Genomic DNA, 144,179 nt, shown 5'->3' on the forward strand with positions numbered 1-144,179 from the left:
GCTTAGCCATTCATTTGTCATAACAATTGAGAAAGACTTTGAAGTGAGGAAGAAAACAGGAAAGGACACACACACACACACACAAAATGCAAATGATTCCTGTTCATACAGATGCAAATTGATTATGTCCCTATTGGATATCATTGATTATGGTCCTATGGAAGAATGGTCCTATGACTATTTATAATGAATGAATAAAATAAAATCTTTGACACGTGTTCATTTTTATATTTGTAAGACAGTCTACTTTTACATTTTTTTCTTTTTTGGTAAATAATCCCTTAACACATTTCATCACCAACAATGAGGGAACTCTTACCTCTGTAATATAACGTGTCACCTTCTGACATTGACCAAAGCCTCAAACAAGACCTTTAAATCACAGGACCCTGATAGGTCTAGAAAGTATAACTAATAAGATAGGTATTATAAGATATCAGCTTTATTTTGCAAAGTCTAGAGCCCAATCTCTTGGTTACCTATGTGGGATCATCATATCAGCAGTCTCCTTTTATAAATTCTAAGCTTGTGTGGTATTTTAGGTTGAGTCATATGAAATTTCTATTTTATAAGTTAAAATGGTCAAGTATCAGCAATTCAAATCATTTAACCTAATAAACACATAAATCTTGAATCCACGTATGTATGTATATACACACATAGACACTCACACACATTTTTATAGAGTAAAATCCCAATAATGGGATTTTCATGGCTAATTTAGGAGGAAGCAGAGAACTGTGTTTGCTATGTGTTTGTTTCTCTATTCTTCAAACTCTCACTTCTGAAAGTTTTTGTGAGATATCAAGACAAGAAGCAGCAAACTATCATGGGAAACTTATTAGTCTGGGAATTAGAATTTTAGTCTAACTTTTGCTCTAAAATGTACTCATCCCACGAGTAACATAAACTTAGAAAATTCTTCTGTGATGTTGAAGGATCTTGCAGGGTCTCTGGAGTACCATTTGTTTTTCCTGAGGCTCCAGAATAAATACCTAATTAAGTTGAACTGGAGCTTGACATTCTGTTTTTACCTTTGGTTGGTTAAGGATGAAGAAAAAAAATGTTGTTTTTGATTGACCTCTTTTTCTGAAAGGAGAGAATCACAACTACAAAATCTGGTTGACATTCTATTTAGCAGAACTAAATCTGTTGGTGAGTTTGGTTCTCCTACTTTTTACAGAACACATCCCCCACACCCTCCACACAAACCTACACTCTCCCACAACTGCTTGCCACCCAAGGTGATGACTCATGAGCACCAGAGGAGGGCGATACTGGCACCGACTCATATTGATAATATCACAGTGCCCTTGGTTCCAGTCATGGCAAAGACTTGTACTGAGTCATCTTCATGTTCTTAGCTTCCCCTCTGCAGTGCATATGACCTTCAAATATGCCAACCTGTGAAGATCCTTCTGCATAGCAGGAAGGGGAGAAATAAAATAGTCACCTTTTGGTAAGGTCTCTGCTTGGTACACTTTATTGCTGTCTACAGAGGAACTTGAATTTTACCCAACCATTAAGAATAATTTGAAAATGCACTTAATGAAGTGACTACAGTGGGGTATAAAGGATTACCAGAAATGTACATGTATGGAGAAAAAGGAAAGAGTGTACGCTTTTTTCTATATAATAATAGCTTTAGTCAGTGTGTTCAGATACCATAAAATTCACACTTTAAAGCATTAAATCTAGTGGTTTTTAATTAATTCAAGATATTGTATAACCATCATTGTGATCTAATTTGGAACATATGTATCATCCCTAAAATGAAAAAAAAAGAAGCCCTTCTCCATTAGCAGGCACCTCTTACTCCCCCTTACTCCCCCTTACTCCCCTTCCCACTCCCCCTGGCAAGTAATCTACTTTATGTGTCTATGGTTTTGTTTATTCCAGACATTTTGTATACCTGTACTTAGATAATACGTGGCTTTTCTGGGTGTGACTTCTTTCACTTATCATGTTTTCAAGGTTCATTCATGTTGTTAAACATGTATCAGTCAGGATTTTACCCCTTTTACAACTGAATAATATTCAATATTCCATTGTATGGGTGGATCATTTTTTTTCAAATCTATTCATCAGTTAATAGACATTTGAGTTGTTTCCACTCTTTGGCTATTATGAAAAGTTCCCTACCATTAGCTTTTATGTACAAGTTTTTGTGTAGATACATTTTCATTTCTCTTGAGTATTTACGTAGGTGTGGTATTTCTAGGTATATAAAAATTCTACATTCTATATTGTGAGAAACTGCCCATCTATTCTCCAAAGTGGCTGTATCATTTTATATTCCTATCAGTAAATTAAGTGGGTTCCAATTTCTCCACTTTCTTGTCAACATTTATTATTATTTCCTTGATTACAGCTTTCCAAATGGGTATGAAATAGCATCTCATTATGGTTTGACTTTCACTCCCAAATATCTAATGATCTAGAATATCTTCTAATGTTCATTTAGCTATTTACATATCTTTTATTGAGAAATATATATTCAGATCCTTTGCCATTTAAAAAAATAGTCTATTTTTCTCTTTATTTCTTTTTTTTTAAAGACTTATTTATTTATACATACAAGAGCTGGAGTACAGGCCAGAGATGTAGGGGGTGAGAGGATTTACCAGAGACAGAGTGGGGAACAGAACAGGCAGACTGATGAAATACACTGCTGAGTCCTACATTTTCTCTTACAAGTGTTATAGTTTTAGTTTGTACATTAAAGTTTATGAGCCAGGAAGTGGCCTCCCAATTAGCCATTTTAGATGAGGGAATTTTACATCCCAAGGATCCCACCTAGACTGTGTCAAGTTGGGAAAGGGCTGCCCCCACAGCCAGAGGTGAGCTAAAAAGCCCCCACAAACCAGGCCCCATGTGGCCACCAGTTAGAGCATAGAGGGGGATCCAGTCACCACCGGGACAGACTGTGAGCACAGGAAAGTGCCTTCCCAACTTGTCATCTTAGACCAGGGACCCTTTGCGTCCATCTGGATCACATCTAGACTGAGTGGAGCAGGGAAAGGGCTGCCCTCATAGCCAGAGCTGAAAAGCCCCCACAAGCCAGGCCCCATTTGGCCACCAGTAGGAGCCCAGGGGGGATCCAGAGATTTGGAGCCCAGCAGGCAATCCTGCCACTGCAGGGCAGTCTGTGTGACCACAAGACCTACCTTGGAATTAAACAAATACAGAAGGAGGAGACTGTCTGTGAAGCGATCACTAACATACTCATAGTACCACTGCCCTATTGGAATTCTGGCATAACAGTTTTTAACTCAATTGGACCACCAGTTTCCGACATTCCAGAAAGAGCACACCAAAAAGATGATGGCCGGTACCAGCGACACAGTGTCCCAACACACAAGACATATCAGAAAACAAGCAGCAGGGAGAAGGAAAATATACAAGCAACCAAGCAAATTCTCAAGGAAAAGACATACCACAAAAAGAAAATCACCCACCAGAATGTAACAACAGTGACTTGGAAGAACTTCTGAGCCTTCCAGAGAGAAAATTTAAAATTGCCATGATTAAAAAACTGACAGAAGTCATAAGGAAAAACAATGATAAGGGGAAAATAATCAACGATCAGAAGAATGAAATTGAGTCCTAAAGTGAAAGAAATGCAGGAGATCAAAGGATTAATGGAGGAGCTAAAGAACTCTGGGAAAAGCAGTGAAAGCAGAATAGATGAAATGGAAGAACAAATAAGTAGTCTTGAAGACACAGAAATAAAAAGAACCAAAACAGAAAAGGAAAGAGAACTATGAATGAAAAAGAATGAAGAAAGATTTCAGAAACTATCTGACTCCATGAGGAAAGGAAATATAAGAGTTACAGGAATCCCAGAAGGAGAGGAGAGAGACACATGAACAGAGAAATATTGAAGGAAATAATTGAAAAGAACTTCCCAAACATGAAGAAGGAGCTGAAAATAGACATACAAGAAGCAAGAAGAACACCAAACTTCCATGATGAAAGGAAAAATAGAGCAAGACACGTAATAGTAAAGCTCCCAAGAATCCAAGACAAGGAGAAAATAATGAAGCGGACAAGAGGAAAGAAACAGATAACATACAAAAAAAAAAAACCAATCAGGCTGACATCAGACTTCTCTGAAGAAACACTATGCACAAAGAGAGAGTGGAGGGACATAGCCAACAGATCCCAAGATGACAAATGCCAACCAAGAATCCTCTATCCCACAAAGCTTTCCTTCCTCTATGAGGAAAGAATAAGGACCTTCCCAGACAAACAGAAACTTCAGAATTTCATTATGACTAAATCCCCACTCCAAAAAATACTACAAGAAGTCCTAAAGCCAGAACCAAGAGAGGGATGAATAAGAATGAAACAAGACCAAAAAATAAATAAATAAATAAATAATAAATAAATAAAACCAGAGAAAAGACAAACAAAAATGGCAAATACAGATGCTAACATATCAATATTAACTGTAAATGTAAACGGACTAAACTCTTTAATAAAAAGAGACAGAGTAGCAGGCTGGATTAAGAAACAAAATCCAACCTTTTGCTGTCTCCAGGAAACACATTTAACTACAAAAGATAAAAATAGACTCAAAATTAAAAGATGGAAAAAATCCTGCAAGCAAATGGACCAAAAAAGAAGGCAGGAACACCTATACTTATATCAGATAAAACAGATTTCAAACTCAAAAAGGTAAAAAGATACCCAGATGGTCACTACATTACAATCAAGGGGACAATACTTTAAGAAGAAATAACACTCATTAACATATACTCACCAAATGAAGGAGCACCAAACTATATGAGACAACTATTATCATCTCTGAAAACAGACATCAGAGAAAACACATATGTTATAGGAGACTTCAATACACCACTATATGATAGATCAATGAGACAAAAAATAAGTAAGGGCACTAAAGCTCTAAATAAGGATCTAGAGCTCATGGGCTTAACAGACATCTATAGAACACTAAACCCAAAAAAATCTGAGTACACATTTTTCTCAAGAGCACACAGATCATACTCCAGGATCGATCACATACTGGGACACAAGACAAACATCAACAGATACAGCAAGATTGAAATCATACCAATCATCTTCTCTGACCATGAAGGCACCAAACTAAAAATAAACCATAAAAAGAAGGCAAGGAGCTCTTATGCCTCAAGGAGACTGAAACCCACACTACTGGAAGACCACTGGACTAATGAGGAGATCAAAGAAGAAATTAAAAAATACTTTCAGTTGAACGACAAGGAGGACACCAATTTCCTAAATGTATGGGACACAGCAAATGCAGTAATAAGAGGAAAATATATAACAATACAGGTTCACATCAAGAAGGAAGAAAGAACTCAAAAAAATAACCTAATCTCACAGCTCAAAGACGTAGAACAAGAACAAAAAAAAAAAAAAACCCTAAAACCAGTAGAAGAAAAGAAATAATGAAAATCAAAGCAGAATTAAATGAAATTGAAACTAAGAAAACAATCCAAAAGATCAATGAAACCTAAAGTTGGTTCTTTGAAAAAATAAATAAAATAGCCTGACCCCTAGTCAGGCTCACAAAGGAAAAGCAGGAGAAAGCACAAATAAATAGGATCAAAAATGAAAGAGGAGAAATCACAACAGACACAGCAGAAATCAAAGAATAATCAGAAACTACTATGAACAGTTATATGCAAACAAGCTCAACAATCTAGAAGAGATGGACAAATTCCCACAACTCTACAATCACCCAAAGCTAGATAAAGGAGACACAGAACACCTAAACAGACCAATTACAAGCAGTGAAATTGAAATGGTAATCAAAAACCTCCCCCAAAACAAAAGCCCAGGATCAGATGCATTTAAAAATGAATTCTACTAAACATTCAGAAGCAAATTAGTGCCTACCCTTCACAAACTCTTAAAAAATTAAGAAGAAAGGGATAATACCAAACTCATTCTATGAAGCCAACATTACACTAATACCAAAACCAAACAAGGGCAACACAAAAAAAGAAAACTGCAGGCTAATCTCTCTAATGAACACTGATGCAAAAATACTCAATAAAATTTTAGCTGTCAGAATCCAACAATGTGTCCATAAGATAATTCACCACAATCAAGTAGGATTTATTCCAGGGAAACAAGAATGGTTCAACATCCGAAAAATCAGTGTAATCCAACACATCAACAAAAACAAATATAAAATCCGTATAATATCAATAGGTGCTGAGAAAGCTTTTACAAAGTACAAAACCCACTTATGATAAAGGCCCTTGAAATTCTCGGGATACAAGGAACATACCTCAACATCATAAAGGCCATATATGACAAGCCCATAGTCAATATCATTCTCAATGGTGAAAAGCTGAAAGCATTTCCATTAAGATCTGGAACAAGACAAGGATGTCCACTCTAACCACTACTTTTCAATATAATACTGGAAATCCTAGCCAGAGCAATAAGACAAGAGAAAGATATACAAGGAATCCAAATAGGCAAAGAAGAAGTCAAATTATCACCATTCACAGATGATATGATAATATACATAGAGAACCCCAAAACTCCACAGAAAAACTAATTTAACTAATCATTCAATTTAGTAAAGTGGCAGGATACAAAATCAACACACAAAAGTCAGTAGCCTTCCTATACACAAACAATAAATCTGAAGAAGAAGAAATCAAGAAAACCATCCCTTTTATTATGGAAACAAAAAAAAATCAAATACTTGGGAATAAACCTAAAAAAAAGAGATAAAAGATCTATACAAAGAAAACTATAAAACACCGTTAAAAGAATTAGAAGAAGACACAAAGGAATGGAAAGACATCCCCTGCTTATGGATTAGAAGAATTAACATTATCAAAATGGCCATCCTACCAAAAGCAATTCACAGATTCAATGTTATTCCAATAAAAATTTCAATGACATTCTTCAAAGAAATAGAACAAATATTGATGAAATTCATATGGAGCCACCAAAAAGCCTGAATAGCCAAAGCTTTTCTGAAAAAAAAAGAAGGGTATTCCCAGATTCCAAACTATACTACAAAGCCATGATAATCAAAACCGCATGGTATTGGAACAAGAACAGACACACGGACCAATGGAACAATAGAAAACCCAGAAATAAACCCACAGATTTAAAGTCAACTAATCTTTGACAAAGGAGCAAAGAATATACAATGGAGCAAAGAAAATTTGTTGATTAAATGGTGCTGGGAAAACTGGGTCACTCCATGCAAAAGAATGAAGCTTGACTACGACCTCACACACCATGCACAAAAACCGCCTCAAAATGGATTAAAGAACTAGACATAAGATCTGAAACCATAAAATATATAGAAGGAAATATAGGCAAAACACTACATGACATGCACCTCAAACACATCTTTACAGACACATCACCCAAAGCAGTGCTCATGAAAGCAAAGATAAACAGCTGGGACTACATCAAATTAAAGAGCTTCTGCACAACAAAAGAGACATTAACCAAAACAAAGATAAGCCCTACTGACTGGGAGAAAATTTTTCACACAACACTAATGTTAAAGGACTGATAACAAAAATCTACAAAGAGCTGATGAGACTCAACAAAAACAAAGAAAATAATCTAGTCCAAAAATTGGACAGAAGAGCCAAAAAGAAACTTCTCCAAATAGTAAATGCAAATGGCCAACAGGCATATGAAAAAATGTTCAACATTACTTGTAATCAGGGAAATGCAAATCAAAACTACAATGAGATACCATCTTACACCAGTGAGAATGGCACATATTTAAAAAAAAAAAAAAACTACCAACAACAAATGTTGGAGAGGATGTGGAGAAAAAGGAACTCTCCTGCACTGCTGGTGGGAGTGCAAACTGGCCCAACCACTATGGAGAGCTGTGTGGCGATTCCTCAACCTACTAAACATAGAGCTTCCATAGGATCTAGCAATTCCACTCCTAGGTACTTACCCAAAGGACACAGAAACATTAATTCCAAAGGGCACCTGAACCCCTATATTTATAGCAGCACTATTTACAATAGCTAAGCTATGGAAACAACCCAAATGCCTCAAAATAGATGACTGGATCAAGAAGATGTGGTACATACACACAATGGAATATTACTCATCAATCAAAAAAGATAAACTCATGCCATTTGCAGCAACATGGATGGAGCTGGAAGGGATCATGCTCAGAGAAATAAACCAGAAAGAAAAAGAAAAATACCAGATGGTCTCACTCATAGCAGGAATTTAGAAAAGCTAAATAAGGAACCAGGAAAAAGACTATTTATAATAAAGAAAAAATCAAAATCAACAAGCAACTATAAACCAGAGACACACTTTGGGGGGGGAGGTTGGGGGGTGCAGAAAGGAGAGGAGGGATTAAGGTCAAAATAAGGGGGGTGGGAATTATATGGGGATTATAACCAAAATGAAAATGCATACATTGTGCAAAAATGAAAAATTATGTAAGAATTATATAAAATAAAATACATTAAAAAATAAAGTTTATAAGCCATATAGAGTTAATCTTTATGTATATAAGGAATGAGTTTAACTTCTTTTTTCTGTGTGTAAATATCCTATTTTCTCAGCTCCTTTTGTGGAAAAAGATTAAATTGTGTTGACATCCTTGTCAAAAATCAATTGATCAGGGCCTCCCCGGTGGCGCAGTGGTTGAGCGCTGGGTTGCGAAGCTGCCCACAGCCTCTGCAGCACCGGTTCGATCCCTGGCTGCTCCCCGGCCACCGGAGGAGGGTCCCACATGGCGCGCAGACCTTTCCTGCCGCCCACTGCTCCCCTCAGCAGTGTACTTGGGTCCTTCTGCCTGCTCTGCTCCCCTCTCTGGCTCTGGTGAATTCTCTCACCCTCCCATGCTTCTGACTGTACCCAGTGCTTGTGTAAATAAATTAATAAATCTTAAAAAAAATCAATTGATCAGAAATGTAAGGATTTATTTTTAGACTCTCAAATCTTTGTTATTGATTTGTATGTCTATCTTTATTCCAGTACCACACTGTCTTGCTCACTGTAGTTTTATAGTAAGCTTTGAATTCAGGAAGTATAAGACACTTAACTGTCCTTATTTTATAGGATTGTTCTGGTTATTCTGGGTCCCTCTTATCTTCATATGAGTTATCTACAAAACAAAGAAACAAAAAAATAAGTAACAAAAAACAGCTAGGATTTTGATGAAGAACCATTGAATCTATCAATCACTTGGATATTATTTCCATCTTAACAATGAATATTAAGGGCTTTCCTGGTGGCTTAGGGGTTAAGTCTCAGCGCAATAACCACTATGGCCTGAGTTTGATCCCCAGCCAGGGAGCTTACCCACATGGTACAGCAGACCTCTCCTATTTCTGCCACTGCTCCCCTTAGCAGTGTATCTCAATAAAACTGCCTACTCTGCTCCCCACTCTGTCTCTGGTGAATCTTCTCAACCCCCTGCATCTCTGGCTTACACCCCAGTTCTTCTACTAAATAAATAAATACTTAAAAAAAATTAAGAATTCCAATCAGTAAACATAGCATATCTTTCCATTAATTTAGGTCTTCAATTTTTTTCAGTGATATTTTGTCATTTTTAGGGTACAAATCTTGTATTTCTCCTGTGAAGTTTATCCCTGGGTATTTTATTATTTTTGATATCATTATAAATGCAATTTCATTTTCAGATTGTTTATTACTAATGGATCGAACCAATTAACTTTTGTATAACAATCTTGCACCCTGCAAACTCCATGAGCTCATTTATTAGTTATAATAATTTTATGGATTACTTAGGATTTGTATATGTAAGCTCAAACTAACTGCAAGTAAAGATATTCTGGGTTTTCATTTCATCAAATGGCACACTACTAACTGGCAGTAAAATATAATAAAGTAATATTTTTGTTATTCAGAACACACCTCCAACTTAATCTATTGGTTCATTTTTTCTTTCTTAGTTTCGTTTGCTTCTTGAACCTTGTTTCAGTCTTAGACACATATTTTCTTGCCCATTTATAAAAAACATTGAAGGACCTAAGTTAAGTTTTATCATGCTAATCTGATAGTGTAAGACACACACAGAAAGCCCACATATATCATGGAAAGTCTTATTCTAAAATGATAGGTCAGGTATTATCACTTCTAATAAGGTATTCTGTTAAGTCAGTCTGACATCCAGCATGTTGGATTTAACTCAGAAATGAAGCAAACTAAGAAGAATTTCATTTTATACCTGACAAAGACATTTTTGCACAGGGAAAATAATAACAAAACTCAAAACTATTTGGGAAATCATGAAATGTTTATATCAGAGTTTAAGAGAATAATAAAGACTCACTTTGACACCATAGTTACTCTTTTTCCCCCTTTCTTTCTTATTTATGGACCTTAATTACACAGAATTAGATTATTCATAATCCTTGGTTTGTGACACACTCTCACCATTAGACCACACGTGATTTTCTCTTGTGAACATACTTTATTTATTTGTAATAATGTAAAAAAGTCCTATGAACCCACCCCTCCCCCCATTACCACCAATACAAAATTCAGTACTTTGGCAATAATAGAAGTCTACTATTCTAGTCCTCTCCCAGCTTATATTTTTGCCTTTCTCTACCCAACATAAAGGTTGGTTGTTACCATCCTAACTCTCTCATTCCCTTGCTTTCCCTTTAATGGAAAGTTTTGTCTTGGTTTCTCTCAATTACTAGGTTGATTGTTTTGGTTTTAAGTCCTTCCCATGTCCCACTCAGCTACACCTTTCATATCTTTGTATTTGAGAGAATGTGCTCACTAGTGTTGGGGGAATCAAACTCCGCAATTACTCTTATGATGGCAAAGGCAGAGAAAACTCCCATCTCACTGGACAATAAAATCGAGAAGTACTTCTGTCGGTTTCTTGGTTACCTCCTGTTGGGTCTTTTCACGATACACTAAGCTCTAGGCCGCTCCTCCTCTGCATGATGAATAATGTCTGTGGCTAGCCAAGCCCAATGATGATCAACACCATGAATTTCCTTTTCTCAAATGTTTTTAGGTATGATGGCTGATTTAAGAACCCACATATGAGGAAGTTTTAAAAAAAGGAGACTGACTCTGAGGGCTTTGGGCTATATTATCCATTGAGGTCAATGGAAATTGGTTCTTCAGGAAGGGAATAACACAGGTTAGTGCAAAGAATACACTGTCTTCAAAACTTGGAGATGTGAATTGTAGTTTCAGTTCTGCTCTTAACTAGATGTGTGACCTTGGGCAAATGGTTTTTACCTCTCTGGGCCTCAGCTTCCTCTTCTGTAGAAAAAAACATTTAAACCAAATAATTTTTAAGGGCCCATTCAGATGAGGAACCTGGGGAAAGAATTAACTAACCTGCCCAGGGTCCCACAGTTCTTCCTTTACCCATTGGGGTGTAGAATCAATATAATTCCCTGAACTCTAATCACAGGCTAGGGGTAAAGGAATGATGGACACTGCACTCCTGGCTCAGAAACTCAGAGTCCTGCTGCACTGTGAACTAGTGTGTGATGTGTTTTCTAGGCTGTTTTACTAAGATGAAATCTGCTTTGAGGCAAAGATGCCATGTTAAGACTCTTCTGATTGTAAGTAACGCAAGCACATGTTTGATATGGAAGGAGATAAATGCTTTCTCTTTCAGTCTCACTTCTGAATTCATAGAAGACAATTGCTTTTGATCAATTGTCCTCTGCCTCTATGATAGGCAGGTGATAGGTCGATAGTAGGTTGGTAGTAGGCTGGTAGCAGACAGTAGTAGGTCCTTAGTAGGTCAATGATAGGTCAATAATAGGTTGGTAATAGGTCAATCATAGGTTGATAGCAGGTCAGTAGGTTGATAGTAGGTTGGTAGTAGACAGTAGATCAATCATAGGTTCACAGTGGGTCATTACTGTGAACAAGATGATAGGTCAGTAGTAGGTGATATAGTTGTAAGATAGTAGGTCAGTTGTAGGTCCTTAGTAGGTCAATAGTATGATAGAAGACAGGTCTGTAGGAGATCTATAGTAGGTTGGTAGTAGGTCTATAGTAGGTCCATGAATAGTAGGTTGATAGTAAGTAAATAAAAGGTTGATAGTAGGTCAATAGAGGGACTATGGTGAAGGTACACAGGTGAATTGGTGGTGGGAATTTTATTGGAACTACTCCTGCAAGGAGAAAGCAAATATTGTACAAAAGTGAACAGTGATGTAAAATATATATAAATAAATAAATCACCAAAAAAGGAATAAATGCTAAATAAATAAATAAAAGATGATAAGGGCCTCCCTGGAGATGGGTGGCGCAAGGGGTTAAGACGCAACTATGAAGCTATCTGCAACCTCTGCAGCACAATTTCAATTTCCTGGCTGGCCAGGGAGCAACACACATGACACAGAAGACCTCTCCTGACTTGCCCTCTGCTGCCCTTAGCAGTGTACTTAGGTCAATCTGCCTGTTTTGTTCCCCACTCTGTCTCTGGTGAATTCTCCCACCCCCCACACCTCTGTCCTGTACCCTAGCTTTTGTATGCATAAATAAATAAATCTTTAAAAAAATAATAAAAGATGATAGGTAGAGGAGAGGTAGTTAGTAGGTCAGAGGTAGATAGTAGGTAAATGATAGGTATCTACTTACTGCCTATTGTTATAATTGATATAATGAATATAATGAAAACATTACATTTATAAGGTACATATACATTTATATTGTTGGGAAAGCCCTCTACCATGTTCTGAGGTTGATAGGTTAGACAGCTACATTTTTGTTGTTGAAGGGAGAACACTTCTTACCCACCCTTGGTGTTGCCTTCCACATGGAGGGACATCTATTAGTGTAACACTCTTATTTGCTTTCTATCCATTTAACTCCTTTCCTTGCCTGAGCAATTTGAAAAGAGAAATGGGTGATGTGCAGTGCCCTTCTGCTTCTTTCCTCAGAACCAGATGCACAAGATTCCCTACATTGCCTGGGGCATCCTGATGCTGCAAGTCTTGCAGAGACAGACCACCAAAGACTGGAAGCCTCTGACATTACCTGTGACTGGGTGGGGAACCCCATTCTTGCCTGCAGACTCAAGCTATGTAAATTCATTTATTATTTTTCTTTCACCCTCCACCAAACCACCCATGCCCATACCACAATTTCTTTTTTTTTAATATTAAATTTTATTTTTATATTCCCCCATACAATTGCAAACGCCCCATTCTGACCCCAATCCTTCCCCTCCCGCCCCCCACCCCCAAAAAAGTGTCTCTGGTTCATAGTTTTTTGCTGATTTTGATTTTCACTTTCTTATATTCATTTTCCTGGTCCCTTATTTAAGTTTTCTAGATTCCTGCTATGAGTGAGACCATCCGGTATTTTTCTTTTTCTTTCGGGCTTATTTCGCTGAGCATGATCCCTTCCAGCACCATCCATGTTGCTGCAAATTGCATGTGTTTATCTTTTTTGAATGCTGAGTAATATTCTATGGTGTATATGTACCACATCTTCTTGATCCAGTCATCTATTTTTGGGCATTTGGGCTGTTTCCAAAGCTTAGCTATTGTAAATAGTGCTGCTATAAACATAGGGGTGCAGGTGCTCTTTGGAATTGATGTTTCTGTGTCCTTTGGGTAAATACCTAGGAGTGGAATTGCTGGATCATATGGAAGCTCTATGTTTAGTAGGTCCAGAAATCTCCACACAGCTCTCCATAGCATACCACAATTTCTTTATCCATTTGTCAGTTGAAGGTCACTTGGATTGGTTCCATGACTTGGCAATAATCTTGTTTCTTAATTCAAAACTCAATGGGAATGAAAAATGTCATGAAGACCCCAACATTGGCCTCCCTGACAATAGACAGGAGCTTCTTTCTTTTCTGAAAATGAACTTGGTACACCCTCGCCAAAGCCTTGCAGAATCCATATATAAGGGAATTGGCTGATTTAAGTCATCTTGTAAATGTCTCTCTTTTTTTTTTTTAAAGATTTGTTTTGTTTATTTACACATATAAGAACTGGGGTGTAGGCCAGAGGTGCAGGGGGTGAAAGGATTCACCAGAGACACAGGACACAGTGTAGAGCAGAACAAGTAGATCTATTGAAATACACTGCTGAGGAGAGCAGCGGATAAGACAGGCGAGGTCTATTGAGCCATATGTGTGTAGCTCCCTTGCCGGGTATTGAACTTATGTTGCAGTGGCTGGCCATAACTTAACCCCTGCACCACCAGGGAGGCCCTAATGTCTCTCATTTTTTTTTAGGAAAATCTTCATTGCTTTTGGATCCAATTTATCACACCCCCTTATGGTTTTGTGAATTTGGCAAAGCAAGACAGAAGTGAGATACAAATCAATATCTCAGACTTATTAAAAGTCCTGGCTTGACCCAAGATCCAAATGGTCTTGAACTTAATTTACCACCCACCAGTGGGATGGACCTCTCCCCATGAGGGCAGAGCTTGTCTCTGGGGGTCTTCTGTACTTGTCCACCTCTTACCCCAGCAGGAGAAGAGCACAGGTACATCCTGTGGCCAGGTTGCTTAAAAATAAGCAATGAGAGAGCGAGTTGGAGATAACTATGGAAAATGGAGGCTGACCCCACCTTTAACAAGCAGCAGAAGTAGTCGTTCTTTTTTTTTTTTAAAGATTTATTTATGTATTTATTTATTTATTTATTCATTCATTCATTCATTCAAGAACCAGGGTACAGGCCAGATGTGCAGAAGAGTGAGAGGATTCACAGAGACAGAGCTGGGAACAGAAATACACTGCCGAGGGGAGCAGCGGGCCATACAGGAGAGGTCTGCCACGCCATGTGGGACCCTCGCCGGCTGGCCAGGATCAAACCAGTGCTGCAGAGGCTGCGGACAGCTTCACAGTGCTGTGCTCAACCACCTGCACCACCAGGGGAGGCCCAGAAGTAGTCATTCTTGTAGAGAAGTTACAGAAGGGATAAAGAGAAGGAGGAGGAAGTTCTTTCCAATACTTCTGAACTTTTGTTCTCTCCCTGGATTGAGGAAGGAGTAGGTGGGGACAGATAGAAGTCTATTTTTCTAGATCATTGAGAGTGTTAGTGTGGGCCTAAACGGAAACTAGATTTACTTCCTGATTCTCTTTACCTATAGAGCGTGCAAATTTGAGAGCCCAGCAATAGTTTTAAATAACAATTTTAAAAGACTGTACATGCATTTAAATCCTATTTCCTTTACCCAAAGGTCTCCAAAACATTAATTCAAAAAGACACCTGCACCCCTATGTTTACTGCAGCACTATTTACAATAGCTAAGCTATGGAAATAACCCAAATGCCCAAAAATAGATGATTGGCTCAGGAAGATGTGGTATATATACACAATGGAATATTACTCAGCAATCAAAAAGATAAACTCATGCCATTTGCAGCAACATGGATGGAGCTGGAAGGGATCATGCTCAGCAAAATAAGCCAGAAAGAAAAAGAAAAATACCGGATTGGCTCACTCATAGCAAGAATTTAGAAAACCTAAATAAGGGATCAGGAAAAAGACTAATTATAATAAAGTCAAAATCAAAATCAACAGGTAACTATAAACCAGAGACACACCACGTGGTGGGGTGGGAGGGAGAGAGTGTGTAGGATCAAAACAAGGGGGGTGGGAATTTTACAGGGATGATCACCAAGATGAGAATGCATACATTGTACAAAAATGAAAAATTATGCAAAAATATATAAAATAAACTTACAAAAAAATAAATCCCACTTCCTCAACATGTACTCTGCTGCCAGCACAATGGCCTCAGCAACAGAAGCCATGAATCCAGCTCCAGCTTCTGGTCACAAGCTGTGGGCATGGGGCGTATCCCCTTCTTCCTGTTCCTCACCCCTTCCCTTTTCCTACTACCCTCTGCCGCGATCTTGATTTGAGGGATTTTTCATGTTGCCTGTCTCTCGCATCACAATTAGTAGGTAAGAAGTTGAAAGCAGAAGAGTTTCATACAAATAAATATTAGAATGCTTCCAACAGTAATTAACTGTTCCAATCAGTACATTAATAAGTTGCAGTACTTTAACCAGTACACTAATTAGCCAGTACATTAATATTGTTGCAGCCACTTTGAGGCTACTCATTGGGAAAGCTTTTCAAGAGATGATTATTGGATGAAAGCATGAGTGACAAATCACAGACACATAACTGATTTATTGATCATTCAGATTGCGCAATGGACACATCCATGCAAACAATACACCATGAACCCATAAACACAACATCTTTGCTTTGTTTTAACAAGGTAGTTAAAAAATGTGAAAGTTGTGGGTTTTTCCAACAAAAATTAAGTTTGAGAAATGTTCAAACTTAGTCATTTTCCAGATATGTGTCCAATGACATCTGCTTCTTGGCACTCCCATTTTCTGACTGCCTTTGGGGGTCTTTTATACTTGTCCACATCTTCATAAACTGCCACCTAATCATGTTGACAAACAAGGAAAAGACACGTATCAGATCACAGTCTGTATCCAGACTCACAGGCTCAGCATGTGAGCAGACTGGGACTCCTTCAAGTCCAATATTGCCTGCAACAAAGCTGAGAGCTGGTCATGTAAGTGCTGACCACAGGCCTCCAGGGAACATTTGCACACCATCCTGAGGATAGTCCCTTGTTGACCAGATGTAATGTTAGAAAGTTCTTTCTTCTGTTGTGACTGAAGTTGAGCTCCCTGTAGCTTCCACTCCTGGATTAGCAGAACCTCTGCTCTCTTGAGTACATGAACCATTCAGATATTTAAATGCAGTTTGTCAGTTGACCTCAGTTGAGCATTTCATTCCTGCTGCACAAAGTTTTAATATTAAAAGACAGTTGCCACCATGGTCCAGATTTCTAGCTACTTTATAAACTGGAGGGTTCGATAGCCACAGGTCTTTGTTCTCCCAAGCCACCCTGTGGCCAGCTGGTTTTGAGGGGCACTGCCTATCTACATCGCCCCCCACCCCACTTGCTCTGCTCATGAATAGCGTCCACACCTACTCCATCTCTCCCACAGCTGCTTTCTCAACTGCTCTCAGCCTTTGGTCAAATATCAAGCTTCCAGGCTCCTCCTGAAAGCACATGTCCCTCTGTGGTGTTTGGAGACCATACCAAGGATGAAACATGGACCTTTAGGTCTGATCAGAGTCCCTGGGCTCTGTGGCACTAGTGCTCTTCACGTAGATGTCACTCTTCTCTTAATTCAACTTCAGGTCATGTCATGCTTTGGTTGCTGCTCTCAGTAGTGACTTGCTGGAAGCTTTAGGCTGACTAAATCCTCTGCTGCTCATGTCCATCAGCACTGCTGCTCGAGTCGCCTTGAGTCACCTGTCTCTCTTTATTTAAATGCAGAATTGTTTCATGCCTCTTCTGTTTCTCTTGCTGGCTAACGGCTCTCATTGTAGTTTATCAGAGAATGTTTCTAATTCCTTCATCTGAGCACTCTGTCAGGTACAAATTTCATATTGTAGACCTATGTGCCAGTTATGAATGAAATGCTGCTTGAAACCATTCTGCTGGTTGTCACTGATTCATTAATCAAGATGTTTTTGAAAAGAGCTGGTTAGCTAACTTTTGTTTGGGATGTGTGTATGTGTGCGACAGATTGAGAGAGAGAGACAGAGAGACAGAGAGACAGGAGAAACTGCATGCAAACTTTTATTTCGCCAGTTCTGGTGGGAGGTCCAAGTAGAATAAAATATTGTAATTAGATCAGAAACAAGGAAACTATAGGTTTTATTTTACCCTTGTGTTAAAGATCCAGTATGTGAAAAATAAAGAATTCAGTGTCATTGGGCCTCCGCTAGACCACCATTCATTAGAAGGACTGGCAGAATTTGGCAAAGCTATTACACTCATGATTGCCATTTATTACAGCAAAAGGATGCAGAGTAAATCCAGTAACAGAAAAGGCAACCGAGAAGAATGCAGGGGAGAGCCCCAAGTTCCCAGGGTCCCCCTTCCAGTGGAATCTTATTGACAGCGCTTAATTCTCCCTGCAGGGATGCGGGAATTTTTCATTTCAGCTGTACTTTCAATATCAAATATGTTTTTATTTTCACTTTTATTTTTATTCCTTATTTTTCCTTTTATTTTCCCCCTGTGTTTATGGATATTTCCATTTTGTCCATATATAACTTCCCTGACTTTATCCACCTCTTCCTTTGACTCTTACAACATCTTGAAGACTGTTATTTTAACAGTATTGTTAGTCTGTCATTTGGTCTTCTTCGGGGGTGGTTTCTGTTTTCATTTTAATTAATTAACTTTATTGTTCTGCTAAATGAGTGATACTTTCCTATTTCTTGGTATGCCAAAAAATACAAAGATTTTCTTGTTGCTGTTGAAAGCTGCATATTTGATTATTATAAAATGGTAGCTCTGGAAAGCAGACTCATTTCCTTACCCAGGATTTACTGGGTTTTTTCTTTTTCTTCGAGGAGGCAAGGAAGAGAGGCAGACAGACTATTGAAATACTCAGTACTTTATGTGCCCTGTACTTTTTGACCTTTTCACATGAATTTTATTACTGGAAAGTATTTATTTATTTATCTATTTATTTATTTATTTATTATAAAATAAGGCAATACCTTTCCCTTCTGTTCAAAAATATAATTGGACAGTAGCTCTTTGACTTTTGCTAGAATATCTTTTCCATTCTCCAAATTTTCAAATATGTTGTATCGTAGCAGTTAACATTCTTTGGAGACCATTTTACAAAGAACAAAACTTTGATCTATTTATGCTGATGAGCACACTACAACAAAACTCAAATGAAACTTGAATACTGATCAATGAGTAAGCACACAGATCAGCTGAGTAATTTGGTCCTACACATTAGAAAGCAGTAATTACTCAAATTAGTTCAGCAAAATTATGCAGGACCACATGTCAAAGACCTTAGACTCCTCTCCTGTTGAACCTGTTAATGCAGTGTTACCACTTCAGATCAGAAATGGCATTTATGTTGTTTTCTTTGTTCATTTTAGTTCTGAGTCCTACTTAGCAAAATCTCTTGCTTGTTCATTTAGGACAAATCTTGTCATTGTGGTTAGGGTAAAGAGTTAGGATAAGCCTAATGGTAGAAGCCCTATATTCTATCTATAAAAGCAAACATAAAATAGCTACCATGTGCCAGACTCAGAGTTATTCACATGTTTATTTTACTCTGCCCCTGTAGGACCATCACCTGGAAGTCTTTTAAAATACATAGTCGGGGCCTCCTGGATAGCCTAGGGGTTGAGTCTCAGTGCTATCACCACTAAGGCCAGAGTTTGACCCCCAGGCAGGGAGCAAACCCACATGGTGCAGCAGACCTCTCCATTCTCTCCCACTGCTACGCTCAGCAGTGTATTTCAGTAGATCTGCCTGTTTTGTTCCCGACTCTCTCTCTGGTGAGTCCTTCCACCTTGGAGCCCTTTGGGACAATTAGGGAAACCAGTTTATTTTTTTATTATTTTTCAAAGATTTATTTATTTATGTGTACAAGAACTGGGGTACAGGCCAGAGGTGTGGAGGGTGAGAGGATTCACCAGAGACAGAGTGGGGAGCAGAACAGGCAGACTGACTGAAATACACTGCTGAGGAGATCAGCGGGGAGACAGGAGAGGTCTGCTGCGCCATGTAGGTGGCTCTCTGGCTGGGGCTTGAACTCATGCTGCATTAGCTGAGGATAGCTTCATAGGTTGTGTCTTAATCCCTTGAGCCACCAGGGAGGCCCTGGCTAGGGCTTCAAGTACTATGTTGAATGAAAGTGGCAAGTATGGATATCTTTGTCTTATTTCTGATCTTAGAGAAAAAACTTTTATGTTTTCATCATTGCGTATGGTATTGTTTGTGGACTTGTTATGCAGGGCCATATTACTTTGCAGTTCTGGTTTTTTAATTGTTATAGAAGGCTGTGTGTCAGCGATCAGACTCCAGAATTCCAAAATAGTTATATCTGACAGAATCTTCTAATAAAACTGTTGTCTAGGTAGAGAAACAGTTTCCTCCAACTCCTACTTTCCTACCAACAGCAAACATCTTTCATGATGTCTCCCAGTATTGAATTTTAGAAGGCCTCTTAATCAAGAGTATGTATATATTTAAAAAATTTATATGTCTAGTAAAAGTACCATATATTTCATATTACTTTAGGATTTATAAATTTAATTAATATTAAACAGATGTGCCGAAGTAAAAATTAATTCAATTTTCCTTTAACAAATCTTCCCAGTGAGACAAACTGTGATTTGTTACACAAGTTTACATGTCAATGTAATGCATGGCATTGATGCCCTTCAGCCAACTTCCTCTGCTACAGACCAATTATCTGGACTCCCATACATAAGTCAATTGCTTTCAGAGGGGTAAGCAAGAAATAATGAAATCTGCCACTTCTCAAGTATTAGTGACCACTATTTATACACTTCTTATTTCTCAGTGGAGTCATGATTAGGTATTCCTTTCAATAACATATTAACTTTAGTCCTCATCAAATGAGTTCCATGAAATGAGAACATCAATTTAACTGAGTGATTATATTTCAATGCCTCACTTGGAAATATTGCTTTCACTACATTGTGTTGGTCATTATCGTCACTTAATGAAACATGACACAATTTAGTCAGAATTTTAGTCAGAATTTTAATTTAGTCAGAATTTTAATTTTGAAGAGTCCTTCATGCATATTCACTTTTGAAATGTAACAGACATCTCTTGGCTTAAGGTTCTTCTCATAATTACCACTTCTCTGAGAATTGTCTCCAGTACACAGAGCCAGGTTTCATCTGTGCCATGTCTCCTTCCTCTTGACCGTTCACCAACACAGAAGTGGGGCATCTGATCTCACCTGAAACCATTTTTTTTTCTCCTGATATAAAATCTGGGCGGTCCCAGAGATGAATGGCTGTTGGAGGGAATCACATCATTGCAGTGTCTAGGGAAAAGCTTTACAAATTCCCACTGCTCATCTCCCCAGAGACATGCTGGGTATTTCTCTTCTGCTTTATTTTGCCTCTGATTCTGTGAGATAACCGATAGTTCACTGCCTTACCAAGAACACTCCTTTGTTCTTTTTTACTTAAAAAGCCCCAGATATTCCCCATTAAGTTCTCATGAGATGATTTATATTTGCTCGAAGACTTTCCAGACAATATATTTTATTTTTGTCTCATAGTCTACTTTTTTATCCTGTCTTGCAACAAGGGTGGTATATGACCCAGTTCTGGCTCAAAATACAAAAGTGATATTTGGAGAAGGTATGCTGGAATAGCTCTCCCCCTTTCTTCTGGCCTTAAATGCAGACAAAGTGCCTGGAACTGAAGCAACAACAGCAATGGTCGTGGAGTAGAAAGATGAAAGAGACCAGAACTTCGAAGTGCTGCCTGAACATAACCTCACTGCCTCCAGACTTCATTTTTTTTTCCACAGAAAATTAGTCCATATTTCTTTAATCATTATTAATCAAGTTTTCTATTTGTAGCTGCAAACATTCTTAACTAATGCTCTGTAGTGGGCAGAATCATAATCCCTAAATTGTCCTGTCCCTGTGAAGATGTTGCCCAACATAGCAAAAAGATTTTGTGGAAGTGAATAAGATTAAGAACCTTGAGACAGATTATCCTGGTCCAGTCTAAACATGTGAGTCTTTACATGTGGAAGCCTTGAAGAAGCGTGGGTCAGAGAGATGTAATGCACAAAAGATTCAAGTTGTTAATGTCTTGAAGATGGAGGAATAAATCCAGCAATCTCTGGAAGCTAGGACCTGCCCTCAGCTTATAGCTCGAGAGAAATTATGGACTTATGACCAACAACCACAGGAACTGAATTCTGCCAAGAAACCAACAAACAGGAAACAGATTCTCCCCTACTATCTCCACAAAGAAATCCCGCCTGTCAACACCTTAATTTTAGTCAGTGAAACCACGTTAGCTCTCTAACCTGTACAACTATATATTCATGTTTCTGTTGCTTTAAGTCCCCAAACTTATGGTAATTTGTTAAAGCAGCAGAAGAAAATCAGTATGTCCACCTAATATCTTCCTAGTAAATTGAGTTTTTCTCCCCTCGAATGAAGTAATTGAAGAATTTATGTTTGTAAAATTAAACCCATAGATTCTCTGAATTTAAAAGAAAAGATGTTTCCACAAAACTCTTAGAGATGTGCCCACCCGTGCCCACTGCTATCCTCTTTCAGTCCCTATTCTAAGAAGATGAGGACACTTCTCTGCTGCTATCTGTTCTTCAGAATTAGATCAGGACGTGAAGTTCCTCTTTGTTGCTTCCTCCACCAACTTAGAAGAATTCAGTCAAGCAAAGACAAATGTTTAGCAAATATACTTTTAGAAGAATTAGACTCACGGTTTCACCAGTAGAAGATGACACCCTCCACAAAGCTCTTGAATTGCTCTCTTGAAACTCAGATCCTCCTGAGGCACTCCACAATATCCAAAGACCCCAACTTCTTGGCATGGCAGAAAAGAATGCATTTGACACTGCCTTTCCTCCCTTCCATCCGCATCTTACCTCTCCCCTCTCCTCACTCTGTTCTCACACCTTGGTAAACCACCTCAGGTCCCCAAAGGTCCCTGAAGGCACCACAGTCTCTCGCATCAACCTGAGCTGTCGTCCTTCAGAACTGGCTTTATTCAGACTTCATCATCTGTCTGATGTAACCTCAACTGCCTGTATTTGAGGCAGACAGTGAATGCCAAAGCTGGCTCAGCCATTTCTCAAACCTATTTGAGCCTAATTTTTTTTAATCTAGAAAAAGGAGAGTAAGGGGTAGAATTCAGAATTCATCGCCAACCTTCCAGGCTTGCTCAGAGGAACTAGAAAGATCAAATGAAGTGGTCTGGTGGTTTAATAACATAGCAACATACATAGTTCTTAGGATGGATTTTTGGTGCTTCATTCATATTAACTCATTTTTTTATTTCAGACTCAAGTCACCTCCTCCATGCAGCCTTACTTGAGGGCTTAAGACTCGATTAGATGTCTTTTTTAAAAAAAAAATTGTATCCCTTGGAGTCATTCTTACCTTTCTTTGTCTGACAAAAAGCCCAGGAGACTGCACATACAGACCACATTACCTGGGCTCTTCTGCTAACTTCCAGGTGGATTTGGCTTTTGAGCAAGACTAGAGAGCAGAGAGAGGCCAGCTGCGGAAGGGGTCCCTCTCCATGGCCTTCCTGGTGAACCTCATTTCTGGCAGTGACTACCTCCCTCTTCATGCTATATTGCTCCTGTGGCTACTTTCATATAGAACTACAGATGGGGTCTATGACATTTGTTAATCCTTAACAAGAGAAAAACACCATCTCACAGTTCTGGAAGCTGGAAGTTTAAGACCAAGTGTGAGCAGTGTTGATTCCTTCCAAGACCTCCCTTCTTGGCTTGTGGCTGCTGCCTTCTCATGTGGTCTTCCTTAGACGGACATCTGCACCCTAATCTCCTCTTGTCATAGGAGGCCAGTCACACTGGATTAGAGCCCACCCCCTGAAGACATCCTTTTAACTGACGTACCTACCTCTGTAATGACCCTGTCCCCAAGGACAGCCACATCCTCAGGTTCTGGGGGTTAAGAACTCAACGTGAGGGCTTTGGGGAACACAGTTCTGCCCAGAAAATTTCCCATCATGTGGCCTGCTGCCAGTTGTACTGGGCTCCAACCAGTCTTGACTTCCTCATTCCCCTTCAGGCTTGGGGGTGTAGCTGTTCCCACTGTATCAGTCCCCCTATTACCTCAATGGTTACTTTGGATTCTTTCAATCCTGACACTCCTTTCATGAAATAATTCCTCATCGAAGTTACTTGAACTACGTCAAGTTTCCTGCTGACAGAGATGTGGCACCTTCTTTGTGTGACCCCTCAGCTACCCCCTCTCCTGCCTCGAACACTCAGCAGCTCTCTGAGTCCTTGCCCGCGGAACTGGGCAGCTTCAAGTTCCTTGGGGGTAAAAATCACACCTTTTTATTTTTGTATCTGTAGGGCCTCACCTGCTATCTAAAGAAAAGAAGGCACTCAACGTATGTTGAACAATTTAACCACCAGTTAAGGTTCTCCTAGCCCCATGTCCCCCAGTCCCCATCTTCTTCCCAGCCTTGCTCTTCAGATGCCGGGTGACTACCTATAGACTAGGGAAAACAGCTTCCCAGTGGGTCTGCTGTTGCTTGTCACTTCCACCTTCAGTGCAAATGACAGATTAATCTTTCTAATCAGCGCTTCAGAGAGACGTGGCATTCCAGGCCTCCATATGTGGTTTTAGAGTATCTTTGATTTTTTTTATGCTCTCGCTATGCCCATCACCACCACCCACTTTCCAGACCAGAATAGATCTCTGCTTCCAGTCTCATGTACCTCCCTTCCCCCAAAGTCACTGTTGCCCCACTCATAGTTAGAATCCCATTCAGCCTTCTAGGAGTGGATGTTCAGAATGTCACTATGTCATGGGGACTGACTCACCCCAACAAAGCAGCTGTTCAGAATGGGGGCAGGGTACTGAAAGTACTGAAGTCTCTGAGCTCGGCCAGGGGCTAAACTTGTAATTGCTTGATCGTGGAGAGGTGGGTAATCCCAGAGGGTGCTGGGAAATGGGATGAAAGGAAACTGGAATATTCTGATATTAGCTCTTTGTGTGGCTCTAAGAAAATTGCTTACTGCCTTGGTATCTCACTTCTCTGGTGGCTTAGGGTAGAATCTGATGATCTTCAAAGACCTTCAAGCTCATGTTCTTCCATATCTGCCAACTGTGGTTTGCTGAATTGGTTCATTACCAATGATCTAACGCTTGAGGCGACATTTTCCTCCAGAAATACAGCAGAAAAGTTTCCCTTCACAAGGTTGAATATTTCCCAAACATGTACATGTGTGTAAATACATAAGTGTGTGTTTATATTATTGATGTTCTCTCTATTGCATCATATACACATTATGTTATAATCACATACAATATATTATATACATATCATATACAATTTATGTGTATTATACTGTGTATATTTATATAATTGTAGTTATATAATTACATATTTTATGACATACATAACTAAATATATACACAATTTATGATATATTGTATATCTATAGTATCTATTATTGCTATGTCGATCCATAGACATATAGATGCTGTCTTTATTTATCTATAGCACCTCAAAAGTACAGAAGCTTCCCTTGAAAATGGTACCAGTAAGAATCCCATAGAGGACAGGAGGAGGAGGTAAGGGCAGGTGGGAAGCCACTAAAGGCAGTTTTGGCTCATAGCAAGAGCACCATCTGGTAGAGCTCTCAGTATTTCTAGGTATAACATATGCATCATGTTCTACATTACCACACTTTTGGAAATGATATTTTATGAGCTGAGAATTCCAAGATGCGGACCTAAGCAGACTCATCTTACATTCCTGGCTAAATACCCAGAGCTCCTGGGCTTGAAACACACAGTTGTGTGGACCCTGGTAAAGAACTTGCATGCCTGCCACGTGGAAATGGAGGGAAGACATTGGAGCAGTTCTAAATGGCCTTCCTCTAAGTGCCTAAAAAAGTTTCCCAGCCTCAGAGTATGCATTACAAGGAAATTATTTACATGTGAGTCCCACACACTTATAAATAAATGAGTTAACAAACTTATAAATAAATATGAGTTAAGCATGGAAATAGTTTTGTTTTTACCTCTGTATTCTCAGAGACAAAACCAGAACATAGTAGAACATAATAGGTTTTCAATCAATGTTGGTTGAATGAATAAAATTGCTTGGAGGGCCTCCCCGGTGGCGCAGTGGTTGAGCACTGGGTTGCGAAGCTGCCCACAGCCTCTGCAGCGCCGGTTCGATCCCCCGCTGCTCCCTGGCCACCAGAGGAGGGTCCAACATGGCGCACAGACCTCTTCTGCCGCCCGCTGCTCCCCTCAGCAGTGTACTTCAGTCCTTCTGCCTGCTCTGCTCCCTGCTCTGGCTCTGGTGAATTCCCTCACCCTCCTGTGCTTCTGACTGTACCCAGTGCTTATATAAATAAATAAATAAACAAACAAACAAACTAATTAATTAATTAATTAAATTAAAAAATAAATAAATAAAATTGCTTGGAGATGGGGAATGTTACATGGGGAGCATTAACTGGACAGAGGGACAGCAAGGGGATTTCTGAAGGTGATGAATAATTAAATTACCCAAACCCTCCAATTTATGAAAATATAATTACACTTAGAAGGCTGTCCATCTCCTTCAGTACAAATATTCTGCCAAGCATTGCAATCTCTTCAATTGAATATCAAAAGGGAAATCTGTTAGGTTCTTGTGGTTACTCTGAGATAGTTTTTAGAGAAAATATTCAAATGGAACCTGACACAACTATTGACTGGTTGGGGGAAAGATCAAGATGCATTTTCCTCCAGGGAGAAATACTGATATTGACTTTTCTTCAGTCAATATTTCCCTTCTGCAGAGTTTCAATTGCTTGGAAAAACTTTGAGGCTGGGCAGGTTTCTGCCTCATATAAAGCACCCGAAAAACAGCCTGCTTCCCCTGAAGAGGAGAAGGAACTTCTTCTTTTTCAACATTTCACACATGGAACTATTTGTAAACAGAGAGGAAGCCACTCCAGTGATAACTGAGTGCTTTTTTCTCATTCAAAACCAATGTACATTTCTTCCAAATGACTCCAGCTCTGGAGGGTAACAGCCGTGCTAGGTTGCCTAGACCCAAAGGGCTTCCTGGGAGACAAGACTCAGTTTGCAAGCCAGGAAAATACCAAGCAAAGCAGAACAAGTTGGTCATTTCACATATGAGGCCCTTTGTAACAACTCAGTAAAACATTTTGTCTCCTTTTTCTATGTGATGATGAAATATCTTAGAAATCTGAAATTCTACAAGGTTGAAAAGAACAGGAAGTGACTGATGCAACTGAAAACCTCGCATTTCTTTAGGAAATAGGTAAAGAGAGCTCATGATTGTCTATCTTTACTCTGTGAAACTGAGTGACAACTAGAGATGATAGTCAGTTTCAAAATAGACCTGCCAACCAGGTGATCAAACACTTGCCCTCTGCAGCCCTGTGATAGTCAGATATGTCATTCAGCAATCAATCAAATCCACACTTATTCTGACTCTAAAGTTTTAGAGTTACTATTACATGAAACACCATACACACACACACACACACACACACACACACCTTTATACCCCAAAAAAAGTTTCAGACCATAGTTGAATAAAATAACCACAATGCAGAGAGCTTCCTGTCCCTTTGGCTGGGTTGTTATGACTGCAAAAATAGAGTGAGATTTTAAAAGCAAAAGTTTATTTTAAATTGTCCACATTTTTCAAAGCATTGCAGTGAGGAAAGATGTCCACATGTCACCCTGTCTTATTATCTACTACTTAACTACCAGCTTTCTGCCTACCCTCTAGCCTTGCCCACCTGTCAGGCTGCCCTACAAACCTTGACAAGTGGATGGGGGACCTGCCTTGTAGAAGTCAGAAAGTTTTCTGTCGTGGAAATAGATAGAGATCTCCTGTCACCTTCAAGACACATTGTGCCTTTGATGAGGAAGACACATGAATTCTTTCATGACAAGAGAGGCTGTGTAATCATTCCCTAGTATTTCAGAAATGGCTATGATGATAAAGTCAAACCTAAATGATTTTAGATTGTGATATTGTTCCAGTCCATCCAGTTCGTCAATTGTGCATTAATAAATCAGGGAGGGCTTTGCCTCAAACTTTCTCACCCTTCTTTGGGGGTTACTGGATGTACAAGAGGTGAAATTTACCCTAGCTTCCTGTGAAACGAATGCACCTCAGGCTGCAATCGCTTGATTCTCTGCATGGTGGTTCTTGTGTTATTTGCTGTTTGCAGGCATCTGAAGTTGTCCCCTGCAGAGAAACCCACACAGGTGGGAGAGCAGCAAAACGTTCAGGTCAACCTGCACGTGCAGGGGCTGGTGGACCATGGGTCTTCGGACATCGTGGCAGGCTCTGTACAACATCTGGTTCAGGTGCTGGGGGCAGATGCTCTTCTGCAGACCAAGGGGTTTCATTGAGAAAATACAAGCACCTTGGTGAGGACACGAAAGGAAATGATCTTGGTCTGTAGCCTAAGCAACACTTTATGTCCAGTGGTTTTCTCATAATTCACAGCGTTTTAATGATGAATGACTAATCAAAATAACCATGTATATTAACAAACGTAAAATCCAACAGAGTGCTAAATAATGACACCATGCTGGTGGACGCAATGGACTTCCCCTCTCTGATAAGTGAAGTTTCTCTTGGGACATTCCATTTTCTGAGGAAAACCCCTTTCTCCCTCTAGCCCCCTAGCAGACATGGTACATGTCCTCAGAGCTACTTCAATTTCTTTGGCACACAAAAGGGTGAATAAACAAACAAATAAAAACTAACCAAAACAGAGCTACTCACAAAGAAGAAACACTAAAGACGCATTCAAATGGGATTGATTTCTCTAAGGAGGGCCAGCCTTGCGGAACTGTTTCTCAGAGGCAGGGCTCCCCTTGCCAAATTCCCTTTGGGCTTTGCCTCTGGGCTGTCCCCTTGGCCCTGCAGGCTCTTGAAGAAGCAGAAGTGGTCCCCCGAGGGGGCCGGCCACGCAGGTATGGTAAAGGTTGGTGGATGGGCGCCTCCAGCCAGGGACACTTAGGGACCACCGCACTCCCAACAGATTGCAGGCCACTTTGAATATGGTTTTATAGAGCTTTGGAGGCCATGAATATTGTACTACAGATTAGGCATCTGGAAAGGGCTCCTGGGTGTGTCTCTTTGTGCCCAAGTGAGTTAAGATAAAGTTAGTGTCACATATCCCATACCAGGCCTGTCAGACAACAGATGGGAGAGACAGTTAGGCTACTGAGTCAAAAGAGGCAGCAGTTGTTCACATTTGCATCAGCTGGGATCTTCAGCCATGAAAAGTTACCTGTGTTTTAGCTTTGTGAAAACATCACCAGTTTTAAAGGACTTGTGTCTAAGTAGACTTTGCTTGGCGGAGACAGGGAAGTGCATGGGTCAAGTGAAACCACTCCAGACAAGGGAAAGAACCACATTTGCAGCATGCATGGTGCACATTTCCAAACTAGGAATGGGCTCTTAACCAAAGCTGAAGAACAGCGCAGTATCAAGGACAGGGCTACAGAAAGTACTGTGCTAGGGCCTTCCTGGTGACATAGGGGTTAAGGCTCAATGCTATCACCTACAGCCTGAGTCTGATCCCCAGCCAGGGAGCTGACCCACATGGCACAGCAGACCTCTCCTGTCTCGCCCGCAGCTCCCCTCAGCAGTGTATCTCAGTTAGTCCTCCTGTTTTGCTCCCTGCTGTCTTTGGTGACTCCTCTCACCCCTCTTCTCTTGTATGCTAAAAAGAAAGAAAGTCCTGAGCTCTGATAACTACAGCCATTGTGCTCAGTATCAATTTCAAGACAAAGGACAATGGCACTGTGGTCATTCCAGTCACTGTCATCTTGCATAAAAACTGCATTGCTCAAGGAAAGGCAAGCCTCCTTATGTAAAAATGAATTATGTGAACCTCACAAATGCAACAACCTCACTGCTATTTTCTATCCTTAGTCAACAAGTACCTTAAAGTTGCCACATACTAGGAACTATTTTAGGTGCAAGAGAAAAATTGGTGACAATAGGTTCCTGCCCACATGAATCTTCTAATTTTGCAAAGTAGGCCTATTGACAATGCACAGGGATAGATGTCATGACCCGTAAGCTGACAAAAGTGTCACCTTCCACCCAAGTTTTAGAAACTGGGGCTTTGTTTTATTTTACTCTCTGCCTGACACAATTTCTTATCTTCCTTCATGACCATCAACAGCCTGGCCTCTCCACCTTCCCAGGAATTCCACATGCTCACAGGCTTTCTTGACTCCCACCTTCAAGCCTGTAATCAAGCGCACATTTCCCTCCTCCCAGATTCACTAATGTTTCCTCTGCCCTGCTCACGTACCTGGAGCCTCTAGGTGCTTGAAGTTTGAGATATGAGTTCCCCAAGCCTCTTAAATGGAAGGAGGAGACCAATCTTCTAAGTAGAAGACAGTCTGGGACTTGGTCTTTGAAAGGCTGAGTTCACTGAGCCAGGATAAACAGCAGGGGACCGTCCTATAGCCAGGTTGTTCTGCAAGTCCCCAACTTGTTCCCTGGGTATTCTTTTAATGGAAAGTTCTAGAGAAATAGAAAAAATGATTTGTGCTTTTGCTTTGATATTGCTAGACTCCATCTTTTTTCTTCTTTCCATAATTCATTGGGTTCTGCCTTTCTTTGACTTGCAGTCATGCCCTGACTAGATTAACACTTCGTTTTAAATTCTTGTTCTTAATTTGTTTTGTTTGATAGTGTAGCTTAATATAGGAGAAGACTAACATTAACTAGTATAGATTTGACTTGAAAGAAGAGAGAGAGAGAGAATTTCACCCCTAAGAGAGCTTATCTTCATAGTCCATCATACAGAATAGAATGACTGAAGTACATTTTGCTCTTAGGAGTGGAGACAGTTCTGATTATCAAGACTGAGAAGGAGCTACTTTCATATAGTAGGAGAGACCAGAAATGCTGTTAGACATCCTGCAATGTACATGATAGCTGGTAACAACAAAAAATTATCCAGCCCCAGATGTCAGCAGTGCTGAGGTTGAGTAACTCTGGATTGCAGTTATATTCAAAAGGCCAAGGAAGATTACATAACTTCTCACTTGGGCAGACGTTTATCTCAATTCTCTGAAATTATCAGTAACACCCAAAATGGTTTGACTGAGTGTTACAGTTGAGTTTATGTTTGTGGGATTTTACACACCCCCACCTTAAAGTTCAAAGTTATTGCTCACTAAATACTACACCACCAGCTGGTTACTCTTAACCACAAGTGTGTGGATCGGGCTGACCGTGTGATATGCAGACCATTCCTCATTCTGCGTGCTTGAAGCTGGTTTGGGAGTTATTGTCTGTGCTGAGAAACAGGAAAAGGGCAGAAAGGAAAGTAAAAGTAAAAATCTTACCTGGAGTAAAATTCTACTAGGCTTACGTTGTTTTAAAAACGTTATGAGTGAGAAAGAATGCAGATGAATAGACTGATTCTACTTTAGAGATGAAGCATGCCAGTTCTGTACAGGAGTCTCCTTCCTTTCCTTCTTTCCATATCAAGAACCATAGAGAAAAAGAAGGAAGGTAGGAAATTTGGGAATTTGGACATGGACAAGTCAACTGCTCAGCATGAACGCTGAACCTGAAAATCTCTGGATTGTGCTATGAAAATGAAGAGATAACCAGAAAACAGATTTTAAGACATAACAAACTGATATTATTGTGCTAAGATGGAAAGAGCTAAGGCTAGGTTCTCTTTTGGATAACTCTCCCCTACACACACGTACACACACACACACACACACATTTTAAAAATCTGACTTTCCTGATTTCTATTATTAATGGTTTCCTCTTTTCCCATTTAACCAAAAGGAAAAATGTGAGAATTAGAAATGAGCCCCGGGCATGTGGATCTTTAGGGTCAGGGTGTTGATTTACCTGTTAGGAGATGGCTATGGCAGGTCTGAATACAGGAGAGATCATAAAGCACATAATCTAAGCTATAGAAATAAAATTGTAAGAAATCAGTAAAAGAAAGTAAATGTTCCAAATGGATGACAGAAGGAAAACTGAGTATGGACCTTTCATTCATGGGCCAGTACCAACTTAGGGACCAGGCTATGTTCTCAAAAGTTCATCTGACTTCTGGAAGCAAGTACATGAGTAGAGCAGAGGGAAATCAAAGTAGCTTATCATTGCTGGATAGAATCTTCACAAACTCACAGCTCAGTGCTCTCATTTTAAGGAGGAAGAAATAAGTTCAGAGGAGTTGATCATCTTGACAGAAGTTGAGCTTGGAATTTCTCAGCAGTCCACTAACCATGCTAAACTGTCTCTAAGCATAAAGTCAGCAAAAATAATGATGGTTAGGAGTAGAGGCATAAGAGGGATGCTGTCCAGGTCACGGGCAAACAGGAGGGAGAAGAGTAAACGAAGTGACAGGGAAAGAACACTGTGGTAGCACCGGAAAGAGAAGGGCAATGGGTGGTCTGGGGTCCACTCTACCTTCTGAAGTGTAAAAATAGTGTAAGCTGAGGATAGGGGCACATTATATTTTGGATTCTGGCACCTGTTGTTGCCCCAAGGATATGGAGTACAAAGGTAGAAATGACTGCAGGTGGAGTCTGGGAGTTCTTTTCAAATAATCAACATCCTTAGAACCTCATCAGTATTTTCTCAGCCCTCCAAGAATTAATTTATTCAACAAATATTGACTGAACTACTATTTGGTGCCAGATACTGTCCCAGACCATGCGATTATAGTAATGAACAAGGCAGATGAGGTCCTTTTCTTCTGTAGGTTGTTGTTTAGTGAGACAGATAAAAAGTAAGCAAATAAATATGATAATATCTAACCAGGTTGGCCAAAGAATGCAATCGTGATTGGAAGATCAACTTTTGGTTGGGGGTTAGGAAAGGCCTCTTAAAGGAGCTGACATTTGACTGAGACCTCAAAGGCAAGAGCCAGTCAAGCATAGAGCTAGTGGTAGAGGTGTCTGGGTGATGAGCACTGCGTGCGTAAAGGCTCATGCACAGGATGGTGTGTGGCAGTTTTTAAGAAACACAGAAAATCAATGTGGCTGGAGCTGAGTGAGCAGGGAGGAGCAGATGAAATGAGGTCATGAGGTAAGCCTGGCCCTTGCAGACTGATGTAGGAGTTTACTCAACAAATATCCATGAAGCACCTACTATGTACAGGGCATTGCTGCGAGTATCAAAATCCTGGTTCAAGGATTCTGTGCCTAGAAGTTCAGCGTTTAGTAAGGGTGACAATACCCCCAAACAATTCTGCTATAGGTTAGAATGTGTTCCACTACAGTAAGAATCATAATGCAGACATTACTGTGCTGTTTAACAAGGTTAGGGGCTTTCCAGAAGCAATTATATCAACACAAATAGGCACCTACTAGAACCAGTATATAGCCCGAAGAAGGGGGTCACACCAGAGGTTCAAGGCACAATATGAGGTCTGCGATCTGGCCATCTGCTCCCCCAGGGTAGGGAGGTCACATCGTCCCGGAGATGAGTCACCAAGCCCACCTTTCCCCTACTGGGTGAGCCTTCTCGGCCTCGTGGGTGGGGCAGGGCCATAGAAATCCCCCCAACTGTCCTAAATCTGTCCACTAAGAAAACCCACTGGAGAGCAGCGAAGACCCCGGCTCCGCTTAGCACCTGACTGGTTCATCCAGGCAGTCGGGGCAGGGTGGCGACTGCCAGGAACAGGCCCCTCCCCTCCCCCCACCCCCAGCCACCTCAGGGGAAAGGGCCTGAGGAAGTTTTGAGGTCCCGGAGCCCAGGAGCGGGCCCGCGGGGCGCGGCCGCAGAGCTGGGGCGGCGCTGGGCGACCCCCGGCCCCGCTCGGGGACCCCGGAACGCCAGCTCCCGCGCGCATGCGCTCCAGGCCCGTCCCTGCGCGCCGGGCCGCGGTCGGGGCGACTCCCGGGCGGGCGCTGCGCCCCCAGTGACTCCCGCCCGGCCGGGGAGCGTGGCGGCTCCCGCGGGCCCACCGGGGCGGAGGGGGGCGCGGCCACCCCGAGCCCGTTGGCAGCCCCGGGGCGCCGCCGGGGAGGGGCGCGGGCTCTCGGGGCGGACGCCGCGGCGCGCGACCGTTTCCCGGCAAGGGCGCTGGGGTGCCTCTGCCTGAGGGGCCGGGAAGTCCGCCCCGGGGCCGCGGAAAGCCCGCCGGCCCCTGCCGACCCCTGAAGTAAAGCCTCGCCGGGACGTCCCGGATCTGGGGTGTTGTTGTTGTTGTTGTTTCTAGCGCGGCCCGACATTCCTCCCCGCGCCGTCCCCGCCCGCCCCGCCCGCTCCTCCCTCTCCGGTGGTAACGCGCGCGGCGGGGCGCTGCGGCCTCACTGCCGCGGGTGAGCGCGCGCACTCGGCCACCATGGGGAATGGGATGAACAAGGTAACGTGTCTTTTTCGCGTTTGTGCTGTGGTGCCGCCACCGGCCAGCCTTCCCTCCTCCGGCTGCTCGCCGCGCGCGCGGGGAAAGCCCCCGCGGCGCCGTGGCCTCGCCCCCCACTTGCCTCTCGCCGCGCGCGGCCGGGTCCTCAGCGGCGGAACCCGGGCTGCGGGAGGAGGGAGGGGCCGCGAGGCTGGGGCGCTGATCGGTATGTCTGTGTTTTTGAGGTGCCCTCTGCGCGCCCCTGCTGCTGCCTTCCGGGGATGCAGCCCCCCACCGCCTGTCAGCCTTGCCCTGCCAGCCGGCGAGCCCTGCGGCTGAGAAGCGAGCTGCGCCCTTTAAGCGTTGACACTTGTTCTGCCCCGACCTCAGCTGAGCTCAGAAGGGTTGCGGTTTCTTCTTTTTCTCCCCTCCCCTTCAGTCCCAAACTGGGCTCTTGAAGCTTCGCCACCCACATCATCAGTAAACTGGAATAGATAAGTGTCTTCTATGCTGTAATTTCCTCTTTCTCCCCAGATTTGTTTTTTTTTTTTTTTTTTTTTTTCGTGTGCACAGAGAAGTTTTTCTTGTGCACGGAGAAGTTGACAGAGGCCTAAGTCTTGAGATGTTTTTAAAGATCTGGGGAAGGGAGGGGGTGAGAGAACAGATTCAGAGCTGACTTATCCTGGTTATGTTGCTTGAGCTGCACGGACAACTTGGGAGGTGCCTGCTTGTGCTGATCATGCCTTCTAGAAAAATCTGTTACTCTTCTCTTTGTCTCTGTTGTGGCCCTCCTCTGTTCTCCAGTTTGGCTGGACTCCCCCTTCCTAGACTATGGGATCGTCTGCCTCTTTTATCTGTGGAAGGTACCAAATACCAGCTCTTGAAGTTGAAAATTGCCTGTGGTATATTCCTGTCACCTATGAGGTTAAGGGTTTTGTGATCTTGTACTACTCATTTAAAGAAAGGAGTCACAAACTTCTAAAAAACCCTCAGCAAATACAATCGCTTCTTCACAGGTCTTTGAAATGGTCCTGGTTCAGAGATTAGTTTCTGGTCTTCTGATTCGCTTTCGTAACTGTATTAGATTCACTCATTCACATCCCCACAAGCAGTGCGCTTTCATAGTTGGTGACACAACGGGGCTTTCATTCTTTTTTGACTTCTCTCACCACTTGGGTCAGGAGAGGTTTTTGGTTCTGTAAGCTGCAGAATTAGATGCGGGATAGGGAACATTAGGAGGTAAGGTAGGGACAGGGACGGAATAGTTGCATCCTGTGTGCCTGCTTAACTCTTTCCAATGCTCATGTGGTGTTTATTGAGTCCTGGAGATGCAGATTATCAAAGAACTACTGTGTGTTTGGAACATCTGGTTCAGAATTATATTCCGTGTGTGTGTGTGTGTGTGTGTGTGTGTGTGTGTGTGTATGTCTTGGGAGCAGAGGGTATTGCTTGTTGTTTTTGTTTTTGCTTTGGTACCAGTCAAATTTAGAGACTCTTTCTTTCTTGGATAAATACTTTTCATTATGTCCCGTTAGCCCAGGAATTCATCCACATCCTGAGTCTTCTGCCATTAAAATGAAAACAGAACAATAAAGGTGCTTTAACAAGTTTATGGGTTCTCTTTGCCTTCCCATTAAATGTGGTCATACTGCAGCTTTCATTTGTCTTTTTTTCAAGTTTTTCCACTTGAGTTTTTCACTTGCCACCTCTTCCAGCATTTAACTTATATTTTTTATATTATAACTCAAAGAACATTTTTAGGAATATCAATGAATTTCAGGCTTTTCAGCAAAAGCAGTGCTATACGTGTGATGATTTTGACCTTTCAACAAAAATAATGACTTTCTTGACCATGCTGGTATCATGACTATCTTGTATTGTAAACAGAGCTGCTATTGCCAGAGTAGAGATGGAAAAACATGCATACAGACAAATATACATACCTCATTAATTCTACAAATATTTATTGTGTACTTACTATTAACCAACTGCCGTCCTAGTTGAGGAAGTGGAGGTTACAATGGTACATGACAAGAACCTTTAGTATAGGCCAATATCTGTGAGCTGTATATGTAAGTGAAATCTTCCGGTAGTCCTATTAATATTAGGCAACATTAATTTTAATGTATTTAATAATATATTTTATTTAGTAGATATATTTAGAAGATTGTCATTGCAACATGTAACCACTACATAAATGGTTAACTTTTTTGTACAATATTTTCAAAGTTTGGTGTGTATTTTATATTTAAATCACATCTCACTTGGCATTAGTCACATTTTGAGCCTCAATAGCAGTTGTGGCTAATGGATGCTATATTGCACAACACAGGTGTGTGTGTGTGTGTGAGAGAGAGAGAGACAGAAAGGACACACGGTAGGAATGGGGAAAGTAGGTGTGATGAGAAGAATTTAAGACTGACATTCAGTTCAGAGAAAGGATCCTGCTGGAGTGAAAATGTTTAAGATGAAAAGAATTGCCCAAAGTTACAAGATTAGTTAGTGACCATGTAGATTGCTGGAAATTCAAAATAAAAAAACCTTACCTAGAATTTTTTCATGTATATTGTGTGAGTTGGAACTAGGTTTCATATTTATCTGTAAAAAAAAAAAAAAGAGGGAATGGTTGATATGCGCCATCAGTGGGATTATTATAAGGTACTAACCATAGAAAAGCTTTTCTGTAAATAAAAATATATGCCGAATGCCCCTGAAAACAAAAGCCTAAGTTGTGCTGTGTGTGCCCTGAGATAACTGCTTTCCAGTCATCTTTGGCAAAAGAAAATTTATGCAGATTTCTGCTCTGACTGCTTTGAATACAGCAGTTTTTATTCATATTTCATGTTCTTATGGAGGGTGTTCACATATGGTCCAGTCTGCTATGTGGCAAAATATCCTACCATCTCAGCGAGGTGATACCCAGCATGTTAGGTAATAGTGCAAGGGAAACAGACTCAGATTCTGGCCAACCCAAATGAAGAGGAAAGAGAACACAGTGCTTGTGATCTGTTAGTTTTTGAACCTCCTACCTTGCGTCTATTCCTGAAGCCTCGCTCTAGCCCTAGGATATCAGTCTTACCCTCTTTGCAGGTTGAGAAATGGGAGACTTGGAAAGGTTAAGTAGCACAACGAAGGCTCTAGTGCTAGGAAGTGGCAGAACTGGGTTTGGAACCCAGGCCCTATTGATTTTGAAGACAGTAGAAGTCTATCCTTTGAATTCTAAAGATGCCAAAAAAACTTGCCAGAGTTCCATATTAATTGCAAAATTGGAAAAGCACCATCCTGTCTGCCTTCCTTTTTCACATTGATAAAGAGGAGAGGAAGGCAGGCAACTGAAACTCTTTTCATTGTTCTTTGTGCAGTTCCCAAATAGATCCTATAAACTGCTCAAAACTATAATCATCAATGAGCCTTGGCGTGCCAGGACCTTTTTTGAGACTTGACCACATAAAGTCACTGGTTTCATCCTCCTCACAGCCGCTTGCACTACTAGGTTCTGTTAGCTTCAGCCCCATTTTGCAGATTCTCTGCAAAAGTTCAGTGACCTGTCCTCAGCGCCCTGCTGGTGAGTGGCAGAGGCGGGACTCACAGCCAGGTGGTCTGTCTCGGAGCCACAATACAGAAGTGCCTCACGAGGCTGCTGCAACTCAGTCTAGTAAATGTCTCTAGTAGGCTTAAGATTATGCGAGCCAAGCTATTGCATGCAAATGTCATGTTTCAGTGGGTCTTTGAAAACTCCTAGTTGACTCAAAGTTTTCTCAAGGGTCTGAACCCTCAAATCTTCGGGGGAATGACCTATAAAGAAAATGCTTATCTTTTTAGTCTTTACTACAATACTCCCATCAAGAACAAGCATACAGTCTCTCCAGACAAACATTGTCAGAGAAATCTGCTCCAAATGTTTCTCCATGTGCCCCTTTTCATCTCAATCAACCTGAACGAATGACTTTGTCATTCTAGAGAAGGATTTGAGGCCCCTCTGGCTCTTGTATCTTTCCCTACTCACTGTCAGAGTTGGTTCAGACCATCCAAAATCCACCTGTCCAGTCTGGTGGTCTCTTCTTTCTTTGCTGTTCTGTGTCCTCCAAAAGCATTCTGCCTGGTGGAAATGGATTCTGAGCCAGTATTTCATGATGGATTTGCCCATGGCATGAGAGGCAAACATTTCCCCTGGATGCACATCATTGGGAAAGAGAAAGAGCTATGTCTATCAGGAAGCTTGCTTGGAGTTGGTGGGGGGGGGGGGGTTGCTCTCTGCCACTCTACTGCTTCCTGACTGTGACCTTGAACAAGTCACCTAATATATTGGAGCTTCAAGTGCTTTATCTCCCCGAACTCATAGGTGCTACTTTCCTCCTCTGGCATCTTTATTTGCTCTAAAATGAGTCCAATGCACCTTCTCCAGTAACGACTTAGTCTCTTGGGAGAAGAACATGAGAATTTATTAGGAGTCATTCTTGCAAACTGTAAAGAACAAATATTCAACCCTGCTTGTGTTCTTGGCTGTGTCCTATCAGTGGTCACTGTGATGACATATGCTTGTATATGGCTGACAGCTGTTTTAGGATGGTTGCTTTCTCCTGAGGAAGTTCAGGGGGTGTAGTTGAGAATGGAGTCTCGTTCAAGGTGAAAAAGGCATGGGCCTATGCCCCCTGGTGTGTACACCACTGCCCCTCCATCACTGTGGGCTCACTCCTTCTTTGTTGTGGGGAGTCATCACTTTGTGGGAGGACTAGCAACATCCTCCATGCACTGGATGCCAATTGCACTCACTGTCCATTGTGACAGATGTCCCCAGGCATTGCCAGGTGTCCTTTGGAGGTCAGAATCATGACCCAGTAGGTCACGGCCCACTGACCTACAGTTCTCCATCTCAGGATCTCCTAAGGCCTGTGTGATCTGCTATTGGATAATTACCAAGAGACTTGGAAAGCCCTGTTTTAGTGTGGGAAGGGGCCTAAAGGCTGGGCATCGTTGTACTGCTGGATGCTGCGATCAGCTGACATGAATGCCAATGAATGCCAGCGTCATTCATTCATGTATCTATTCACCAAATGATGTTATAACACCTGCTTTGTCCCTTGTCTGTGGTAGATCCTGTAGTGGAAAATAAATGTGAAAGCCAAGAAAATCCCAACACCCAAGTTGGTCCCGGGCAGCTTCCAGAGGAGTCCTTCTATGGGTGGTGGGCACACCCATCGTGAGTGGCATAGCTAGAGGCTAAAGGCCAGACAGCTCAGCTTGGCTGTCCCTGTCATCTCTACACCCCCACCTCTGAATCATTACAGCTTTATTTCATATTGAAGGAACAAGTGCTTAAGGCATTGTTCTGAGTGCACAAAAGAGTACTGGAAGATTCTTCCCTTTATAAATGCAAACTGGTTAAGTCCATGACCAAATGGCTTTAAGAATGACTAACATTTAACCCTTCATGGAATCTACCAGCATTTTTCTCACCTCATCCCTGACTTTGAATCGCAGAAAGTCATCTCTCACCTTGGAGGAATTAAGTACACGACCTTGTACTGCTGCTTGATCAGGAATGTTATCTCTTCCATCTATTTGGGTGGTGTTCTGAGATGCCGGGGCATCCTGAAGTACTAAGAGGAATGTTCAAAAAAAAAAAAACCCTCAAAATATTTCCTGCCTTAGAAGCAGCATTCTTTTGTGTTCAAGTGCTGGTGTGTGGCTAAGAATTCAATGCCCTGTGTGTGTATGGCAGGGAGGCGGGCAGTGGTCAGTATTAGTATGGTGTGGGAATGACGGGAACTGATCACGAAGAGCCAATAGCATGGAGAGCCCTATAGTCCCAGAATATTTCTGCAGGTGTCAGTCTTTTAACAGAAAACAATCTATCTTGGCAGAATATTAGGTACTATCTTCCCATGTGCTTTGGTGTGTGCTTTATTACCTTTTATTCAATAATTATCTTTCCATATGACGGACTCCTAGGCAGGTTTTGGGGAAACAGTAAGGAACAAGGCAGGCATGCCCCCTCTTTCAAGGTCAATAAAAATGTAAGAAAATAAAATGATGTTTGGAACCGATGCATGCAATGAAGACAATGAAGTAGGGTTGTAAGGGGGAAAGGATGTCCTGAGCAAACTCCATACAGGCTTTGTGGACTCCACCCCCACTCCAGGAAGACACTGGGAACTACAAATCCCATGATTGCCAAAGGGAGGTTGTGAGCATCTGAGGGTGGAGTTAAGCAACTTTGTTCTCTGAGTATTTAACTGGCCATGTGGCCTGGGGTCTCTCTCTTGGCCACGTGGTGTGCTCGGTTTTTCACCAGCTCTCAGGTCATTGGGATTCCAGGTCAGCGGAACGGGTAGGACGCATTTACGAACTTATCTTCCTCTTTTTCTCCCTGAGTTATTCATTTCTCCATTTCCCCTTCCCTTGTAAATAAACCTTTTATCAACATTTTGTGTGTGTCTGCAGTTTAGCATTAATAAGTCCCCTTTAAGCACACGGGTGAGGACCCACAGTCAGGCAACCCATTTTATATTGGGGTTGCTCTGTAACAGCGTGACATGAGGGAAGGTCGGGGAGTTTGGTGTCCAGCAAGGACTTCCTTAGGAGCATCATCACCAGAGAGACATAATGGACAAAGAGCCAACTGGGTTGACCCAAAGAGGATTAGGAGCAATTCTGCATGTTTTCTGTTAGAGTTATAGGATATTCCCAAGCTGCATATAGAAACCTTCCCCTTGAGCTATCAGGAGTTGATTTCACCCCCGTTGTGTTCTTGCTTCTGGCCCAAGGTCAGACTCCTGTGAATTCACCTGTCACCCTCTTTGTCCCAAATGAACACTCTACTCTTCCCTGGCTCCTTGATAGGCCGTCTCTCTTCTGGAAAATCATTTCATTTCATTTTCTTTTTCTCTATACTTAGGGATCGCCAACAACAATAACCAAAAAGTCAACAAGTTCCATTTTGAAAGCTTTACATTTGAGTCATGTGGAAGTTTTAATACTTACTCATGGGATTTTTCTTCTTGAAAACAAAGATGGAATGCCTCTCCCTGCCCATGGCTGGCCCACCAGCCATCGACCTTGTTTTGTAATTCTGTATGGAAGAAAGTGCAGAAACTGGGATTGAGCAATTTGCTTTCTATTTCTAGTACTTAAATGTCTAGCTTAACCCTCCTGCTCTAGAAAAGGGAGTTAAAAGTTTGCTAAAGCTCTTTCCTTATTGTATATTTCTTTAAAATATTGGAATGCATTCAATATGTGCAAATTAAGTGATTTTTAGTAAGTCATATCCTTGATTTTTTTTTTTTTTTTTTTTTTTTTTGGTGGGACCCTCGCTGGCGGCCAGGGAACGAACCGGTGCTGCAGAGGCCGCGGGCAGGCTCGCAGCCCAGCGCTCAACTGTTGTGCCACCAGGGGAGGCCCAGTTGTACCCTTGATTTTAGTCAGTTCAAGTATCTCTATTGCCAGCACTCAGCCCTGGCATCTCTTGGGGTGCTGCTGCTTGTGATATCCATGTCACTGGGTCACTGATCGCCCTTCACCCCCATGGAAACCAGCCTAGGGCAAAAAGTGACACCTGTCAGGTGTCATTCATCATTGTTTTTCATCTCTCCTTGCTCATCCTTCACCCCATCCCCCATTCACGCTGTCCATTGTTCATTCATTTATTGAAGAAACATTGACTTGAGTTCTTCCCAATCAAGGAAGAACCAATTGAGTGTGGAGACAACATATCCACAGATATGATTCAGGTAGCCAGAGGCGTGCACTGGATGTCCGTATGCCTCGTCAGCTTGCAGGTGTGTTTTTTTTAATTGCAACATTAAGGGTGCTTTTTTAATGTAGTCAACAGTAATTGACAATAGGTTAGTGCCTCCTAAGCATGGATGCTGGGATGTAGAGGCCTGACTGAACTGTGTCTCTGCTTTGTACCTCCAGGAATGTGGGAAAGATGTGAGGCCGGGGCAGCCTGAATCCCAAAGGTGTCTGCTGACTATTGACTCTGGGTGGCTTGGTGATGGCTAGCTACCTGGAGCCCTAAGATTTTCACTGGAGTCACAGGATCAACTTTGTACCTTGGAGACAGGGGAAGGAATGACTCTGGAGGTAGGGAGAGCTCTAGGCTGATGCAGTGAACCAGGCACTGAACCGAGGCACTTTAGTTCCATGAGTTGCAAACAAATTGTGGAGCTCCTGAGAAATAGAAGTATGTGCAAAATGAGGCGCAAGTAGAGTCGAAAGGAGGGTGGCCTCTTCATCTGGGTGATCTCTAGCTGGTTCTAGGGATGTTGTTGGGGCTGCTTTAGCAGGTGGGTAGGACTCTGTGAGTCCGTGGCTTGCCTAGAGGTCTGTGCAGCTCATTTGCATGTGTGTGTTTTTTTCTGGGTTGAAGACCTAAATCAAGGGCTGTGGTTACAAACAGTGGAATCCAAATGTGGAGGCTTTGGGCAATAGGTCACATGGTGATGAGGGCACTGCCAGGAGTAAATCGAGAACTGGTCAGGGGAGCATGTCTGGGGCTGCCTAAGATGCTGCTGCTGCTGCTGCTCCAGGGGCCCTAGGTGAGCCGCCAGTCCTGCTGCCATGGGATGGGATACAAGACAGGGTGCTCTGGCTTCTCACTGGAGCAGCGGTGGAGACCTGCCACCCCCAAGTCACATGTCTGAGTCACAGCAGCAAAGGCAAATGCAAGCCAACATCTGCCTTCTACAGCTTCTGGCTTGTATTTCCCACCAAGACCCCAGAGTTAGGGAGTGAAGATTCCCCCAAACTTAGGCAAGTACTTCAGAGGCTAGGAAATCAAGAAAATAAATTATCTATTACAGGATTTATAATTTTTGGGTGGACCCATGGGATAAGGTTCCCCAAACAGCAAAGATTCCTTCTCTGTGGAGAGAGACTTTGAGAGCAAAGAGAAGTGACATTGTCAGTCAGAGGAGCGGCAAGAGGTGTTGAGAGCACAGAGGTTACCTGACATTCGATGGAAATGGGAGAGTGGGGGAAAGTCTTTGGAGGTGGGAAACTGGGTTGAGATTTTCTGCCGAATTCTAGTTGTGGCCTTAATTTTCTTGGAATGGGGTTTGCCACCGAACACTTTGATCTGGAGAGTGACCTGGTGAGGACCTGACTTTAGAAAATTAACTTGGGGCGAGCTGAGGCTCCACAAGGAGTGGTGGTGTGGGTCAAGGAGCAAGGTCTGTGGTGGGACCCACCTCCCTCAGCAGGGAGGGTGCCATGGGGGGAACTCCCGCTTTTTCATTCTGGGTGATAGGAGACACAGTCAGGCCACAGGAGGAGCTGATAATGGGGGTGGGACAGGAATGATTGGGCAGGGAATGGAAGCTGGACTGAGGCTGGCTTCCAAAGGTGGGTTTATGAATCAAAGGCAAATTTCAAGAGCAGCAGAGTCCAGAGGTGACTTATCTCTCGCCCTAGTTTGCTTTTATTTATAAACTGAGATGAACGCCGTTGGTTATGAATGCTAGAAAGGTAGTAAAAGTACACAGAAGAAAAGCACAATAGGGCCCTAAGCTTTTCTCCAAATAACGCCCCCCCCCTTAACTTTTTTAAGAAAATGAATTGAAGTGGTGCATGCCTACAATGAGAACATTTAAGCCACATAGAAAAGTGCAAACAGAAATACAAGAGTGATCCTCTCTAGCCTCCCAAGACCCAGTGTCTGCTTCTCAGAGGTGAGCATGGGATGAAAATGTTGTATTATACATACACACGATTTTGCTGTTCCTTTGTTTTTATTATATCCAAGAGTTTTATTTATTTGTTATTAAATAAAAGTACAGCAAACTACTTTCTTCTTTCTTAACTGTCTTAGTGGCGCTTAATCTAGAGTTACCCATGTCCACTGAGCTGGACGATAGCCACTGTCCCCGCCCCCGTCTATCTCCACTCCACTCCCTGCTGCTCCCTCCCAGTAGAGAGCAGTCTTCTTTCTCAGACTGACTGTTTCTCCTGCTCCCTGCCCACCTCCCTCTCTCCTGGCCCACTCCTCCAGCCTGAGTGTCACTGCCTCCTGTTAGTCTTCGGGGGTTTCAGAGTGGTGGCATCAGTTTCTTCTTCCCTAGGGAAGCAGAACATTGTCAGGACTGTCTTTCTCTCATTCACATCTGTGTCCTGAGTGCTCAGCATGGAGCCCATGAGTGCAGAGAGCTCACCTGCAGCCACTGACACTCGGGCCCACCCAACCTGACATCGTAGTGACATTCTGACTCTCGGGGTCACCCAACACTCTCACATCATAGTGCATCACAACCGTAAACTTTATAAATCCAGAGTCATCTATGCTCAATGTTATAAAAAAAAAAAAAGGTTATTCTGAAAGTTACTAAAAATGCAAGGAAGACTTTGTTCAAGACTGTTGCAATAGGGGAGAGAAACTATTGCAACTAAGAAATTGAACTTAATTCCCAGTAACTTAACTCCCAGGCAGGATAAGGGACAGGATGAAAAATTGATTGGAACTTGATTAGATATCAAATCTGGAGGAAGAGGAGCTTGATTGGATTTCAAAAGTGCAAACATTCTTGATCAACCGGCTTTGCAGGATTCTTTGCTAAAACTATCAGGCCAAGAAGGAGGAAGACTTGAAGGAGCCTGAGTGGAGTTTGTTCAAGGAGGGAATCCTCATCACCATCAGCCATATGATGACTATGCCTGTTAGTATCTAATGACACATTCTAATAGAGATAAGAGAGACCCTGGAGAATGGGAGATTCCACATGAAAACCTCCTTACAGGCAAGAACTGCCAGAGAACATCAGTTTGGTCCATCTCCAAGATGAGCTTGCATTGTTCTGATGTTTTAAAACAGGAATGAAGTATCTGCTCCACCCTTCCTCCCAGGAGACTCTCAGAGACTGATCATGTCTCAAGAAAGACCTGTCAAGTATTTTAGCTCCTTGGCAGTGGATGCTGGTGCTTTTCCTGTGAGATCCCATCTCACATGTTCCTAATCACAGAGCTAACCAGCCTGCCTCAGTGCCATGACCGCAGCACTGACATAAGTGACCTCTCTGTTCACGGGGCATTCTCTGAGCTAATTTTGCCTCCCTGGGTGTTGATTCAATCAGTGTGACCTTGTATTCTCCCTGCCCAGGCCACTTCCAGGTTTCACCTATTGTCCTGGATAATTATTAATAGCACTTTCTATTCACGCATGTGTCCCATTTGGTCACTATAACCTATGACCCTTCAACTCAGCCCTCCTCTTCAGCCCATAGGCTGACTCTGGACCTAGCACAATAGATGCCCCTGGCAGTGACTCACACACACCTTCGGTTTTTTTAGCAAAGGAGCTGGCTGTCGGGAAGATGCGTACAGAAATGCGTGTAATCACTATACCCTGCTTTCTTGGGGGCAACCTGCTCACTACCCAACATGCATTGAGGTCCGTAACATGACTCTGGTTGGAGAGAAAAATAAGGTTACTGCAGGCTGATGAGCAGGGAGACAAGAGAAAAATTCAGATTTGCCTCCTTATCTAGGTAGGGGGAGGGATTTGTATTCATTTGGGGTGAAGGGTAAAGAAATTTGTACCTGGCTGGAGCTCATTGGCCAGTTCCAATGTAGTCAATACATGGAGAAATATGAAGAGACTTTGTCTGAAAATTACTGGAGTTTTAGATTTTGGGAGGTAGCTCTCCTCCCCTGCAGCTATAGACTTGAGGCTCAACTCAAGGTCATCACACCCAGTGTGTTCTCAGGCTGGGTCATTTGCTGATAAGCTTTCAGGCGCTGGAGTTTGTGAAAACAAGTATCATAGAAAAGTTTGGATCAGTTTGTGTGTGTGTGCGCGTACGCCCAGGAGTCTGAGAACAATTTAACCCTTTAACCTTGCATTCAGCAGTGGATAAAAATAGGGAGTGTGAAACTGACAGAGCTGCTAGGGGCTCAGGGTGGCGATGCCAGTGATGCCTGCAGGAGGCTATTGTCAGGGATCTTGGGCGTGCGGTGAAGTGTCCCCAAGGCTGACTTGCCACGTGTACTTGGAAATCACCTTGGGGGTGTAGCTTCCAGAGCAGTGTCCATATTTGAATTCCAGTGTATCTTACAAACTATTGGTGGGACAAGACTTAGCTCCGTATTTTGCAAAAAGGAGGGTGTTGCTTGTGAAAAATACAGTCCCCCGTTCTCATCTTAGAACTAATGATCCATTCTGTATGGGGTCTGATGCTGGGGCTTGTACAGAAATCTGAATTTTTACCACTTTCTGGTGATTCTGATGGATTGAAAATGGGCATTTAGAGAATATGCACATTATTATAACAATTGTCTATTGAATGGAAATCGTGGGCTGCGCCCTGGGACACTGACAGACAGGATGTGTGGCGTGTTGCCCAAAGAGCTTTCCAGGCCAGTGGATGGGACAGACCTTTGTTAAGCGATGCCCCTGGGACGGCATCTGTACAGCGGAGCAGAGGGCCTTGGGAAATGAAGCCAGACTGGGACTCGGGATAGGCCACCCCAAGGTGTGACTCAGAACTGGGGTCTAGCTTCCTGGCAGAGGGACCAGACTAAGCAGAGGGCGCCCACAATGGTTTGCTGAAGCTGCCAATGAAATCAGGATGCAGTGAGGAAAAGAGGAATGGAAGGGTGAAGGGGGTGCCAGAGATGCTTGGGTTTGGGCTGGACTCTCCCAGGGAGCTCTGGGGTGTTTGAGTGAGGGAGGACACCTGAATCTGGGAGGACCCATACGGGATTCTGGCCTTTAAGTTCTGTGAGCTGACAGGTTCCAACAAGCAGTCGTTTGTGGGTGTTTCAGCTCATTTCCCGGTGGTGGAGGGCAGATGAGAGCCCTGGAGATGAGGATGCCTGATGTCCATCCCTGGAGGTGCTGGGAAGGGGTGTGGCAAGTGGCAGACCTGGATTGGTTCCCACAGTCCAGGTGAGAGCCCGGCCTGTGGGTGGAGAATTCTGTCGCTGCCAGTCTGTGATGCTCACTCGTGTCTCTCTCTCTAATCTCCCCTAGATCCTGCCTGGGCTGTACATCGGCAACTTCAAAGGTGAGGTTCTCTTTTTGTTGTTGTTATTGTGGTGAAACAGACATAACCGAAAATAGGCCCATTTAACCATTTTTAAGTTTTCAGTGGCATTATGTACACTCACATGGCTGTGCAACCATCACCACCATCCTCTCCAGAACTTTTTCATCTTCCCCAACTGAAACTCTGTGCCCTTTTCAACACTAAATCCCTGTTCCCCTCTGCTTCCAGCCTGTGGCAACCACCTTCCTGACATCTCTCTCCATGTAATTTGACTACTCTATGTTCCTTGTGTAAATGGAAACAACAGGATTTCTCTAGCTTATTTCACTGAGCATCACATCCTCAAGGTACATCCATGTTGTAGCTGTGGCAGAAGTGCCTTTACTTTTTGAGGATTGCATACTATTCCACTATATGGAGACACCATTTTTGTTGATCTATGTATCTATAGATGGATAGTTGGATTGCTTCCACTAAAGGTGTGCTCACCTTTTAAAAGACCAGCTTTAGTCTTCTGCATGAATGAGTGAAGGTGAACACTCAGTTTATGCTGAGTGTGGTCTGGAAGTGGCTACAGTATGTGCCCAGATGCCTTGCTCATGAGCTCTAACCCTTGGGTCAATGGCTGACAGTGGTTTGGGGCCAACTTGACATCTGCTTTTCACCATTACACTGCATCCTTGATGGAACACAATTATGCAGAAAAGAGAGCTAAAAGGCACATTTAGCGACCAGTAAGCTTACTTATCATCTCTTTGCTTTTTTTTTTGTTTTCTCATTAAATTAATATCAATAAATCAATACATTTTTATCAATAAACTTTCAGGAACCTTTTTTTTTTTAGCACCTGGAGAGAATAGGTGGCATTTTCAGCTCTAGCAGATGATTCTCATCATGTATGGATTTCCTCATACATTTTTCTGGGGCTTGTTCAATATTGATTGATCTGCTGTCAGCTATTGACTGTTTATTTTTAGCTCATCTGTCCCAAAAGGCTCCATAGTCACAGAGGTGAGAAGAAACCCTTGGAGCAAAGCATGTAGTGTCCATCAGGCTTTGCTTGTTTTCCAAGGAGGGATCCTGGTCCCATGTCCAGTGACATTTGAGTTTGTGTAAAAAAAAAAAAAAAAAAAGAACCACTGCTTTCCTTGTGTCGGAGACAGGATGCATTTAATAGGGAGGGCAGGGTCTAGGAAACCTGCAGAAACAAGTCTGCCCCTACTAGGTTGTACAGCCTGTAATAGGCATCCAGGCTCCTCCCCACCCTGAACAAGTCAGAACTCACTCCCATCTGTTTTCCAGTTGTTGGTTCCATTTGTGAGTTCAGCCTCCTTTTGATTATGAAGAAAACAATCCATTTTTTATGATTTCTCTGCATACGGTTTATTTCCTCTTCTCCCCCTCTAGTACTGCTAATTGGCCTCAGAACTAATCCAGCCCAGGGAGCTGACAGCTGCTAATTGCTACTAGAACATGTTAAAAATAGGACCGGAGTTCCCAAATTAGTAAGCTTTGTAGTTCTGAAAAAGCAGCTAGTGCTTTGTGGTAGATTGTCAAGGGGCTCTGGATATGTTAGGGAGCAAAATATCTTCAATGGTTTATTTACTGAGTTAGTACCGTTTTCATGGGGAAGCAGAGTCTAATTAGGGTAAATTCTTAGAAGTAAAAAATGGCTAGGGAAAAGATATACAAATTAAAAACGGTACTCACTTCCAACAGATTCAGTATTTCTGCCAGTAGTTTCTGAGAACTTTATTCCTACTCTTGGGAGGTGAATTTCTTTAAGAAGGATGTATGGACCCACCCAGTTTTCAAAAAATATTTCAAATTCGTTTTATTCTAAAATCAATGCCTATTTTCTAACTTGCTGGTCACAGAATCCCTCAGTTCTGGATTATTGCTTTGTGATTTCACCCACTGAAAAGAGGCCCCACATGCCTCTTTGTTCAAATGGTCCATATGTGTCCTTGTCTTCACTTACTCTGACATCAGTATGTGGTCAGATTTTATTCACTCATTAATTCACTAAATGTTTATTGAATAATCACCAGATGTCAGGCTCCTGTTAAATGCAGGACAGTGGTGCGGTGAGTCCACAGTAAGCTGAAGGAAGGGATGCATCCATGTAGTTCCACACACATGTCCTGAGGGCCCACGTGTGGTTGTTGAGCTGGGGTCCCGTGTGGATGCATGTCCCAGTCCTCAAGGTTCAGCTTCAGGGGAGTGGGTAGGAGCCAGGGAGCACTCTGCAGAGTGGAGAGAAGCCGTGAGGCTGGCCTCCCTAGAATCTGCTTACCCACAGCCCACAACCCTAATCCGCAAGCAAGATGCCGATCACCTTGGATGCCAGTGTGAAAGGATGATAGTTTTTGTCATCTACACATTAGCATGATGTCTTAATTAGTCATTCTCTTCCCTGTTTAAATTACAGATGATACATCCTTCCTGTAATGTAAATAACAACCCATATAAAAACGCATCAAGAAAATTAGTGGAGAAATTTTTAGACTTCTGAAAGACTATTATTTTTCACAGAGTGTGTGCTGGCACTGCCACCCAGGCCTAGGTTTTGGTGACCATGGTCTCCTCAACCCCATCCTGAATGGTCTCCTATGCCAGCTCTTTCTTTCTCTCCCCTTCCTTCCCTCTCTCCTTCCTTCCTTCTTTCCTTCTTTCCAAGGGGATCCTGTGCATCACATAACTCTCTGCAACTTACCTTTTTTTTTCTTTTTAACTCTGCACTGATCACAAACGGTTTTCCATCACCTTATGATTTTCCACCAAGAGAGAAACCCACAAACAGACTAGCTCCTGAAGCCTGGTATCTGATGAGGGGCTCTCAGCAGAGCAGCGGGGCTGGGAGCTCACTGCTTGGAGGAAGGCCGCCAGAGGGGCACAAAGAGGCCCCTCCCTGGCAGTGGGAGGGGTCAGGTAGCAGGGAGGGAGGCAGGTAAGGGAGCTCTTACTGCTTCCTCCCAACTTAGCACTTGCAAAAGCAGATGTCAGCTGACAGAGGAAGCCCTCATTGTTTGAAGATGGAGAAGAGATCTAGAAAAGTGGGAAGCGAGCTCAGGCCCTGTGTGTGTGTGCGTGTGCGTGTGCGTGTGCATGTGTGTGCTTGTGTGCACGCGCATGTCATGTACAGAAACACAGTCACAGTCTCCCATTTTTGTTCTGTGTCTGCTCATGGGACTGGTGCCCAGGGGTGGTTCCCCAGTGATTCACACCAGGCTGACCTGGCATCAACAAAAATTAATTTGCTGCCTTCTAAAGTTATACATTGTTTTATATTATAATAACCATCTGGAGACATAATTAGTGGCTCATGGGCTCAACCTTTCAGTGGGTCCATTTCCTAACTGGGCTGGGATCAAAATGGGGTACTTCCTACCTGTTCTTGCCACCAAATCTGACATTTATTGGTGCTGACTTAGGGAGGTGTTCCTGAGCCTCACTTTTCATTCCTGTAAATGGGACAAAGATCAGAGTATCTACCTCGAGGTTTGCTGGAGGGATTAAATGAGAGTAGCTGTTCTGTTGCCATCATTATTACCATTAGAACTGGATAAAGCCCCCCCTTGCCCCCGCCCCAGCTGCATGGCAGGGCCTCCATCCCTGTCACCTCTGCATGTGTCCCAGGACACTTGTTTCCCAGCTCTTGTTCTACCACCAGATGTTGGTCACACAGCCCAGTTCTCAATCCATGTTCAGTATTTCAAGAAAGCTAGCAGCAGAACAGACTGGCATGTCTTGTTCACCACTCAGCACATTCTCAACTTGGGACAGAGGAAGCCCTCATTGTTTGAAGATGGCCACAGAGATCTAGAAAAGTGGGAAGTGAGCTCAGGCCCCGTGTGTGTGTGTGTGTGTGTGTGCAATGTACAGAAACACATTTACAGCCTCCCATTTTTGTGGGAGAATAACTCAGAACATGGGAAAATAACTCAGAACATGGCTTGGGGCTCGAAGTAAGAGCAGAGCGAGTTAGGTGCCTTCATAACAGAGACCTTCCTTCTCTCTTCTCTCCCTGTGTCATCCTGCTGGCCATGCTCCTTCCAATATTTTCTGGTTAATTTTATTCAGAGGCAATTCAGCTTGACTTTTTGGAATGCCTGGTTTTCTGGGGCCAACTTGGCATTTCTCAAAATGTAGGACTTGTCACTACTGTTTATCTTCTGTATTAGCATAAGTTCTAGACCCCTTGTTCCCCTTTTTAAGAAAGCATGTGACTGTCATTTTGCCCTCGGAGTGTAGCATCTTCTAGAAACCTAGCTGTTGCTTCAGTGATGGCTGGGATCTTCCTCTGAGCCACACACCTGATGTCCAGTAGGAGAGGAGCAGGATGAAGTGGGCATTTCCAGTTCAGAACCCTACTGTGTGAGGGTTGGCTCCTTTAGAAACAGGGAGAAGGGAGCAAAAGGAAGCATGAATGGGCAAAAAAGAGTCAAGGCCCAAGGAGAGAGATTGGTAGAGAAAGGAAAAGAACATGGTTAAGCTGTTTCTACCAAGGAGGACTGACTGTTCGTTTGACTTATTAATTCAGTTTATGTTAAATTTGGCTCAAAGTATTTAATTTTTGCATTTCCTGATTCTAGAAGAAATGTGGGTTCACCAGTAAAAATAAAATAATTAAAAAATCCCGATGTTATAAAAATAGGTTAACGAGAGTGAAAACTTCCTAAAAATCTCACATCCCAAGATAACCGTGGTCAACATATGTTCCTCTAGATTTTTTCCACGTGAATTCAAGCCTGTAATAGTTGTATTAATACTGACTTGTCGCATTTGTTACTGCAAGTAGCTGTGAGTTGGTTTTTGACTTAGAAATGGCATTCACATGCCTCAGTGGGGGCGGGGCACCCTTGCACCAGGTCAAGGTCATTCACAGGTCATACATAGGGTTCCCCTGTGTACAGAGCGCATGACCTTCTGGGATTCATATTCCAAATTTTGTAGGTATGGGTGGGCCTGGGGTTCTGCATTTCTGGTGTACCCCCAATGATACTGTGCTGCTGCTTGGCAGACATGAAGGACTAAGTTCTGGCCCTGCGATGTGGTATTCAGGGAGAGCCTTCCAGCCTGGGCATGCACATGTGAACAAGCTGGGTCCCCAAGGCCAGGAGTCACAGCTGCCCCCAGAGCTCCTCAGCAGTGCTGGCACTTGTTGGCCACCGTCCAGAAGCACAGTCACTTGAAGTCATGAAGTAATGCCTCAAAGTCTTTATCCAGTGGCACTGCTGAAGTGTTCTGTACACTTAATGGTGGACAGCCTGGAAGGAGTCAATCCAAAGTGACACTTCAGTGCAGATAGCACGTGATACTACAGAAAGGAGTGCAGAGCCAGAGCATGGTTTCCTTTTCCTTGAAGTCTAAGGGTCATTTGTATCATTTGCAATATCAGGTGGTCTTCTGTCTCCCAAAATGTCTAATTTTATCCCAAACCACTTTTTAAATTTTAAAAAAAGATTTATTTATTTATGCATGCAAGAACTGGGGTACAGGCCAGAGGTGCAAAGGTAAGAGGATTCACCAGAAACAGAGTGGGGAGCAGGACAGGTGGATCAACTGAAATACACTGCTGAGGGGAGCAGCAGGTGAGATGGGAGAGGTCTGCTGCGCCATGTGGGTCACCTCCCTGGCCGGCTATTGAACTTGTGCTGCGGGGGCTGCGAATAGCTTCACAGTGCTGCTTCTTAACCCTTTGTGCCACCAGGGAGACCCCCCCAACCACTTTTTTTAATCCACATTATAAATGCATATTTGGGGGCTGTTGAAAATGTTCTCAAGTTAAATCACTGCAATGGTCAAAAGTTCTATATACTGAAGACTATTGAATCATATAGTTTAAAGGGGTACATTTTCTGGCACGTGAATTAGCTCAATAAAGCTGTTGTCAAGAGAAGAAATGATTTTTTTTAAAAAGTATATTGCTCTTTCAAATTCCAATCCTGGGCAGAACCAGAATCTGGAAGATACTATACAAAATTATTAAGAGTCCACTTTGGAGGCTCCCTCTCCTCCAGCTTGGAAAGCTCCAGCTTTGTCTTGTTTAACTCGTCTAAAACGTGCATGCAGTTAGCAATTGGAAAATATCTTGACGAGACTCTGGAGGTTAACTGCTTGTGGCAGTCCTCAGTGATTCCAGTTCCTGCCTAATTCAAAGCTCACCAATAAGGCATCTTATATAATTTGGGGATGGGTGGGGTGGAATTGAACCCCAGGTATGTGATGCAGGCAAGTGTGGTTCACATCTGAATTTGAAGCTTGAGATGATTGCAGCGATGAAGAGAGTCTTACAATACAACCATCCTTTTAATATTCCATTTAAAGACTTTTCCTGACCTGAAAATAAGTGCCAGCTTCCTGTCAGATGTTTAGAAAAGCGTTTCTTAGTTTCCAGCCCATCATGAAGATTTATTAGAAATGCAGATTCCTCAGCCCTGCCTTAGATTTTGAACTAAGTGGAAGGAATCTGTCTTTTTAACAAGCTCATTAGGTATGTCACAGACATACCAATCTTTTAGAACTATTCCTATTGAATTCACAAAAAAAAAAAAATCTATAAAAAAGAAAAATGTAAATACTTGTCATTCCACTCCGGAAAGAGTACCACTGTTTGGGACAATTCCTTAGAGCAGTTCCACTTCCTCCTGGCCCCCACAACTTTGTGTGTGTGTGTGTGTGTGTGTATCTTTACAAATTGAATAGCTGTTGCATTTATAATTTGGTAACTGGTTTTGCCCTGGGCTTAGCATTACATACTGAGCATCGTCCCAGAGAAACACAACCATTAAACATTTGACTGTCAGTCTGTTCCCCCCCTCTCCCCATATCATTTAAAAGCTCATACCAGGCCAGGCCAGGGCATCTTGGATCTGATCCCCTAATGCTTGTTGGTCCCTGCTTTGCAGATTAGCAGAAGGAATGTTCATTGAGTCCTTCTCCTACAGGTAGTGGCGTTGGAGGGAATGTGTTTGGCATCTCTTTAGATTCATAGATAGATAATTTAATAGCCAACCAATGTATGGATAGTTCTTTATGGAATTTCCAGAAAATGATCTATTTTTTACCTTTGCCCTAAACTGAATGTAGATGCTATAAACCACAATCTGCGTCTGGACCTATCCGTCACTGCTTTTGACATCAGGGGAAAGAAGGTTTTTGGCAGCTTCCTCTATTTTCTATAGACGGGGTTCTTTGTATTTGACTTTAACTAAGATTGTAACAGGGAGGTCCCAAGGGAAAGGGGAGGTTTCAAGTTCCCTGCCCTACCCAAGGAAGGATGGGGCTGAGCAGCAAGGAGAAGAGGTGGAGAGGAGACTAGGAGAAGGAAGGAAGCTGGATGGGAGCCAGAAGGAGACCTGGAGGAGGCTTGTGTTGCAGAGACATGTGAAGAAGCTGCACTTGCTTCTTGGTCTTGGACCGGTTGAAACAGACGTGGGCAAAAGATCTGTGGGGAGGTTAACAATGGCAGCTTTTATCTTGATTTTGATTTTGCTCCTTCTGTCTCACATGTGCTGGGCCCCCGTCTGCTCCTTTCCTGTGGGTCCCCTCCAGGAGGTGCCTTAGATTTGTGGCAGGCTTTCGGGCCTCAGTGGCCCTACTTTGGGCCAACCCTGTTTGGATGGGCATTTACCCATGAGAAGATGGGTAACTTTGGGTGCTTGATTTGGAAACTTTTTTTCTTCCCCTTTTCCATATTGCACACTAATTATCTTAAAGTTCCTTTGCATTGAAGGTCTTATGCACTACAGTATGTTTTGTCTTGATGTAGTGGATGGCAGAACCTATTTAGAACAAACAGGCTTGGGGTTCTGGGGTGCCCCATACCCTGCCTTGTAACAAGATTACTAATCATTAAGAGGTAAAATTTTAAAGTGTGTTAAGCATCTTTATTGTTATATACACCACATAAAAGAATAACCTAATTGTCTACAACTTAACAAATGTCAACTGCAAAATGATCTCACAGGTCACTTTTTTCACTGCCTTTAAACAGCAGCAGTCATCACTACAATGTTTATTCATGTCAGAGCCTTCCAAGTTTTTGACAATCACTTTGTAGCAAAAGTTGTACAGCCAGAAGTGAACTTAGTTATCTGCAAAATATTTAAAAGCAATCATCCTAAATTCTCTAGGTCTAGATTTTTCTGGGTACAGTTAATTATGAAGTTCAAGAAACATGTGTGCTACTGAACTGGGGTTTTGGGAGAGCAGGACCAGAGTCCCAGAACCCCAGGCAGGCTTCTCAGTTCTGGTCTTCGCAGAGGAAAGTCCAACATAGAGACCCAAAGTTACAGAAAAGCAGATATATTGGTAGGCAGGTAGGAAGAACAGGACTGCTCTCCAGGGGAGAGGGGTCCTGAGTGGGTGGCCACTGAAGTGATGAGCAGCAGGTATTTATATGGGTACAGTGGGCAAGGAGTGGGGGTTTGGCTGTTGGTGTCTCTGTGATGTGTCTCTTGCTGATTAGCTGGGCCTGTGGGATCTCCAAGGCCCACTGAGTTTCCCAGCCTACTTTTCTGATACCAGCTTTGATCCGATGCTGTTGTGCTATTATGTTGATGTTCTGGACATTCCACTTTTAACTGAATGGGGCAGCGGGGGCAGGATGGGGGGGCTCCCTCCTCCAGGTCTGTGATTGTTTCTCCATCAGGCTGATAATTGGACTTAGGGCTTGGGGCCCCCTGTTCCTCACTGACCTCCTGTGCCCATTTTCCAGCTTGCTCCCGCACTGGTGCAATTGCCTGCTAAACTTTAGGAGTAGTTCCCTTGCAGAGAATATTAAAATGCCCGTCCTCTTCCTTCTCTGACAGATGCCAGAGATGCAGAGCAACTAAGCAAGAACAAGGTGACACACATCCTGTCTGTCCATGACAGCGCCAGGCCGATGTTGGAGGTAAGACACTCAGTGTGCATGTGTGACTTCACATGTTCAGTGGGAGTGCATGTGTGTGACTTTACGTGTTCTGCAGGAATGTGCCAGCCATTAATGAAGGCCACCATGTCTTTTGACTCCAGAGCACTTGTGACTCAGCCCTGCACCTTGTCCAGACCGTGGGGGGTGGGGGGTAGAAAGGGTGCCTCTTTTTCTGAAGGGACCCCTCCTGAGGGCATCCCTGGTACTTCAGCAGTTTGGCTTTGTTGGCCAAATGCCAGAGAATAAGTTAATGCTGCATTTCCTTCTGGATTTTAAAGACATTTAAAACCCATTTTCATGCCTTTCAAAAGTATCTCCGGTTTTAGAATTCCCAAGAATTCAGGCTGCTCATTTCCTGATTTCTTTTTCCATTTAAGCTCAATTATCTACCATTTGCATTTAGACTTTAAAGACAATGGAAGATAAATTGTCACTGGAGGTTTTCCAGGGCTTCTCTGGTGGAGAGGCTCTCAGAGCAGAAGCTGTTGTGGTGTTTTAGATTTTCGGGTAAATAGGGTGTGTCCTGTCTGTACAGTAATTCCACAAACATTCTCAATTTGACCCTGATGGACGGTTTGAACTGTTGGTCGGGAGTAAAATCTTTCTGTTTATTAGCCCTAACAAAGCCCACGTTACCTGTTTTTAGAAAAATAATGCCTGTGTGGTTGTGATGTGTCTGTGTTTTTCTATTTTGGGTGGGGTGTTGGAGAGGGAGGGGCAATTTGTTCTGAAAGAAAAAAATCCCAGATCAAGCTATTTTCATTTAAATTCATATTATGCAAGAGTAGGTGATACAGGTTTTTTTTTTTTAAGTCTACCTATTTTTTCTCAGCCATTAGAACAAGCAGGTTTCAGTTAGTGTAAAAGCAGATCATGGAATGATACGTGATTCTATTAAGCGTGGTCTACCAGAGACCCTGCTGGAGAACAGACCCCCATTCAATTCTCCAGGTCTGAGTTCATACTTCCTTCTGTTGTTGGAGGGCAAGGTTTTTTCTAAGGTGCTAGGATTTGGGGTGTAACCCAATTTCATTGAAAGCAACAACAGCAGTACATCATTTAGGGGGCCTGATTATTCCCTGGTAAGAAGCTCTTTCATTTTTCCATCTAGCATGATAGTTTATATTAAAAATATAGCCAAGCTATGGCTATGATGATAAGTTAAAGTGCATGCTGGTCATGACTGACTTCCTCTTAAATCACAAGATGAGGCTTGAGGTTTCCTTTATTTTAATACATTACATAGCTGCCCTTCCCACCCTCCCCCTCCAGGCCCGCCTCGCTGCTTTGTACTCATTTAATGGAGCTCATTGTCACCAGTGCGCCTGGCCCCCAAGACTGTTCACATTGTGCTTCTGTCGAGATACAAGATCTTTGAGTGTTAGAAATAAAAGACCTCCAGATTTATCTCTTCAACCTCTTCATTTACACCCTGAAGAGAAAAGCAGGTGTCATTGCCATTTAGCATGGGGAGACCACTGTTTGTGTAAAATCCTCAGAGTTGTGGGCAAATGATGTCTTTTTTATTCTGAGACTGTAAGGATATACTCCTGCTAGGAATCTCATTCTCTAAGGACAAATTATGCCTTGGAACAAAATAAAGCAAAATTCTTTGCCTTTTTCTTCAGAGATGGATTTTATTTGCTGGCATCCTGTTATATGGCATTATTCTTTCTCCAGTTTGATGATCAGTTTTGCCCCATGACTGCGTCCTTAGAAAGGACTAGACCATCATCATGTAACAAAGTAGTTTAACATTGTACCTCTTATGTAATCTCTGTTAATGTCACACCTAGCCCATGAATACATTATTTCAAAGTTTGAATGGAGCCTCTCTGATTGCCTAGGAGAAGAAAACTGGGGTGCAGAGTTAATTGATCCTGAACGCTCACATTCGGTTCCTGGTACACAAGGGATTTGCCAGAGCCCCAGAAATCTCAGGCCTAGTCTCCCCCTCTGCTGATGCATAAAGTCTGCCTTCTGCCTTAACTTTCAAATTCAGCTCCAGAAGCCATGATCTCACCAGCGTGGGGTGAGTCAGGGAAATTCTTTGTTTGGAGTCAGTTGGAAATTAATGGACTTTGTCAGACAACAGCTCCATGTTTGGCTTGAAGGGCATAGAGAGGGATGAAAGCCAGAGGGTAGGTGTGTGGTTGGCCCAGCAACTGCTGTGAGCTGCTCCCCGCCTGGGGAGGGAGTATAATACAGGGTGCGTGATGAGGGATCAGTGAGGAGAGCAGAGGCACCTTCCTGATTTTCTGAGATCTTCAAAACGAGACTTGTTCATTGAGTGACCCCTCACTTAATTTGGGAAGCCTTAGTTTGTGCTGGAAGTGGGAGGAGTTACTGTATGACATCGGGGCCTGCTACTGTGTATTCATGTCGGACACAACACTGTGAGTGGGTGGTTGGTCCTTTCCAACAAACATTTGAATGCGTTTGAAAGTGCTGGGTGCTTAACATCAATTTTCCAGGGCTTTTAGAGTCGTTAGGCCTGCTCTTTTTACAATGGCGGCTGCATGAGCAAGGCAGTCATATTATATTGTTCAGTGTGGTTTCTTGAACTCATAGGCCTGGAATGTAATGCTTTGTGGACAATAAATGAGGGAATTTAGCACACATCAGTCCCCCTGGAAGGCGGACAGTTGTGTTGCCAAAATAAAGGCTTTCAAGTTGTGCACTGAAGACCCACTTTTATCAGTCTTTCTGAGCAGGGATCCAGTGTGTGTGTATGTGTGTGTGTGGTGTGTATATGGTGTGTATGTGTTTATTGTGTGCTCATCTGTGTGATGTATATGTGTAGAATACATGCATGTGGTGTATATTTGTGTGTGAGGTATGCAGTGTGTAGTGTATATATATGTGGTGTGTCTGTGTGTAATATGTGGGTGCATCTATGTGTGGTATGTTTGTGTGTATGGTATATGGTGTCTCTGTGTGTGGTGTGTATGTATGTGGCATGTCTGTGTGTGGCATGTGTGTGCTGCATGCTGTGTACATGTGTGTTGCGTGTATGGTATGTAAGGTATGTGTGTGTGTTATGTGTATGGTGTGTGGTGATGTGTATGCACTACATCCTGTTGACTTCTCTTCTGGGAATCCTGGTCAAGGGGACCCCATGCAGGGGCCTGCTGCCCCTTGGAGTCCAAGGTGAACCTCTGGGTCCGTGTGTTGAGACAGTTGCTTGTATAGCAGGTCAGCGTGGTGTCAACTTGTCCTCTTACCCACTGACCTCCGGTATAGTCTGTGGCCAGCACCTGGCCTAGGCAGAATGGAGGTGACCTTGTTTCTGTGCCCATTGTGTTGTCTCTGGATGTAGCGATTGTGTCTGTTGGGACATCTGACCAAGGGCAGTGCTGTGAGATCACCTGCGTGAGAGGCATGTGAACATGTGGAAGATGTTGTTAACTGCTGGGCACGTCACTTAGAGGAAGAACTTCAAGGAGCTTGTGATTTGGTCGCCTCTGGCTAGCTTAGATGTCATTCTCCACTATCTGGGTGACTGGGGGAGGGGGTGTCCCAATAAAATGTTAGTAGATTTTCTTCCTAGAAACTCAGTAGGAAGAGAAAATGGAAGGTGTGTTCTCAGGATTCTGAGGGGGCTGGGCTTCACCTCCGGTCAGTGAATAGAGCAGGTAGACGAGCCAAGACAAGGGTGACCCATGGGGTGAGGTGTCAGCCAAGGGGGAGAGGTCTGAGGCACCAAGTACTAACTCTTCAGAAGAGTGACGAGTGGATCTGCAGAGTAAAGACTCTCAGACCCATGGTAGAAACTTCAGGTCCTTTATAGTCACTCGCATACACTCCAAACTGGCCCCTGAGATGCAGAAACATGGCTTCTCTTCTGGTTTGACATAGAAATCTCAGCTGAGCCGGGACCTAGAGCTCATCTACCTGACTCCATCCTGTGTGGACAAGGAAGCTAAAGTTCAGAGTCATGAAGGATTTGCTCCCAACCCCACAGTTGGTCCAGGGATCCTGGTGGGAACCTGGAGCTTTATTCCAGGCCAGAAATTTCTCCAGTGGGCTTCTGCGCCCTGGTCCCCTCCTGGCCTGACCTAAGCTTCTGATTTTTTTTTAGCAGCATTAGTAGAGGTTTCCAGTTCAGCTTTGGATAGGGTTGTCCCCTCTGTGTTCTCAGTGGACGAGGAAGGCAGGGCCTGCTCGGGTTGTAAGGCTTTAAATGCCTGCCTCCCACTGTTGAGTTTCTGAGAGTTTCAGACAGCTCTTCCCACTGACGACAGGGAGTTAATGACCCACCTAATACATGCCAGGACCTGGGCCAGGGGCCCGGGATAACAGAAGTGAATCAATCCTGACATCTGCCCTTAGTGTATGAAAAGATCCATGGTGTGGCTACTTTATAACTCTTAATAGCAATTATGGTCTGGCAGGAGGAGAATTCTGGCTCAGGGCAGGACCTCAGGGCCAGGAATCAAGGAGGAACAGGGCTGTGGAAACTCAGGACAAGGTCCCTTCTCTGTTGTGTGACTCTGGAGGCTTGTGCAGGGACTTTGGGGGGATGCCTGGGATTTTGGAAAATCTGGCTGCTGGCATTCAACCAGGAGGGGACTGTCAGAGGGCACCGAGAGAGGCCTACTTCTAGTGCTGTGCTAACTTTGCCGCTGGCATCCAGCTCATCCAGTCCTCCAAGAGATCTGAGCCAGCGAGGCAGATGGTATTATCCCGAGTCCTTCCCAGCATCACCAGGTCTGACGCCTTGAGCACGTCACCCAGCACTAAGTGGCAGAGCCGGGAGGGACATAAATGTTAACTCCCAATAGGAACCAAGTGAGATCAGTAATTACTGCATGGAGAGGGGATTTCTTTTGTTTCTATTTTTAGAACTTGGCTGGATGCTGCTTCATTTGCTCACAAGGCTCTCCTCCATTGTAATCAATGTCTTAGGCCAGTTACTACAGATTTGAGAGATGGTGAGAACTGCAACAGAGGCAGTGCTTCTTCAATTCAGAAACCCCATATTGTTTGTAGGTGCTGAGGAAGTCATATTGAGCAATGAAAGGCTTCTCTCTTCCCCCGAGAAAAGAAACAGAGCTCTGTCTTTCTAGTGCAAAGATTTCAGAATCTGTTTCATTTTTCATTCTGGGTTTTTAACCAGCACACCTGCAGAAACCCAGCTATTTTTTCACTATTAACAAAAATGCTTTTAAAAAGGAGTCTCATTCCTTCCCTGGGCTGGTGACACAAAGAATTTTAATTTTTTAATGATGTATAATATAAGATTAAATAGATAAATACAGTTTCTACACACAGATTCACACCAGATTATAATGTTTGGCAGGCGAGCTGAGTTTAGCTGGGATTTTTGTTCTCTTTTTAAGCCGTAACTATTGTAGTTTGAACCATTTAAGTTTTGGAGTATTTTGGGGGGGAGGGGGTGGATAGGAGATTTTCATAGGCAGGCATTAATTCCTGATGCTTCTGTTTTATATTTCCTTTAATGCTAAAATCATTTTCTGGAGGTATCTGGGCTCAAATTTTAATTGTCTTAACTTGGTTTGTAATTGGCCCCTTCCCTTGGTTCTGATTCTTGCTGTTGGCCCTGTGTCTCTCCTTGGTGTCCCTATGTATTTATGAGAGAGCCCCCCAAGGCAGGCTGTCCATTCAACTTGGAAGGCGATACCGACAGACTTCTGGCCCCTGCATGTCCATTGGTGACCCACCTCCTTTCTCCCCTGGCAACTTTTGTTGGTTACCAGAATGGAAAGCGAACAAGAACCAATTTGTGAAAAGGCACTGAAAATCTAAGACAGTCTGCTCCTCTTTCTTCCATCTTTCTTTTGCCCGCCCAAATCTTGCCCACCTTCAAATTCAGCCCCAGTGCTCCTTAACCTCAGCCTCCTTCCCTTTCTTCTATAGCATTTGTAGACTGTGTTTGTTCTTAGTGGCAACGTGTATCACACATGCCCTGGGAGAGTTTGTTGAATGACTTCTTGACATCTGTTTCACGATTCAGTTCTTCATGCCTGTGTCCTGGCTCCTGAGCTCATCCCAAGACCAGGCAGGTGACACCAGGATATCTTGGGTCCCACTTCCCCCTGCATTCACCCGGGACCCCTCTTGCAGGTGGTTACTGATAACTGAGAGCTGACGGGGTGTTCAGCTCCACTCCAGAGTGAGATATCATATCTTTGGTCATTTGTGGCTCTTTGGAGGTGTGTGAAAGAAGAGATACTGAGAGTGATTTATTAATCATGAATAATCTGGGAAGCCAGAGGGGCTGCTGCTGCCTGCTGCCTCATTTATGTAGCCTGTCCCTGTAGCTCTTCTCCAGTCACTAGCTGTGGCGGTGACAATGTCGCTTTATGGAGCCACATGGCCTCCAGCTCAGAATTACCTGTGGCTGAGTTTTTACAACCAAGAACCCCCTGTGACCCTCTATGACGTTCCTTCAGAGCCCTTAAGTTTGAAGCTTGGTCCTGCAAGGGTGACAGCACATGGAAGACAAATACATAGCAGACCAACGAAAGGGTTAGCCAAGACCAAGGCCAGGTGGGGGCAGAGGTGGTAGAGACTTTGTCTCAGATTTTAGGGGGGTTCTAGTCAGATCCTATAAAGCTGAATGAACATTCAAGGTGATTGGTACTGAATAGGGGCTGGTGCTTTGTTCATAAGGGAGATTCTCTGTTGCCTGTGCTTCTCTGCAGCCTCACACCCATGCCTGCAGGGAACCACTCCCCACTCTGTCTTTCTACCTGGTGACGGCATCAATCCTCAGCTCTTAGGACCCCAGGAACCTGTCTTGTCCATGACCTTCAAGTCCAGGAGCCATCGGCCATATTTCCCCCAGCTCAGGGAAGATAATTGCTGAAAATCACACATTTGTCTTGTACACACAAAGAGGCGGGCACTGGTATTCATTGCCACTCTCTTTGCAATGGCAATAAAGTTGGATCCCATCCAACTATTCAGAAGAAAGGTCATGGTCAATTGTGATACATACATATTAAGACAGACTCTGCAGCCATTCAGAAGGAAGGTTTACAGGTGTGCCCAGGAAAAGGTTAATTATGAAGCAAAAGAAACAAGTATCCCCAAGATCATCCTATTTATGTAAACTTTAAATGATCACTTATGTATTTCTGTAGGTACACATTTAAGTGTGCAAATATACAGATAAGGGTTTGAAAAGACCCCACCATACCCCTTTCTTCTAGATTTTTATTTCATTTTTACAGTAGGAGTATCTTCAAAGTGTCCTTTTGAATGAATAGAAGGGAGGTGGGCAGGTAATGGCTGGTCCCCAAGCGTCTGTAAGTGTGATGGGTAGAATGCGTTCTGAGGTTCAGACTTGGCCAGATTGGGTTCTGCGCTTAGTATTGATGTTTGCTGTAGATTCACAGGTAGATGCCTTGGACTTTCCATCTTTGTTGTCCCTGGTCAGTGGGTCCAAACCAGGCACCTTCTTTGCTTCATTCCAGTCATTATCCTCCAATGGGAAGGATAGTCTGACCACCTTTCAACTCTATGGATTTCTTTTTCAGTCTCACTTACATACTACCTCTCCTGTATTGATTCATTTCAATGGATTCATGTCCTTTTTTAAGATTCGCAGATTCCCTGGAGATGCAGCTTGAAAACTGTTTGCACTGGACATTCCAGTGTAGATGATCTGTTATCTAATCATATTGCAAATGGAAAGAAACACATCGCTATCAAATTGCGAGGTCCAGGGCCCCTACAAACGAATCATCTGGATGGTTTTCAGGTTGACAGTTGTTTCCAGGAGCCTCAGTTGCTCTCACCTCTCTAGGAAAGTCTCTTTGATGCTGCCCAAGTATCAGTGATACCTTATACCAAAGGATTGCAGCAGCTTTCATGTGTTGAGGTAAATTTGTTTGAAGCCAACCCCAGCCTTAAATAGAAATGACTCAAATAGAAATAATTATGGTAGGTATCGAAAACTGTCTAGTAATTGCTCTGCCTTTAGCTGAGCTGTAGCTGAGTTCCTTGTGTGGGCAGTCAAGTGCAGAGAGGCAGCGCCTCTGTCTCTGATCCTTCTGTGACAGGGCCCCTTGCAGTGGAGGCCTGAAACCAGAATTCCATCATGAAAGGACCAGAAGGGGCTGGATCTTCTAGAATTCACTGGCTTACGTATGAAGAGGAAGTGGTGTTTTTTCAGTCTCTACAAGAATGAGATCTATGCTAATCTCCCTTGCACTTGTCTTTCTAGAGTTCCCTCTGTTTCTGCTGTGGACTGCCTCCTTAGGGTGCACACATACTGCCCAGCCTCTCCACATAACTCAAGACTCTTTGTAAAACACTCTTCCTAGATGTTTCCTCTGGTCAGGTCCCAGTTTCCTGAGCATTTCCTGCTTCGTCCCCTCCCCTGTCTCTCTTTTGATTTCCTTGCACAGTCAAGTAGCAAACATATCGTGTGCTGATTGCTGGCTCCTGGCGTGGACCTGTCTGGTTCATAGCCATCCCACCCTCAGTGGGGCTTGGGCAAGGTCTGCCAAGATCTGCAAGCCAAGGTCTGAGGAGAAGCAGGTGCTGCATGTTCTCCCTCTGCTCTGGCTGGAGCCACAGAGCATGGATGAACTTGAGCTAGGTGGTCCTTGGGTGTCAAAGCACACAAGGATCTTATTTATACAAGATCCTCATGCCCATGGACTGGAGGTTTTGGGAAGACTTTGTGAAGAGGGAGTGGAGGCAGGCTGGTGGGCTGGTATGGTTTGGTTCAGTGGAGGGGGAGGGAGAGAGGGGTGTGTCCCGGATAGGGACAGCCCTTCCGGCTGCTGATAAGGGGGAAATAAGCCCTGGATCCTAGGAGTTGTGGAGGTCTGCTGGTTGCAGAGTGGAGAAGGTGGTCAGCATGGTGGGTGAGGGTGGTGCTGCCTTCAGTTCTCCTTTTGGTTAAATTGGTTATTCCTTTAGATTCTGCAAATGTTTCCCAAGGGCCTGCCTTACAGCAGGAATTGGGAATAGACAAAGAGAAGATGTGGCCCAGTATTAAGAAGAGACAGGCATGGAAAGCCTCACAACAGCATAGAGTTGTGAATGCAAACCTGGGGTGACGGTCCCCATGGCCCTCTCCCTGGGAGAAAACGACTAAGGCTGCCAGGTCAGCCAGGCTGCAGCAAGCAGCTAACACTGTGGTTGAGCCTAAAGAACAGCAGAGATCGGCTCTGCAGTGATGGTGAGAAGGGCCGGTGGGAGTGGGTGGGATTGCAGGTGAGAAAGCAGCATGTGCAAAGGCCCTGGGCGTGCGCCAGAACTCCAGGGCTCAGAGGAGCAGGTCTGCAGGGTGGAAAAGCAAGTTCCCAGCAGATTGAGAAAGCCATCAAGCTGAGGAGCCTGAGCTTTATGTTATGTGAACTAGACACAACAAAGATTTATGAACAACGTCAAGTGACACATTAGGACTTCTTTTCCAGAATGTTGACTCTTGGGGATGGAATGGAGTGAAAGAGATAGGCATTCAGGAAGTTGTTGGAAAGCTCTTTGTATAGAAGTCCTGGCTAGAAATTGGGGGAGGGGGACTTGAACTGGGACACGTGGGAGTGGGATTTTTTTCTTTTTCTTTTTTTTTAAATTGAGCAACATTGGTTTACAACACTTATATGATTCAGAAGTATAGGATCACGCCCTTCAGGTGTATGTTACCACGCCCGCCACCCATTGTCCTCCACGGTAGTCTACTGGGCCCCACCCCAGTTTGCTGTCCTTCCTCTCCCTCTGGTAGCCTCAATTCTACAGCCAGATTTCTAGGGTTTGTTACTGGTTTGGTTTTATCTGACCTTTTGTTTTGTTTCTCTATATTCCACATATAAGTGAAACCATCTGGTATTTTTCTCCTTCTGACTTATTTCACTTAGTATCATCTGCTCTAGTTCCCTCCATGTTGTTGCAAAAGGCAAGAGTTCATCTTTTGTATAGCTGAGTAATATTCCATTGTGTATAAAGACTACATCTTCCTAATCCACTCCTCTGTCCTTGGGCACTTAGGTTGTTTCTGTACTTGGCTGTTGTAATAGTGCTGCAGTGAGCAGAGGAGTACAGATATCCCTTCCCATATTTTTTCTAGAACTGGGGAGAAAGAAGCAGGTTCCGGGAAGCAGGGGAGCATCTGGTGTGTAAACACATGATCCATTCTGGTACCACATGTCTGTAGTAAGGGTACATCTTGATTATCATTCCAAAGCCCACCCCTCATGGTGGTTTCTAATTAGTGCAGGAGCACCCCAGGGTGCAAAGGGGTTGGAGAGGAGGTCCTGGGTTGGGTGTCCACCAACAAGGCTGTGGCTGTGTTTGATGCTGGGCGCCAGAAGAGGGAGATGAGTGACAGGTAAGTGATCTGGGAACAAATCTAGTAAGCTTTAGCAGGGGGTGCGATTTTGTAAAGGGGTTTCTAAGGGAAGAACAGATTAGTTGGGGGAAACCATCGAGAGTGTCCCTGGAGGGAAATGTATCTCTGTTCAGATCAGGACAGCACAGTATGTGGTTGTAGACATGGGAGGCCCAGCACGTGGTGGTGATGGCGGGTCCAGGAGAATGGATTGGATGGATTGCAGGTTCCTTGGGTGAAAGGCCTGAGCCGGCTGGTTGGTTGGCTGGTTGGGTACAAAGTAGGGTTAAACAACTCTATGGTTGCTGTTATTGTTTTTAGCCATAACAGATATTACAATTAAGTGCAGTTTGGTTTGTGAAGATGGGTTTTAGCAAATTCACCATTTTCAGGTGTTCCTAAGGAGCCATTGCCCGCTAGGTCCTGCAGGTGTACCTTGCACCCCCCACACCTGCAAGGGAAGTGATCCGACCCAACTTCAAGCCCGAGGGTGAAGCCCTGGCTGAGCCAGGGCCACCCTCCTTGTCACGCTCAGCTCTGCCTGGCTACTGCCTGGCATGCCCTCCCCTCTCTGCGGCCAGACTCCTGGGAAGTTCCAGAGGCCGCTGTGTGTGTGCTGGGCCAGAGGTTGGTGTCAAACCTGGAGTCTGAGTTGAGAAGTTACTTCTCTCAGTTATCACCACAACCCGTACAGATATTAAGTTGTAGCATCATTACTGAGCAGGGGCATCGCAGGGAGGTCTTGCCCTGTGGCTAGTGGGAGGATGGGGGCATGTGCAGTGTGAGGGCTGGCTGAGCCTCAGCTGCCACAGCGGGGGTGGTGAAGCCAGTCAGCGTGTCCCAGTCTGCACACCTCCTTCTCTTGACCCAAGTGGACATGCTTGTCTAATTCTCAGGTGTTTCCCCACCTAAAGGGAGATGACCCTCCTGGGTGAGGAACACAACCAGCTGCCTGGGAAAGGAGAGGACACTGGACAAAGACTTGGGGCTGTTTCTCTATCATTGAAATGGCTGTAAAGGAACAGGCATCCCCTGAAATGTATGCTTATGGGGTAAGGCGTCTCCCACAAACAGAGCTGGTCTCGGTACCCATTCCCAAGCAGATAAGTTTAAGAACAATTCAGAGGGTTCAATTTAAATGTACCTATTTAATGAAGTGCCCCGTCAAGTAGGCCATGCCCACAGCAGCCAGGCAGAGGACAGTTGCAGATCTACTCTGAATGCTCATTTAACCTCTATGGTATGCCCTGACTCTCTGCCTTAAGGAAAAAACAATCTCAGCTGACAAAGTCAGAATAACATTTCCAAGTGTTTTTAAGGTTCCTTTACAGTGAAACTTCCAGCATTTCTAATGGGTACCTCTCCTACCGCTTCCTCTGCTTTGGCAGTGGTTGAAGTTTGAATGGTTTCAGCCCCTCATCTCGTGGTCCAGGTGACCTCATGAGGGACCTCTGGTCTCCGTGGTGGCTGGTTCTCTTCTTCTTCTCTCCCTCCACAGGGGCTCTAACCAAGGTGGCTGGGACTTCCCTCTGTGCCAGTGCAAGAGGATGCAGCTGTCAAAATAAAAATAACCCATCAGATGGTGTTTTCTGGCAGCCTTAGGCAGACAGGGTTTTGGTGAGGTGCTGCCCCTTGGAAGGAGGGGGCCTGGAACATTGGCCACCGACTCCTGAGGGCATAGCCAGGAAAATGTCCCCCCAACTTCCCCACTCCCCATTGTGTTTAAGAAATAAGATGCCCCACACCTGCTGTGTGTCAATTACCCTGAAATCTAGACATTGGTGCTATCTGACACTCCACATTCCCCTGCTTTAGAGAGATGCCCCTCATCATTCTCTGGGGGTGCAATCCCCTGCCGTGTCCACCAGCCTCCTAGCACATGGCACTTTCTTGCTCTCTGAGCTCTGTGGCCCTTCCTGGGCAGCAGCATGGTCTTCCCCATGTCCAACTCTGTATGTCATAGGCCTTCTCCATGAATTGGCCAGAGCTCTGGGTCAGAGCCCTGCTCTGGATCAATGTTTGCTCCCTTCTCCAAACAAAATACTGCTAGGGTCTGATCCCACTTAGAGGATGTGACCAGATTCATGCTGTGAATACTCTTTAAGGAAAACTTCCAAAGCTACAGTTGTGTCCTGGCACAAGGTGGCATCGCACCAAGTCCAGAGCCCACCCTGTGGTGGATTTATCCTCCTGTCATCAGTGAGGGAGACTGAGGACTCATCTGTCCTGCCATCAGCCAAAGGGGCCACTAATAATATTCCAGACACTGCTGCACTGGAAGAAGGACACCTTCACCTTCTTGCCAGAAGGTGACACCGGCTCAGACAGGCGAGGTTGTGTAGGACAAACTGAAGAGTGAGCATGGCTCTGTCTACAGGGTCTTGGGAGGTGGTACGTGTGACACTCCCAGTAGGTAGAGGTCATGACAGCATGACAGTCTCCCAGCTGCCTGGAGCATGTTTCCTGTGTTGTGTCCAGCGTCCATGTTTACAAGGTCCTGCCCTAGAGGGACATTCCCGGGCCACTCTCTTGCAGAGTAAGGCAGAGACCAATGCAACTAATGATCAAGAATATACCAAGAAGGTGCTGAGAGGATTCAGATATCATTTGCATGTAGAAGAAAAATGTGATATGTCCAATGAACCCCAAGTCATCAAAGTGACTTGGTGAAATCTCACTGTCCAGAACAGGACTTGCGGCACTTTTTCTACCAAGGGCCAGACAGTAACTGTTTGGGGCTCTGTGGGTCCTCAGGCCTCTGTGATGGTGCTTAACTCCTCCTCCTGGCCCCATAGGAGCAGTAGGTGATAGGCTAGGGGACAGCATGGCTGTGTCCCAATAACATGGCCTCCAGCCCAGCTCTGCCCAGCCAGGTGGCAGCAAGCACCATTAGGACGGACCTCAGTGCCCTGCCAGCCACTGCCAGGAGTCTGTGTGAGGTCTGAGGCTTGGGCCCTCCTGGCCCCCAATTAAATGCAATCCAGGAATTTTCTGAGCATTTTGCCTGCCAGCTTCTCGCTTATAATTTTCCATTGTTGGTGGACTGGTCACAACATTCTGCTGAGACCACGCAGAGGAGGGAGTCGGACAAAGTGGGCGCCTACCCAATCATGGCAGCGTGGGCAGGAGTTTGGTGCTGACCACAGTAGCTCCAGCAGGGGCATTCAGGCACAGGGGACCCAAGACAGATGTTTAAATTCTCAAAGTGTCCCTTCCCTTGCATTCCCTCCTTCACTTAGCAACCATTTATTGGCGATCTTTGAATGAGAGATGCTTGGGTACTGAAAGAAAGATGATGAACAGATGGGGCGCTGCAGGGATTTGAGGGTCTCCTGGGAGAGATGGAGCACTTGCAAGCAATTCTGGCCCCCCTAAGGTCCTAGCACCTGGGGTCCAGTCATGTTGTGTAGGACTTTAGAACAGGGAGCTGGGGTGGCCTGGAGTGAAGGGCGATGAGCCCTGGGGGGCTTCACAGACATGGTAAGTCTGGCCAGGAAGTACCCCTGGTGGGAGTATCGAAGGAGAAGGGTGTCCTAGGGAGAGGACACCACAGGATCCTGAGTAGGATGGGCAGGAAAGGACAGGGCATTTGGGGAGAATCCCAAGCAGTCCAGGGTGCCTGGAGTTTGCAAGCTAGGGGAAGTGAGGGAAGCAGACAAGTCATGGACAAGACTGAAGGCCTTTGAAGAGGGTCTTCCTTCCATTGCAGACAGGAAGGACCCCTTGCAAAGGTTTTAACAGCTGAAACCCAAGATCAGGTAAAAATAACACTACCTTTCCCAAGTGGCATCTGTAGCAGAAAAAGCCTCTCGAAATGTGCCACTCGTGGTCATTTTTGATCCAGCCTCTCAGCATGAACATTTGAGATATAACTACAGTGACTTGCCATGGAGTGATTGCTGAAACCGGTCCTCTTTTCCTCAGTCACCCCCATCAGCGGGCCCCCAGACAGAACCGAAATCACAGAGGAGGCTTTCGGTGGTGTGTTGGCGCTGGTGTGAGGCTCCCTCCCCGCTTCCCATAACCCACCCATGTTGGCTTAAGGAAATCCTATGTGCTCATCATGCCCACTTTAGCCCTTCATTGAAATAGCTGGAGCAAAAATAAGTTTGGGCCTCATCTGTTGATCTGCCCAGTCAAATGTCTGTCATCTTTTGACTAACCTGAAAGAAGCCAACAGGTGTTCAAGGTCTCTCATTTGCATCTTTTTTTTTTTTTTCCACAAAATCAAACCAAGGGCTAAATCTTGTTTCTCCACTCTGACCGTCCCACCCCTCCCCAGCCCACCCGGCCCTACAGAATTCTTGGAAGTTGTTCTTCGCAGTAGAATTTCCTAAATTTAGCTGGGGAGGAAGAATCAGTGGCAAATGGGGAGCTTGAGAAAATGCATCTCCATTTTCAGAGATAAACCCTAAACATAAAACCTGAAATAATAAACCTGAACTGTGAGTTATGTACATGTATACTTTAGGGGCTAGATTTATCGTTAGTGCCGATGGTGTACAATAATTTCTTGGAAATTTTTGTTCTGGAACAAACAGGAAATAAGAGCGATGGCTGAGAATCTTTTTGCCTGGAATTTCTCTGCTTTTGCCTTTTGCTGGCACAGCTCTTAGTCAACAGACATACAGGCAATTTTTTCAGCTGTAATCTCCCTATGGGTGTGCTTTGGTATTCTGCTTTTTACCATGTGCTTCCACATACCAAAACCAGTGGATATCTTCATCTGCTTTCTCACCAGTGAGACACTGTCAAGAGGGGACTTTTTTTAAAAAAAGATTTATTCATTTTTATGCAAGAACTGGGGTACAGGCCAGATGCGCAGGTGGGTGAGAGAATTCACCAGAGCCAGAGCGGGAACAGGCAGACGACAGAAATACACTGTTGAGGGGAGCAGCGGGCGTGACAGGAGAGGTCTGCTGCACCGTGTGGGATTCTCGCTGGCCGGCCGGGATCAAACCCGCGCTGCAGAGGCTGCGAACAGCTTCACAGTGCACCGCTCAACCACCTGTGCCACCAGGGGAGGCCTAAGAGGGGACTTTTATAAAGGAGTCTCAGGTTGTCCAGCCCAGCGTGAGTTTCCACAGTCAATGTCAAATCAGCACATCCATCTTTGGAGTCTGTGACCTTCCAGGGCATAACTAGGCTGATTTTTTTCCAAGTTGCCTTACACTTACGTGCATATTTAAGTGCCCAAGCCTCAAGTTCATCAAGACAGAAAGTAAAACAGTGGTTGGTGTTCTGGAAGGAGATGGGAATGGGGTGTTAGTGCTTAATGGACTCAAAGTTTCCGCTTGGGAAGATAAGAGCCCTGGCGATGATGGGTGATGTGAATATACTTACATGATGTGTATGCTTCAAGTAGTTAAATTAGCAAATCTGATGTGTATTTTACTGCAATAAAAATTGCAGAGTGGTTTCTCACGTGAGAAATATTTTTGACTGATCAGATGTGAGACTGAATTTAAGTTTTTTTTTTTTTTTAATTTTGTGTTTTGGGGACAGTTAGATAACAGGGGGCGGGGGGGGGGATATTGTGAGATGAACTCTTAAGAGGGTCCCCAGCATATTTTTCTCAACTTGAAAATGGGTATCAGAGGCTGAGTGTTACTAGAATTATGTGTATAGAAGCTACAAAGTCCTGCACATTCAAGGGGACACCCTGCACCTCATAAATATGATTGTCAAAAAAAAAAATCATCTCTTTAGGAAGACTCTCTCCTGAGTCAGCCATGTTGCTACACCAGCTGGATTGGAGAAAAGGAGAAATTAAGGTTTCTTAATAGTATCATTTTTTTTTTTTTTAAGCAGCTGCGTTCACCTCTCTATTGCACAGATTTCTGATCATGGCCCCTTGGTGAGGTCCCTCTCCTTCATCTTAGGTTTGGAATGGGTTCTATCAGGTTTGTTTTTTTTTAATATTTTATTTTATATAATTCTTACATCATTTTTCATTTTTGCACAATGTATGCATTTTCATTTTGGTTATATTCCCCATACAATTGCACCTCCCCCCCCCTTATTTTGACCCTAATCCTTCCCCCCCCCAGTGTGTCTCTGATTTATAGTTGCTTGTTGATTTTGATTTTTACTTTGTATTAATTAGTCTTTTTCCTTGTCCCTTATTTAGGTTTTCTAAATTCCTGCTATGAGTGAGACCATCCAGTATTTTTCTTTTTCTTTCTGACTTATTTCGCTGAGCATGATCCCGTCTAGCTCCACCCATGTTGCTGCAAACTGCATGTGGTCCTATCAGTTAAGGAGAGAATAGAGTCATTTTCTATGCCTGGCTTTTGTTAGCTTCCTAGGGACAGAGAATGATTCTGAAGTGCCTGATCATCATTCTGATGGGCAGAAGATGAACCAGGTTCTTCAAAAGACTCTTACTTACAATGTTTCAGAAAGAAAACAACAGTGAATTTTAGAAATTGTACTTGAAACAAGCGAGAGTTTGATCTCTTTACTACTCCTGAAATCAGAACCTTGGTCCTGCTTTTCAAGTCCTTGACTATGTATCGTTTTAAGTGTAATCTTTAGTTTCAGGCCCAAAGAAAGGTAAGAACCTTACTTTTGGTGGTTACTCTGCTTGTTGAAACAGAAAACTGAAAAATATTAGAACTTTTGAGAATATGGACCTAGAAAGCTTTTAACCTTTTGTTCACGGTGGAGCCTCTGGAATACTTTCTAAACTTTCTTCTCAAGTGATATGTCTCCTCTTTGTTTCAAAACCCAACACAAAAATTTCTCCCATAAAACTTTCCTTGGTGGACTGTAGCTCTCCTTCTTTCTTGTATTTTTTTCATTTCCCCCCATGTTACATCATTCTAATTGATGTGTCACTTGTCATTATGAATATTCTATAAATCTATGCGGCCAGTGTATATAGCAGGACTTTTTTTTTTTTAATTCTTTGCCTTTTCATCATCAATATCCTCTCACCAATATCAGTGCCATTCTCTGGGTATGCCCAGCCATTCAAAATACCAAAAGAAATTAGCTATTCTTTAACAATCTTAAAGCATAGACTGAACCCCTTTATCTTAACTAAACTTATTTTTATATTTCTTTTTTAAATTTATTTATTTATGCATACAAGAGCTGGGGTACAGGCCAGAGATATGGGGGATGAGAGGATTCAGACACAGAGTGGGGAGGAGAACAGGCAGATTGACTGAAACACACTGCTGAGGGAGCAGCGGGCAAGTCAGAAGAGGTCTGCTGCACCATGTGGGTTGCTCCCTGGCTGGCTGGGAATCGAACTTGTGTTGCAGTGGCTGCAGACAGCTTCATAGGTTACGTCTTAAAGCTTGCGCCACCAGGGAGGGCCCTGCTTTTATATTTCAATAAATTCTTGGCCAGTTCTCTAAAGTGAAAATTTGTAATGGATAAGCTCCACAAATTTTAATGTCAGTTGACTTTCTACCAGTCACACTTTTTAAACATTGTGAAAACTACTGAATTTTTCATTTAGTTAGTAATAATCTTATTTCAAAGAAGATAACTATTTTGTTTTATTTTCTTTGACTATTAGAGGTAATAGGAAGGAGTAACTACCACATAAGAAATGCTATGCTGGTGGAAACATGGCTGCCACTAATATTACTTCTCAATTTTTCAGACAGTTCAGCAATTTTTATATTTTTATATTTTTTCCTTGAAACTTGCTATATTTTCCATCATTTAACTTAACACACTGAGGCCCTTTGTCTCTCTGAACCTCAACACTAGAGAATCACCTTTTGTTAGGTCCAATCAGATGAAAAAATCTAATCTACATCATATTAAATATTTTTGCAAAACACTGATGGATTCCAGGGTCCATTAGTACTGGGATCGTTAAAGTCCACCCTGCTTTCTTGTAACATCAAGGTCCTTCATGCTCTTGGCCCTTTGCTGCTTTCTGAATTAGTAATTAACTGCCATGTGAGTACACATGTGCAGGCATCTGAAGCCTTTTTTTCAGGCAGCTGGAGTTCTGCAGTCTGTGACCTCCAAAGAGAGATACTTTTTGTGCTTTGTTAATGACTAAGCCAAGATAAATAGATGTTCTTGGGCTGCGAGCAGCTGAACCTTTTCGAGTTTTGACTCCTTTTTCTTGAAGCTGTATTTGCATAGTTTGACCCCTTTTTGCTTCTCAGCCGCATCCCCATCGACCCGACAGGCAGAGACACACATCTGACACGTGTGGGGGGCTTGCCCTTCCCACGGTGTGGCTGAAGGTCCAGCTTTTTTGTTTCCAGGGTTCCCAGAGCACTTGACAGTAGTCTTCTTCCTTCGAACTATTCTGATAGAGTCAGCATTCTGGCAGTCAGCACTTGCTTAGTGTCTGCTATGTGCCAGGCATCCCCTTCCAGGAATTTAGTGTTCCATTGTCATTCTAGCAAAATTGTCTATTTTCTCTGTCTGCCCTAACAGTAGAGGATCCCCCAACTTATGGCTACTTTGTTTCTTCTTCAAAGTTTCTTAGATGGGAAGCTGTAGCTGCCATACACCTACCCAGGCTAGTGAGGGGAGGGACCCAACATGGTCAAAATTGCCTCCTTGTCCAGTAGCTCATGGAGGGCCAGAGGGACAGATGCCCTCTGCCACCTCCCTGCTGTCTGCCTCTGCCTTATGAGGACGGCCCCTACAGCACTTAATAAGCTAAGAGCATTTGGCCTTCCTTCTGGCCAATCTCTTTCCTTTCTTCATTTTGGGTTTTTCCTCCCAACTTCTGGGTTGGGCTGATTTTAGATTCTGCCTGTACTAAGAGTCTGTCCACCAGCGCATGGGGAAACATGCTGATCCTCTTAGCCGGGACCTACTGCGGCACCCTGCACTGAAATTACTCCTGCTGACATTCACGGTGGAAGGGGAGGCAGAAACACTGAGACTCTTTCCAGTCTTCTGAAAGTATTGGTCTGAAAGAGGTCGGAGGAAGTATGTGGGAGGAGAGAATTTCACAAGCTTCCTGAATCTGATCCACGGCCAACTCTCACTTAAGAATACAGAAAAAAAAAAGTAAATGAGTCATTTCAATGGAGGATGATGAAATGACCAGAGTATGTATCTGCCTGGCAAGCCTGCATGGCCTGGATGCAGGGCAGAGTGAAGTGACATTTTTTTAAAATAGTATCATTTCCTTTTCCATTTTCTTTGCCTTTAAACCATTGAGCTAATAAAGCCTCTCCATTCAGAGATGCTTTTATACTTCAGACAGCTTCCTCAGCCTTAGCAGTGGACAAAATCACCCAGATTCCAGGAAAAATGAGGACAGATACAGAAGGTGATTGGGATGAGAAAGTATAGCTTGAATGAAGGGAAATCTGCTGCTTTGCTATTCTCTTTTAGCTGCTGATTCTTAAATTTTACCTTGGCATGTTAAGGCCTGTTTGACTCATGTGAAGTGTTTCCATATGGATAAGTTGTGGTGAACAAAAGCATCTTTTTCAAGACCCAAAGGAGTCTTTGTTAGAAAATATAATGATTGACTCCAAACTGGGAAAAAATATATATGTGATTATAAATATACATGAACAGGAATATATATGTGTGTGTATACATACACACATGCATATGTGTATAGATGTATGTGTGTGTGTGTGTGTGTGTGTATACATTCCACTGTGGATTTGTTCCAACAGGAAAGAGTTTGTTAAGAGATTGTTGAGAGTTTATGATCTCAGATGAGCTGGAGAAACAGGCTTTCAGCTGATGTGCCAAGAACACCACCCAAACCACACCGCACACTGCCGGGCTGCCACGTCCATCCTCGGCCTCCACCTGCACTCGCTGCGCAGGTGCGCTGTACTCATCTGCCTCTGCGTGTCCTGTTTCCAAATCTGCCTCACGTAGGTGTGTCAGATGATGAAACCAGGAACTGAGCCTGCACCCAGAGCACAGGAGCTTGAGAAACGTAGTTTATGTGGATTCCGTATTGAAAAAGTGGGTTCACAATGTGGGGCTATATCAAAATGTTGGAGGCGTGGAAGGGCTTGGGGCAGCCCCAAGTTTGCAAGTTCCTGATAAGTCTACAGAAGTCCCTGTGGGAGTTAACAGTCAGGTTTTAATGATCAGATGAAAAACTCTGAAGGAGTTCTAGAAGACTGGTTAGTGACTTTATGTTCTGAGGGAGGGGGGTTGTGTGTTCCGTTGTCCTTCATTTACTCTCTGAGGTTGGTGATTTTTCTGGCTTGGGATGTATTTTTCCACCCTCCCCCCATTTCTTACCCATGACATGGTGGCAAGCTTTAATGACATTAAGCTGTAAAGCAGGGGAAAGGTATAAAAAGGACTCATCAAGTCTTCACCAAGTCACTGAGATGTCTAGATTTTGAGAAGACTTTTTGAAAACTATACATTATGCCCCTCCAGAGAAAAAAAATAGGCAGGGTTTTAATAAAACTCAAATGAAGCATTAGTTTACACAAACATTTTTTATAGATTTTTTTTATCTTTTCAAACTGATGTTGATACATGTCTTTTATTTTTTTAAATAAATTTTATTTTTATATTCCCCATACAATTGCAAGCCCCTTATTTTGACCCCAATCCCTCCCCTCCCCGCCCCCTACCCCCCATAGAGTGTCTCTGGTTCATAGTTTTTTGTTGATTTTGATTTTCACTTTCTTATAGTTATTCATTTTCCTGGTCCCTTATTTAAGTTTTCTAGATTCCTGCTATGAGTGAGACCATCCGGTATTTTTCTTTTTCTTTCTGGCTTATTTCGCTGAGCATGATCCCTTCCAGCGCCATCCATGTTGCTGCAAATTGCATGTGTTTATCTTTTTTGAATGCTGAGTAATATTCCATGGTATATATGTACCACATCTTCTTGATCCAGTCATCTATTTTTGGGCATTTGGGCTGTTTCCAAAGCTTAGCTATTGTAAATAGTGCTGCTATAAACATAGGGGTGCAGGTGCTCTTTGGAGTTGATGTTTCTGTGTCCTTTGGGTAAATACCTAGGAGTGGAATTGCTGGATCATATGGAAGCTCTATGTTTAGTAGGTCCAGAAATCTCCACACAGCTCTCCATAGTGGTTGGACCAGTTTGCACTCCCACCAACAGTGCAGAAGAGTTCCTTTTTCTCCACATCCTTGCCAACTGTTAGTAAAAATCTTACCATGATGACTAAAAATTAAAATGTTAGACTACAGTTTTCTATAAAAATTCTCACTGGTACACATTTTTTACAGATTTTTATAGAGAACTTTTTTTTCTAAATTGGACTATTCTTTTAAAAAGTCTTAGTTTGGTACACAAACTTGTACTCTTTTGAAAAACCAACAACAAAAAAGCCAACCCAAAACAATTTGCAAAGTTTCCAATGTGTATAACTGCTCTCTCAATGCAGCAGTGAAAATTGCAACTCTCCTCATACTAAAATTTGATACAAAAAACTGTAACCTAACATTTTAATTTTTAGTCATCATGGTAAGATTTTTACTAACAGTACTTCCTTTTGGGGCCATTCAGGATCTTCATGAGATGAAAAAAAAAAATGTGGAATATGTAAACAAGCATCTGTGATGGTCGTTTTGAAACTTGTTGACACTTAACTGGAAAGTTCTTGACTTTTTTCACTTTTCGATGCAGCCAGTCTAACCTGACAGGCTGTTTGCAAACTGAAGCATGGGATGTGTATGCGGGGTCACAGAAAATAATCAGGAACCTTAATGAAATAGTTTTTCTGCAGTTCCTTGGCAACAAGAGAGGGATGAGAAAACTTCTCCTTTTTATTTTTTTACTTTTTGACCTGAGTAAAGAGTTCCTTGAAATATTTTTCTCTACTGAGTATCATCTTTTTATTTTATTTTATTTTTATCATTTTACAGGGAGTTAAATATCTGTGCATCCCGGCAGCGGATTCACCATCTCAAAACCTGTAAGTTCATGGTGGGTTTTTTTTTTTCTTTCTGTTATTTTGTGATACTAAAAATACAAATGGACTGTCTAGCCAAATAAGAACCATGATATCATTGGAGCCAATGGGACTCTTGATGCCAGATATAGCTGGACACACCTTTTGTGATTGGGGTCCCACCCCCTGCAGCATGGAGTGATAGAATATCTATAAGAAGAACCTCCTTTTAATAAACCAAACCTTCAAATGTTCTTCCTTCCCCTTACAGCAGACCCTTTTGGAAGCTGCTGGATTTTGTCCACGTCAACACTGGCCCATAGAAATAGATTAAGAACCACAAAAAAATAACCACAAGTGTTAATTTTAAATTGTTTAGGAGTCAAAGTAAGTAAAGAAGCAGGTGACAATCATTTGAAGAGTGTATTTTATTTAATCCAGTATATCCAAAATAGGATAATTTCAACCTATGTTCAGTGTAAACAAGAGTTAGGATATTTGACATCCTTTTTTTCATACTAAAGTCTTCAAAATCTGGTGTGCTTTTTAATACAGCAAGCCTCAGTTCGATGGACTTTGTTTCATGTGCCTGACAGCCACACGTGGCTGGGGAACACCATCTAAGACTTCTAAAGCCTGCTTGAGTTGAGTAAACAGATCTTTCTGGCTTAGGAAAGTCCAGTCTTCAGTTTCCTAGAAGCTGACTATATCTTTGATGTTATTTTAACTCTGTCCCTACAAAGAGAAATTCAGAATTGTTCTCCCTTCTAGATCACAGCAATCTGAGGGGACCCATGGGGTGGGACTTTGGCAGGGGGCAGGGCTCTGGAGACCCACACAATCAGGGCTTGAACTTTCACACCCTGCAGTGTCCAGAAGTGACTCAGAAAGATCCTGATGTGAAGTTGATTATAGTTTTACTGAAACGTGGACCTGAACCTTGCAAGCTAAGAGTTGGGGGGCAAAAGTACCCAGCTACTTCTGTTTCCAGCTCACCCAACCTCTGCTTCTCAGACTGCTCTTCCACTGCGCACCGGGGGCCAGGGGAGCCTTCTTGCCTTACACGTCACTTCATGCCATGGGGGAACAATGAGCCGTGGTGGCGTTTGTGACTTTGGAAGTCCTTAGGCTTGTCTGGATCCAACCTTTGTGATTCTTCAGCTCTGCGGCCTACAAATCCTGCATAACAAATCACAGATCACATCGCCTTAGGGTTACAACCCTGGGGTCAACCTTAGGAAAGCTGTGGAATCCTGGCATGTCAGTTGAGTCTTCACCATTGAAAAGCTAAGAAATCAAACATCATGTGATCATTTTGTGAGATCTGCCTGTTTGGTACAACAACAAAAACAACCAAAAAATGGGGCTAGAGACAATAGACTGATGTGGGGAACAGTGAGGTGGGAGAACGGGCTAGTTGGCTAGAGGTAAAGGAGGAAGGGGCGGGGGGAGTGGAAACAGGGGCAGGTACATTCTACCCTTGCCTATGGTCCCACACCAACTACCTGTATTTTACAGAAGTCAGTCTTTAAGACTCAGTACTGTGAGAAAGGATTTCGCTAGGATCAGGAGGGAAATAGTAGTAGCTAGCTCTGGAAGGAGGGGAAGAAGCAATAGAGAACTTCCTTGGTTACCAGTCGTGTCAAGAAACAGAAGTGGTTGGAAGGACATAGTGTGTATGGAAGGAAAGGAACCACTGCCTTTCTCTGAAGACCACAACAATCTTCTGCCCATGTTTTGGTAGCTATTTTTAGAATGGTAGCTTGCTCTTATCTCAAACTGAAATTCTAGCATACTGTTGAATTTGTCCATACCTGATTGGCTATGTGACTCTTTGGAAAATCAGATTGTAATAACACAATCTGGGCACCTGCTGTCAGGACAGAGGGCCCCCATGCTTGAGCTACCCCCCAGATTTCCTGGGAACCCTGACCTATGCTTGATCTAGAACCCTGACCCTGAGTTATTGCAGGTTGAGCATTGGGCAACAGATCTACATGTTAGATATTTCAAATAACAATCAGTTCCGTCGACCATGAGCAAGTTGTTTTAACCCACCTGAACCTCACTTCTTTCATCTGTAAAATGCCTGCCATCAGGACTTCAGGGAGAAAAGACCACATGTGTCGAGGTGTCCCCAATGAACTCTAGCCTTTTGTGAACATGTGTGTATTTTCTATCTAGTCCAAGCATATTAATGTAGCTTGAGACATACAGGAAATGGAGTTGAAACAAATCTGGGTGCTCCGGAGGCCCACTTTTGTCTTGGAGGATGTGTTTACATGGAAAGACCAGGCAACAGAGGGTGTAGCACTACTTCTCTGAGCTCCCGTGTCCCCGGGGTCATTCAGCTCTCCTGGCAAACCTGCTTTAACACAGTCTCCTGGACATTAGAGTCTATGCCACATGATTTGAGTCGGTTCTCCCCTGTGCTGAATATGTACCGACTCCTACTAAAACCTTGTAGAGCAGCGTGGCCTGTCTTTCTGACCCTCTCCCTGCATCTGGAGGAAGGGATGGGTGGGGGCCTCCCTGTACAGGGTTTAAGTCTCATGATATCAAGTTATCGCCAGCCACTGTGGTATGAATTTGATCCCCGTCCAGGGAGCTGACCCACATGGTGCAGCAGACCTCTCCTGTCTCGCTTGCTGCTCCCCTTGGCAGTGTATTTCAGTAGATCTGCCTGTTCTGCTCCCCACTATATTTCTGGTGACTCCTCTCACCCCCTACACCTCTGGCCTGCACCCTAGTTCTTGTTTGTATAAATAAATAAAAAATAAATCTTTAAAAAGAAAAGTGGGGGTGGGGCCCCAGTTCCGAAGGGTAGTAATTGCAGCTCCCTGTTTGGGGCTAATGGCAGGAGGAGCTATGTGCACACTGTGTGTGTTACTGTGACCTCCAGCCCAGCTCTTCTGTGAGAGCACAGCCTCTGGTCCAGTTGGAAAAAGGAAGTCGAGGCGATCATCAATCCAAAGGCAGAAAAGCTGGCACCCTGCTCTAGGAATCTTGCTCATAGCCACATGGGTGACTCTATGGGGAAACTTATTTTTTTTGATTACTTTTGAGGTCTATTCTAGACCTACTATCTATTATAAGAGCCAAGCTTAGGCATAAGTAGGGATTTGGGCACATACATGTCCATGAATCTCTAAATAGTTCTGGTTCTATGGAGTTCTAGGGACATGGTTCTCCTAAGTTTGGAGTCTGAGTGTGCTTGGTGTGTCGGGACAGCCTTGAGATAGCTTGAGGTTCTCCTTAGCTGTTCCAAATGTTGCCTTGGAAGACAGCACACCTTTGAGGAGTGAGCAGGCTTAGTGCCACAGCCAGACTCTTCACCTAAAGTTGGCAGGCAGAACATTTGGCTCTGTTTGGATGACTTCCTCCCTCCGGTGACCTGTGTCTGTTACTCACCAAACCCTAGCAGCATACCAAGATATGGAGCCTTCAAGGACTGTATTAGCCAAACTGAGGTACAGAGACATACACTCTGGGTGGACTGCTTAGCAAAGATAAGAGAAATCATGTCCATCACTTGGAAAATGTGCTCTGGCTAACTCAAATGATTAGAAATAGTCATTTCTTTCATCTAGACACTTAATTCCTGAAGCCTAAAAGTTTTTGTATTTGATGACAAAATAGAAAACAGCTTACTGTCTTAAACTTACCAACTGATTTTAAAATTTATTTCCAACTTCAGGTATGATTGAAGGTTTTATATCCTCAATCTTATCCCACAACTCCCTACACCAACAGTTATTTTCCTGGCTAATTATGCTTAGCAAATAAAGTCTTCGACCTTTTGAGACTGCTTTCAGTTGACATTCAACTGCTATGAACTGTCCAGAAAGGTCGATGTTCTGCCTTGGTCTTAATCCTCACAAACCTCCCCTGTCATCTTCCAGGAACTTAAAGTGCAGACTTGGTTTGAGATAACATTAACACAGTAAAATTTTAGCTCATTTCCCCCAACCACCTTGCCCTGCAAAGTCAGGAAATGTGAAAGTTCAAGTTCTCAGAGTCGTCACAACCCCACAGACCAAGGCTGGTGCATGATGCATGATTAGTTCCAATTAGAAGTATCCCAGAGTTTGCATCAAATGCCCATCAGCCACTGGTCCATGGGGGTGGGAGGAAAGGCTCTGGAAATATTTTTTGCTTTTACTTTCTCTTTAACAAGTCGTTTTAACCTTCCTTTGAACTCTCATATGTTAAATGCCTAGCTCATCGATTTTTATAGCATTAGGTAACATCAGTGAAAGTGTTTTTATGAACACTTAGCATTTTCCAAGATGCTATAGTACATATTATAAAGTTAATATAATGGATTTTATATATTATCATGAATAATATCTGTCTATTCAGGTAAGGAGTGTTAATTTGTCTTGAGAAAGAATGGTTGGCTGTCTCATAATTTATCTTATTGTTTCTTATTTTAATCTATATCAAATTGGTTTTGTGTATTCAAATGTCATTAATAGAACTGTTACCTTTTCTTCCTACTTCTATCACATCCAGGAGCGTTTGGTCTGAGTGATAGAGCTGGTGACATTGCCTGATTAGTATAGAGTCTTTGTGACCTATAGTGGCTTGAGAATCAAGTAGGTCTCTAAATTCTTGAGGTTTTTGTGGGGAGAAAAGGCATTAACAACACAGAGAGCTTATATTCAAAATATCAGTAAAACTTCCTAGCCTTCATTGACCTCCCTGGTCTTCTTGTGTAGATTTTCTTTAGTGTAACTGATCTCTTCTATTTTTTTTTTTCTCATTTCCATTTTTCTTTACTTTCGTTATTAAAGAGCAGTTTTGCAAGATCAGAGGAATGTGGGTCCTTGAAGGCTTGTAGTCCTGCTCCCTGACACACACATTTGCATGCACACATGAACACACATGCACACCCAAAGTGACTTCTCCCTAGCCAAGGCAAAATGAGAAACACTCGGAAAATGTACTGTGTTTTCATGACCTTGCTTATTCATCTTAGAAAAACTATCTGCTAGTCTTGAACAATGGCCTCCTGGTTTTTAAAGTTTCTTTCTTTCTGTTGAACTAATCTTTGTGAGATGAGGCAGTAGAGGATAAAGGTTTTTTTGTTTGTTTTTTAAGCTTGCTTTTAAAATGACCCAATCTGGTAGCATTTTCAAGTATTGACAAAACAGGAAATGTAAAATTGGGGGTCACTGATGTCACGCTGATTTCTGTATGTTTAATGGTACTTGCTAGTAAAACTACCCTCCTCTGCAGAGGTAAGGAATGTTCCTTCCTGCTCATGCAGGGCAAGAGCTTTCCAGTCTGTGTTCCAGCTGACGGGCCTGGACTGATTCTGCCTGAGGAGAATTGTTTTTCTGTGATCTGAGCCCACCGCAGGAGCAGGGGCCCAGGTGGATTAGTGCATCCATTGGCTTTATTTATTTATTTTTTTTTTGAAAAAACTCTTTCCTGCAGGAAAAAAATTGAAGGGGGCTTGCCTTTCCTGGTATTTTCTTTCCTTTCTTCTCACATATGCACACACAATTGTGTGCACACGTGCACAGACTTTCACACCCTGTTGAGGGTGAAGCCCAGGGTATTCCAGACCTAGTGGCTTCGGCTGTCAGTACGCCTGGTCCTGCTGGCTGTGGCCTGAGGCAGCTGCCACTATCCGTGTGGCCAGATGAGCAGAGTGCTTCACAGCAATACAGGCTGGACAGAGGCCATGGGGATCCCAGCCCCTACATCCTGCAATCTGGGGAAAAAAGCCATCATTTGGCCCCACAAAATGAGCATTGTGTGGCATGGTCTTGCCAGAGCCCCACCATCCTTTCCATGATCACCCCCTGTGGGTCAGAAAGTCCTGGCTGATCCTGACAGGAGGTGGGGAGGGGCGGAGCACGGTGATCATGATTAGGAGGATGGAGACAAAGGCTGATGCCTGGGGGCTTGCCGAGCCCCACAGAGGACAGAGCTTGTCTGGGTTCCCTTCTGGCTGTTCTCTCTGGATTATTGGCACCAGATGCTGTTAGGTAGGTTTGTGACAAGGCTGTAGCCCCAACTTGCTTCTGAATGAGCTGGGCTGGCCTGCCTCAGACACTTGTTCCACGTGACTTTGTATGGAAGTAAAGATCCAAAATGAGGAGAAACAAGATACAGGGCAGGAATAGGGAACCTGCATTCATTGAAACAGCTTGTGGTGGGGCTGGGGCTTCAGATGGTGCTTCTGCTTCTCACTGGAGGATTGAGCAACAGCAGGAGCAGCATGGGTATTTCCCACTGTGGAGGAGGCGGGTGAAGACCAGGCCCAGCTTATGTCATTAGCTTCCCTGGAAATAACCCCCCCTCCCTACAGCACACCGAAGCCGTCCCAAGCCGCCTGGCTCCCAGCTTTTCTTGGAAAATGCACTTCTAGGAACATCTTCCTGGTTTGGCCTCGTGCCCAACCATGCCCATGAGTCAAATTTGAGATGGAGGTGGTGTCTTATGCTCTGAGGCTGGGGTGGGGCTAAGTGGTCCTATCACAGATCCTGCCCTGGGGTCCACACCCCAGCACAGTGGGGGTCAGGAGCTGTCAGTGTGGATTTCTGTGCAGACAGCACTGAAAGAGCAGAGGGACAGTGGGGAGTGAAGGGGCGCCTCCCCCCTGACCCCTCATCTCCTTTACACCTTCACCCTGTCTCTGGCAAATATACCTGTTGCCATGCCAGCCACACCGCAACCCACCCCATCTGGCTTTCTTATTCTGAGATGCAGGGAGGTTGCCTCTTAGACCCAGGTACTCCCCACAGTATTTAAGGCCCGGTTCCATCATGCATGCGGTTCAGGATGTGTAGGTGTAAAATTGACAAGAAGTCGCCTCCATTCTGAGGTTTCAGTACAGGGATTTGGTTCATCTCTACAAGGTCCCGGCGGGCTCCACGCCACTCACCGTGTCCCTCAGAACCCCAAGGGTCACCCTTAACGTGCACGTCGCTGGGTGTTCTTCCCTGTCAGGGTGTGTTCGGGGCCACTTTCAGGTTTATTCACTCAGGCATGCATTTCTGGATTTGCTTTCCCTTTCCTGGCTGCCGTGTTCTTCCCAGACTGTCTTGTCTCAGACCAGAAAGAGACACACATAGAGGACAGGCAAGAGCCTGGGCTACAGGCATGGAAAGGAATCCCCAGATGCCCCAGGGTGCCGACCCGGTAGACCGAGCCCGGCACCCTGCAGCCCATGCTCGGCAGCTGAATCAGCCTTTAGTCAGGGGTGAGCCCTGGTTATGGTCACCAATGGGGGGCCTGGGCTCCGCTGTCCAACTCCATCCCACTCTCTGGCCCATCTGCTGTCTGCACTGCTGAGGGAGGAGGAGGCCACACGAGCAGGCTGCAGATGGGCAGCCTGGAGCCAGTCCTCAGCCAGATCACCTGAGAACACAGGCTAGGCTGTGCTCTTAGAATTTGAATTAGTGGCTGAGAGCACTTGGAATGCTGAGTAGCAGATTACCTGACTGTGTTTCCGGTGACAAGACGTGTACTGAATTCTCTTACCACAAAGCCTGGAGGTGAGTGCTGCTGGGCTTGGACAGCAGCTCCCTGGCGTGTCCCCTCCTACACTGCTGCCCTTCCACCCTGGGGGCTTGTCACCCATAGTCCCAGGGCAACCAGTGTAGCTGGAAGCATTTCTAGCCCCTGGGGTAGAGACAGACAGCTTGCCTTTGACCAGGAAGGGAAATCTTATCCAGCCATCCCACCACACTGTCTGAAGAGGAGATGGCATATTCCCAGGGACTGGGCACTTGGTTCCCCCAAACTCAATCAGCGCAACTAAAGATGCCTGCCTCAGTCCCAGAACTTCACATACCATGTGGCTAGTTTCGCTTGAGAGACAGGCAGTGGAGCCATCACACCTGCCCACACCGCAGCCTGGGTCAGGCTTCTGTCCACAACATCACCTGTGCCTGCACCCCCAGTGCCCTGGGCTCCGTGCCCTGGCTTCCGTGCTTCTGCTCTGCGGTTTCCTTTAGCACCAGGACGCCAGCACTGCAGTGGGAATCTGCCCTTGCCTGCTTTGTCCATGTTTGGGAGCACAGCTGTAATACCCTGACCTTTACCAAAGGGAGCATTTGCCCTGGGAAAGTCGGCAGGAGCATATCTGCATCCTGGTGGTTGGAGATCTCAGGCCAGGATGCAGAGACCTCAGGTTGGTCCCCTCAAGACCCTCATGTGGCTCCACCAGGCCTTGAAGTGGCTTACTGGATATGTGGGTGCACTCTGATAATTTTCTCTGTCCCCGGCCTGTCCTAATCCAGCCGGGCACCTGCAATTCAGTGTGGACTTTCCTCTGCCATCCATACCTGGCTGATTTCGTTAGGTCACACCCGAATTTTCCAGTCTTATTAAATTCATTTGAGCTGTCATCCTTCACAAGGCAGAGTTCCTAGTCTGTGTGGTCGGGAACCACTTCTTACTCATCTCTGAATCGCAGCAGCATAGCAAAGTCCCTGGTTGGTTAAACAGAAGGAGGTGAATTTAGTCCTGGGCAACTTTAGGTGTTTCGCTGCTTTCTAAGTCAAAGGCAGAAGACGTGGAAGCACACTTGTAGGTCCCCTCAGGGTATTTGTATTTGTATTTGATTTGTATTTTATCCACCACCTGATGCAGAACCTGCCCCAATAGTGCTGCTGTCCACGTATGGCATGAACATCTGGCAGGAGACAGGAGCCGTATTAAAAAGTTGAGAGCTGGCAGAAGCAAGGAACATGGCTTCATGATCAAAGAGGACTTTCCAGTTTGCAAAGCATATTGGCCAGTGTTCCCTGCCCCCACCCAGTAAGACATTATTCCCATCTTACATTGAGGTTAAGAGAACTCCTGCCTTTCCCTAAATCACATCTCAGTAAATGGCTGAGCAGGAGTCAGCTGCCTTCCTCTTTCCCCAACTCTCTCTGATGACCGTCAGACAAGACCTACCCAAGTCTGGGATAGAAGAGAATGACTCAATTACTCTGAGTGTCAGAAGTAATGACAGGGAACCTGCCTCTCCTGGCTGGCTGTGGATACCCAGATGTGGGGTCCTTCTGAGCTCTGAGGGGCTCAGACTGATTAAGGGGATGGGAGAAGCCCCCCTCCCCCAGACAGTGGCAACCATGTGTTGCAAAGAAATTCTGAAATTTGTAGAAGGTTGGCCTCCCCTGGCCTCAGTGCTGAGTGAGACAGCATCCAAAGGCAAGGCAGCTTGTCCCAGACAGTGACCTGGGATTTGAAGCCATGGGACTCTGAGACCTTTCAAGAAACCTCAGATGGATTTTTCTTTTCATCATGTGTTGAGTAAAGTAGAGAGATGTCACTTCTCTCTTTTTCTCCCCCGCCCCCCACCCCAGGACAAGACATTTCAAAGAAAGTATTAAGTTCATTCATGAGTGCCGACTCCGGGGTGAAGGCTGTCTTGTGCACTGGTAAGTAGTCAACCCCTTTCCTCAGAAAAGCCTAGAATGTTCTACTCAGCTTGGTTCCTCATCATTTTGAGTGTGATTATTTCCTCTCCTATTAGTTTTTTTTTTTAATTTTTAAAATGATTTGTATGTATTTTTAATGGAGGTGGTATTTGGATATCCCATCAGGTATCACCACCATAGGGCACCCCACCCCCACTCACCACTTGAGCCCTGTGACCTGTTAGCCTCTTTGTTGAAAGAGGACCCTAAATTTTTTCTTTCTTTTCACACTTAGAGTTTCTGTAGGGACTATTAGAGTTCCTGGACAACAAGAAGACTTAGCCTCCTGCTAACATGCCATCAAAGCAGCCTCTCAGGATGTGCCAGAGCTTGTAGTTCCCTGAAATTCCAGTAGCCTTTAAATGTGGGTGGCTAGCATTGTATTAGTATCTGACCAAAAGACCATTTCTTCTCCATTTACCAGTGGGGCTTTTGTGTGTCTTTGGCTTTGACCTTGCTTTGCAAAACTCTTAAGAGACTCTTAGCATTCAGCAGTTTGTACACAGCTGCTCACCTACATCCAGCTCTGCTTTGTGGGTAATGCACCCAACAGATACATACACACCCCATGAAAAGAAAACTGCTCAAATACACACCACCCAAGGACGCAAGCTCTGGCACCATGCCTGGAACATGTCAGCTCTCCCTGAATATGCCTCTCATTTTGATCATTGCTTATATCACACTAATAGCATCACTGATCTGCCTAGGGAGCCAGCAGCCAGCCAGAGTTCTGGTGCCAGAGCTCGGCTGTCTTATGAAGTGCATGTTGAACCTGCCCCTGAACTCTCTCCTGAGTGAGGCTTGATATTAATGAACTGAAAGCTTAACATCTTTTTGAGTTTCCCCAAAGAAACATACCTTGCAATTTCTCGGCTCCTGGGAAGCCTTGATGCCGGTTGGTGGCCCTCAGTTGTGTCTGGATCTCGGGCCAGTAACTCATGATCGGGGGCAGGAACACTCGATAGTTTACTTCCCAAATGGTGCTCTGCAGATTTCATACCGTGCTTGAGACAGGGTGACTTTTCATTTCACTCCTAAAAAGAGGAAGACAGGTAAGAAACACAAATTATAGGTTTGCTAAGATTCATTTATATTTTCTTTAAAGCACTTTTGGGCAGTTAGCCACTTTTAAAAGGGAGTTCTAAAATCTGGCAATTTAGAATCTCCAGGGATATAGCTCAAAAGGATGTATTTTTATTAAAAACTCAGTATTTCTCACATAAAGCCCTAGGGAAGAATCACCACTATCGTGATTTCATTATTATTACTATTATTATTTATACTTTCATGGGTGTAGGCCTGATGTTCTAGGATTTCAGACAGTTGTATAAATCTAAAGGTACTCTTTTCTAAAAATGAGAAACTTGCTAAACTTCCGTTGCCAACACACTCTACGTCTGACACAGCACCACCTTTTTGTGACCGCATTAATTTGCATGTACATTTAAAATTGTACATTGTACATTTAAAATTGTACATTGTACGTGTAAAATTGACCCCTTACTCAGTCTGCTAGAGACAACCGTTACTGTCTGCAGACCGTTCACCTAGGCCCTGTGTCTGAGACCTCAGACACGTGGAATGTGCCCATCTTGGTGGTCTGCTTAGTTATATCAAGAACAGGAAGGGTTCAGCAAGAACGTCTATATTTAATGGGCTTTTTAAATTATAGATTTAGCCCTCAGATATTTAAGAAAATCAGACTTTTAAAAAGCATGAAACTTGCTCATCTACTGCAGGTTATAAATGGATGTATTGCTTAGATCCTGAACTCAAGCACCCTTGATGTGCCTTAGTTATTTTATCTGTCTAGGAGGTTGGGGAGATATAAAGAAGGGTTTGGGAATAACAGAAAATTATAAAACTGATGTGTTTTTGAAACTAAAAAATGTTATAAATCAATAATACTTCAGTCATTAAATTAGTAGGTAAGTTAAGTAAATAAGTATGTGTCTAGAGCTGTAACCAATAGAAAATCAATTTTCAGGGCCTCCCCTGGTGGCGCAGTGGTTGAGCGCTGGGCTGCGAGGCTGCCCACAGCCTCTGCAGCGCTGGTTCATTCCCCAGCCGCCGGCAAGGGTCCCACAAAAAAAAAAAAAAAAAAAAAGAGAGAGAGAGAAAATCAATTTTCAGATGAGGCTCATGCCAATAAAGAATGTTGGAGATTCTAATGTTACTAGAAGTTTACATGCTTCTGAGGAATTTCCTAGTAAGTGACTGGCTTGGGGCCCAGTAATAATCCAAAAGCAGGAAGACTTTCTAGAATGGGCTCTGCAGAATCCCCTCCCAGCTCTAAATGGGTCGGGAGATGGACGTGTGGATCCTGAGCCTTCCTGCCTGGGTTGGGGTGGTGTTCTCTCGGCCCTCAGCCTGGCTGGAGTGTCCAGGAGCGTGACCCTGGTCATCGCGTACATCATGACTGTCACTGACTTTGGCTGGGAAGATGCCCTTCACACTGTCCGTGCCGGGAGATCCTGTGCCAACCCCAACCTGGGCTTCCAGAGACAGCTCCAAGAGTTTGAGAAGGACGAAGTCCACCAGGTAACCCTGCTCGAGACGCTGGCCACTTAGGCTGCCGCCCCTGGGAGACACCTTAGTCTAGGACCCTAGAGGTTGGAGTTGCAAAAACCCATAGACAGGCCTGGGTCAGAGACACCGCACCTAATCTCCAGGGAGGCCATCTCTGGCCCCTGGCTCACCAGCTCAGCTATAGGACATTACCTTGACTGCCTTGCCTAGGCCCTGTAGGAGCTTCTGTTTCCCTCCCTTTGAGCCAAGTGTCATTTTCTTATTTGGCTTGCTGTCCAGGCTTGCCCAAACCCAGGGAGAAGTGGTTATTTCTCTTGTTTCACATTGGTGGGCCAACTACAGAGCTTTGATTGCCTGATGTCCATTTATTTCCTCTTATATGTGGCAAAATCTGTACCATTAAAGACCAGATTTTTTAAAGTGTGAGGGAGCAGGTGTGTGTATGTACGTGCATGTGTGCGTGTATGGCAACATGGTTTTATTTCCAACTCCTCTAGTACCGACAGTGGCTAAAGGAAGAATATGGAGAGAGCCCTTTGCAGGATGCAGAAGAAGCCAAAAACATTCTGGGTAAATATAAAGAGCAAGGGCGCGCCGAGCCCCAGGCTGGTGCCAGGCGGTGGAGCAGCCTGCAGGCGCTGCCCGCTCTGGCCTATGGCAACTACACGACGGAGACCTAGCGCGGACCAGCGGGCGCCCGCCTTTCCGCTCGTCTTCGTGGGTTCCTGCCCGACGCCCTGGTGTTCTGGCTGCTGTCGTGGAGTACAGGAGGGTTAGGGTGGCAAAGGTGGGCCCAGCTCCTTCCCCACTACCACGCCCAGCCCAGCCTCGGCCCCTCCTCACGCGCCTGCCCTGCCCAGCTTGCTGCGCTGACCCGGGAGGCTGCTGAGCGGCCGTGCTGCTGCACTTGCGTGGTGTGTGGGCCAGGGGCACGTCTGCAGGAGCGTGGCTGTGTCTCTGAGTATGCATGTGAACACGAATGTTCCCTCCTGCTGGAGCAGTCAGGTCCAGGCTGCTGGATGGTGTCGCCACCTTTCCCTTTGTCCAAGACTCCACGTGGAAGGCGAAGGCGTTTGAAAATGACACCTGAAACACTGCTCAGAAGCAGTCGTGCCTCAGAGCAGAGAGCAAGGAGAACTCGGGAAGCCACATGGCTGAGGGCAGCAACCTCCCCAGAACCCAGGATGGTCATGGCTGGGGCAGCAGCAGACTGAATTCCCCTTGAACTGAGTTCCAGGGCCCTGGAAGGGTTGGGGGCTGAGGTGGTGTGCTGAGCATTGCCTTAGTCTTAATACAAGCGCCCCCAGGGGTGGCTCCTTGCTGCCTCAGGTCAAGGCTGTGACCAGCCTATCAATCCTAGAGTTCTACTTGGTGTTTGCTCTTGGTGGCACTGCCTGCATCTCAGGTGGGGAGCTCTGCCATTTCAGCCAAAGCTGGTGCTCCAGGTGCCTTCCTGTCCTGCTGCCCAGCCTCACATCCTCCCAACCTGTCACTGCTGGTCTCCCTCCGCAGGGGCCTCTTCTCAAGGTTTGCATGCACCTTCAGGAATCGGGCGGAAAGAGCATTTCTTCGGGCGCCTTCACTGTTTGCTTTTAAAAATACACTGACAAATGCCTGGGGGCGAAGCACCTTTGTGTATGCTGTGGATTTGATATTTGATCTCAGCTACCTCATTAAATGTTTTTGCAAAAGGTGTTTTTTTGTTATTCCAATCACTCTGTTTCATCAGTTTGGAAAACGTTCAGCCTGGATTGCTTTGGAAGCCAAAGGGAAAACTATCCATATGGTTGAGCTACTGAAACTTTCTGCCCTGAGCTCCAATAATGCTTCCCGGTGGCAGCTTGGTGGGGGGCAGGTGTCTGGGATGCTGTGGGCAGTTCTTGATACTCAACTCACATTGTTTAAGCCCGGGGAGTCCCGTGAATGAAAAATCATGCTCCACTATTCCCTGAAAAGATGTAACCCTGTTTTTCCAAATTCCACCACAAAAAGAACCCCTGAATAAGAGCGGTCTTCCTGCCGCGCAAGGGTCTGTCCTGACTGATCTCTCCAGGTAGGCAGATACACAGTGAGACGGGAAACTGACCCTTGAATTATCCATTGACAACTGAAATAATTCAGCCTATCAAGTACATTTTCTTTTTGCTTAATCCAAAAAAAAGATATGTAAATGTGTGAACAGAAAGGTTATCTGGGAGAGATACTTAACAATGTGTGTACATTTCTGAACTCTCAATATTCCTGTAGGGCTTGAAATGCTGTTTGAATATTTGTTGCCAGTAACGTTCTTTCTCCACAGCCACCCCGGGAATTCTGAAGTACTGGGCTTTGCTCAGAAGACTGTAATGCATCTGACGTTTCTGAAATATCGAAAAGCCACAGCATTTAGGCTGGTGCTCCCCCAAAAGATAAGCAACCCAGGGTTTATTTTTAAGTCTCAGAAGGGATGTGTCAACTTGTTTTTCATTTGAAACTGAATACCTATGTCATCGTGGTGTTATTTGTTGGGGACAGAGGGTACTCTTTAGCTAGGGCAAATATTTTCACTTGTGTGCCTGTTTCTTTGACTCTGATGCCTGTGAAGCAATCTCACGAGCCTGCAGCCCTGTTTTGCTATCCTTTCCAATCATCTCGATCGCTCCTCCTAGGTCTCCACTGCCCAAACTCTGCTCACGTGTTCTTAAAATTCCCCAGCTTGGGAAAGAGCCCTGATGTGTGTTTTATCCCTGGTTTGTGTCCCCCCCTTGGAATGCACCAACAGCTACACATGTTTGGTTAATAAAGGACAAATTAGCCACATCTAATGTCCTGTGCCATGCATGCTTCTGTTAGGGGGAAAGGATGTCCTGAGCAAACTCCATACAGGTTTTGTGGACTCCATCCCCACTCCAAACTGGAGCCATCTAGATACTGGAAACTACAAATCCCATCATCAGCAAAGGGAGTGTTGCAAGAACCTGAGGGTGGAGTTAAGTAGCCATAGTTTTTGTTTAGGTATATAACCAGCCATATGGCCGGGGGTCGCCCTCTTGGCCCTACAGTGCTTGGCTTTTCGCCAGCTCTTGGAGGGTCATTGGGATTCCAGGTCAGCGGAACAGGTAGGACACATTTACGAATTTATCTCCTTGAGTTATTCATTTCCTCATTTCCCTTCCCTTGTAAATAAACCCTGTATTAACCTTTTGTGTGTGCCTGCAGTTTAGCATCAATAAGTCCCCTTTAAGTGCACAGGTGAGGACCCACAGTCAGGCACCCCGTTTCATATCGGGGTTGCTCTGTAACACTTCCTTAGCACAAGTGTGAACCCATGTGTTTCTGCCTTGGAGAGCAAGATCACTGGACGTGGCCCCTCCCATGATGATGCTGGTTTGATTTTAGAGGCTGTTGTTTTCCTCCAGGAGGGAACGCAACAGATGGCAGTCTCAGTGAATTCACTTGTCCACGAGAGAAAACTTGGTCTTCATGGTGAGCAGACAGAAATCAGGATATCTGAATTATGTTTTACCTGAAAACGTGGGGACAGAATATCAGGCACTCCTGGATATTCCCACACCACCTTTTTTGCATGCTCTAAAGGGGTCTGGCCACCCTTCACACAAAGGCAATGCAGACTCTTGGTGTGAAGAATCACCCAAAGTTACCCCTCCCCTTGTGAATAAATGCCCAGTGAAATGCAAAGCAGGGCCACTGAGGCCCAAAAATTTGCTACAAATCTAAAGAATCTTCTGGTGGGGAACTGTAGGAAAGGGGCAGAAGGGACCATGCAAGTCTGGGATGAAAGGAACAAAATCAAAGTACAGATCAAGTGAATGATTACCACTGTCAGCCTCCCCACGTGTCTCTCACCCACATGCCTCCTCCAAGCCCCGCAAGGCCCTGGTGCAAGTCCAAAGCTGAGAAGCAAGTGAGCCTTTCTCTTCCACATGTGTCCTCTTGAACATTCTGCCTTCCATGTTGCACAGCTTCACCTGGTTGCACAGTTTGACCACTCCTCAAGTAGGGGGAAGAGGGGACCGCCTCTAACAAATCCGGGAGAGGGGGAAGGGAAATTTCCACTCCAAGGTGGTTTAGCTTGAGCTAGAGGACGTGAATGCTGGAGCTGATCCCCGTGGGCCTTGACCGTCGGGGTGAGCCTGACGTGCCTGCCTAGTCTCTCCATCCAGTACCTAGAAGCTCCTGGCGTGGGGTCCCGGGGAAGGACTAGGGCTGTGCGTTGGGATGAAGAGGACCCTTCCTGCTGGCAGTGGCCCTGAGGGTCATGAGATGATACACACTGACCAGTTTCAGGCATTGAAATACCTGTTCTGATTCAAAAGGCTGCTGCGGATACACAGGTAGGCTGTGCAGGTGCCACCGAGACACACACGTCCCAACCAGATGTCCACACAGATGCCCTAGTCACTCACAGAGGCTCAGAGGGGCCAGGAAACTGTGAAACTGGAAATGTTGGTGCTGCTTTCCCTGAACCTGCATCTTCTCACCCCAGTTGTCCTGGGCTCTGCATAGAGAATCACTGAGGCTGCAGTAGGGGCCTGGGGAGGGGGAGGGGAGCTGCTCCCCCACATCTCTCTCTCTCTCTCTCACACACACACACACACACACTCACACTTTCTCTGGGTGGTTGGTGCCCTTGTGGTGGTGGAGGGGGTGGGGTGCACGAATTCCAGAACCCCCGGAGAGTTCACAGATGTCTCTGCTCTGGTAAGATGACCCAGCTTAGATGTTTGAAACCAAGGTCCCCCTCCGTCTTTGACCAAACCAGCTGTGTGCGGGCACACAGAGGTGAGGAGCTGCCAGGGGGGGGCCTTGGCTTGTCAGTTGAGGTGTTCTCCGCCCGGGACGGTTGTCTCAAGCTCTCTTCCTGTGTGTGCTTCTCTCTGAACATGGCCGTTCTTTCTGCAACTCGGGGGAGACCTTCTTGGCTGCTGTACATGCCCCTCCGCTCAGTGCTTGACTCCTGGCTTAACACATGCTCAGTCATCACACAGACGCTCAGTCAGGACTTACAGATGTACCCCTGGGCCTTGGACTGCAGCTTGGTGGGGTTGGCAGTTAGGAAAACTGGTGACCACAGAGCAGCTGATGGGGACTCATGAGGGTAATCTGGGTGTGCTGTGTGGGCAGGAGACGGAGAAAGGCCCTCCCAGTTTAGGATTGAGGAGGGGATGTTCAGGAAAGACCTGCAGCATGTGTATGAGAAGTGGCTGGGCATAGAGGGAAGCAGGAGGGTCCAGGAAGTTATCCAACATGTGTGTCAGCTGGCAGGACACAGGAGAGCATGGTGGGGGTGGTGTGGGCAGCAAAAGTGGGTGATACCAACAAATCTGCAGGCACCAGAGAACATTGGTCAGCCAGGTATTATCACCAAAGCCTTTTTCTATTTGTGTGGTGCTAACTCAGAGCTCAGGTGCCCTGCCCACTTCTCAGGTGGGATTCCTGAGCCTGGAACTCCCGTAAGAATGGACCCCATTCTGTGGTCACTGGAGATGGGGTCTGTGAAGATTCCAGATATGCAGACACCATGATCAGGATGCTGGTGGAGAATGGGGGTGTCCCTGAGGGGCCAGCCAGGCAGAAATCCAGGAGAGAGAAGATGGCACCTGAATAGGGTCCTGGAGGTGAGGATGTGGAGGGGCCAAGGAGGTAAATAAATGGGCCCAAGAGAGACTGGGAAGGAGAAGAAAATCCTCTTGGTGCACCATCAAATGTGGGGGAGTGAGGGCTTAGTGACCTTGCGTGCTCTGATCTCTTGTGGCCATGCAGCTCGTGGCACTGGTATCTTCCAGGCCCATGACAGTGCATGAGTCCCATAGTGTCAGCATTAAGGGAGACTGCAGTATGCAGGTCTCTACCTTCTTGGCCCAGCTTCACAGAATAGGTGTCAAGTTCATCCATGCACCCAGAATAGACTCCCAGAAACCAGACTCAGAATAATGAATGTAGCATTCAAATGGCATGAATTGTGAAAGATAAAACACTTATGAAGACTAACTTTATCCCTTGGCCAGACTCTCTCTTTCATTATTAAGATTTGAAGGAGGTCAAGTTGGTCATTAAGCTTGTCCTGTGGACATGGACATGTGGCTGAGAGCCTAGAGGGCTGTGCAGGGTCGGTGGCCTGTGCCAGAGCTCAGCCAAGCTCCAGTCTCACCTGAGCTGAGCAGGGCTTGTGCCTGAGGTCACCTTACTTGGGTGCGGGCCAGATGACCCTATTTATACATTGTTTTGACTTAAGTCATGATTTCCAGAGCAATTCATTAACCATGGGTGTCCATACATGTCCTCCATAGCATTTCTGCTTTTTGCTGAAAATGGGTTCCTGCCAATGGTAGCTTTTCTCAATTGCATGCTGACTCTTTCTAGTTTCTATCTCAACAGGGATCCCCACTTCCATCTTTGGGGGTTCTGTCCCCGTCACTCACGCATAAAGAAAACCCGTCAATTCTGGTGATTGGTATACATGACGCACGCCTGCAAAGCTTTTGATTTATGTTAGAGACATCCTCAGCCTTCAGCTAAGTCACGTATGCAATTTCCAGGGGCATGCTGAGTCCGGGTACCTGGGGACACCCAGAGAGGCCAAGCCCCTATTGCACAACCAAGGGCTGCTCTGCACACACGCATGGAGTCATCAAAATAGGGAACACGCTAAGCACCAAAACCCTGTGATCCCACACTAAATGACCCCTCCCATCCTGACCCTGAGTTATTAATAATTTTATTAAGAATGTGCTTTCAACACGCTTGTATTTATATATGTACTTAGCAAGAAATCACCAAGACTTCAGAGGGAAGTTCCTCTTCCCTTTCCTTGTCATTGCCCAGAGAAAGGGAGAAACAAAAGATAAAAAACTGCCTTTAACTTGGGCCTGGAGGCTTGAGCTTGTCCATGATTCATTCCTTTCTTAGGATTTGGTGGGGGGCTTCCCAGACCCCAAGCTCTTGGGGACCCTCAAGTGTTCAGATGCCTGTTGCAACCCATCATGCAAAGAAATCTTAACATTTGATTTTTTAAGACCTGTGACTGCCATAACAGGACACCATTATTTCACCCAGTATCAAAATTAGTATTCGAGTTTGCAGCTTGGGCTCAACCACCTCAATAAACACCTGCCTGAAGGTGGCAAGTGCTGGCCCATCTCGTTCCATCGGGGGGAGGGAGCGCTACAAGTAGGCACCTGAACATCTGTGAGGCTTAGCATGGCTCTAGATAGATATCTATGCAAACTCTGATCATAAAGAGTTAGTCATTTGCAGTTCATTTTCCTGAAGCTTCTAGTTCAGTTATTAGTGTCTGGTGTGAAAAGACATATTTGAGCAGGTGACAGAAAGTGTTCAGTATTCTAGTTGAGTGTAGGGCAGGCTGTTGATTAGTGGTCAATGGTCGGTTGAGTGGATGGACAACACATCCTCTACACAAAGGCCTATTGAAGGAGATGAGGTAGCAGTGGAGGGAGGCCAGGGACCTTGTATTCTTTGGGATGGTGAACAATTCCTTCTAGGAATAATGTAGTCCAGGGCATTTTTAGAAACGATGCTGATTATTGCTAGAAATGTTTGCCCAGATTGACTCAAACAGGCCACGTTAGCTTGCCTCCAGGACACATGTCAGTGATGGTGGACACTAGAACATCACTGTCCATGTGGCCTTGGCCCCTCTCTGCCCTTCAAGTCCCCTGGCCATCTGTGCCCCTCAGCCTTATGCAAAGACCACCCTCAGAGTGACCAAGCCAGCCCAAGCAGGAACTGCCCTTTCTAGTGAGCAGTTTTGCCTTTTGTGGGTCAGCTCTGGGTTTCCCCAAGGGTCTGATGGGAAGCCTTTTTGGAAAATAAAAATCAAAAGGCCCCTCCATGTGCCCTGCAGAAATGTCACCTTCTGCTTTACAAAGGGTGTGCCCTTCGCGGCAGAGCTCAGCTTCCTTAGAAGGCGAGTCTCTGGAGAGGCTGGTCTTGTGCAGGGCGCAGGAGTTGGATCCTCCTGAGTCTGTGTGAAGCCACACCCGGTGGCAGCAGAGACACAGGCAGGAAGGTGCAAGAGGAGAGGATCATTTCTCGGCTATTCACAACAGCCTCTGGACCCTCCCCAAATCAGGCCTCGGGCCTCCACACTCACTGTCCCACAGGGGAGGCCTTTTCTAGGCACAGTGTTGACCCCTCAGCCTCCCGCTGCCGGGAGCACCAAGATACAGGTCCTGAAGGTGCAGGTTGTATGCAGGGGTGTTTCCAAGCAGAGAGAGGCTCAGTGGGCCTGGACCAGAGACACAGGCCCTTACCAGACAGGCCTCTGAGGCCCAGGTCCATCCAGTTCTCTGGAATACCTTGGGGAAATCCCAAAGAGGGCAAGACAGTCTCTTGGGGAAATTCTCTCAAGCCTGGGTGCCAGGTGGCCATCCTCACTCACGATCTTCCCAGACGGCATTTTCCATGTCTCGAAAGGCCTCTCTCATGCCGAAGACCTCCCTGCTGGATGGCAAGACCTCTAACTTCCCAGGGTCAGAGGCCACAGAGCACACTCGTGTGGAGAGGTGCCGGTGGGAAGTAGAACTTGTCTTGGAATCACATATTCACCACCATCTCATGAGCTGGGTTTGACTATTATCCCCATTTTTCAGATGAAGAAACTGAGTTCTATGGAATGTGAGCTTTGCCCAGACTTGGGACCAGAATACAGCCAAGTGAGGACAGAAATCCATGCCCTTGATTTGTCCCTGACTTAAAGTCAATGGTCCTTCCCAGATGCCAATGCCTGGGGAGGGGAGGGAAAGCTCACCAAATGCCACCCAATCCTTTTCTGAAGGTGACTGAACATCAGATCAGAGGCCTCATGGGGAGATTAGGTGGAAGGTTCGTCGTGGCCCAGGGAGAAGTCAGCTTTTGCTTCTTACCCCCGAGACTAGCCACTGGTTTGCACACTGAGTTCCTGACACACCTCCCTCCCCCACATTGGGCATTTCTGATGGCCTAGAGATGGGCAGGGTGCCAGTGCACCCTGTGCCCAGGCCCCCCTCTTTCAGGAATATGGAGTTTCCTCTGTGCCTGAGGGCCAGTGGGTGATGGCGCCATGAAGATGAAGATTTCCTGGCTCTGCTGAGCCATTGTCCTGCACATGAGAAGCTCTGATTCTGGTGAGATTTTTGCAAGAAGCTCAGGAATTTGCAGTGATTCAAGTCCAATAACCCAAACAGAGTTTGAACACACACCAAAGACAAGGCCGGGGTGGCAGCAGGGGGTGTGGAAGCAATCAGAGCCAGGCAGGCCTTCCTTCCCACCCCAGGATGGAAGGTCCAGGCTGGATATGGGGTTCCCAGAGTGCAATAAGAGCTGGGCAGCTGAGGGGTGGCTGCGACCAGATGTTCCTTCTTGTGTCTTCCTGCTCTGTGTCCCCTTGGTGGGGCCTGGCCAGCAGGGAGCCTGCCTGCTGAGTCCATGGAGGAAATAGGACGGTGACTGCCTTACACGGGCAGACTGGCCTTGAGCCAGGGGTGGGGCAAAGTCAGAGAGAGGATGGAGGAAGTGCCACCAGTTTCCAAGAAGAATCAAAGTGTGAACAAGCTGACACTGAAAGTGGGTCTGAGTGGGGCGTCTGGGCTCTCCCCACACTTGGCCCCAGGACTGTGCTATGTAGAGCTTGCCTGTGACTCACTGCTTTCATCTTTAGAAAGCATCTAGAAGCATCCATGCCTGCCAATGTGCCCCCACTGATCTGTGCTTTCCCGTGGCTGATGTGGAGCGATGACATCCTCAGAGGGAAGGTAATGAGGTCAGCGGGCACCCTCCTAGAAGTTGTGACCTCAGAAGAGGACCCCTGCCCACCTCCGGAGAGCAGAGAGGATGGTCTGCTGGGTCTCGGTCAAGCCACTGTGCCTGCGGCTCACTGTGCAAACCACTTCAGGAAAGCCATTTATAGGGTTAGCACTGCCCACGAAATCGGTCCAGGCAGCCCTATCTTCAAGGACTTCTTTCTTTCAAGTTTCAGATATTTAGTAATCAGTGCAAACCCCAACACAGCACACTGATGTGGTTCTGCGCATTTAGAGGGAAATCTTCCTGGTTAAGTGGAACACTGTGTGGATGGCTTCTGGAAGGCCTTCACTGTCAGCAGCTTTACAGTGAGACATTCTTCCAGGAGTCTGCACCTGCTTTCTTGGGCTTGCCCTCATCGACAGTCACTGAGGAGGAGTTGTTACTGGAACCCAGTTTGCAACAGGGTTCTGGGCTATTCTTGCTGCCTCAGCACCAGGTGTGTGACCACAGCTTTGCTCCAGTCCCTCCAGCTCCAATAAACACAAGGGGTGGGGGGGGTCAAGCTCAGATGCTTCTTGGTCTGACAGAGGACCTGGAGGGTGCAGTTGCTGGAGACGCCTTAAACCAGAAAGAAGAGACCAAATGAGTAAGGCGAGGGGCTAAGTGGTCTCTGCCTTCAAAGACTTTTCAACTGAACCAGGGTGTTCCCTTTCCCTCTCAGCCTGGGGCTGCACTAGCTGTCAGGGCTTGGGGAGGGAACCTTCTAGACAGGCATCTCACAAACATCTCACAGGGCAGGGCTGCCCAGCTCCAGGGCTCTGCTGCTCACCTTCCAATGGGGTGACTCAAGTCCTGCAGGGACTTGAATAAACGCAGCCTCAGTGCAAATCCAACAGGGTTCCTTCACCCCAAATCCCACCCCCCGTGCAGGAGATGGGGGGACACATTGGTTATTTATAAAGCCAGTTTTAATAAAGCACTACAAGTTGGTCTGTTTTTATTACCACCAAGAGCCAGCGACCCCTAGCTCTGCCAGTGATAAACTATTCCTCCCTGCCCCCCAAATTTTTTGTTGCTCTAAGTCGACACAAGCACAGTGATGGCTGCTGAGTTTTTAGTATATCCATCAACTTCAAATGTGCACTTTTTAAAAATCACAGACCCTTTATTTGATAATATATTCCAAATGGACATTAACATGGAAATTCCCATATAACGGACAGAACTGTCACAAGAGGGGGAGGCATCAGCTAGCTGCTTTTTCTCTCTCTCTCTTTTTTTTTTTTTTTGCCATTTTCAGTAAATGCAGAATAATTTGAAATTCAGTCATCTTGGGGGCAATTTGATCTCCAACCCCTGCAATATTACACTCCCGCCTTGCGAAGTGGATTTGGACTAACGGAGGGTGGTGCCTTCGGCCCCTTTGATGCTGACAGGTACTTGGCTGGCATTTGCTTGTAACTAAAAGCTCTAGAACACGGATGTTTACCTGCCTTTAAATGTTTTGGCTGCAGAGATATTTGAAAGCCACTGAGATTGGTTGCAAAGAAGCAGACATGTTATTTGTGGAATTGGATGTGTGATGGGATTTTTATAAATCTCTCCCAGTTTCATCTTTCTGTTTAACACTTTTTTAACTATGCATGTGTGTGTCCTTTAATGTGAAAGAAATATTTCCAGATTAAAATAAAGCAAAATTGTTTGGGCTGAATGAAGGTTTAAGTGAATTAATCAAATTATTGGTGGCCCCACCAGTACACGCTGCAATTTGACCCCTACCAATCAAGCCCATTGGAGGGGTCAGGGCCCCTTTGACTTCTGCACCCCACTGCCCAAATTTTCTGGCCTCACACAGCTTCCCGTGGCTGGGATTTTTCAACTGTTACAGTTTTCTTATTCTATCACTGACCTTATCACCTTTCACTCAAATCCATGCACTTACTATCTGATAGCCTTGCTCTATTTCCTGGACTTCTTCATTCACTGCCTTTCTCATCATTGACACTCATTTCTCAGAATAGTTTGATGTTGACTGTTTGCTGTGAAACTTGCTGTGGACAAAGTTCACGGTACCAGTTGAAACAGTTCCTTCAAGCAACATTAAGGTTAAGAGATACTCAGCTTCTGATATTGGAATCGCACATCTCTTGACCAGAAATGTGTAGTAACTTGGGCCAACTTGAATGATGAATGCTCAGCCAGCAGACCCCAGGTCCTTTGATGGAAGCCAGTGTGCAAATGGCATCTAGGTTTATGTGTGTGCGTGCATGTACACACATGTGTCTGGGCGCATAGTATGCTCATGTGTTATGTACAAGTATGTGTTATGTGCACTGGTGTATATGAAATGCATGTGTGGGTTTGTGTGTACATGCATGTGCATGTACACAATTACATATATGTGTTTCCCTTTATTTTACCATGTCTGTTCTTCAGGTTTCTTGGGAGCAAAGGTCAGACTAGATTCTCTGCCAATAGTTTCTTTCTGAGACAATGAAAATTCATCTTCTCCCCCCAATTTAAGCAAAGTCTACAGCAGAATTCAGAAAATTACTTCTACGTCGTCACTTCTCTACTGCTCTATCGGGTATTTTCTGTGTACACCACTTGCACATAGATTCCATATTTTGATTCATTTTCCCAACAAATCTATGAGCTCCTAGCACCCCCCCCCCCCGGTGGCTGCCTGGCAGAACCAATCTAGGACTCAGGACTGACGTTAGACCAGTGCTCTCTGCACCACACCACGTTGGAAAAGGGCGCATCATGTGAGCCAACAAAGACACCTGCCAAAATAATTCAGAGGGCCTCCCTGGTGGCGCAAGGGGTTAAGACGCAACCTATAAAGCTATCCGCAGCCACCACAGCATGAGTTCGATCCCAAGCCAGGGAGCTGCCCACATGGCTCAGCAGACCTCTCCTGACTCACCCACTGCTCCCCTCAGCAGTGTATTTCAGTCGATCTGCCTGTTCTGTTCCCCACTCTGTCTCTGTGAATCCTCTCACCGCCCACCCCCCCACAACTCTGGCCTGTACCCCAGCTCTTGTATGCATAAATAAATAAATCTTCAAAAAAAATAATTCAGAAACAGAGGTTGAGGTGACTCCATCATATGATATAGTTGGTTCTCAAAGGAGACACTTATAACAAAAAGGAATGTCCAGGAGGCCCCAGTTAGCCAGTCTCAGAGAACACATCTCCACATGGCACATTCCTGCAGGGAACGGCTTTCCTCAAGGACTTTGAATCAGAAGCTGTGTTTGTGGCTTATAGGCTTGAAGTAGTCATGTCAGGGATGAGTTGGTGGGTGGCATCTGGATTGGGAGAGGCAGAAGGTAGAGGTGGGGGTCTGTATGGGAGAACAGTACTGGGAGAGCTAAGAAGAACCAAGGAGAGCAGGGCCTCCCTGGTGGTGCATGGGGTTGAGTATAGCATTGTGAGGCTGTCCGCAGCCTCTGCAGCATGAGTTCAATCCTCAGCTGGCCAGGGAGCTACCCACATGGTGCAGCAGACCTCTCCTGTCTTGCCTGCTGCTCCTCTCAGCAGTATTTTTCAGTCAGTCTGCTTGTTCTGTTCCCTGCTCTGTCTCTGGTGAATCCTCTCACCCCCCGCACCTCTGGCCTGAATCCCAGTTCTTGTATGCATAAATAAATAAATCTTTAAAAAAAAAAAAAGAACCAAAGAGAGCAAAGGTGTAGAAAGATAGAAAGAGGAAAGAGAAGGCAGACATGGCACAAAAACAGGAAAGAGGTTGGGGCCAGAACTGGAAGGAATTTGGTTTGGGTCTAGGTGGATTATCCAGGAGCAGGTGCCAGAGAGCAGGAGCCCCTGTGCTCGCGCGGATCTCAGAGGCAGAACCAAGGGCTGCTCCATCTATACTTAAACAGGGCAAGTGGCAGGTTATGCTTTCAAAGAATGTTCTGGACCAGTGACACCTGTTCAGTCCATATCAAATCATCGGACTAGAGTTAGTACAGATTTAAGACCCAGGGGTAAGAATTGTTTCCCCACCAAAACTTTTCCCATTAAAAACCCCTCAGGATTATGGAAAGTAATGGATTTTTTTTCTGAAGAAGAGTTTGAGTAGAAAATGAAGCAATCAGGTGGTTGAAAAACAGTAATGCCAATCATTCTAAAGCGATGATGAGCAATATCAGGTATGGTGGTTAAGTGTACCTGGCCATCCATCTGACTTTCTTAGAATAAACCGAGTCAGGAGGTGAGATTAGATGAGGCATAGACACATCCAAGGTGTGAAGCTGTGCTCCTGAAATTTACAGTCCTGTAAACCAACAGTCAATCAACATTTTTTTTTTAAAGCTATTACGTCAGTGCCACCTCTTTTGGTTTCCACGAGTTTAAAAAGTAAAAGTGAGAAAGCAGAAAAACACGGTGTTGTTTGGAATTAAAAGACAACTCATTGTGTCCTAGGGATTCAGTTTCAGAGCTATCAAGCTGTCACCAGCCACTGCAGCACGAGTTCGAACCCCGGCCAGGGAGGTGACCCACATGGTGCAGCAGACCTCTCCTGTCTCACCCGCTGCTCCCCTCAGCATTATATTTCAGTAGATCTGCCTGTTCTGTTCCCCACTCTGTCTCTGCTGAATCCCTCACCCCCTGCACCTCTGGCTTACACCCCAGTTTTATGCAAAAAAATCAATTAAGGAAAAAAAAAAATCTCAGGGCTGTGGGAAACAGCCTCACTTGGCCCATGCAGACAGTGGGGATTTCACCGTGTTCTCTACTTGGTGGCGACCATTGACAACTGTCAGAATGTGGAAAGAAAACTGTTCAAAATTACTTTTCTTAAATTCAAGTGACATTACATATATTTCCAGTATTTGTCTCTTAAAACCAACATCTCATTCACCACTGAAGTCTAATTGTATCCTTTACTGTATAATTCACTCCTTTCACTTGATTTCCCCACAGACCTTCTCTGATGTTTAATTTATTTGCCAAAAGAAGCAAACACTAAGTCAACAACTACAAAATACCTTTGATCGTCTCTAGCTATATCGCCTTTTACTTATTTCCATGGGTGAAGAGTTGCTGGCTTTTAATATCTGTGTTGTTTGAATCCCACTCAGAGAAAGTTTACTATAATATTATGGTGTGTTCATTTCACAGAATAACGTAGGACAAACCCCTTTGAACTGCTGGCAGTTCAGTGCCTGCTGTTACAGCCAATGAGGATAAATCAGAGGCAACATGGGAAGTGGTATTTTCTAGGAAGCTGGTGGGATTTTATCAGGTGGATCAGCTTCCTTTCTGTTCCCCTCCCCCGGTGTGCAAATTGGACCTAATTAGAATTGTTTATGATTTCAATTATTTGTCCTGAGACAAATGTTCCTGCAACTATCGTGGTCCAGTATGATTTCTCCAGTCTTCAGTTCTGGTCTCAAAATAGGGACAGAATTTCTCAGAATTTCAAGGTTCTGTAACCTATCAGACACAGAGTCATTCAAAGAAGAAAGTGTTTTTTCTGTGTGGCCATTAGGGGAAATTTAAGTGATTGAAATGATCACTTCTCTTCCATGTCTCCACAGGTTGCAACTAAATTGGGAGTGGGGGTGATAAGCTGACTCTCATCTCCTTCCTTTACCCAAAACTGCCAGGTTGGAGTCTTGGATAACTTACCCACAAACCCCAATTTCTAACCCATCTCTTGTTTGTCTTAGCTCTGGCAGAATTAAAAATTCAAGAAATTTCTAACATCACCTCACTTGGTGTTAAGTATCCAGCCAATTTAGTGTTTATAATTTGACTGGGGAAAACCTCTTCACTCCACTTGCTAACAGTCCCAAACAGACCATGACACTGCCCCCCCTGAAAAGAGGAGGCCTCTAAGTAAATTTTTTTCACAGTAAGTAAATTAACAGCAGTGGAACATTCTCCAACAAGACATGGGCTGACCCACTTATAATAAAAGAGTCCCCAGAATTTCTTTGAATAGCAACAGCAGCTGCTGTGTTGTGCATACCAAAAGAGAGGATTTTTTTTTTTTTTTTTACTGCTAGGTTTAAGTGGGCAATGGAACATTCTAGAGGGATTCAAACCTTTTTTGCCTTTAGAGTATTTTTACAGAAAGCATTCTTCATCAGGAATGGGAATTATTTTATAGGCTAGCAGAAAGCCTCGAACGTCTGGCCAGACAGACCTTATTCACCCTCCGTCTTCTTCCTGGCCATGTTGAACATGGGTGGCCATGCATACACATTATTTTCCATAGAAAGATACCCCCAGATCTCAGTCAACAGCCCGTTGAGTTGCATCTGGTGCTAACAGACATTGCAGCTGTCTGGCCAGCAAAACTATTGTGGGCTTGTTCTAACGGTCATTTGAGTTGATCGAATGGGGGGAATCTGATCTCTTTGTCTTTAGGAGATGTGCCCCACGGTTAAGGGAAATCACTAACATGGGCTTAGGTTTGCTCCTGTCTTCATTCTCTTCCTCTGCAACACATTTCCCTCCTGTTTCTTGTTCTTTCCTTCTTTCTTTTGAAACAGCTTCCTGGAGGTCTAATGCATATTCCATATGCATTCACCCATTGCAAGTGAATGTAATGATTTCAGTGCACCGACTGAGGTGAGTCTTCCCATAATCCAGATTCAGAACATCATCTCCAGCCCCACAGGGCCCTCGTGCCCACTGGCAGTCAGTTTCCATCCCCATCTCCAGCTCTGACAACTGTGTGGCTGTTTTCTGTCCCTATAAATTCATTGTTGCCAGACATTTCCTATAAAAGGGATCAGTGATGTGAAGGCTTTTGTATCTGCCCCCTTCACCCAGCATAAATTTCTGGACAGTCACCTGTATGACAGGTATCGGTGTTTCTTTCCTTTGTATGGGCTAGCTACATTTCCTGAATAGTTAGAATAAACCTCATCAAGATGTTGAAGCTTGACAAGGCACAGACACATACCGAGGTGTGAAGGTATGCTCAATAATTTTGAGAATTTTACAAACCAATACAATAATTTTTTTTAAAGACACTGAATCATACCCACTTCCCTTCAGTGTCTATGTGTTTAAAACTTTAAGATGAGAAAGCAGAAAACCATGTTCTTTGGAATTAAAAGACAACTCCGGGCTGTGGGGAACAGCCTTATCTGTGGCCAAGCGGGCAGCAGGGATTTCATTCTGCCTTTGTTGTTGGAGAAAAGTGCTCTTTGTCCATGGATTGAGCCAGCCCGGCCTACTGGGTTGATTGTCAAAGACTTGCAGGCACATTTGATGACCACAGCTGGAGAACTGACATGAGGTCGCTACAAGCTTCAGACAGACAGACACCAAGATGCCCCTAACCATTCTCTGATGGATAGGACAGCCCCACAACAAAGAATGATCTGGTTCAAAATGTCAGTGGGGCTGAAATTGAGAACATAGGCTTGACTTCACAGAATTTCCACCTATGGTCTGGATACATTGTGCAAACCAAGTATTGCATGCTGGGAATCTCCCTTTGAGTATGCCCCATGGCATTGCACGGGAGTTCTGTTTCCCCAGTTTTTATGAATATTCAATTTACAAACTCTCTTGTGAAGCTGATCTCTTTTTTTAACCATTTGGGTAAAATCTGAGATCTCTTAAACTATTGTTTAGCAGGTTGCACTTTCCACCAGAGAGAAAAGTGAGGGAAGGAAGACTATACAACTCTTGTCCCCTAGTTAAGATGTCAACATAACCTGGTTTTGAAAATTTAGTAGCAAACTGAATAGCTACAGGTGACATTCCCAGGAAGCTTCAGGAACACCTGGGGGGAGTGAGGAGAGGGCTTATAATGAAAGCATTTAATAAGGTACAAGTGTATTTTGCAACAAATTGCACCATCATCTTGGGGTGAGAGAGTGTTACTCTAGTTACATTTTTGTCAGTTCAGCGCCAGAATTTTGAATCTGCTATGTTATTCTTAACATTAGTGAAGAGGGTTTACTTGGGGGAAGAGGTTTAAAAAAAAAAAGCTAAAAAAAAAAAGCTAAAAAAAGGCATCACCCAGCATTTGGTGTAAAATAAACCCCTCTTGGGAATAAGCAGTCAGACAGGATGAAAATACTTTGTATTATCTGAGACCAGGGACACACCGACTGCTGGGTTTTTCTCTGGGGTGATGGAGATGCCAAGAAGTGTAATTCTATCTCTTCATTCTTTTGCGTTGTGTGTGACAATGAATTAGAAACAAGGATTGTGTTTGCAGTGCCCTAATGTCAGAGGAGACTGATGGCATGCGAGTTGGTAACCATACTTGGCAGAGAGCACCTTTGGGAATTTGAAAAATAAACAGTGGCAACTTCCCCTCACTCTGACCCTTCTTTTTGTTCCTCTGGGCAGCTCAGCCTCAGCCCTGGGACAGATGGGCAATGAATGACAAGGACGAGAGGAGGGGAGGGTGTTGCTGGGAGGACAGAGTGGGTTGAAGAGGGTGTACTGGCAGCTCATCTGCATTTTAATGTCCTTTCATCACCCCTGAACTTCATGGGTACCCCCTATTCAACTAACAATAAACCACATTGGAAATATATCATAGAAGTAAACAGAAGGTAAAAAGTATCGTACACACATGTGCACACACTTGCTACCCATACAATGCATGCACATGTAGGTACACGTTAGGGGGAAAGGATGTCCTGAGCAAATCCCATACAGGCTTTGGGGACTCCAACCCCACTCCATCAAGTCATTGGGAACTACAAATCCCATGATCACCAAAGGGAGGGTGTGAGGACCTGAGGCAGAGTTAAGCACCCATGTTCTCTGTTTGAGTATTTAACCAGCCATGTGGCCGAGGAGGTCACTCTCTTGGCCAGCTGGCACGTGGTTTTTGCCAGCTCGGTGGGTCATTGGGATTCCAGGTCAACAGAATGGGTAGGATGCATTTATGAACTTATCTCCCTCTTTTTCTCCCTGAGTTATTCATTTCTCCATTTCCCCTTCCCTTGTAAATAAACCTTTTATTAACCTTTTGTGTGTGCATGCAGTTTAGCATTAATAAGTCCCCTTTAAGCATGTGGGTGAGGACCCACAGTCAGACAACCTGTTTTATATCAGGTTGCTCTGCAACACATACACATATACAGCACATGTATATGACTATATAATACAGATAAATAGTGGGTGCATACAGCAGGCGTGTGTGCAAACACTTCTCAGGATTGCTGTAAGCACCTTTCACACTTGTATTCATCACTGCCAGAGGAATAGCATTTGAGACAGTACATGTCTGTGTTACAGTTGAAAACACTTCTGTTCAGTAATTTGCCAAAGGCCACACAGCTAGTAAGTAGTAGAGTCTGAACCAAAACCAGATTTTCTGTAAGTCCAAATTCTGAGGAGAAGAGCAGTATGAAAGAAAGTTTTGACTTTAAAAAGAGGTAACTCCAACAATAAAAAGATCAGCAGTTTCAGTGTTTGGGGGGTGGTGGTGCTCAGAAGAGGGCATGGAAAACAGGGCACAGAGGATTTTTAGGGCAATGACAGTGCTATGATATGCATCATTACACATTGGTCCAAACCCACAGAATGTTCAACCCTCTGCTAAATCCTAATTAGATGAAACCTAATGCCCACTGGGGGCTTTGGGTGATTAGGTGTTGTCAGTTGTGACAAATGCACCACTTTGGTGGGGGATATTGAGAGAGCAGGAGGCTGGGCAGGAGGCAGGAGGTATAGGGGAAATCTCTGTACCTTCCTCTCAATTTTGTTAGGAAACTAAAACTGCTCCATAAAGATTAAGTCTGTTTAAAAAAAAAAAAAAGATACAAACTCACATGGAAGGGCTCCAGCTCAATCACTCCAACACTGGTCACAGGTGATTCAACTTGGTTGATCCAATGTCCTCCCTGGACTTGAAGCTTAGGAATGTCATAAACTATCTGTTTCACTCTTAAAAGCATGGTTGTCTTTTTTTCTGAAAAATAAAATTGGCATATGCTTATGACTAAAATCGCATGTATGCGTGTGGAATATAAAGAAGAAAAAATAATCACTCTATCCCCTAGAGATGTGTACCCAGACCCCAAGGCAACCTGGACATGGCCTCTGCAGACAGGATCCCAAGGGCAGATTCAAGAGCAGCATCCAGACTGGGCATGAGGTCCGGGGCAGCTCCCTCCAGGGCAGAGGATGAAAAAAGTTCTGAACTTAGAAACATGAATGGGCTGGGACTTGGGGGCAGGGCTGTGGGCCTCCTAGGGTCAGTGTGATAGACGATGTTGGTGTTTGTGTTTCTTTTATCGTGCCTTTTTTAAAAGATTTATTTATTTAGGCAAACAAGAACTGGGGTACAGGCCAGAGGTATAGGGGGTGAGAGGATTCACCCGAGACAGAGTGGGGAACAGAACAGGCAGACCAGCTGAAACACATTGCCGAGAGGAGCAGTGGGCAAGAGAGGAGAGTCTGCTGGGTCATGTGGGTAGCTCCTGGCTGACTGGGGATTGAACTCATGCTGCAGTGGCTATGGACAGCTTCACAGGGCTGCATTCAACCCCTTGCACCACCAGGGAGGCCTCTTTTATTGTGTCTTTAATGTTCCTATCAAGCAAAATAAAAATAGGCAACTCTCCCATATACATACCCAGATAAATCCAGAAAAGAACTGCAAAATATACACAGTACTAAGTGGCAAAGAGCGGGTCCTCCTAGAAGACTTGGAACCAGCTCTCAGACTTGGTTGGTGGGTGAGGGAAGCCTTATATTTAGAGGTGGCATTGTTTCCAGAAATGTACAGTTTTGGGAGTCCATAGTGAGCCAATAAAAATAATTTCAAAGAAAGACTTGTTCATTTGATATTTTGTCATGTTCACTTTGTTCTGTAAAAATAATAAAACATTAAAGTGCAAGGTCTACAGACTTTTTAAAAAAGCAAACAATAATATCACCTATTGCTCACAATACAATTTTAAGTGGTTGCTTAAATTGGTAGGATTGTGGACCTCCATCACTTCTAGGGAGCATTAGGGAGGCCTTTTAGGGGATCACCTTTTAGGGGTTCCCAAAGTGTGGGCACATTCATTCAGCCCTCCTGGCCCAAGGGACAGGTCACTCACCAGAAATCACAGGTCTCCAGGCAATTTTTCCAGACTCAATTGTCTTCCTAATTGTCATCACCCAGGGTGAGCTTGGAGCCAGCACTGACAGCTAACAAATCGGATCTTCCCTGGAAGGCATGAAGAACTGCTAATTATTAGTCTCTAGCACTCCCCACTTCACAAATCTGTGAGTCTACACAGTGACTTCCTTTGCTTAACAAGGCAATGATGGAAAATGGGAGCTTGTCATGACCTTCCTATGTCATTCAAAATTTTATTTTTGCCAAGTTCCATTGGTTGTATGTTTTGCCAATGATGAGCTAACTAAATAGAATTTTTAGCACTTTAATTTTGATGAGTTTCATAACAATATTTATCAGCAGTTCTCCTGTTTCACACCTTGTTCCCTGAAGTCAAACCCACTTCAAATACTCTTGCCTGTCTTTGCCGACTGAGCTGATTGCTGCCCAACCCTCCATTGTTCCTAAGTTTGACGTTTGTGTGTGCCAATGAATTCACTGATTTGCACATAAAATACCAAACTTAATGATTTGCAGGAAGCAGCCTCCACTTCTGTGGAGTCACTGATGAGCTCCTGGATCCTGCTTCCTTAAGAACTATTTTTAGGAAAACGAGGACAGAGATTTGATTCCTAGTTCCAGGCTCCCCAGGCTGGCCAAAGCTGGAATTGCTTCAAAGCCACCCATTCCTTTTGCGGTTACGCACCAGAACTCTGCTAAGGGATAAGTCTCCAAAGATGACAGAGATGAGCCCTTTATCCCTCATCCCACTCAGCATGCCTGGAGGGCCTAGGCTAAGGCAGGCGCTGCTGTGGATGGTTCCAGCAAGTGGCATGAGCAAGACCCCTGTCCTCCAGGGCCACCACCCCTCCACCAAAAGGTAGTAATTGGAATACAGTTGTGATTGGAAAACAGGGATCCACAAAGGTGGGATTCGGATGGATTTTTTTTTTTTTAAGATTTATTTATTTATTTATTTATTTTATTTATTTATACAAGCACTGGGTACAGTCAGAAGCGCGGGAGGGTGAGAGAATTCACCAGAGCCAGAGCGGGGAGCAGAGCAGGCAGAAGGACTGAAGCACACTGCTGAGCAGGGGGAGCAGGGGGCGGCAGGAGAGGTCTGCGCGCCATGCGGGACCTTCCTCCAGTGGCCGGGGAGCAGCCGGGGATCGAACCGGCGCTGCAGAGGCTGCGGGCAGCTTCGCAACCCAGCGCTCAACTGCTGCGCCACTGGAGAGGCCCAGATTCTTATGGATTTTATGGAAAAGTGATTGCTTCCAGGGATGGCATAGGGAAAGCACCCATGGGTTGGAAAATAAGGAAATATTTGAAAAAGCAAGGAATATGCACAGGGTCAACCAGAAGGTGCTGGAATGGCTAAAACTGGAAATTTGAGCAACAAGATAAATAATGGATTCTGAAACCTGAGTTAAAATGACTGGATTCAGGGCCTCCCCAGTGGCGCAGCAGTTGAGCGCTGGGTTGCGAAGCTGCCCGAAGCCTCTGCAGCGCCAGTTCGATCCCCGGCTGCTCCCCAGCCACCGGGGGAGGGTCCCGCATGGCGCACAGACCTCTCCTGCCTCCCGCTGCTCCCCTCAGCAGTGTACTTCGGTCCTTCTGCCTGCTCTGCTCCCCGCTCTGGCTCTGGTGAATTATCTCACCCTCCCGCGCTTCTGACTGTACCCAGTGCTTGTATAAATAAATAAATAAATCTTTAAAAAAAAATGACAGAATAAAATAAATACAGTTGACTCTTATAAAACTTGGCTTTGAATTATGTGGGATTTAAAAAATAAATAAATAAAGTTGGTCCTCCATATCCATGGCTTCTTCATTTATGGATTCATGAATGCCAACAGTGTGGTTGCTGGGTGGCTGAGTCTGGAACATGGACCTGCAGTTGGAAAGGACCTGCTCTAGGGAAATTGAGCATATTAGGGTTTGGATATCCATCCATAGGTGTGGGGGTTCCTGAAGCCAATCCCCTGAGGATACAAAGGGATGGTTGTAGTTAAGTTTGGGAGAGTGAAAAGTTATAGTAGAATTTTGTAATGTCCAGGAAGCTATGCCCCTAGGGGTATAAATAAGTAAATAAATGGCATATAAGAGGCCATTCTACTTTTTTTTGTTTGTTTGTTATTTTCCCTTGGACAATATTTATTTATCTATTTATTTATTTATTTATTTATTTATTTCTTATTTTTATATTCCCCATACAATTGCAACCCCCTGATTTTGACCCCAATCCCTCCTTTCCCCATGCCCCCCCAAAGTACGTCTCTGGTTCATAGTTAAGGGACCAGTTTTCCTGGTCCCTTATTTAGGTTTTCTGGATTCCAGCTATGAGTGAGACCATCCGGTATTTTTCTTTTTCTTTCTGGCTTATTTTGCTGAGCATGAGCATGATCCCTTCCAGCTCCATTCATGTTGCTGCAAATTGCATGCGTTTATCTTTTTTGAATGCTGAGTAATATTCCATTGTGTATATGTACCACATCTTCTTGATCCAGTCATCTATTTTTGGGCATTTGGGTTGTTTCCAAAGCTTAGCTATTGTAAATTGTGCTGCTATAAACATAGGGGTGCAGATGCTCTTTGGAATTAATGTTTCTGTGTCCTTTGGGTAAATACCTAGGAGTGGAATTGCTGGATCATATGGAAGCTCTATATTTAGTAGGTTGAGGAAACTCCACACAGCTTTCCATAGTGGTTGGACCAGTTTGCACTCCCAACAACAGTGCAGGAGAGTTCCTGTTTCTCCACATCCTCGCCAACATTTGTTGTTGCTAGCTTTTTTAATATGTGCCATTCTCACTGGTGTAAGATGGTATCTCATTGTAGTTTTGATTTGCATTTCCCTGATTGCAAGTGACGTTGAACATTTTTTCATATGTCTGGTGGCCATTTGTATTTCCTCTTTGGAGAAGTTTCTTTGGAGAAGCTCTTCTGCCCATTTTTTGACTGGATCATTTTCTTTGTTTTTGTTGAGTCTCATCAGCTCTTTGTAGATTTTTGTGATCAGTCCTTTATCGTTAGCGTTGGGTGCAAAAATTTTCTCCCAGTCGGTGGGGTTTCTCTTTGTTTTGGTTATTGTCTCTTTTGCTGTGCAAAAGCTCTTTAATTTGATGTAGTCCAGCTGTTTATCTTTGCCTTCACTATCACTGCTTTGGGTGATGCATCTGTAAAGATGTCTTTGAGGTGCATGTCATGTAGTGTTTTGCCTATATTTCCTTCTATATATTTTATGGTTTCAGGTCTTATGTCTAGTTCTTTAATCCATTTTGACTTGGTTTTTGTGAATGGTGTGAGATAGTAGTCAAGCTTCATTCTTTTGCATGTAGTGACCCAGTTTTCCCAGCACCATTTATTTATTTTTTTATTTATTTATTTTTTTTTAATAAATTTTATTGTTATATTCCCCATACAATTGCAGCCCCCCCATTCTGACCCCAATCCCTCCCCTCCCACCCCCGCCCCCCTAAAAGTGTCTCTGGTTCATAGTTTTTTGTTGATTTTGATTTTCACTTTCTTATAGTTATTCATTTTCCTGGTCCCTTATTTAAGTTTTCTAGATTCCTGCTATGAGTGAGACCATCTGGTATTTTTCTTTTTCTTTTTGGCTTATTTCGCTGAGCATGATCCCTTCCAGCGCCATCCATGTTGCTGCAAATTGCATGTGTTTATCTTTTTTGAATGCTGAGTAATATTCCATGGTATATATGTACCACATCTTCTTGATCCAGTCATCTATTTTTGGGCATTTGGGTTGTTTCCAAAGCTTAGCTATTGTAAACAGTGCTGCTATAAACATAGGGGTGCAGGTGTTCTTTGGAATTGATGTTTCTGTGTCCTTTGGGTAAATACCTAGGAGTGGAATTGCTGGATCATATGGAAGCTCTATGTTTAGTATGTCCAGAAATCTCCATACAGCTTTCCACAGTGGTTGGACCAGTTTGCACTCCCACCAACAGTGCAGAAGAGTTCCTTTTTCTCCACACCCTCGCCAACATTTGTTGTTGCTAGTTTTTTTAATATGTGCCATTCTCACTGGTGTAAGATGGTATCTCATGGTAGTTTTGATTTGCATTTCCCTGATGACAAGAGATGTTGAACATTTTTTCATATGCCTGTTGGCCATTTGCATTTCCTCTTCAGAGAAGTTTCTTTTAAGCTCTTCTGCCCATTTTTTGACTGGATTATTTTCTTTGTTGTTGTTGAGTCTCATCAGCTCTTTGCAGATTTTTGTGATCAGTCCTTTATCATTAGTGTTGGGTGCAAAAATGTTCTCCCAGTTGGTGGGGTTTCTCTTTGTTTTTGTTATTGTCTCTTTTGCTGTGCAAAAGCTCTTTAATTTGATGTAGTCCCAGCTGTATATCTTTGCCTTCACTATCACTGCTTTGGGTGATGTGTCTGTAAAGATGTCTTTGATGTGCAAATCACGTAGTGTTTCGCCTATATTTCCTTCTATATATTTTATGGTTTCAGTTCTTATGTCTAGTTCTTTAATCCATTTTGAGTTGATTTTTGTGTATGGCCCAGCACCATTTATTGAACAAACTTTCTTTGCTCCAATGCATATTCTTTGCTCCTTTGTCAAAGATTAGTTGACCATAGATCTGTGGGTTTATTTCTGACTTTTCTATTTGGTTCCATTGATCCATGTGTCTGTTCTGGTTCTAATACCATGCAGTTTTGATTATTATGGCTTTGTAGTACAGTTTGAAATCTGGGAGAGTGATGAAAAGGCCATTCTTCTTTATAAAAGAATTCAAGTAGACAGTGTGAAAGGATTAAGGAACACTCAAAATCCCCAACAGGCAGACACAACAGTAATCATTGTTCCAGGTGAGAGCTGCTGGTGGCTAATACAGCCACTGGCCAAAGCTGTGAAAAAAACAGGATATGCTCGATTTATCTCCCCCATGACTTTGAGAAATTAGAAAAATTGTTATCTCACGGTAGAGAAAGCCTGCAGTCACCTTTCCAAGTGATTCAGGGAACACCACTGGCAAGATGTGTGGCATAGATCACCCCAGATGTGATACAATGAGGATGCCAGCTCTGTCCCATGGGATTCCTGATAAAATATCCCACCTCCATGAATTAAATAATGAGAAAAAGTCAGACAAACCCAAAATTGAAGACATACTACCAAAAATGGAAAGACTGGAGTACAGCAAAAAAAAAAAAAAAAAGGTAGATGTTGGGATAAAGACATTCTCTGACAGGAGCTGGGACTCATCCATAAACCTTGAGAGTTGAGTGAACTATGCTACTGAGGTTTCTGTAGGGAACAAGTGAAGAGAGAGAAAAAAAAAGCATTTGATTTGGGCCAATGTTTTGAGTAGTTAGAACGTGCAATCTGAAATTTCTTGTTTTTCTCAACCACCTGTCTAGAAAGTGAGCCTAATTTGAAATATTGCCTGAATTCTCTATTTAACTTTGCCTATCAGGTAGCTTACTTTATACAGAACATGACTTTTACATCCTGTAAAAAATAACAAAAAAATGGAAAAAGGGGTCCTTAGAATGTATTAGGAGGGAATAGATATCACAGTAGAAATACACAAATTACAAGAAAAGCACGCGAGAGATTTGTGTTACAAGAGAAATACACAAGTCAAAGATTAGAGGCATGCCTTTAATGAATGGATAAATAAAATGTGGTCTAGACAGGCAGTGGAATATTACTCGCCTTAAAAAAGAAGGAAATCCTGCCAGTTTTAACAAGATGGATGAACGCAGAAGACATTACACTCAATGAGATAAGCCAAACAAAGAAGGACAAACGCTGTGTGATGATCTCACTTAAATGTAGGATCTAAAATAGTGAAATTCATAGAAGCAGAGAGTAGAACTGTGATTGCTGGGGGCGGGGGGTAGGGTGGGGAAAGAGGGAAGTAATGAACAAAGCCTGCAAAATTCCAGTTTCACAGAAAGAATAAATTCTGGGGACCCACTATACAGCAGTGTGCACACATATTGCTAATAACCTTATATGGCACACTTAAGACTTTGCTAAGATGGTAGATCTTACACTGGGACTTAACCACAAAATAATAATAATAATAAATAATAACAACAACAACACAAGGGATGACAGGAGACTGTGAAGTGATGGATATGCTTACAGCCTTAATGATAGTGATGGTTTCACAAATATATGCTTATCCCCAAATCCAAGTTGTAGCCATTAAGTGCCCATCACACCTCATTCTAGTGCTTTAAAAATAGAGGGCTAAGTAATTAAGAAGCCATCCCCATAGATATCACACATACTCTGAGTATCACACATACTCACCTTATATGAAGGAGAGTCTGACAGCCCATCAAAGATGCAGGAGACATACGTGATCCATCCAGGAAGGGGAAGTTGAAAGCTGTGGTTGAATTAGGGTTGCTGAGAGAGTATTCTGGGATGGAGAGAGAGCTGCCTTTTCTTCTCAAGAGCTGGGGGCACAGTAGCAGGGAGAAGCAGCAGTGAGACTTATTTATGTATTTATTTATTTGCTTGACAAGGGCAGTGCAGACCATGGGCTCCAAGATGATGAGGGTAATCGGTGTAGTGAAATTAAGATTACTACAGTTGATTAGAGAACGCCATGGGTACTAGAACTTCTGAGATGGAGGAAGTTATTCAGTTCGACACCCAAGGGACTAAGAGCAGTGTGAGGAAGGTAGCAGAGGGCTCCCCAAAGGCCAGGCCAGGATGGGGTGTCATGGAGAAGGGGGTGGGTGAGCCGCAGCAGGGGAGCTGAGAGGCCCAGAGGCTCAGAAAAGGGATGAGGCCGTTGGGGTTTTGCCAGAAGAATGTCCTTGGTGGTTTTAATAAATGTAGTTCCTCCAAGGTAAAGACCAGAGAACTAGAGCTACTCAACTGAAAATTTATGAAGGACAGGAAACACGCTCCAATATAGCTTTGTATTTCCCCAAAATACTGAGCCCAGAATACCATCTTCAAATTTTGACAATGGAGTTCTGTTTCCTTCCCAGGTTCAACCCACGCCAGACTTCAAACCAGAAAAAGGCACATATGCGAAAAGAGGGGTAACTTGTCTCAAAGACAAGGAATTACACAGTGAGGAGAAAGGCAGCTGGCATGGATGGGAGATTGTGTAAATGTGAAGGTCAAGAGATAGTCTTAGGGCCTCCCTGGTGGCTATAGGGTTAAGTCTCAGCACTATTACCACTCCGGCCTGAGATCGATCCCAGGCCAGGGAACTGACCCACATATGGAGCAGCAGACCTCTCCTGTCTCGCCTGCTGCTCCCCTCAGCAGTGTATTTCAGTAGACATGCTTATTCTACTCCCCACTCTGTCTCTAGTGAATCCTCTTAGCCCCCCCTCCCACCGCCATACACACACCTCTAGTCTACACCCTAGATCTTCTATGTTAAAAAAATAAAAAGTACTTGACATGTATCAACATAATTAGTAAATTTTAATGTGTGTTTACTTTCTGTTTTTAAGAAAATGTCTTTATGGTTTTGATTATAAGATATTCTTTTTTTCTTTTTAATTTAGGTGATCCCCAATTACAATGTATTTTCATTCCCCCCAAAGTATAAAAATTCAGAAACAAGTGGAGGTAAGGACAATTTATATAAATAATGTGTGACCTCACCACACACATGTTGGGGTTTTCCCTCCTTTTACACATTTTTCTCAGTAAAGATTGCATATGCCACTTTGCATTCTGCTCTTTTCCCTTAATTTCACCCACGAGCATTTACCCCAAATTAACAAATATTTTCATAAATACAATTCCCAACTCTGAACACACAGCATGTATTTACCCTCCTCACTGAGAAGATATGTCAATGAATTCCAAGTTTCACAGCAACAAATGTGGACATTACACATTTTTGGAAAATGTCCAGTTATTTTCTAGAAAGCGTGTGTTCAGGGCACAGCTATTGCCTCCTCTGGGCTTGTTTAGATTGGTGTGGGTTTGCTTTCTTTTGTGAATGGCCATTCACTCATTTATTCAAAAAGAATTTAATGAGGACCTAATATCTGTGGACACTGTTCTGGGCACCAGTAATGTGGTGAGCAAGAGCATCAAAACCCTGCCCTTGGGGGTTCACACGATAGTGAGCAGAGGTGGAACATCAACTGTGCAAACAAACAGACACAATGGTGAGGAGCTAAGAGCCATGTGGAAGGACAAAGGCCAGTGTGAATGTGAGTGTATGGGTGAGTGTGCAAGAGGTGAGTGTGTACGTGTGCAGCTGTGAGTTGTGAGTGTGCACATTTCAAGTGTGCAGAAGGACAGATGTGCCATTGCTGGGGCTGTGGAAGTTCCCCTCCATGTGGTCTTTGAGTTAAGGCCAAGAGGCGGTGGGGTACAGACAGGGGTGTCTGTGAGGAGTCCTCCATTCAAAGGGCTATTAAGGAGGCAGAGTAATCATTTCCAATGTTGATGGTATTTGGCTCCCTGGCTGGAAGGACACATCTCAGTGACATATCTGCTCCACCTGGCTCACCTTGCTGCCATCACCCCTCTCCTACCCCTGAATCTCAGCGAGCTCATCTCCAAAATGGAATCATAATGTCCACTTCACCTCCCTATCAGGTTATAGAAAAATGACCGGGACATCAGGGAATACAGGCCCCTCTGCAGCTTGCCACTCAAGGCTGGTCCACAGCGGTGCTTTTAGGGAGACCTCTGACTCCCCCACAGCCCACGTGGGCCCTGGGAACCATTTCCCACCCCTGCTGATGCCTGGCCCCCAGGCTCCCTCCTTCCAATTTGAGGTCAAACCAGCTTCATGTTTCAAAACTAGTTGGAGAGAAGGATCCTCCAAAGCAAGGCTGCCTTCACAGGAAGCTCCCAGGTGTGTTCCCACCTACACCTGCTCACACCTGGCCCTGGGGAGACTGCTCCGATGCTGGCCCTCCCCAGCGAGTGTGCAGGGCAGGCAGACACTGGAATTTGCAGCGACTTCAAAGAAGCCACCTCCGGTCGTTCCCACCGGGGCCACTCCAAAGCTGCGCGGAGTGAAACCTCCCCGGGGGGGAAGTGACCAGCATCCGTGGTCAGAAGAAACCTAGTTCCTCCTGACCTCCCTCTGCCCCCAGGCTCACCAGTTTGGGGCCGGCAAATAGAGAAGCCTGCTGCTAACCGCACCGTCCACCCGTAAGACAGTAGCGATTCCCGGCCAGTGCCGGGTCTGCCGTGCGACCTGAGTGCGTGCGCCCAGCCGGCCCTCCACCCAACCTGCTTCCCAAGTGAATTCCCTGCTGCTTTTAACATGCAGCTCACCGAAAGCCAAGTTCTCCGGGGAGCGTCACTCTGTCTTCACTTCCTCTCCTGGTGCTCAGTGCCCCTGTGTCCCCTGCCTCTCTCTGGCCCTCTGAGGTCCCAGGTCTGGCAACGCCTGACCCTTCACCGTGCTCTCTGTCCTCCCTCCACTTCAGAGCCACAGCAGAGCCACTTCCTACCTCCCCCGCTTCCCCGCTGTGTTCCAAGGTCCTCAGGCCTCTCAATCAAATGCCCCTACCCCACCAGATGGGTGCAAATTCCAGGGCCCACAGACTGAGTTTGAATCTCAGGGTTGGGGTCGGCCCCGGGGGATCCTGACGCCAGGGATGTTCAAGAACTGATGTCCCCCAGTAAAGGAGGAGTCCCTGAATTGTTCCAGGCCCACCATGATCTTCCCCACTGAGCGAGAGGGTCCCCCATGGCCCCTCGCTGCCACCCAGACCTCAGGGCTTTGGCGGGCTGGTCTCAGGTGTTGGAACCTGGGGCTTCAGTTTCTGTTTCCAGGATGCTCTCTCTTGCACCTCAGTTGTCCCTCTCCCTGTCCACCTCGCCATCATTAGATTTCCTTCTGCTTTGCCGTTCCTCCCTGGCGAAGAACATTCCCCCAGGTCCATAACCACGGAGGCTCCCCGTTTCAGGCACCATGTGGCCTGTGCTCCACCTTGGTCTCCCTGGTATCTGGGGCCTTACTGAAGTGCCAGGGTGTGAGGGTGAGGGCCCGTGATCTAGGGTAGAGGAATGTGGGTGCTCTGGTGGCAGGGGAGGTTGGGGTTACACATGAGAGGAGATGGGAACCCCTTTCCCTGGATCACACTCAGGGCTGCAATCCAATGATACCTCAATAAATTAAAAAAGCAAATTAAAAAGGGAATAAAGTCATTGACTTGAAATGAATGGCAGGATCTGCAAAGACAGGCGAGATTTCGTCCAGACTGCAGATGTTATTCCTGCTGGAAGCCACGAGAAAGTAATGTGCTGGCCTTATGGGTTCATTTCAGGCCCTGTTTCAGCAAGCCCCGCCTCTCAAAGGAAGTGGGTAGCAGCAGAACTCCTAGGAACCCCACTCACTGAGCCCCCACAGCCCATCTGGCTCTTCCCACAGGGTGGGGAGGGGTGCTTGCTGCTGCCTGGGGAGAAGGGCCCACACCACCACTGAAGAGGGCGGGGAGGGTGTGGGGGTGCTCGCATCCAGGCACCTGCCTGAATCTCTCCAAAAGGTCATGGAATCCGTGAGGCTGGAGAAGGCCTCTCAGGTCAGATTTGCAGGCTGACACACCTTCTCCCTGGGGTGGGGAGGGGACTCCCTTGGGGCATAGGGCCTCATCACAGAAATGGGAGCCCGTGTCCACAAAACTCATGCTGAACAGAAAGTCAATGTTGCTGAGATGTGAGAATCGTTATTCAGTATTTCAGGAATACACATTTTTTTTTCCTCTGACAATGATTCAGTAGGCAAATTTAACAGGTGAAGTTAATAGGCTAAAAATCAACACCCACTCAATATACAGCCACTCGTTGGGAGTTTTAACATGAAAACCAACTTGGCTTTGCTCCCTCGGCTTGATTTTTTGGGGGCCTTCAGCTTGATTTCTGAAAAGGAGAACTATTGCAGGAATTGGGAAGGTTCTGGAGGGAATAAGAAGGAATGTTGGTTTCTAATTTATAAAGATTGAGGCAAGGCAGAATTAATAGGGGGGATTTTGCTAGTTGCTAGAAAAGAAGCCAAGAGTAGTGAAAATAGTGACAGTATGTTTATTTACAAAATAAGAAGTTCATATAAATCACAAATTAGCAAAATGCAATACTTTAGGCCTCCCCAAAGCTAAGTGCAACCCATAGGAATTCTCTTATGTACAAACCATGATGATGTTGCCACTCATGTTGTCTTGAACATGGATTGTTGAAAATAAAAGTAAATGCATTTGCCATTGAAGCTCAACTAAAATGTTCACAATACCAGAGGGAGTAGAAATAAAGGGAAGAGAAAATGTATTTCAAGATATAGTGGAGGAAAACTTTCAGAATCTAGAATTCATAGCGCAGAACCTCTGAGGCCTGATCTCACATGTAAGTTGGTTCCAATGCACACCTATCACATGATACCCAGTGGCAACAGAAATGTACAAAGTGCTCGGGTCTTTTCAAGAGGCTCTGCCTCCTAACTTGGAATGATGAACTCTCGACAAAGAGTTGGAAGAAAAAGCACAATGTTTGGAAGAGATAGGGAACTTCTGAAGAAAGTTTCAAAGCAGAAACTTTGGTTAAACTGATGACCTGCACAGGTCACAGGAGCCTTCAGGGAGGAGGACTGGAGGGCTGTCCTCACAACATTGGGCCCCTCTAATAGAGTTCTCCATCCCAATGTGCTCACCTCCAAAATGGAGTCCTAATGCCAGGTTATAATGAAAAGTGATGGGGGGATGATCAACCAGTGGGGCATGGAGCTCTTCTGAAGGATCAGACCCCATGCCCAGTGTGGCCATCAGAGCACAGCATGCGGACCAGAGCTGAAGGGGCTGACATGGCGCCAGTTCAGAAAGGGCAGAAATTCTTATCTGCAGTGAGAACATGTTTGGAGAGCAGGCTAGGCCTCCCACTGTGTGTTGCCCTCTACGGCCCAAGAGGAATAACTAGACCTGGACAGCTGGGTAGATGTAGGCAGTGCCAGGCCACATGCCTTTGGGGACCCCTAGACAGAAACAGAACACTGGTGGAGGGCCAGCCTTTCATTCTAGTTCTGGGAGCCAAAGCCGAAATCCCATGTCTAACCTGCAAAGGTGTCATTTCCATGACTGCTGGTGACTTTGCAGGACAGGTGGAGAACAGACACACCTAAGGCCCTGTGCAAACTGAATTGCCTCCTTCCTGGGTCTAGGCAGCCCTGTCAGAATTCTCAGATCAGAAAATCCAGCTGCATTCATAAATGACAGTCTTCCAACATTATGAAGAAAACATGTTCAGGTTTTTCAAGCTACACATCTGTGGAGGGGAGTTGAAAGAGAATTTTTTTTTTCTTTTGGTTGCTTCATATTAAAGTTAAAATAAGTTTAGCCACTTTGTTGCTAAAATCAGTTAATCCCTATAAAACACTTGAACCACTGTGTGCCAGAGGCTGTTCTGATAGCTAAAGCACAGAGTAAAGGAGGAACCAAAAATTTCCACTCTAAAATACTGACTGAACCCTCCCCAAGCAGCCAGCTCCCCCTCTGCCCAGGCAGGCTTGGTGTCCCTGTCCATGTTTCCCCTACCTGGAATACTCCTCCGCTCTGCCCTGCTTGGAAAAGCCCAGCTCTCACATCAACGTTCTGTTCTAATATCACTTCTCCTGAGAAGTCTTCTTACAAATTCCCAGCAACCTCACTGCATAGAGCTTGGTCCTATGAGCAATGCGTGTGGTCTCTGCTGCCCTTATCTCATCGAAAGGTGACCACTAGGGTGGCTGTCCCCTCCATCAGACTGGAGGGAACTTGCCTACAGCATCATGGTTGCAAAGAGCAAGTCAGTGAATTGCACAGACCAGAACAAGCCATCTCCTGCTTGCACCCGGAAGAGACTTACAGGCACTGAGTCCCAGGGAGGCAGGGAGGTACCACCCACATCACATTAAGGAGAGGCTTTATTCCTGGGGCTGCTGGAACTGAGTCCCCAGGATTCCTTGGATGGTCTGACTCAGCAGAAGTGGCTCTTCCCTAACAAAGACTAGTGCTCCCCTTATTCAGAAACAATGCAGAGGCTTCTCTTCTGCAAGATGCATGTGCCTCCTCCCTACCCCCCAACCCAGCCTCAGAGTCTGGTATATGGACCCTCCTGGCTGGCCACAAGGCCACAAGGCCAATTACCAAGGTCAAGTCACTAGACCCTGGGCAAGTGCAGAGTGTGCTCTCAGAAGAACCACAGCACCTATCTCTAGGTCCCAGGAGGATCCAGGGAGGCACTGGTGAGATTGGGTTCTGAAGGCTCTGGGCCACAGGGTGGGGGTTCTTTCCAGGTAAGACAGATGGACTCCATCATCCTGCAAGGGTCCCAGGGCTACTGGAAACTTACAGGTAGGATGGGGCCTGGAAGCATGAAAAAGCATGACCCAAATCAAGTCAGGCAGAGACCTGAACTGGTGGTGGTGGAGAGGGAGGAAGCGATGGATGTTGGGTCCACCCTGATCAGAGCCATTCATCCAAGCTTGTCTTCAGTGGACAGAAGAGCCAGGCAGCTAAGGGAGCTCCCCACTATTGTCAATCTGTTACAGGGCAGGGAGAGGGGCACCCCAGACCCTCCAAACCTGCCTGCTCTAAATAGGTTCTGCCATTCACCGTATTAACACAAAACATGTGAGACTTTAATGGGAAGGAACTTTAATACAATTTGGAAACAATACATGAAAGGCAAAGAATATAGTTTCTAAATCAAGTACCCAAAGTTACCCATCCCTTCAAGGGTAAAAGTCCATCCAAGCAGGATTGGCCCAGAACAAGGCCCCAAAGCCTGCCACAAGTCTAAAGCATCTTCCAGTGGGGATCCACAGAAAAGGATCAGAAACAACCCCATGGGCCTCCCCTGGTGGTGCAGCAGTTGAGCGCTGGGCTGAGAAGCTGCCCACAGACTCTGCAGCGTGGTTCGATCCCTGGCCGCTGGCAAGAGTCCCACATGGCGCGACAGACCTCTCCTGCCGCCTGCTGCTCCTCTCAGCAGTGTATTTCGTCAGTCTACCTGTTCTGTTCCCCGCTCTGGTGAATTCTCTCACCCTCCCGCACATCTGACTATACCCAGTGCTTGTATAAATAAATCAAGAAAGAAAGAGAGAGAGAGAGAGAGAGAGAGAGAGAGAGAGAGAAAGAGAGAGAGAGAGAGAGAGAAAGAAAGAAAGAAAGAAAGAAAGAGAGAGAGAGAGAGAGAGAGAGAGAAAGAAAGAAGAAAGAAAGAAAGAAAGAAAGAAAGAAAGAAAGAAAGAAAGAAAGAAAGAAAGAAAGAAAGAAAGAAAGAAAGAAAGAAAGAAAGAAAGAAAGAAAGAAAGAAAGAAAGAAAGAAAGAAAGAAAGAAAGAAAGAAAGAAAGAAAGAAAGAAAGAAAGAAAGAAAGAAAGAAAGAAAGAAAGAAAATGACAAGTCTGGAAGGAAAAGAGCAAAATCAACATCAAGATAAAAGCTGCCATTGTCACCTCCCCACGGGTCTCTCACCCACATCTGTGTCACCCAGTCCACGGCCAAAAGGCAAGTGCAGTTTCTTCATGTGTCTCTCGGCTCCATGTGCCTCCTCCAGGTCTCCTTCTGGCTCCATCCTGCTTCCTTCCTTCCTCAGTCTCCTCTGCAGCTTCTTCTCTCCCTGCTCAGCTCCACCCTCCCTTGGGTGGGGCAGGAAACCTGGAACCTCTGCCTTTCCTGGGGACCACTCTGTTACACTCCCACGGAGCACTTGGGACGGGGTGTCTCATCTCTACAAGGTTAGTAGTTCTGTTTCCACTGCAGGAGATACAGGGAGAATACCACTGAGCCCTAAGCCTCTGCAACCTTTTGTATAGGGGCTCTTCAGGCTAGGATTAGCAGGTAAGAGCGTTTTGACCCTCAAATATAATAGAGTGAGCCCAAGCCACCCATCTGGGTCCTTTTCTGCTCCGTGGGTCAGTTTTAATGGCAAATGGACCAGAGTTTCAAAACCCTCACAGACGAAAGTTTAGATTCTGCTACCAAGTCAATCACTGGCCCAGCAGAGTTGCCAACTGAGGGTGGGGGGCTGGGCAGGGTGGAGCAGGAGGCAGGTCCAACACTTCCTGACCAGCTAGGGGTGGGGCTGGCTACTGCTCCAATCACCTTACCCTTGAAGTTCCCTCCAGGCCAGGGCTGCCAGACAAAGCATAGGATGACTGGTGAAATTTGAATTTCAAAAACACAATGAATAGTTTTTCCAGTAGAGTGTCTCAAACACCTCTTGGAACAATACCCTAAACAAGCACCACACACACACACACACACCCCTCAAGGTTTACCTAAAATGCCAGTTTCACTGGGCTTGATGGAGGACAAGAATAGAAAGACTGGAAAGGAGGTGCCCAGAGACCAGAACCTGACTCACACAAGGAGGTGAGGAATGAAGGGTGGAGGGGAATAATGTGGCCATTAACTCAGCTGTAGCGTTCGGGACCATGACATCAGGAGGTTTATGTTTTTGTTTGCTAAACCTAGTAAGTCTACTCCAGGAAGAGAAACAGCCGGAACCTGAAACAGCTGCTCCCAGGACCTGAAAGAGGAAGTGGATCTAAGGAGAGTGGGGCGTGGACTGGCCCATGCCTTCATGCACAGCCCAGATCCCTGGTCCCCAGTGAGAGATGTGTCACTCCCGGGCTACTGGGCTGCTCCCAGAGATGGAGTCAGCAGACAGCCCTCCTGGGAGGGTGCTGCAAGGGAACAAAACTGCATTGCCCAATTCATGCTTCCTTAGGGGAAGTGGACCCTTGGCTGATTAGTCCAGGTGTCAGGGCCCTTCCCTTCCTCCCTGACTTGGAGGTGGCTCCAGAGTTCCCTGAAGTCTTTACTGGGACCTTGTGAGTGGGGCACTGCAGCTCATTTTCCCTTCCTGCTGGACCCTGCTTCCATCCCCAAACTTCTACAGGGATTTGGCGCAAATACTCCCTAATAAATGATCCCCAAACTAATTTTATCTCAAGTTCGGCTGCTGCCCCTGAGTTAGAGGCTGAGGGAGGACTAAAATTACATTTACTCTTGTCACCAAAAGCATGGTCTGGGAGGCTAAACCATTTCTGGAGCTCTCTACCAGGAGTCACTGAGCATTTTCAGAAAAATCCCCTAGTTAAAAGATCCCCCACGTATATTGCATCACTGTTTAAAATGGTAGCCGGGCCTCCCTGATGGAGCAAGGGGTTAAGCATAGCACTGGAGCAAGGGGTTAAGCTATCTGCAGCCACTGCATCACAAATTTGATCCCTGGCCAGCAAGGGAGATACCCACATGTCACAGCAGACCGCTCCTGTCTTGCTCGCTGCTCCCCTCAGCAGTGTATTTCAGTCAGTCTGCCTGTTCTGTTCCCCACTCTGTCTCTGGTGAATCCTCTCACCCCCCACACCTCTGGCCTGTACCCCAGCTCTTGTATGCATAAATAAATAAATAAATCTTTAAATAAACAAACAAATAAATACATAAATAAATAAAATAGCAGCCTATTGCGAGTAGCAGTAATCCAAATGCCTGTTAATAGAAGGTTTGATCCAGAAGATGTAGTCTAGCCACACTGTGGAATACTACACAGCCACGAAGAAAGATGAAATGCAGCCATATACAGCAAAAATGGATGGAGTTTGAGGGAATTATATGTAGTAAAGCGAGTTCTGAGGCTGGGGGACGGGGAAAAAGGGACAACAGAGATATTTGGTGGTGAGGAAAAAAAAATAAAGTCTACTTTGATTAAAAAAAAAAAAGAAATCTGTGTACAGAAAAGCAAAACATATAAGACCAGGAGGCAATTCTGTATTCCAAAAACTTAGGGAGCCAAGTGACAATGTCCAGAAGGAACCACAGCACCACACATGGCATCACATGGAGGGTGAGATGTCCTCTCCATCTGCCCCTTCCCAGTCCCCCATAAATCTATTCTTCCTCAGATGTCTTTATTTAGGTTCTTGGTCATACCCAGCTTCCTCCCACCCTGATCATGGAATCCCTCCAGTAATCTTCAACTCCTACCTCATCACCCACATCCACCCAGCCCTTGTGCCTGCTCCCATCTTCCTCCAGTGACCCTGCCACCACCCTATCTGTGGACTCCTTGCCTCTCGCAAGAGACCTCCTCTGATTCTTGGCCTTTCCTCTCTTTCTTACTTTCCCCAAGTGCCACCACCAGGCAAATGTTTCTTCAGTGAGATTCTTACCTTATGTCATGAAGATGGGAGACTGAAGAATCAGCTTGTGGCTCTTCCACTCCATCCCCCCACACCTTCCTCTACACCATGTGACTGAGAATGTTCTAGATAGATGCTGCTTTGTTGGCCTGGACTCTGAGAGAGGTGATGACCAGAACCATAAATAACTCATGTGAGCATGAAGCCCCTGGTGGTTGCAAGACCCTGAGATTTGGAAGGCTACTCACCAGAGCACAATCTGACTTCGACTGAAGAATACACTCCATTCCTGGGGTCTCAGGAGTTACATTTCATGGGTGGCCAGGCCTGGTCCATGGTCTCACAGTGGGCAGCTGAAAGGCTGGCAAGAAACTTTAGAATGACCCAGCATGAAGTGGGTGGAATCAGACAAAGCTATTGGCTTTTCACCTCTTGCTTCAAATTTCAGAAAATTGCCTAAAGTATTGCAAACCACGTGCATCTCTGTTGGCTTAGTGAAGGCAGTTGGCAGGATCGAGTGGCCCCTTGTTAAAAGTCACGTCACTACTTGTGCTGAGAGAATAACAAGCCAGACAGAAAGAAAAGGTTACAAGGAGACTTCTTAGAATGCTGGCAAGAGGAGGAGACAAAAAGGGAGCAATGTTTGTAAACAAGGGGGTTGGAGTCAACCGTGTCGTAAATACTTCCACATCGGGACGTTTTATTACATAATTGATCACGATGACAAGTCCATTTCTTTCAAATGGATTACATTCTGTGTAACCCAGAAAGTGGGTTACATTCTGTGCCCAGGAAAAAGCCACACATATTAGCTCTGTGGCCTCATAAACAGCTTGGGTTCTGGGAATGTTTGCCGCTACAGCTTGCAAAGTTCTTTCCTTGAAGAAACTCAGAGCCCTTTGCAAATTAAATTAGAAAGTGTACACAGGTCGGCGCAAAAACAGCCCAGGTTTTTGTGCTGCATTGTTATTATCAAAGAATATATCACTTTACAAATAAAGTCCATTTCTTTAGACAAGGTGGCAGTGAATGTGCGAGCCACGTAAGTTTACTTCTAGAATATTCTATCCCAATTCCTCTCCTGTATTAGCAGCTTATAAAGTTGCAATATTTTCAGAGAATTAAATATTCAAGAGTGGTGGCCACGAAGCAGCCCTGTTTCCTTTGATTTCCTCAAAATGCTTATAACACCGTGAAGAAGAATGAAGTGAAGCCTAATGGTTAGGTCCGCGGCTTTAAAAAAAAGTCATTTTTCTTACTCTAATTTACTGTCACTCAAGTGGTCAGAGGCTGCCATGAATGGTTCTAAGTCAGAAGAAAAAGAAAAAAGAAAACCTTTTTTTAGCATTGGGAGAATGTTCAGTGTTCAGTGTGGTTTGCTGCCAGTCTCCATTTCAGCAGAAGGGCAGACAGATGACACTCCAATGCCTTACCCAGGTTGACTTAGCCAGTGAATGACACACTGGGGTTCGCAGACACCACCAGACTGACAGGCCCTCGGAGGCCCTGGGAGGCTGACTTTGAAGTGATGGCACAAGGAGCAGGCACTCCCCTGTACTTCAGGGGAAAGAGCATTGATTTGAGTGTCCTTGGAGGAGACATCTGGACCTCTTTGGGTGAATATTGCCTGCTCTGTCCTCCAGGCAGGATTGGCTGGAAGATAAATGAGAGAAAGTCTATGAATCATTCCCCAGAGTTGAAGAAGTATAGCATAAAGGAGTATAGTCCCAATATGTGGAATACTTGGAATGAGCCAGGTATCTGCTCAGCTCATTTTATCATCATCCATGCTAAGAGGCAAGAAAGCCAGTGTTTTTGTACATGCGAAGGTTAAGACTTTGGTTACGTAGTTCACCAAGACCTCACAGATTTGAACCAGGTTCAGCTGACCCTCACACTTGAGTGCTTGATCAATGATAGCATACAAAAACAATCCTATACTACAATACTGTAGTATATATTGCTATACAATATTGTAGTACATTATAGTACTACATAGTATATACATCATAGTATATATTTCTGTTTATATAATTATATAATAATGCAATAAAAGTATAATAATACTGTCATTTAAGATTTCATGGAACCGAGAAATAATTAATATTGCATGCATATTAGGCAAAGAGCATCAGTGGAGATATTTATATGTGCTACATCATCATAACAACAAAACAAGTTTAGTATTTTCCTATTTTTTACAAGTAACTGAAAATGATTACCTTTTAAATGTTCCCAAGAACACAGTTGCAGTATTTTAAACAAATTTTGGTGCCCACCCCTTTAAAGAATGACTTAGTGAGAAATTAGCTTCACCCAAAAAGAGGTTTTGCTAAGTTAGACACTTGTGTCTAATATGGGATTTTCAAAAATATTTTCCTGCATGTGGTTGTATAATGTTATGAGGTTGATTTTTAGCATATCAAATTTAGGTAAATTCCACTTTTCTTACAATCTCTTTACAACACATACGAATTAAAAAATTGATGTACTCTGTTCAGACCAGGTGTCACTCAACAATTCAACATCTGGATAATTCACTGAAATATATACTCTCCCAGAATAGGATGGTCAGTGTTTGACTTGAATAGATATTTAATTAACTGACTTCCTATTTGTTTTTACTTTTTGAACAAGTTGTGACCTTTGAGGACAGATGCCTAGTCTTTCGCTGGGAAATTCTTTGATTTTCTCAAGTGTGTGTGGGGAGGACCAAACTTTTGTCATTTTTCTGTTTCAACTATGACTAAGAGGTATAAAAGTCTCAGGTAAAGAACTGACAGCACCTGCCTACCTGTCCCCTGTTCATGCCCTCTTCCCCTTCCCAGGGGGAAGAGGGCATCAAGAGTTTTGTTGGTTCAAATATGTTAAGCTGGGAAATTCTTTATAGTCACCTCATTATTTTAAAAATCACTTCTAGTAGGTGAATGGGACAAATGAGTGAACCAGAAGATGGCGTTGAAGATTAGCAATCCCTCTTCAAACCCTCCACAACATAGTTGTAAAGTCTCAGCCGCTTTCATACAATGACTGTTGTTTTGAACTTCTAAAAGTAGCAGGGTGAGGAAAATGTTGAAACCAGCTAAGCCCGCTGCAGAGGACACGTGTACGAAAGTGTGAGAAGCTCTAGTTTTGCCATTTTGGTTCTTAGCAACAGCAACCCCCTTGCGTGCTGTTTGTGAGCACTTAGGCGAGAGGAATTCACCGATAGACATGCACTGCAACTTGAAGGTGGCAATCTTTGTTTTGCTTCAAAGCAACAAAGCGCTCTCAGAATAGTTCCTGATAAGTAGTAGGTGCTCAAAAATATCTGCATGAAGGAATCTAAGAAAAGGAAGAAAAACAGGTGATGCAGAATTTTCTTTGAGCAAAACCCTGCTGTTTATTACCCAGCCCCTCATCATGGAAAACTTCACTTGGGTAGAAATAAAGGCATGGCATCCTGTTAATTTCTGAGAAATTCTGTTAGTTTTAGGAAAAGTCTGTTAGTTATCGGTGCCTCACTGCCTGTTTTTCCTCTAGCCTAAACTTAATTTTTTTCATTGGGGAGACACTGACCCAATAGATAAGATTCAAAGAAAAACTGAGAAATAAGTGAAATCAAAAGCTTTTCAAAACTTGCATGTTGACCTCGGAGGTGGTGATCTTAAATCATATAGAAACTGTGACCTGATGGTTTTACCTGAAATTGCTAATAAACATAGTCTGAGCATCCAAGATGCTCTGGTGAAAGTTTAGTGGGCAGGTAGCAGGGAGTTCATTCTGATATCCAGGAGAGATTAAGCCAAAATTGCAGGTGTGCGAAAATATTCATTTCGACCTGGTTATGTGTATGCCAGAGGGAGGCTAAAACTGTGGAGTTTTAAGGTGAACTGAAATCCAGAAGCAATTAAGCACTAGATACTTGGGGACCTCTCCGCCGCCCGCCCCCCTCCCTTTCATGTAGCTGTATTGAAACTTTGGGGTCTACGCATTGAGTTACCTCAGCTCACTAGTTTAACAGACGCACAAGCGCTGAGAGTAAGCATTTCAAACGTGTAGCCAGTAACTGAGCCACGTTTATAGTTCAAGGGAGATGGGCCGTTTCCTTTTTTTCTTTTCAGCGAGTTTAAGACGTTCTCTAAAAACCGCAGAGGGGCAGCGCTGTAGGTGACACTGGGAGTGCCAAGAGTGCCCCCTCCCTGCCCCCAGTCCCCAGTTTTTCGTTAAGGACGATTCCTCCTCCTTCTATTAATCTGCAAGTGAAGTCCCTTCGCACCAGATTCCCGCTTCTACTCGCCCCCCCACTTCCCGCCCTAACCACACCGCTGCAGGTTAAGCTGTTATTAGTTATCGACCGGCCTCCCGCGGGTCTAGGCGCGGAGGCGAGGTCCGGGTTTCGCGCCTTGCCCTTCTCAGGAAACCGCTGAGTGAGGGTCCCCCCGGGGGCCGCGCGCGCGCCACCCCGAGTGCGCCAGCCGGGGACTAGCCCCGGGCGCTCGCGCTCTCCCGCCCGCCCCACCCCAAAGGCGCCGCGGGCCCCGCCCCGCCCAGGCTCCGCCCCCCAGCGCGGCTTTTAAGCTCTATAAAGTTCCTCTTTCGCGCACCTCGGAGTCTTAGTTTCACCACTTGAACTTGGGACTCACCGCTGCCCCCAGCTCCTAATCCGGGGCGAGGTAAGATCTGGGGTCGGACCGGAGCAAGGGTATGCGGCTGGCTGGACAGAGTCAGGGGAGCGCGAGATGGGAGGTCCCGGGTGCCACCTCGAGCGCACGCAGGAGACCCCAGCCTCGGGTCCGGGAAGGAGCACGCCCCTCCAGGGAGCCCCGACTCCTACCCCGTCTGCTCGGTGCCGGGGGCCTCCGTGAGGGCGCAGTGGAGGACCGCCCGGGGGATGCCGGAGGAGCATCCCTGCCGGATCTCCCCGCTCCGCGGCCCCGCCGCACTGGGTGGGCCCAGCCCTGGTCGGTGAGGGAGACCACGCGCTGGATCGCAAGGGTTAACTACAGTCAGCCCCAGGAAAGGCCCGGGACGGGTGTCGACGGGGCCCACCCTGGGCGGCAGCCTTTCCCGCGGGGAACAGCCGCTTGCTCCCCAAATTCGGATCTGAGACTCCTCTCGCTCCTAGTTCTTAAGGGGTTCAAACTCACCGCGGCCTGTGGCGCGCTGCTCCTCGACTGGCGGTGCCGGAGGAGGAGCTCCAAATTTGGGCCACTCCGGTCCTGCGCTCTGCTGTCCTACCCTCTGCGCTCCTCGCCTTGCCGGCTCGTCACCACCTCCGCTCGGCCTCACCTGCCCCCAGGGTTCAGTTGAAGCTCGGCGGGAATCCCCAGCTCCTCGCCTAGGGCTGAGTCTCTGCCGCTTGTTGCCCCCAGGGCCCACTAATCCCCGCTCTCTGGAGAGGTTTAAGGGGATATTCTTGGGGCGACGTGTGCGCGTGCGGGAGGGGCGGGCCGGGAGAGAGTTGCTGGCTGCCGCACACCTGCAACCCCCGACCACAGGCGAGCGCGCGTGGGGATCCTCGGGGGTTGGGGACCACGAAGGGAGTGAGTATCGGGGAGTGTGCAAGAGTGGAAACTGACAGTGAACCGGGAGGCGGACTGGCAGCGGCCTGGGAATGGGCGGAGGAGCGGGAGCTGCTAGTGAGTATGCTAAGGCAGCGCGCGGGTCGGGGTGAGGGGGACCACGCGCCGCATCGCAAGGGTTAACTACAGTCAGCCCCAGGAAAGGCCCGGGACGGGTGTCGAAGGGGCCCACCCTGGGCGGCAGGCTTTCCCGCGGGGAACAGCCGCTTATTCCCCAAATTCGGGGTTTGGGAGTGTGCGCCCCGGCGGCTTGCGTGTCCCGGGAACGCAGCCCTTGGGCTGCGCAGCGCGTACTGGAATGGAAAGTTCAAAAAGTTGGGTGGGAGCATGGACCCCGCGGAGAGCGCGCTGGCGAGGCGGCAGGACTGTGCGTGCCCACAGGGTAAGTCCCGGCACTGGCTGAGAAGGTGCCCTCAAGGGGCCACTCTGCCGCGCGCGCCTGGCTGCCTCGCAGGCTCTGGGTGCCTCGTGGTTGTGGCCACCGACGCGTGGTGGGACAGACCGTCTTGGCGCCGTGCTGGGGTGGGTGCGGGTCTGAAGCGCGAGCCCCTCTCCCCTGCAGCGCAGAGCCACCCAGCGCACGAAGCAGATCCCGGGCGCGTGAGGGCGACCACCGTGGGCGCGCTGGGCATGAACCTGGAAGGCGGCGGCCGAGGCGGAGAGTTCGGCATGAGCTCGGTGAGCTGCGGTAACGGGAAACTCCGCCAGTGGCTGATCGACCAGATCGACAGCGGCAAGTACCCGGGCCTGGTGTGGGAGAACGACGAGAAGAGCATCTTCCGCATCCCCTGGAAGCACGCCGGCAAGCAGGACTACAACCGCGAGGAGGACGCAGCGCTCTTCAAGGTCACAAGTCCGCGGGCGCCCCGCGGTCGGGTTGGGGAGGGGACCCCTCGCTGCGGCTCTGCGCCCAGCCGAGTGGGCGCCTGGGGCGGTTCTTTGAGAGAAGCAGGACCACCCAGGACAGAGGACATGGGGTGAGCCAGCAAGGCCTGGGAGCAGCAGGTGGCTAATGGGGAACCAGGGAAAAGTACCGCGTTTTCAACTCCTCCAGCGGTTTCACAAAGTGGGAAGGGGGAGGGATCGGGTCCAGTCCTGAGTTTTGTGCAGGAGCAATACCCAGAAGTTGAGGGCTCCGCCCCGGGAAATCCCTGGGACCTCAGCTGGGAGAGGGCTCTGGAGCGAGGATGCTTGTCTGCGTGTTTTTGGTCGCATTTCTGTGGGTTCCTGTTTCCATCGGAACCTTTTTCTGTCTTCTGAATCCCTCCCTGCCTCCCTTACTCAACTGGTGGCTCTGTTTGCCTGTCTGTGAGCACCTATGGGTGCTCCCTTCTTTCACTATGTCTTTCTGCCTTTATTTCTGTTCTTCTCTGGGGTCTCTGTCTCTCTGGATACTTTTTCTTTGGTTCAGTCTGTTTGGAACTTTTGTTCTGGTTCTTTCTGGGTCCTTCCATGTCTGTTTCTTGATTTCAGTTTTTACAGGTCCCTCTCTGGAAGTGCCCTCGCTCCTCCTCTCCCCTTTTCTCTCCCCTCCTCCCTTCCCTCTCAGGATCTCCTCTTGGGCCTCTCTCTGGATCTGTTCTCTCTTGCCCTGTGTGTGTGTGTGTGTGTGTGTGTGCGCGTGTGCATGCACATGCAGGCGAGTGTTCTCCCACCACTGGTTTCCCCAGAGCACTTTACCCACCTGGTCAACTGTGCATGGGGGCAGAGCTACATCAGGGGACTTCCTCAGGGAATTTGCTCTCAGAATACCTCCTGGTGTCTGACCATCCATCCAGCTGTGCTCTGTGGGTATCAGCTCTGCCCCCAGTTTCACTCACACTGCCTCAGACACTGAGTGGGGGCGTCCTGTCCAGGAATCCGTCACTCCGCACCACCTTTCCACACCACTTTTAATAACGACCTGGAAAGTGTTCAAGCCACTCATTTCCAGCTCAGCCAGGACAAAGTCCAAGGTGAAAGGTGTTTCACCTGGTGAGCATCTGAAGCACCTAAGCCCGGCTATGTCCTTCAGAAACACAATCCTCAGATTTCTTTGAAGACCTGTATTTTAACATTTTTTTCCTCTTCACTCACAGGCGTGGGCACTATTCAAAGGCAAGTTTCGAGAAGGCATAGATAAACCTGACCCTCCTACCTGGAAGACACGTCTGCGATGTGCCTTGAACAAGAGCAATGACTTCGAGGAGCTGGTGGAGAGGAGCCAGCTGGACATCTCCGACCCCTACAAAGTCTACAGGATTGTTCCTGAGGGGGCCAAAAAAGGTGGGGCCTCCTGACTCGGTGCCAATCTATGGCAGCGTGGAATACCTTTCATTCTCTTTCTGGGCCCCTTTTTTCCAAATTTGATTTTTATAGCCTGCCTGCCTTCTGTCTCAGAAGGCTCATTGCCCAGGTGCCCTGAAGTTGAAGTTTATGTGAATTAATGAAGGGTCGTTGCTTAGAGTCCAAGTCTCCCCTGTGTGCGCATGTGTGCATGGACGTGCTTGAGTGTTTTCCAGCTATTTTATTAACATTCAGGCCAAATTTCCACCAAAAAGGGGAAAACTTGCGAGAGGCTTTTGCTTATCAAACCCCTGCTCGTGCTTGACCATTGGGAGACCCACAGGGGTCATCCACCCATGTATAGTTACTATGTAAAGTCATATAAATGTGAGATTTTAGAGTGTTCTACATTGGCCGGGATGCTTCTTAAATGCAGATTCCCTCTTTCAAAAATTCTGACCAGTGTGTCAGAGTAGGACCAGGAATCTGAATTTTAAATAGAGCCTCCAGGCCACCCCCTTGTGGACCTCTGTTTGCTGGGGGCCTGAGGTCACAGGTGCTGTGCACACAGCATCTTGCTCATTTCTCTATCTGTCCTGAGTACTGAGACCTTGTAGACATCAGTTTAATGGCCTGAACAAGTACTCACCCCAGGGAATAACAAGGCTGAGAAATGCCTTATTTGTCCACACTGTGTTATGCATTCTAGGAATTAAACCCTCAGGTATTTTTCTAAGTTTTGACATTTACTTCTATCAGTTCCTTTTTTCACGTTGTGCTATTTCCCTTTTGCCCAATCACACAGGAGCAAAGCAGATGAACCTGGAAGACCCGCAGATGACCATGAGCCACCCCTACACTATGACCACTCCTTACACCTCCCTCCCAGCGCAGGTACCGTGGAGGGGCCAGAAGAGGCTGGGGCTGAGGGGGGCCAGGTCGTTGCACTCAGCACGAAAAGCTACACCATCCCAAAGAGCAGAACTTTAATTTTTTTGTTGTTGTCAAACCACCAAGCCAAATGGTTGGTCCTTGAATGAATGGTTTTCTACCTGGTGGCCCTGTCTGCATGGGTTTTAGTGGCATGCCTGTCACTATTGAGTCTGAAATCTTCTGGGAAACAGACCTTTTGTGGAAGTGGAAGGTTTTTGGAAGTAGGGCTTTATCATGTGAAACCACAGGGCAGCTGACCTCTTTAGGCTTTCCTACTATGAATGACGGCTCTGTCTGATTCCCTTTGGTGGGTAAAAAAGCGCAAACTTCCCTGCAGTAGTTTTGGTGCCAGGTTTAACCATATGATGAAACTTTATAGAAGTTTTACAACACTGTCCCCATTGTGCTGTGTTAGTCTTTACAGCCAGTCTCCACCTAGTGTGATGGACGGTCAGCTCCCAAGTCTTTTTGGATGATGAGATGATTGATTTGGCTGCCAGCCAAAGAAGAGATTCCCCAAGAAGTGTCAGAGGCTGAGTCACCCCCTTTTCTCCAAGGCCCAGCCAGTTTGCTTCGCTGAGCCTGACCTTGTGGGTCACCTGACCGCCTCCCTCATGCTCCTTTAGCAGGTTCATAACTACATGATGCCTCCCCATGATCGAAGCTGGAGGGAATATGTCCCTGATCAGTCGCACCCTGAAATCTCCTATCAATGTCCTGTGACATTTGGACCCCGAAGCCATCACTGGCAAGGCCCAGCATGTGAAAATGGTAAGAAGGGTGCTGAGAGGCTGGTCCAGGGGTGTCTGATGACCTGGTAATGTCTTGCTCTGTCCTTCTGGCCAATCCCACTGCTTCTTCCTCTTCTCCCTGCAGCCAAGGAGAGACCATTTTCTCTACTCTTTGGGATGGTCAGGTGTCCGAAGGACACCACAGCCTGCTAAGGGCCAGAACCCATTCCAGCCCTTCCCTATGTGGGATCTAGTTTAAACCTCTCTTTCTAGGCTGCTAGAAACTACACTGCTTTTTGGAGAGGTCAACTCACAGTTCCCAAGTCACCCAGGGACAGTGAGGATGTGGGGGCCCAGTTGTCCATCTTCTCAGATCTAAAGCCCAGCCTTCTGTGTAAGACAGGGATGCCAGCTGTCAAGTTGCTTGTCTCTTTCATTTTAAATCTTGACTTATCTATTGACTTGGCTCGCTCTTTTTGATCATTTGTTTAATAGATTAACAGTGATCTTAATCTTAAGCTTTATTTTTTATCTTGGGCAAAAAGTAATAGGTTTTGGTTGTCTTCTCTCTTGGGTTGTCCTGAAATGTTGAACCTAATCTCTCTGGGCTATTTCTGTCTACACCTGTGTGAAATGGGTACCCAGCTGTACCCAAACTCTCCTTCTGGAGACAGGAGATCACTGAGCCAGCAGATTTCCATTAAACAGTGGTGAGCCCACTGCAGTTATTCCTAGGGTTAGACATGATGGTAAGAAGAGATTGGGCCTCAGAGAGCTTTGCTCATTCTAGATGACATGGCCCCAGGCTGGCAGGAGTCCCCAGGTGTCAAGATGAAATCCCAGCAGAAGTGCTAAGTAGCTAAATGCAGAGAAAAATTTGCACATTGCATTCAGCAGAACAAAACACAAGCTTTGACTTCATTATTTAATTAGAAATACTGAGATGGGTCAAATGCTCAGGTCCTTTGGTAAGTTCTAGGAAGATTTGTTCATTCACAGTTTGGCCTGTCCCCTACTTTCCTAGTGAAGCTCAGGTCACTCCTGGCTTGTGGTGTTGGTGAAATGTGATGTTATTTAATTCTGCATTGAGTGGCACTGCTCCTCAAAAGCTCGGAATCTAGCTTTGTTCACTTTGCAAGTGTGGTTGGCAGCAAAAGCTGGTTTTCCATAGGGAAGTGGAGGAATTAGCTAGCATTGAAGGGGGGTCTGAGAATCACACCTGTGTCCAGTGCTCCAGGCTCTATGAAGCTAATAATGTCTAGAACTGTGTGAATGGATGGAACGCTGAACATGTTTTGCGCGTCATGAAGTGCCCATTCTGTCATGTGGTCTTTGTGTGTGTTTATCGCCAGTCACAGCTTCTCTGCTGCTAAGAGACATTCTTCTCCCAAACCCAGATGTAACTATCTAAGTAGAATGGGCTCAGCAATGTGGGTTTTTAATCAATGCAGGTTCTTTGGCGTTAGAACTCACATAGAGGGCCTCCCCGGAGGCGCAGAGGTTGAGCCCTGGGTTGCGAAGCTGCCCGCGGCCTCTGCAGCGCCAGTTCGACCCCCGGTGCTCCCCGACCACCGGAGGAGGGTCCCACGTGGCGCGCAGACCTCTCCTGCCGCCCGCTGCTCCCCTCAGCAGTGTACTTCGGTCCTTCTGCCTGCTCTGCTCCCCGCTCTGGCTCTGGTGAATTCTCTCACCCTCCCGCGCTTCTGACTGTACCCAGTGCTTGTATAAACAAATAAATCTTTAAAAAAAAAAAAAAAGAACTCACATAGACCCACTGGGAACTTGCGGTGTGATTAGGGGTGAACTGCTTCCCCTTGTTCAGTTTCCCTGCTTCTGAATTATGGAGGCGTCAAAGGGTAGAAGCTTTTAATGATAAGATTAGTAAGTTCTGGGAATCTGAGGGCCAGCACGGTCATTATAACATGATGAGTTTTAACAAAATTTAGTCAAAAGCTGCTAAGAGAGTAGAGCTCGGATGTTCTCACGACACAGACACACAATGGTAATTATGTGAAATGATAGTGGTGTTAGCAAACCTTGAAAGGAAGGGAAAGAAATGGGACAAGAAGGAAGGAAGGGAGGGAAAAAAGAAGGAAGGAAGTTGCAGAGAAAGAACTCCCAACTCCCTTCAAAAGCTATGACAAGCTTTAACCTTGCCTCTGGAGAAGGCCAGCTGTCCACTCTAAAGGATCCTGGACCCTTCCCTCCCGGGCGGTACACCCCCAAGCACCTCAGGGAGAGGTGGCCTCCCCATGGGATGGACAGACTCTGTTTAGACATCATCTGCTTTTTATTTGCAAATGCAGGTTGCCAGGTGACAGGAACCTTTTATGCTTGTGCCCCGCCTGAGTCCCAGGCTCCCGGGATCCCAATAGAGCCAAGCATAAGGTCTGCTGAAGCCTTGGCTCTCTCAGGTGAGTGAGGCGCGGCCCCCCCAGAACGCCCGCCTTGGGGTAGATAAGCTGGGGGGCAGTGAGCACAGCCCACGGCACTCTCTTCCCTCCAGGGCCTGGAATGGGCATGGGCACAAGACTCCTAAGCTGTGTCAGAGATGCACTTAGAAGGCAGCTGTGCTAATGCTCTGACTTGAGTTATTGTAAGTTCTCTGTTGGCATCTCTCTGAATGTCCAGGAACAGGCTGACACCCCAGTCCCCTTTACCCAGGCCCCTCTTCAGTCAACATTCTCATGCTGTAGTATAATTTCTTAAAAAAAAAAAAAAAAAAAAGGCAGGGGCCTCTCATTTTGAAAAGCTGAGTGACCTTCTAGGTTTAGCCAAAATAAGTCTTCTCCAGGACATGAATTCCAGCTCCTTTCTCTTTGGGACTTTCTAATGGCTAAAGGCAACACGCACTTGTGATCTTCCTCTGAGTTTTGATAAGTCTTACAAGCAAATAACTAATCCAGATATGACTTTATAGGTGCATTTCTAGAATAATCCCTACAATCCCCATACCTCAAAGACGGTGCCCATTTTAAGAAAGCCTTTTGAGCATACAAAGTGTCCACACATTTGTTTCTTTATATCATGTTTTGGATTGTTTTAAAATGAATTGCTTCAGAATATTTCTGTTAAAAAGTCATATTAAAAAAGAATAGCTTCAGAATTCTCAGATTGCCCCCGGCTTCTCTGAAAATCAGTGATAGAACATAAACTCTTAAGTTTTTGGGGAGATACACGTGACAGGCAGCTCACTCAGTCCCAGGGGAGCTGGTTTTTCCCTTGACTTCTTTGCATGTCGAGGTTCTCAGTGGACCCGGTTGCCTCTCTTCTCAGTGCTTCTTAGACTGAAGTTGAGGACAAGGCGTTTCCGAGCAGAAAGGCTGGGGTTTGTTTTTAGAAACTTCAACTCCTTTTTCTTGAGCACCTAAGGTTTGTGTGGGTGCCTGATGCGTAGGAAATAAACAGCTATTTATATCACGGTGATCTTGTGATTTCTGATGACATTGAGTGAAATGAAACCTGCCTTGCCAGTCACCTCAAATGGCCAACACCCACTCTCTTCAGGGTTCACCATCTGAAAAGTGTCTCCACGTGGCTGAAATTGAACTGGAGAATTAGGACAGCGATGTGGGTTGTTAGAACCTCAGCACCTGGCATGGACGAATTGAGGGTTTTGTGGGTTTCTTTTATATATATATATTTATTTATTTATTTATTTATTTATTTATATATATATATATATATATATGGTATAGATTGATTTTTCCACCATGACTGCATTTCCCAGCTAACTCCACTTCCCATTAAACCCCAGGCCGTTGCCCATAGCAAGGCCTATCCACGAAGTCCTTTGCACTTCTGGAAAGGGGTCCATTACAAACCTCACTTGGTCCATTCAGTCTGTGGTCCTATTTTAAAAAGGATTCTGAAGTCAGCAGCATTTCATACATGAATTCATCTCATTTCATGTCTTAGAAGACGTGGTTGTACATCGTTACTGTCAAACTCACCACAGAGTCTAGTGAGATTTCTCTCAACTCTTGAAACACTTTTTCCTCAGTGATTCCTTTCTTTCCACACAAACTAGTTTCCTCACACAAGCGTGGAATGTGTGATACATCTGCACTATAGAAAATCAATTTAAAAATAAGAAAAGCAAAGATAGAAAATGAAAACATCATGTACCCAACCCCCAGAGACTACCATGGATAGAGTGTCAGTGCTTTTCTCTTCTCAATGGGTACATGCTTATGCATAGTTATTTTTTTATCTAGATGACTTCATGGTGATATTTTAGGCCTGTTTCAGATGTGTGGGCATATCTTTATGAAACGCCATTATATTCTCTTTGTTGGTTAAACTTAGGGTTTACTTCCTCCACAGTCAAAATTGATGGCTATACTTAAAGATGAATTTTCATTCAGTGGCCCATAGCAATATTTTTTATGTAAATGTTGTCATCAGTGTTATCATCATCACCAAAAAGAAAAAAAAAAATGACATAGGAAGGTCTTAACTGGGGTGCTTTCTAACACAGATTTTGCAGAAACCCATGAATCTTATGCTCACCCCAGCCCCACCCCAAAGTTCCATAGTCATCTAAAGTTGGAAAATGTTGAGTCAGACATTAAATAGGTTTCTTTTTTGGTGGGAGTTCTCTAATAACTCTCTGTCTGTGACTCTCTAGGAAAGAGATAAAAGCATGCAACATTGCCTAACTTCCTTGAGACCTGGAACTTTCTACTTTGTCCACCTTGGGACACCATTGTCCCATCAGAACACTTTGTTCTGGTTAAGTGGCTTGGCCTGGTGGGCAGCCAGCTGTCCTTGGTCCCCTAGCCCTGACCTGAGAGCTCTGTGTTTGCAGACTGCCGACTCCACATCTGCTTGTACTACCGGGAGGTCCTGGTGAAGGAGGTGACCACGGCCAGCCCGGAAGGCTGTCGGATCTCCCACGGCCACACCTATGACGTCAGTAACCTGGACCAGGTCCTCTTCCCCTACCCAGAGGACAACGGCCAGAGGAAAAATATTGAGAAACTGCTGAGCCACCTGGAGAGGGGCGTGGTCCTCTGGATGGCCCCCGACGGACTTTACGCCAAAAGACTATGCCAGAGCCGTATCTACTGGGACGGGCCCCTGGCCCTGTGCAGCGACAGACCCAACAAACTGGAGAGAGACCAGACCTGCAAGCTCTTTGACACGCAGCAGTTCCTATCAGGTAACGCACCTAAGAGCCTGCTGGAATGGAAGGCCCTGTGCCTGCGAGTCATAGAGAGGATGAGCGGGTGACGGGGTGTGCCCCACAGGGTCAAAACAGCAGGTCTCTCCTGGGTAGTGGGCTTCCTTCCTTCATCCCTGCACCCCCTGGGCCTGATCCCAGAGTGGGTGTCCTGGCGGGGTCACCTCTGCTTCTACCGCCTGCTCCTGCCCATTGTCAATGGGGCAAGAGAACAGAGATTGCTCAGGGGCTGCAATTCTGGCTGATGCTTCAAAATTCCAAATTTCGACAGGCGGTCACCTATTCATACCGCTGTTTCATCAGCGGTATAGGTTTAGCAGAAATATCTGTTGATGTTTCAGCTCTTTCAAGGTTCCTAGGACAGTCCTAAAGATTAGACACCTAATGGCCTTCTCAGTGGCGAACTATGTTCTCTTCTAGACACATGCCCTCTGGCTGGTAGGACCAAGGGTAGTGTGTGCCCAGCTGATTTAGCAAGTGATGAGAAGGTTTTGAGTGATCTCTGTGATGTGCAGATTTCTAAAGAATTTTCAGAACCAGTCAAAGTTTGTTTTCCTAGTTTTGATTTCATGACAGTTAGGTTAGTCCAGAGGTGTGAATCTGTTGGCCATGTTTTCTCGAAGTTTCCTCCAGTGCTGGTTTCACCAGAGAATCTCTTTTGCAGTGCCTCTTTTGGGGGGAGAAAACTCCCTGCCAGCTAACTGACCTCTAACTAACTTATCTTGTGCCTTACTTTTGATAAATGTTCTCTTCGGAAGCACCTTTCCCTGCAGGTGATTCTTGATTCATTTCAAACGAAAATAGAACCATCCAGCATTCTCACACCATTGACATAAGCTCAGCCTTTCGTGTTTCAGTTTCCCAGTATTGCTTCAGCTCATCCAGATTCCCTTTTGGTGCCTTAAACAAGTCCCTAGATAGGACAGAGAGGTGTGACAAGAGGGGGCACTGAGTTTCTTCTTCTCCCCCCATACCTCACCCTGGTGAGAAAGGCAGGTGAGTCTGCACCCCTCCTTCCCCCACCTGAACTTCATAAGCCCCTCTAAGCCTCAGAGGGACTGTTCTGTCCCTCCTGGGGTCCAACAGGGTCATCACAAGAGGGGGGCAAGGGAGGGCACCCCGTCTGCACCCCCATGTCTGCAGTGGAGTCTGTAACAGTCCCCTGGGTCCGATTTCCTAGGAGATTGTGCATTTCGGTCTTTTTGGCTTCGGAAGACACCCCAGGGCTTGAATGAAGGTGCCCCGGGGAGGTGGCTCTTGCCCCTGTGGCTTTCTCTGGCCATGCATGTTTCAGGAAGATAGATCCCTCCCTTTGGAAGGGACCATAAGCTGCGCTTGGGTCACGGAGCACCCAGGAGGTCCAGGCAGCAGCCAGCAGGCACGCTACTCAGGCAGGGGATGTACTCCCCTGAAAGTGACTATTTATCTGTGAGCAGAAATTGTTTTTTTTTTTTTTCCTTCATCTGTGACCAAGGGCTTTGCTTTGTACCTCTTATCTCGAAGTGTTCCCTGAGGTGTAAGTGAATACAAACAGCAGCTGTGTTCCCCCCTGCTTCTGCTTAACTAGGATTCCCACAGAACCTGGTGCTGTTATCAAGCCTCTGAGGCTTGACTTTTTCAGAAAATTGTGCCAACTCGCCACTCTGATCAACTT

General features: G+C 45.1%; 2 protein-coding genes across 4 annotated transcripts in view; both read left to right on the forward strand.

The window, feature by feature from the left end:
- Nucleotides 1–33,918: 33,918 nt before the first annotated feature.
- DUSP22 (dual specificity phosphatase 22) lies at nt 33,919–92,291 on the forward strand (the record flags this gene model as incomplete). Of its 2 annotated transcripts, XM_084228171.1 has the most annotated exons (8): nt 33,919–33,939; nt 46,883–46,916; nt 55,715–55,797; nt 77,945–77,994; nt 87,300–87,374; nt 89,786–89,957; nt 90,443–90,515; nt 92,245–92,291. In XM_084228171.1, the coding sequence occupies 8 exons, from the start codon at nt 33,919–33,921 to the stop codon at nt 92,289–92,291; spliced, it is 555 nt and encodes a 184-aa protein (XP_084084297.1). The 2 variants fall into 2 exon arrangements, with proteins under 2 accessions (XP_084084297.1, XP_084084296.1); XM_084228170.1 differs by lacking the exon at nt 92,245–92,291 and having other exon boundaries at nt 90,443–90,625.
- Nucleotides 92,292–134,029: 41,738 nt separating this feature from the next.
- IRF4 (interferon regulatory factor 4) overlaps nt 134,030–144,179 on the forward strand; it is a gene marked incomplete at both ends in the record, with an annotated part of 13,398 nt that continues 3,248 nt past the window's right edge. Inside the window, 6 exons of one of the 2 annotated variants that reach the window (XM_084228260.1) lie at nt 134,030–134,257; nt 135,490–135,676; nt 136,482–136,570; nt 137,236–137,380; nt 139,647–139,754; nt 142,151–142,504. In XM_084228260.1, the coding sequence (XP_084084386.1) occupies nt 134,042–134,257; nt 135,490–135,676; nt 136,482–136,570; nt 137,236–137,380; nt 139,647–139,754; nt 142,151–142,504 (1,099 nt within the window). The remainder of the gene's footprint in view (nt 134,258–135,489; nt 135,677–136,481; nt 136,571–137,235; nt 137,381–139,646; nt 139,755–142,150; nt 142,505–144,179) is intronic. The other variant, XM_084228259.1, reaches the window with a different exon arrangement.

The sequence above is a fragment of the Talpa europaea genome, assembly GCF_964194135.1.
Source record: "Talpa europaea genome assembly, chromosome: 2".
In the NCBI taxonomy this organism is placed as follows: Eukaryota; Metazoa; Chordata; class Mammalia; order Eulipotyphla; family Talpidae; genus Talpa; species Talpa europaea.